Source organism: Canis lupus, chromosome 12 (genome assembly GCF_048164855.1).
Source record: "Canis lupus baileyi chromosome 12, mCanLup2.hap1, whole genome shotgun sequence".
Lineage (NCBI taxonomy): Eukaryota > Metazoa > Chordata > Mammalia > Carnivora > Canidae > Canis > Canis lupus.
In genome coordinates, this window is record NC_132849.1 from 40,926,748 (window position 1) to 41,048,643 (window position 121,896).

General features: G+C 46.1%; 1 protein-coding gene and 4 long non-coding RNA genes across 8 annotated transcripts in view; 1 reads left to right on the forward strand and 4 right to left on the reverse strand.

The window, feature by feature from the left end:
- The window catches only part of LOC140600715 (uncharacterized), a 5,335-nt gene extending 3,018 nt beyond the window's left edge, over window positions 1-2,317 (forward strand). The window contains exons 2-3 of the long non-coding RNA XR_012003879.1: window positions 1,489-1,684; window positions 1,894-2,317. This is a non-coding gene — a long non-coding RNA (uncharacterized lncRNA). The remainder of the gene's footprint in view (window positions 1-1,488; window positions 1,685-1,893) is intronic.
- A 59,808-nt stretch (window positions 2,318-62,125) lies between these two features.
- Window positions 62,126-68,505, reverse strand: LOC140600716 (uncharacterized). Its single transcript, XR_012003880.1, has 2 exons — window positions 68,308-68,505; window positions 62,126-62,908 (listed from the first exon to the last, which is right to left on the reverse strand). It is a non-coding gene; the product is annotated as an uncharacterized lncRNA (long non-coding RNA).
- Window positions 68,506-73,366: 4,861 nt separating this feature from the next.
- On the reverse strand, window positions 73,367-98,839 carry LBH (LBH regulator of WNT signaling pathway). The gene is made up of 3 exons (XM_072770632.1): window positions 98,631-98,839; window positions 95,680-95,782; window positions 73,367-75,911 (listed from the first exon to the last, which is right to left on the reverse strand). Exons 1-3 carry the CDS (start codon window positions 98,654-98,656, stop codon window positions 75,723-75,725), a joined length of 318 nt encoding a protein of 105 aa, XP_072626733.1. The 5' UTR covers window positions 98,657-98,839; the 3' UTR covers window positions 73,367-75,722.
- A 3,857-nt stretch (window positions 98,840-102,696) lies between these two features.
- On the reverse strand, window positions 102,697-104,392 carry LOC140600717 (uncharacterized). Its single transcript, XR_012003881.1, has 3 exons — window positions 104,209-104,392; window positions 103,934-104,088; window positions 102,697-103,502 (listed from the first exon to the last, which is right to left on the reverse strand). It is a non-coding gene; the product is annotated as an uncharacterized lncRNA (long non-coding RNA).
- A 6,527-nt stretch (window positions 104,393-110,919) lies between these two features.
- Window positions 110,920-117,088, reverse strand: LOC140601558 (uncharacterized). 4 transcript variants are annotated; one of them, XR_012004560.1, is made up of 5 exons: window positions 116,935-117,088; window positions 113,105-114,857; window positions 112,613-112,764; window positions 111,165-111,221; window positions 110,920-110,934 (listed from the first exon to the last, which is right to left on the reverse strand). It is a non-coding gene; the product is annotated as an uncharacterized lncRNA (long non-coding RNA). The 4 variants fall into 4 exon arrangements; XR_012004563.1 differs by lacking the exons at window positions 110,920-110,934; window positions 111,165-111,221; window positions 112,613-112,764 and having other exon boundaries at window positions 112,874-113,327; window positions 114,158-114,857; XR_012004562.1 differs by lacking the exons at window positions 110,920-110,934; window positions 111,165-111,221; window positions 112,613-112,764 and having other exon boundaries at window positions 112,874-113,327; window positions 113,988-114,857.
- Between the last annotated feature and the right edge of the window lie 4,808 nt (window positions 117,089-121,896).

Consider the following 121,896-nt stretch of genomic DNA (forward strand, 5'->3'; position numbering starts at 1 on the left):
CCCTGAAGCCTGGTTGGCCAAGGAAAGTTTGCACTGTGATGGCTTCTCCTCTGTCGTCCTTCCCCCTATTTCTACCAAACAGTGAAAGTCAATTATGCCAGCAATTTGGTGTCAGAGCTTACTTGGGGAACACAGGGAGAGGGGCGTGCCATGTGTGAGGTGAAGCCTCACAGCAGGTGGCGGCTACAGGGCACAGACCTATGAGGATGTTGATCAAGAATTCATCAGAAACAGGTGCACCTGGATGGCTCAGTGGTTGAGTACCTGCCTTTGGCTCAGGTCGTGATCCAGGGTCCTAGGACCAAGTCCCACATCAGGCTCCCTTTCGGGAGCCTGCTTCTCCCTCTGCCTATGTCTCTGCCTCTCTCTGTGTGTCTCTCATGAATAAAAAAAAATCTTAAAAAAAAAAAAAGAATTCATTGGAAACAAAACTGGATTAAGAGAAATATAACTGCAGAATTCCCAGGGATTGGGTAGAGAGGATGGAGGAGGGCCTGGAATTCTGACTGCCGGTGGGCCGGGAGAGGCAGGCAGGTGCTCTGGACGTTGGAGGGAAAGGTGAGCTGGAGGTCTCAGGGACAGCCAGGAGGCAGCTCTTGGGACCCATGTTTGACAAGCTCCTTCCCCCCCACAGAGCTAGCAAGGCGTGTAGCATACAATAGATTGTCAATAAAGCTCTCTGAACACATCTTGCCGGGTCCATCCAGAAGCAGAATACTAGTTAATATGCATGGGGAGCTCCCAGGCTACAAAGCCAAATCAAACTATGCATGGGGATCTTACAGGGATGTGGCCTTCGTTCAGTCCTTCCTGGCTCTGTGGAATTTGTCTTTTTCTCTTTCCCAAACGAATTCTCCCCAGTGATTCAATCTGTAAACTTTTTTTTTTTTCCCCTGGATGGTTGTTCATTACACTCTAGAATTCTCATCAAGCAAAAGCCATCTTTGATTTCTTCTATTCCTTTAAAGCAAATTCTATGACTTTCTGTGTCCTGGACTTGAGATTTCTCACTCATGCTCTCTTTCTCTCTCAACAGCTTTATTGAGATATGATTTACCTACCCCAAAATTCAGCCTTTTAAAGTGTACATTTCAGTGGTTTTCAGACTTTTTAGAATTGTGCAACAGTCACCACTATATAAATCCAAGATGTTTTCATTGGCCCCAGATGAAAAGCCTACACCCATCGGGAGTCATTCCCCATCTCCTGTACCCTGAGCCTCTAGAAACCACTTACCTACTTTCTGTCTCTATGGATTTGCTTATTTGGGACATTTGACCTAAATCATCCATGTTGTAGCATATACCGGCACTTTCTTTTTTTGTTGAATGAATAATATTCCATTGTGTGGATGGACCACTTTTGTTTATCTGTTCATCAGTTGATGGACATTGGGGTTATTCTCACTTATCCATTAGGAATAAGGCTGCTACAGACATTCACAGAAAAGTCTTCATGTAATCATACATTTTTATTTCTTGTGTGTAGGTGCCTGGAGTGGAATTGGTGGGACAAATGGTAACTCCACGTGTCACATTTCGAGAAACTGCCAGACTGTTTGTCCAAGTGGCTGTACCAGTTTACATTCCCATCTGCAGCATAGGACAGTTCTGATAGCTCTACATCTTCACCAACGCTTGTTACTGTCTGGCTTTTCTTTTTTAGCTCCACACCTCCTTTAAAGGTTGCTTTCCGGGGATCCCTGGGTGGCTCAGCGGTTTGGCGCCTGCCTTTGGCCCAGGGCGCGATCCTGGAGACCCGGGATCGAATCCCACGTCGGGCTCCCGGTGCATGGAGCCTGCTTCTCCCTCTGCCTGTGTCTCTGCCTCTCTCTCTCTCTCCTCTGTGACTATCATGAATAAATAAATAAAATCTTAAAAAAAAAAAATAAAGGTTGCTTTCCTCTTGTTTCCTCCTCCTCTCTGGCCTTTGACCAAAGGATTATCACACAAGCCAGTAGTGGAAAAATTTTCAACTGAAGTCCATGTCAACTGTGAATCCCATTTGTTCCAGCCATGCACAGACTCAAACCTACTTCAGAAAGGAGTTTCCCCCAGCCTCTGTGGGAAAGACAATAATATGGAGCATGCTTCTTCTCTGGGTTCCTAGAGAAGTAACATGCAGGAGGTGGGTATGTTCCTTGTTCCTTTAAGAAATTTCAAGAAGGACAATCACTGTTATATGGCACTAACTAGTCTCCTCAGAGATCATGCAGAAATAGCCAAGATGGCACAACATATTATGGTTCTATTATTTGCCTTCTTACAGAAACCCTGAGCAACCATGATGAGTCTGTCCATCTTCTGGATGAGGCTACTTGGTATGGTCACCCAGCTAATGAATGGTAGAACAGAACCTCCAACTCAGGCTACCTTGTGTTCCTTTCTTATCCGAAGGCTGTTGACGGGGTCTTGCCATCTTGTCACCAACTTGTTGGGAACTTCAAAGGGACCCTTTCTTGGAGCTCACATTTCCCACTGGTAGACCAGACACCTGCAGCCTCAGCCCTTCTCATGACTGACCTGGGCTTCCAAGGTCTGCCCAGGCAGTGTGGGGCTGGTTTGGCAAAAACTGGGCTTCTGGATTTTGCTTTAGCTATTTTCTTTTCCACTTCATTGTTTCCATAGGATGTCTGCTTTCCCAAAATAGCACCGGGGCATTCCAGGTAAACTCAACATCCGACCAAAATCCCCATTCAGCAGCAAGTCTGATTCTGGCTTGCCACTGTGTTCTTACTTCCTTTGATCACTGTGGCTCCGGAGGAGTAAGTCTGGGGCTCACTGTGGAAACTGGACAGAGAAGGAAGTGGGAGGAGGGAGGGGGGTCTGGCCAAGCTCTCTTGGAAGCTGACCAATTGACGCTCCAGACTTCTGCCCCAGTGCTAAGAGGGTGGCCATGCCCCTGGCCTGGGGAAATGTGATGAGGACTGGAGGAAAGAATTGGGCAGGGTCGTGTGGCCTACATTGTTTTAAGCAGAGAAAGGAAAAATCAACATGGACCCAGATTCTCCTCTGATTCCTGGAGGCAGCATGGTGTAATGGAGAAACCTTGGCTTTGCATTAAGACAGAGCTGAATCCTGGTGCTCAAGCTCACCGGCTATAAGGCATAAAGCAGCTATAAGTTGCATTAGCAACTCCTTTGCCACCCTGAGCCTCTAATTCCTCATCAGTAAAATGGAGATAATAGTGCCCACCATGAGCAATAAAGACTAATATATGCAAAGCCCCCAATAGGGCCAGGCCTTTGGTAGGTATTCAATTAATATAGATTAGTCCCTTACCTGCTTTCTGGAGTTCAGGGGGGAAAAGTTCCTTCTTCATGGTCTTTATTTATTTTAGATTTTATTTATTTATTTGAGAGAGTGAGAGAAAGAGAATGAGTTAGGGGGAGTGGGAGAGGGAGAAGCAGACTCCCCACTGGGCAGGGAGCAGAAAGCCTGACTTGGGGCTCTTGCTAGGACCTGGAGATTATGATCTGAGCAAAAGGTAGATACGTAACCAGGCACCCCTTCGTTGTCTTTTCTTTTTTAAACATTTTTCTTTCACTAGTGAGAATATTTAAGCTCTTTTTAAGCAAATTTTAAGTATACTATACCATATTACTAACTATAGTCACTATGCTGCATGTACATTGGATCCCCAGGACTTATAACTGAAAAACTTACCAGTGTCTCCCCGTTCTCCCCACTTGGCCCTCATCTTCATTTAGCCTTTTCATGTAATTATTACCCAAGTATTGAGAAGGTCCTAAGGTCCAGTTTAGAGAAGTGAAAAAAAGCACAAAATTTCATCAGACTGGCTTGCTCATCTATGCACCCCAGCATAATTTCCTAAAACTATCCACTCCTTGCCTCCCGCACATTTTAAAAATGAAATCTAAAAATTGTTTATCTAAGTTTAAATAGCTGCAGAGTGTGATTTCTGGCATATTGTAAATATTGATATTTAAAATTAACTGTTACATCACACTCTTAAATTTATCCAATGAAATACAACATCTAATGAATATAGCATCTATGATTTCATATCCACTATGATCCATTGAAAAATGGATAAAAACATCTCATTTATCTTTTAGAACCTTTACATCCTTTTATCTCCTTGAACATGTGTTACTATTCCTACTTCCTCTACAGATTTCTGCTCCAATATATTTTTAATGCTTCAAAGTATTTTCTTGATTACATTTAAATAAATGGAGAAAGGTATTTTTGCACTGAATACTTTTTCTCTTTGCTCTCATAGGATTCTTCCTCAAGAGTATGCGTACTTTGATGAACATAGGTGAATAGGTAGAAGTTATTAGATGAAGATTCTTATTCCTTCCAGCACCAGTATAGAAGTGCAGCAGACCCTGTGGGTATGGAATCCTCCAGGAAACTCTTACCAAGGTTGGGTCTTCCTTCTTTTCTAAAGTGGGGAGAGCCCTAGCATGTGAGTTCTCTTGTTCCCAAGCAACTCCATTTTCGGAAAGAGAGCCTGTGGAAGTTGAGGGTCTGTAAAGTGGTTTCCTGATTACTATTTTTGCCTGATTACCGTCTGGAATGTCCTGTGTATCCCAGTTAGTCAGCAGCTAAGTTTGAATTTGAAACTCAGCTTTGTCACTTATTAGGGTCAGGGAACATTAGGCTGGTTATCAGACCTGTGTTTCCCTAGAGGACTGTTAGATTAAAATGAGGTAAAAGAAATTGGGCTACAGGGCACCTGGGTGGCTCAGTGGTTGGGCATCTGCCTTATGGCTCAGGTTGTGATCCTGGGGTCCTGGGATCGAGTTCCCTCATCAGGCTTTCTGACAGGGAGCCTGCTTCTCCCTCTTCCTGACTATGTCTCTGCCTCTTTCTGTGTGTCTTTCATGAATAAATAAGTAAAATATTAAAAAAAAAAAAAAAGAAATTGGGCTACAAAGTAGGGACTCAATAAATAACATGGGTTCTCAGGAAATCTATCTATCTATATGTACGTAAATAAATACATAGAGATATAGATATTTATATATATAGATGAAATTAGAATGTGTTTATAATCAGGGTGTACATTTGCTGGTGTAGGGTTTCCCCCAAGTCTCTCATAAAATTAATGGTATGTCTTGCAATTGATGGCCACTCAGAATTAAAGATATGGGGCAGTTTATGTCCTTCCAGCTTGTTCTCAGCCTTACTTTTTTTGGGTTGCCAGGGCTTTACCTGATAGTGTTCCAAATGGCCTTATGAGTTCTGGGAGCCAATTCTTCTGCAACAGTGTGGAATTCCTCCTGGAGCCTTGCTTGGTTTGTCATGATAACTCAGAGCTCATCAGCTTGTAAGTTTTGTGGGTCCATCTTCTCTAGGGCCACCAGTCCTAACTGTAAGGACACAGAACTTCATCTGATGGTGTGTGTGTGTGTGTGTGTGTGTGTGTGTGTTTTCCCTCCACAGCTTTGTGAACATTTTCTGCGATTCTCCTTGATTGGTTTGACTGATCATTGTCCAGAGGACCTATTGGCCTCCCTAGATTTGGAGACATTACTCTGTATTCCTTACCATTTAACCTGGCTGGCTCAGTTGGTGGAACGTGTGACTCTTGATCTTGGGGTTGTAACTTCAAGCCCCACATTGGGTGTAGAGATTATTTAAAAAAAAATCTTTAAAAAAATTTAAAAATGAAAAAAACAAAGTTGACTAAAAAGAGATCTTAATATTGGCCTCTGTGATAGGTCACTGTAAATCACCTCCAAAGAACCCTTTGTCCCTGCCTTTGAGGGACAAAGATCCCTATTCCACATGATATATCCTCTCCAGTCACATGCTAGGTGCTCTGCAAATGTGAATGCAAATGTGAAATGAATGAATGAATGCCATGGAGATTCATTAAAACAAAAGCATTTTATGATGGAAGGTTTCAAACAAATACAGAAGTAGATAGCATCGTGCTTCCCAAACCCCACCCAACCCTAGAAAGAGCCCGGAAACTCTCATTTTGAAGATGCATCTCCTGTGCATTTGATGTGCTCACTGCCCTTGGAGAAATGCTATCTAAGTCAGTGGAAGTTTCTGTCCTCTCCATCTCTTGTTTAATTCACCTCTCACTGTGCCCCACCTTGTATTCTGATCCACTTGCCCTGGATTTATTTCAGGTCTTTGAATGTGTCTTGCTCTCTCTCTCTCTCTCTCTCTCTAGATTGTGCACCATTATTCTTCCTTTTTGCTGAAGTACAGTTGACAAAATATGTTAGATTAATTTCAAGTGTACAGCAGTGATTCGACAGCTCTATACCTTATGCCATGTTCACAAGCGTAGCTTCTATCGTCTGTCACCATGCAACACTATTACAATACCATTGACTATATTCCCAATGCTGTACCTCTCATCCCCGTGACATTCACTCCATAACTGGAAGCCTGCACCTCCCCCACCCCTTTTGCCCATCCCTCCATCCCTCCTTTCTGGCTATCACCAGTTTGTTCACTTTGTTTTTCTAATACCACATATAAATGAAACATACCATGCCCTCTTCACCTGGTTTTGAATAGGCTTTGCTTCTGTCTGTACCACACTTGGACTCCATTGTACACCCTCATCCCCTTGTCACTTAATTAACTCTTATTCATGGTTTGGGTCCTAGTTCGGCATCACTTCTTCCCTGTTGCCTTCCCTAACCTTCAATTCCAGATCAGATGTCCTGCCTACCTGCTCTCCCAGTGCCCCACCCTTGCCATCATACTGCTTTGTCATTGCATACGAACTACTGGTCTTGCTCTCTAACCAGAGTGCAGGCTCCCTGAGAATGGAGACCTCATCCATTTTGTCTACTGCTATAGTCCCAACATTCAGCATGTACCTGGCATGGATTCAGCAAGTAATAACTTAAACTGAAACTGAATTTAACTGAAAGTTTATTTCCACCACCCAAATGAGGGGAACAATTTTAACAGGAGAAAATACCCACATTTTATTTGTGTGCAGTATAAAACCCTCAAGCATTAGTATGTATGTGCAAAATACAAGCTGGTTATAAACACCTATTTGTGAGGTATTTTCTATAACATTTGTTTGTGACATATTCACTGTATTTTGGTCAGCTCTTGTTAACAGATATATCACAGTAATTATCAAAGAACTGAGACAAATGAGGAAATGACCACCACTTACTTATTCTGTCTTCTTACTGAGTCTTTATTCATATTTTTGTTCAGCTTGAGGAATGCCAGCCAAGTTTCGAGAGCACTCTTTTCTTTCTCTATAGTTTCATTTGCTCCCAAGGCAACACGCCATCTATTTCTCCACCGTCAATAGGGTAGCCACTGGCCACAAGTGGCTATTAAGCAATGGCCAAAGCAGATTAAGATATGCTGTATGTATAAAATACACACTAGATTTCAAGGACTCGATGTGAAAACAAGATTGTAAAATACACCATGAAAATTTTTAATATTTATTACATGTTAAAATTGGCAGTACTTTATATATATTAAGCTCCATTCATCAATAAACATATTATTAAAGTTAATTTCACCTGTTTCTTCTTACTTTTTCAGTGCAGTTGCCAGAAAATTTAGACTTGCATTACATTTCTGCTGGAAAGCACTAATCCATACAGCTACTCAAACTCTGTCACAGTTTTTTCATCTGTGAAATGGGGATAGCAATAATACCCTCCTCATAGGATTGTTACAAGGATAAAATAGGTTAACATCTATAAGATGCATAGAATCATACCTGGCATAAAACAAGTGCTTTGTAAATGTCCATGAAATAAATAAGTGATGTTTACCATATTTAGCACCTAAACCTCTTATATTAGCCCAGTCCCCTAAAAAGCAGAATTTGAGACAAAGCTCAGGGACTAATGTTTTATTGGAGGATGTACTCCCAGGGAAGCCGGACTGAGGGAAATGAGGAATGAAGCAGGGGAGGAAGGAAGTGCAAGGTGGTGTATTGTATTGTTGTGGAGCTAGCCACATCTCAGAAATGTTGTCAGAGGGGAAGGTAAACAATGTGTCCGCCAGTTCCTTCCCAGCTCCTATTTCACATGGGTCAAAGTTTGCCCCTTATGGTACAAAGTCCTCTGCTCTCTGGTTATGTCACTGGGCCCCTCTAGGCAGCAGTGGGGAAGTTGGAGAGCCCAGGGGTCTACGTGGGCTGGACCTAGACTCTGGAGTCACTATAATCCCTGACATGGCAGGTGTCATGGAAGTTAGTCTTGATGGAGCCCAACCCTTATCCCTGGAGGGTCATCCAGCCATGTCCGATAGGGCAACAACAGTGGCAGTAAATAAAGCTTTATGACGTTGGGGAGGTCATCCTGTGGTTAGGCTGAGCCAGCTGGGAGTCAGGGCAAGAACCAAAGCCCAGGATGGAGGAGAGCAAGTGGAACCAGGGAGAGAGGTGTGTTGTCTCGACCCAGGACTCTGAGATCCTGACATGCCTGCTATTGGTCTTCTCACCTGGGAAGGCTCACAAGCATCTCAAGTTGCACATTTGAGATTAAACTCTTGATCTTCATCCTTGGATCCATCCTTTGACCCTAGACCTCCGCTTGCCATCTTCTACAGCTCGGTAGATTCACCCACTTGCTCCGGCGTGAAACTTGATCACTACAGGTCTTCCAGCTCCCCAGCCCCACATACCTCCATCAGCAAATCCTGTTGATTTTACCTCCAAATCACATGTCAAAGTCATCCGTGTTTCTTCACCCCCAGCTGGGGCCCGGCCAAAAGGATCTCTCCCTCGACAATTGCAGTACATGGGAAATGGGTCTTCCTGATTCCTGTCTTCCTTCTCTCCAATCCCTTCTCCATACAGCAGCTCAAGTAATCTTGTAAAAGTGTAAATCGAATCGTGTCTCTTGGCTGCTTTAAAATCTTGCCTGGCTTTCCAGTGTGTTTCGAATCCAGCCTAACTCCTTATCTTGATCTATAAGCCCTCCATACCAGCCCCTGTTTTGTCATCTCCTCACCTGGAGACACTTTCCTCCTGGCTCCTTGGTAGCCAGCATCATTCTTTCCTGACACACCCAGTGCTTTCCTGTTTTAGGGCACAGATTGCAGAATACTGCCTGCCTCTATTTTGTAAATAAAGTTTTATTGGAACATCAGCAATGCAGAGATTTATGGACAGTGAAGCCTTATGTATTTACCTTCTGACCCTTTACAAAAACGTCTGCTGAGCCCTGTTTTAAGGCCTTTGACCTTGCCTCGGGCTCTTTCCCCAGCTTTTTGCCCAGCTGGTTTATTGACTTTTAACTCAAATAAAGCTTCCTTGACAATCTTGCTCTTAATAAAAGCTTCTCCATGAATCCCACTCCCACCACACACCCCTTTATTCTCCAATATCCCACTCTACTCTTGCCTTTCTAGTTCTTTCCCAAGTGGAGATCACATATTTATTATTTTACTAGTTTATGGTCCCTTTCCTGCCTTTTTTAATGCTAAGTTCCATGAGGGCGAGGGCCATGGCCATTTTCTTTGTTTTGCACCCCTAGCACCTCTAGGCACCTACTTTTGCTAATAAACTACTGGAATAGATGACTCCTTTGGAGTGGTTCCCACCCTCCTCATCACCACCCCAGTCTGCATTGATCCAGCAATTCTGCTGCTGCTGAGAACAGCTTGGGGGTGGACGATGCTTCCAGAGAACACTTGAGTGTTGGGTCTGAGCAATGGTGTTGGAATTCCTGACAATTCTCACCCATCTGGGGAGTTGTGATACCACCTTACGGTGTGATTTCTTTTTTAACAACTCTACAATTTCCATGCTGTTCTACACACATCAGAAAATAAAAAGTGAGCACAAGGCACTGTGGATTTACCTTTTCATTAAAACAGCCTGAGAGGTGGGGCACCTGGGTGGCTCAGTTGGTTGAACATCTGCCTTTGGCTCGGGTCGAGATCCTGGGGTCCTGGGATTGAGTCCCACATCGGGCTTCCTGCGTGGAGCCTGCATTTCCCTCTGCCTATGTCTCTGCCTCTCTGTGTCTTTCATGAATAAATAATAAAATCTTTTAAAAGAGCAAATGGCCTGAGAGGCTCTTTGTTGGGGACACCTACCCAGGAGGGCAGCTGGAGGAAGTCCTCAGCAGAGGCACTGGTGGTTGCCTTCTCCGCAGCCACCAGGGGGCTGTGCCACCTTCCAGCCTCCTGATTCTGTCCTAACTGCCGCAGACAGGTGGAACAGGCTGCTCTGAGCTGGGGATCCCGGAAAGCAGCAGCAGCTCAGGGTGATGGAGGAAGCAAGCCTGGTGTTCTTCATTGGGGACAGGCTGAGTATGGGCAGGAAAAGCCATGGACATGTCAACACACCAGACTGAGACCCAGAACCAAGCACAGCTGGCTTCAGATACGCACAGGCAGTCATGGGGTGGAGGGGGTAGGGCAGGAAGTGGCTCAGAGGGCCACTCCCTCTACTTTACACACCAGAACACTGAGATCTAGAGAAGGGAGCTAGCTAAAATTAGAACCAACTAGAACTCAGGTCTCCTTGTTCCCTCTGGGCTGAATCTTCTAGGCTATTTGGTGCTGCCAGGCTGTTTTACTGGGCAGTGTCTAGAATGGCTGGACACAGGATTTCTCAGGAAGGCTTTTGTGGAAAAGGCTTGAAAGAGCACTGGACTTAACCTCGGATGGACCTGGGCCCGAATCCTGGCCACCCAATAGCTGTGATGCCATGGTGAAGGCCCCAAACCTCTTTGAGCCTCAGTTCTACATCCATAAATTGGGACAAGAGTCCCTGCATTGCTGAGCAGTTTTGAGGATTCAATGGAATAACACCCAAAGTATACTTAACGAGTGGCAGACACATAGTAGACATGTGGGCGTTCAATAGATGCTACTTGAATTTTGAGCAGCCTCGCTTGGCAGAGGAGAGGGCAGACACAGGAGTTCAACTATCTATGGCTTAACACAGCCTCTATAATAATAAATTTGCAGAAGGAAGAATCCACAATGAAGGCCCTTTCCCATCTCCTCAATCCTGATCTCCCAGAAGGCTGATATGGCTAGTGATTCTGGGCCACGTTTACTAAACAAACAACAACAACAACAACAAAAATGCATTTAACTCCTGCTAGGGGAAAACTTCCTGCTCAGGAGCTGTGAAGGTGGTGGTCTCTCCTCTGCATGTCCTTTGAGGAGTCAGGGTGTGTTCTCATGACATTTTACTTCCTGGGATCCAGGCTTCAGTATTTTCTGATGTTGGTCTTGCCTTTGGAACTGTCTATAAGAAAGGCATTCCAGCCTCTCTAGGCCATTTTATGAGTATCCAGTAGAACAATGCTATTATGAATGTAATTCTCTACTTTTCTGGAAGGCTTGAAACAAATGTGTCTACACAAAATGTTACTATTGCCTAAATGGATGCCTGGCTACTTAGCCTGGGGAGTTAAGAGTATAGCAATGAATGTAGGGTCATGGGTTAGGTCCCTTTTATGCAGATTATGCTCTCCCTCCGCCCCCACACCTCACCCCCTTCCCTAAGCAGGTAACCATCTGGGAACAAGGTAAGAGGGGCTTGTATAAATCCATCAGTCCTTCTGGGAGAAAAGCTTCAATGCATGGGCCATTGATGGTTGGTCATTAGCTCCCTCTGTGGGATAAAGGACACCCATTTGTTCCAATGTGGGACATTTATTCAGAGGCCCCTGAGATCTCAGTGTCTTGCTTCTCTCAAATCGAGGTTGTCCATCTGTGCTCCAAGGAATTCTGGGTGTTCATCAGGTGTTTTGGTGGAAGAGGGGCCCAGCCACCCACCAACCTCCCTCCAGAGAAGTCTTGCTTTTAGCTATTTGCACATTGGGCATCTTTGTAAGATGGCATTTGAACTAAAACTCTTGCAGCTAAAAGCCAGTTTGAAAACCATTGCATTAGAGATTCAAAATTATGAGTGCCAGGCTCTGTTATCTGTGATCTATGCACGTCATCTTGTGACATATACTCCTTATAACCATTTCAGTAGGTGGTGGTAGCCCCACTTCACTGGGAGGGAAATCAAGGCTCAGAGAAAGCTGAGGAAGGAAGGAGTCCAGGCCCAGAACCTAGTCTGCTTGGCTGGAAGCCAATGCCTCCAGCCAGGTCCTGCCAAATAATAAAGTGTGCAAATAACACAGGACTTGCAGGTAGAGATCTGGGTTCAAGTTGGGCTTCTGCCTCTCCCTACCCAAGAGGTCACTGATTAGACACTTAATGTTTTCTGAGCCTCATTTTCCTCCTCCACAAAATGGGCATGATAATAAGCCCAGGGAGAAGATGCACATAGTACATCAGACCTGAGTGGTGCTATTTGTGTGGAATCTTGGGGAAATAGACCAGAGAGCCTCCCTCAGGACCTCTTGTACCCCCGTTGGAGGAGCGGGCACTATAGCCACCAGACTCCTTGATTCCCAAAGACTCCAGGTTTGGGGCTTCTGCGTTGTGAGGGCGGATGTCCCTCAGGGGCCAGCAGCCCATAGTTGCCCTTGGTCTGGGGCTGTGGGCCCAGGCTCAGGATCAAAGTCAAGTGCTCTGTTCTCCAGGGCAAGACACACATTCCTGCACCCTGCAGGCCTCTTTAATTAACAGAGAGCCTTAGAGCAATACCTTTTTTGGGTGCTTATCAGCGTATCCTGATAAAATAATTAATGGATTTCTCTTCTCCACTGAGCATCCTCCTGCCCCAAGAGGGCTGTGCTCGGAAGCAAGGTGCTAATTAGTTCCTGTGTGATTATCTGGTTGAAGCCAACTGCTCCAAGTCTCTGCAAATCATCCTCGGCCCTCCCCTCCCCTGGGTGAAGTTTCAGCTCTCTGTTTATTCCTTTTGCTGGGTGCCAGCTCTGCCCACAAAGTTCAGCCCTTTTGCACATGCCTCGCTCTCTCTCACCCAAGGGTCTGCAGGTGGCACCCTGGTGCCCAGGGCCCTGCCTTGAGCCTGTGAGCCATCACCAAGAAGCTCTCAGGGAGGTTCCTGGAAACACTTCAGAGCAAGTCTAGACTTTCTAAGCCTGCCTCAGTGAAAAGAGCAAAGGCAACCAAGTGTCATGCAAAGAGCCCTTAGCTGGGGCCAGAGAATGGATTCTAGACTGAGCTGTGTGGCCTGGGCTAAATTATGTTTTCTCTCCTTGTCTCCGTTTCCTCAGCTATAAAAAAGGAGTTGGAATGGCAAATGTGTGGTTTTGCCAAATGTGATGAACTGGTCATGGCTCTGGTCAAGATGCCAGAGACCATTCAGTGGGAATGCCAACTTCAGTGGGAACACTGAGTTGCAGAGGTTGATCTGGGATGTCGGTCATAGTTGATGCAGGTGTCATGTTTCCCAAAGTGGCACTGCTGGCGTTCAGGCGATGACAGTCTTCACTGTGTTTAACTGTGCCATGGCTTTCAGGGTGCTCAATGTCCTTAGTCAACATTTGCTAAATGGCAAACACTCCACGCATCTCCAAGCATCCACTGGGGGGTGGATGGCTGCACCATTGCTGGTTGACAACCACAGGCAGGGAAGTAGAAATAACAATCGGGATGCTTTTGGCTGCAAGTGACAAAGACTACACTTAAAGTAGCTTAGCTAAAACGGAAATCTATTTGTTTATGTGACAGAGAAACCATGGGAGGGGTTTGGACTACCTTTCTCCATCCAACAAAGATCTCCCCTTCAAGGAAATCTGTAGTAGGGTAAATTTTTCTATATGTTTGCCTCTCCTACCCCCTTTCTCTTTCAGGGAAAATAACAAAACAGATGGGCTGCAAGTCCCTTCCAACTCTGGAAGCTGGATGGGGGAGAGAGAGCTGCTTTTCTCACCTGTGACATCTAGAATACTAGCAAGGGCTTAAGCACAGCCAATTGCAGGTGCCTGCCTGGGACTTAGAATTTGATAGGCTACACAGAGGCTCAAGGGTCCATCAGGGATAATTTGTGGCAATGGTGATGGAGTTTAGAGTGGGGGGTTGCTAGATACCCAGGGGTGATGGGCTCCAGCAGGGCAGCAGCAGGTCCAGTGGTGGTGGTGGCTGCAGCAGCATCCCAGGCTCACTGTTCCAGTAATGACCTTAGCTGAGCCTTTGCCATCTTTGGTTCCTGCCTCTGCCCTGTCCTTCAGCCTTCCTGTTGATTCTGTGAGTGACCCAGTACCCTTCCAATAAATGATTTTCCCTACTAAGTTAACCAGAGTTGGTTCCCATTGCTTGCAACCAAACCTCTCACTAATACGCTGGGAGTGGGGAATCTAAGCAGGATGGAAAACCCCCCTAAGTGGGATGTTTCCAAGTCTCAAGGCACTTGGAAAAGGCAGTTTGGAATCAAAAGCCGACAGGATCCAGGGGGCCACCAAGGCAATTTTCCTTGATGGCGACCATGCCAGTGACTTGTTCAAGACTGGGAATTCCTTCCCACAGGGGCAGTGCTCACCACCCATGATGCCCCTTTCCTCACCAGGTAGGGGTAAACGGACAGATACCTCTACACTTGTCGCTGCCAGCTCCAGAAAACAAGTGCTTCTTTGAACTTAAAAAAGCAACCACACCAATGCCTGAGTCGTTCCCTCCTCCCTGATCAACAAAGCTACAGCAAAAGAAGGGCTAGCATTGTTGCCATGGAATCTGTGGGTAGGGAGAGTCCCCTTTTGCCTCTAGCAGGAAATGGCAGAAGGTAAAAACTTCGATAGGGCAAGAATCTAGCAGAAGCTGAGCAGGGGCACGAAGAGTCTCCTCTGTTGGAGCAGTAAAGGGGAGAAACCTGGCTGGTTGCTTTCCTAGGAGGCCTTCAGCCTCACAGTTGGACTTGGGAGGTAGTTCTTGGAGTTTCCTAGTTAATTGTTTGCCCCTCCTCCACCCCTATCCCGGCCCCCACCTCCCAAGTGCCTGGAGTTGGTCAAAGGCAGGTAGCAGAGACTGGGGGTTGAGATCATGACTCTGGACTCTGAAGACACACTTCCTGGGTCCAAATTCTAGCTCTGTCACAAGCTGGGTATATTTGGGCAAGTTATTAAATGACTGTGCCTCATTTTCCTCCCTTAGAATGGTAAAAATAGCAAAAGCTACCTCATTAGATTATTATGAAGATTAAATGAGTCAGGGGGCCTGGGTGGCTCAGTTGGTTGGCCATCTGACTCTTGGTTTTGGCTCAGGTCATGATCTCAGGGTGGTGAGATTGAGCCCCCATCGGGCTCCATGCTCAGTGCTGAATTTGCTTAAGACTCTCTCTCCCACTTCCTCTGCCCCTCCCCTCTGGTTCTCTCTCTCTCTCTCTCAAATAAATAAATCAATCCTTTAAAAAAAGATTAAATGAATTATAAATAAAATGTGTTCAGACAGGCATGGCACAGAGTAGGATCTCAATACATGTTTTAGTTCTCTGGGCGGTGCCTGGAACAAAGCTGGATCTTCTGACCTGTTGAATAAAGGATCCAGGTCTCCAAAGAGTTCCTGAATGGAACCAGGAAGTCAGGAAGAACAAGGTCATCATAGTCTGGGAGGGCCCCAGATAAATGTCTGCTCCTTAAAACCAGAAAGATAACCTGCTCTAAAGTCCATCACCCCAGGAGCCCTGCAGCAGGCCCGTGGTGTAGACACACATACTCACAGGCATGCACACACAGACGCACGGGACACCAGCCTCAGACAGCCCAGCCTTGGATACCCAGCACCTTCCTTACATCTCCAGCAACTCCTCACCACCTTGACCTACTTTCCCAGGCCTGGTATTCCTCTAGTCATTTTGCTTAGCCTACAACCCATTCCTAAACCCTCAGTACTGGTCCAACACCCAGGCCCTCCTGGAAGAGGGAAAGAGGACCTGGAAAACCCAGCATGCTTAAACTCCCCTTACCCATAAACCTTCTTGCTTTCTCTTCTCAACATTCCTAACACAGAATTCAGAAACTCCAGAGCTGTTGACTCCTCTGCAGGTCCAGGAGCGACAGCTGTGCCCTTGTCCCACCTCCTTTCCTTGGGCCAGGCCAGAAGAAGACTTTTAGTGACAATGCTGCTACTACTACTACTATTGCTACTACTGCTACTGGCGAAGACCTTTGGCGTACTTATAACATGCTTAGTACTGCTCTATATGTTTTTTGTACAGTAACTCTTTTTAATCTTACTAAAAGATCTTTACAATCTTACTAAAAGATAAGTGCTATAATCATCATTCCATTTTTCAGATGGGGAAACTGAATCACAAAGAAGCGGCAGCTTGCCAAGATCATGCAGTTAGAAGCAGCCAGTCTGTCCCCCAGTGCTGAACCATTAACTACTGCAAAATCCTTGGCTTCAAGCCCTGAAAGGTGTGTTGCACCTCCCAACCCCTACTCACATGAGCAGTTCAAAACAAAACTAGGACTGTATCATAAAAGTATGGGAGAAAGTACAGCAGAGTTCTGATTGTTTTCCCTAAAGTCTACTTTAATGATTTTTAAAAAATAGTCTTTCCAGGCATACACTATCCCCCCCAAGCTCGGCTGGTGCCCTAAGCATGTGTTGCTCTGCCCAGCAGATAATTCGACCATTGCTTTCTCCTCCCTCTGGCTGGAATGGCTTCTACCTGGAAAGTTCGAGATTGGTCAAGCCTGGGATTGGTTGTTGCCCATTGGGAGGCCCGGAAGGTGCTTCTTGGCTGGAATGGGATTGACTTTGGCCCCGGTCTGTAAATGGCAGGAGACAGTTGCCAATCCAGTAGAACCTGCCTATAAATGGTAGGAGGCTAGTTGCCCTGGAGGACAACAATGTGTGAATTCAGAAGAATGCTCCTTGGGAGTTGAAGGGGGCTGCCACCAGTGTGTGTGTGTATGTGTGTGTGTTTGTGTTGAAGAGGGTATCTTAGAGCCCCTTTCTGGTCTCCTTGACCCACCGGCTATTCCAGTCACTGAGGTGATTTCTGGCCCTCCTTTTGTTCTTGGCATGTAAGGCTGTACTGTGTTCTTCGTCTAGTTGTCACTGAAAGAATGTTTACCCCCCAAAATCCTCCTTTCATTTCAGTCAGTTCTGTATATCATACAAACATTTGCAGCCTCCAATGTACTGCCTTTCCCTCATGCAACGTGCAACAAGGACCTGCCCCTCCCCTGCCCAGTTCTGGGGCCTGTGCTAGGTTAAAAAGGTGAGTAAAAGTCACCGGTCCAGTGCCCACGAATGCTCAGAGTTTGGGGGGGACCTCCACAATTCATTTTCTCGCTGCACTCTCCTCCCTGTCCGCCACCACACTTCAGGGAAGGCACAGGGTTTTACCTTTCTACGAACCGCACCACCCCCACCCCGCCCCACCTCACAATGGTCCCATTGCCCAGCTAGAATAATCCTCCATAGGTGTTTGACAAGCAGGTCTGGAAGGCGGGGACCTGAAAGGTTATCTAACCCAGTGGTTCTCAAAAGGATTATATCACCTCCCTTCAGAAGTAGTTTGAAAAATTGTGGAACACTTTTGTTTGCTGGCAGGGGGAGAGGGCTTCAGGTCCTAGAGGTCCTGCAGTGCATGGGGCAGTCCTGTACAATGAATTCTTCTCTATCCCACCTGTCTTTCCAATGTTTCTGTGGACATTCAGGTACTGAAAACCCTGGTTATAGTTTTCTGAGCATGGAAACTCTAACTCCACATGACCTATAAACACAAAATCCTTTTGTGTGGTTTTTAGCATATATTGAATATTCCAGAAATACAACTTCTCTGAACATTGAGGGGAAATTGCACTTGATTTTAGCCAGCACTTTACTAAGAGTTGTTTACTGCTTTGGAAAATCACTTCACCGATGGTGGCTCTGTTCTTGATAGTAGAGTCGCTAAGAAGATAGGTATCAGTTTGCATGGGTAGCTATGGCTGTCATGGTGAATCCACGTGGTGACTCAAACATTTCTCATTGTCTTCCAGTGTAATGGGGGTTGGGCACTTCCATATTGAATAGGTAATTGAATGCATGTATGTATGTGTCTATCCTTTAACTTCTCCTTTTGTGTAACTATTAAGGCATTAAATTGAATTTAAATTAAATCTTGAAATTGTGTGGGTGGTTTACATTTTTTTGAATTTCATTTCAGGTAATATAAGGGAGTGTTACACTTCTTACAAAAGGGGATCATGGAGTCTGTTGAGGTTTAAGAAACCTAGAGCTAGTCCATCCCCTCAGCTTTGGTCTCAGCTGTCCCTGATGGATACAAACCTATTGAAATTTTAAAGCTTTCAAGATTAAGAGTTTTTACTATGCTCCACGGTAACCCATTTATTAAATTATTAATGTTGCAAGTCCCTGTGGAGTGAGGGAATCATCTGTTCAGTCTGCTGGAGAAATGATGATGCTGTGCTTGGGACCATGCTGAATTTCAGTCCTTTCAAGATTACTTTTCTTGCCTTGGGAAGGACCTAGGGCCAGTGGGAACTTAGCTACAATCAGCAGGAAGGGAGAAGGCTTGGGAGGGCTGGAGACAGAACACACATTGAAGATAGGAGTCTGGGTTGTAGCTTCTGGGTGGCCAATAATCAGGGAATGGCTCTGGGTCTTGTACACAAAATCTGGGCTGGGTCCATCCAGTGGTGGCAATCTATGACTCTGGTTCTTCAGTTCTACAGAATGGCTCAGAGTAGGTGTAGAAGTTAAAGAGATGTGCTTTAGGAGTGTCTCGGTGGCTCAGTTGGTTAAGTGTCTGCCTTCAACTCAGGTCATGATTCCGGGGTCCTGGGATAGAGCCTGGCGTTGGGCTCCCTGCTCAGTAGGAGAGTCTGTTTCTCCCTCTCTCTCTGTTCCTCCTCCATTTCATACTCTCTCTATCAAATAAATAAAAATATAATATTTTAAACAAAGATTTTATTTATTCATGACAGACACACACACAGAGAGGCAGAGACATAGGCAGAGGGAGAAGCAGGCTCCATGCAGGAAGTCCGATGTGGGACTGGATCCCGGGTCTCCAGGATCATGCCCTGAGCCAAAGGCAGATGCTTAAATGCTGAGCCACCCAGGCATCCCTAAAAATATAATCTTAAAGAGAGAGAGAGATGCTTTAACATCAGTCTGGACTCTGAATCCTGCTCTTCCACTTAATAGCTGGTGACCTTTTGCAAGTAACTTAACCTATCTGAGGCTCAGTGGTCTCATCTGTAATAGGAGGATCAAAAAAGCACTCACCTGATAGGGTATTGGTACACATTGAATAAGACAAGGGACGCAGGGATCCTGGCACCTATTAAATATGCATTGCTACCTGGCCCTGCCGACCTCCAAGGACTTGCGCCTCACCTGGCCAACATGCTTCTGTTGTCTTCTGATGTCTGCTATGACAGGGTGTGAGAGGTGCCCTGCTGACACATACTGCTGCCACATCACAAGTGGTTTGAACTCACCCTAACACCAAGCAGCCTAGTCTGATGTTGCTGATTTAAACAGCCCACCCTAGCTGATGGAGCCAAAGCTAAAACCTTCTTATGCTCCAGTCCATGGAAGCCCAACCAACACTAAGATAAATCATCACCGTTTTTTTTTTTTTAAGCAGTCTTTAAAAAAAAAAAAAAAAGATTTATTTACTTATTTTAGGGAGAGAGAGAGCATGACCGGGAGGAGCTGAGGGAGAGGATCTCAAGCAGACTCCACACTGAACATAGAGCTCAACCTGGGGCTTGATTTCACAATCCTGAGATCACTACCTGAGCTGAAACCAAGAGTCAGATGCTTACCAACTATGCCTCCCAGGTGCCCACAAATCATTAGCTTTAAAATGAAAAGGGGCTGGGTAGCCCCGGTAGCTCAGCGGTTTAGCGCCGCCTTCAGCCCAGGGTGTGATCCTGCAGACCCAGGATGGAGTCCCACCTCGGGCACCGGTCGTGGAGCCTGCTTCTCCCTCTGCCTGTGTCTCTGCCTCTCTCTCTCTCTCTCTCTCTGTGTGTCTCTCATGAATAAACAAAATCTTTAAAACATAATAAATAAAAAATAAAATGAAAAGGGGCTATGTTGAAAGCATTTCACTATCAAAATAATAGGATGATATGAACTCATCTATTCACATGACAAATGATTTTCTATGCCAACTGCATGCTTAGAGTTGTTCTAGATGCTGGAGATCCAGGAATGAGAGAAACAGACATTTGCCATGTGTGAATCAGAGCAATTGCTACCATTGTTAGTCGCTACCGCTTCTGTTTGGCAGTCGGAGGCATACAGAGTTTAACAATAATATCTGCATGGCACTCAGGAGTTTTCAAGACATTTTCACAACAAAACCTGTGAGGAGCCATTATCACTCCCATTATATAGATTAGGAAACTAAGCCTCCAAGAGGTTGTATGTGTGGCCCAAGGTCAACTGTTCCACTTGAAAGGAGCAGAGCAGAAATCGTTACCCAGGTCAGTAAAGCACTGTTTCTACTACATTGTACTGCCTCTCCACACTGTGTAGGGTGGTTTGGGTAGAACATAATCTCTTACTTATATGCTAATAAAAAATATGCTATTCCTGAGTCAGATTGGGGTTCCTGAGCAAGATAAATGTTGTTGGAATAGTTAGGATGCTGTGCCTTTATTTCCCTGACTAGGTTGGTTCAGTGGGTGCCAGAAGGTGAGGAGCCAGGACGAAGCCCAAGACTATGACACTCTCAGGAAGCAAGTAGATCTAGCAAATGTGCAGACCAACTTAGCTTTGCCCCACATGGAGGCTTCTGCTATATCACTAGACTCATTGATGCAATGGGCTTGATGCCTTCTCTGCCTGAAGGCAGGGGGCTGGGTGGGAAGGCCCTCTGTGGTCCCAACTCATTCTCTGAACCTCAATTATGAGTTTGTGACTCAGAGCTTCTTCACAGCGGAGAGGTGCTAATTGGTTCACATGCTGTTTTCCAAGATGTGAACTGAGAAGGGCTAGCTAGCTATTTTGGCACAGCCCATTCCAGAGTATTCCCTAGGGCTCTCCATGATCCTGGGGCAGGACATGGGGGAGGGGTGGTGAAGAACAGAGAAGTGCTGGAAAATTTGATCAAGGAGTACAAGTGATAAATCTGTTGGCTACCAAAATTATATAGGTTGAAGACTATATAGGAGATGACTTCAAGGAATGAAAGTTCCAGGGATTTTTCCCCACCAATTTGTGAGCAAGTGTATGTATCTATCTGTTTGTCCCTGATGGGATTACACACAAGTCCTGGTGGTTTAATCTCCAAAGGGTCATAGAGGATAAGTTCAAAAATATAGTTCCCTCTGACCAAGTCCTCAGAAGTCTCTAAGACCATACACATTACCATTTGTTCTTGCGCATTCTTCCCTTACTGGGGCCAACAAGGAGTTAAAAGTAAGTCAGTGCCTACAAGACCTAATAGACAAAAAATCGTGTGTGTGCATGTATAACTATGTGTGCCTGTGTGTGTGCATATGTGTATGTTGGGAAAAGTTTGCAAAATGAATAGGGTCTGGGGACATTTTATTTGGTAAATTGGGGCCTTCCCAAGAAGGAACATGCTTGGCCATGAGCTGGCCTGGCTTGCTTTCTGGGATAAGAGGGCTGAGGCATATATGGCTTTATTAATAGCCCAAGCATCCCAGAATCCTTTTTCCCTAAGCCAGTTCCATTTGTGGTTCCAATGGGGTTTTGTTTTTGGTTCTCATGAGTTATTTTCTGTCCTCTGCCCTCTGCCCTTCTGCAGTGGGTCAGCTGGGGGAGCTGAGCAAGGGGCCTGACTGGTGGCACAGGGTCCAGTCCTTCAAGAAGAAAGAAAGGCTATGGGGGTGGGGTGGGGCCTTTCATAGGGAGTCTCCACCAAGGGCTTTGTGGGGACTCCGGGGTTACTACTACAGAGAACTGCCACTGATTGGAGCAAACTGGGCATTTAGAAAAAAAAAAAAAAAACAAGTGGAGATGTGAGTGACGTGCTTCTGAGGACTGCCAAGGCCTAAGGTTCACCCTTAATGGAAGGGATAAATGTGTTCCCTGTGTGCACAAGGACTGAGTTCTCCAAAATTCGCATCCCAGCATTCCCCAAATAGGTGCTAAGGCCACAAATAACAGTTCAGCTCCTAGTTTCCACCTTACTTCTTTCTGGGAGCCAAGATTTGCAACATTGACAAGAGACTTCTGCTCAGCATTGCAACCGAACACCTTCCCAATTTAGGTCAATTTTGTTAAGAAAGAGAGAGCATCTTGTGGCATAATAACTGTCGTTATCTGATGACAGTGGTGCGATTCATCACACCCATTCCTTACCATACCCTCCAGGGATATTGGACAGATAATTATGTTTATTAACATACTTTGGTAAAAAGAGCAGCTGGCTGGTTGTAGGACCTCTAGGAGGGAGATGTCTCCAGGGACTTGGGGCTGGAGCATGGACATTTAGGAGAAAAGTCCACCCTTGATTTGCAATTTGGGAGTGAATGATTCACAACTTCAATCTTAGTTGAAAATTGAAGTTGTGGATGAGATCTTCGAGAAACAGAATATTGAAGGTGAAAATTCAAGTAAGGATTAAAGTCAGGGGTAGGTCACCTTGAGGTGAAGGTGTGAAGAAAGGAGGGACAAAAGCATGCTTAAACCAACTTTGTGTTTCTTAAATCATTCTTGTGCCTAGAATGTGTTTAAGGAAGGAAAGAGGGAGGAAAGGCATAGGCCATCAGAATGGCAAGGGAACTAATATTTATCCAGCACCTTCTCCATGTCATATACTTTGAATATATCACCGTGCTCAATTATTCACTTATTCTCATGTTTCAGATGAAGGTCCAGCAGTTCAGAGACAGGTAACCAAAGGCCCACAGGCAGTAAGTAGTAATCAGATGTGATCTCAGCCTTTTTGACCCTTTTTTACCTTTCACCATATTCCCTATAAGAAGAAAACCAAGTACAGTTGGTCAAGAGTACAAGGGTAGAGAGGATTAGTAGCTCAAAGGGGAAGCAAGAACAAACTTAAATTTGTTCAAGATTGGGGAGGCTGAGCAGCCCTTTAGACAAAGTGGATGGAACACCAATATTGGAAGAAATGAAAGATCTTGGGTGGGATATGGTGGGATGGGGAGTGGCATTTAAGAGAAATGGCCTCTACAGGTAATGTGGGCATACAAAGAGAATGTCCTAGAGGAGAGGGTGAGGGGCTCGGGGAAGTCTGCAGAAATTGGAGACAAATGAAAAATAAGAGTTCACTAGAAGAAAATACAGAGACAGACATTTAATCCAGGGGAAATCAAATGCACAGAATGTGGAGGCCTACAGTGCATGAACTGGTTATCAGGTAAGATTGTGTTTGGCAGGGAGTAGCAGAAAACCCTAACCTAGTGGCTTAAACAAGTAAGGGTTTTGTCTTTCTCATATAACTAAAAGACCAGAGGGAGACAGCCCAGGGCTGGTGTGGCTGTTTAATGAGGCCCTTGGGGACCCAACTTCTTCTGTCCTCCTGCTCTGACATCCTCAACTCAAAGCTCTGTCTTGTTCCTCACAAAAGGGTTGCCACACCTCCAAACATTGTGTCAGAGTTCTAGGAAGGAAGAAGGGGGAAATGATGGACAAAATCTACTCATTTATGTTGGTAGGAAGCCATTTTCCAGGACTCCTGTCCACCTTGGACCAGCTAGAACAGTGTAACCAATCTGGTACCTTACCTGCAAGACAGAGTGGGAATTTGAGTATTTCTCTTTCTACCCTCTATACTATAGGAAAGCAAAACAGAAGGGTATTGGAATGGATGTTGATCAGGTCAAACTGGGGCTCAGCCACAGCGCATTCAGCAAAATTCTGAGTGGTCCAGATTAGTCAGTAAGAAGTGACTGGAGAGGGGGCTGGTGGATGGAACTGAATTGTGTGTCCTTTCTTTCCAAGCTTAGCTTAAACTATTTGGAAGAGTCCAGACCCCAGTGGACTATCATTCCTTTAGTTGTGACCCAGGGTTTGGTCATTGACAAGCAGGTGAATATATCTTTCCAAGAGAGTCTACTCTTAATTCTCAGGAGAATCTTATGGATAAACATACTTTCTTGTTCCCATCAAATCCCTTCTTTTTCCCATCTGTCCATCCATCCATCCACCCAGTGTCAATGAAGCATTTACTATCTATGTGTCAGATTCTGTGCTAAGCTTGTCCCCTTCTCCACCCCTCTCTCAATCTCTCCTTTTTAATCTCTCATTCTCTCCCCGAGGCTGGGCCAAGACCTTTTGCAAACGTGGGAGCCTAAGGATGAAGAGTTATCTAAGACAGTTGCTATTTCAGTCCAGAACTTGAAGCTAAAAATGTTCAAATGGAAAAAAAAAAGTTTAAAAATATAGATGTGTATTTTTCTAAAACCCCATTAAGCTGTCAAAGGCCCTCAGTGTGTGTTTCCTTTCCCATCGTTGCTAATCAGCAAGGTATGTGTGTGCCCCAAACAGAAGAGTAGCCAGCCAGCCGCCTCCTCCTCCTCCTCCTCCACCTCCTTTTTTCTCCCCACCTCTTTCCACTGTTGCTGGCACTGGAGCTGTTCCCCAGCCTTGGGAACCCAGGAGCTGGGCCCCACTCCCTAGGGAGATTGCTGGGTGGAACAGCACCACAGCTCCTCCAGAGCAGCTGGAACACCAGCCCCAGCTTTCCCAATGGCACATTTGGACTGTCTGAGCTCAAATCCTGGCTGCACCACTTACTAGTTGTGTAAACTTAAGTGCTTTATTTTTTCTGGTCTCAGCTTCCTCATCTGTAAATTGGGCATAGGTAACATTTTGTACATCTTGGTGTCATTGTGAGATGAAATGAACATGGAAAGCATATAGAGCAGGGCCCGTGTCCACAGAACTCGATATACATTGTCCATTACAACTGCTACTGTTCCTAGTAGTGCTCTTGCCTCATTGTGCTCCATTCCTTTCCCCAAATTTAGTCTGTGATAGAATACAATAGCAAAAAACAGACCCTTAGATCCTCTTACCCATCACATAATTTGAAAATGAAAAAATGTAGTGGAAGTGGCTTTCTTGAAGTTGCCCAGGTAGGTGCAGAGCCAGAGCAAGGATGTGGTGCCCTCTCTACATTGCCATTGCTTGGGCCACCCCTTCCTCTCTCTTAAGCCCACCACATGCTTGCACAAAAGTATTTCATATTATCATTGTTTACAAATGTGTCCCATAAACTCCATGTCATTGTCATTGTCATGGCCTGTCTTGCCTTGCTCATGTCCAGAGAAGAGAAGCCACGCATGTAGCTTGCTTGCTTGGCTCAGTGTCTGTGATGCAGCCACGTAGACAGAAGCCTGAAGAGGAGTTGCTTGGAAGAGAGACTCCATGGTGCGGTGGCATAGGGCAGTCCCAGAGCAGTGGGACCATGCTCCCAACCCAGATTTAAGACAACACCTTAATGTCTCTTTTGGCTACACAGGTGATTGCTTCAAAGGAGGTATTTATAAGAGGAGGTTTGAGTAAGTCAGAAGACATAGACACTTTCCAGCTCTGCAATCAATGATTCTGACATTTATTTATGTTAATACTCAGCAGTGAATAATAGTTTCCAACCAGTGAATAAGAGGTAGGGAACCCAAGTTCTGGGGGTATTTGTGAACATTCTCATCTACTGATCTGAGCCATTTAGGAGTAGCCCTTCTAGAAGGAGGTGTGTGTGTGTGTGTGTGTGTGTGTGTGTGTGTGTATACATACATATACATGTAAATAGTTTATTTTTTTTCTGTATACTATTTATGTTTTGATATTTTAAAAGACCTTTCTGACTGCAGTGTGAATGCTCCACCCAGATTAGGGATCACAGAGGACTCAGTCAAGTGCTTGCCTTTGTGGTACAAACTAACCAGCCTATAGCTACACCTCCTCTATCGGCCTATCCACCACTCCAAAAGGTAATATCTCTCTGCTTTAATCACACAGGGTCAGGTATCAGGCCCTAGAGACCATCCCTACAGCCCCAAATCCATTGAAATTATTCAAACTTGTCCAATGCTAAGCTGTTGACTCCGCTCAGCCTCACTTTTCCCTCAGAAATCCCAATAAAAGCTTTTTTTTTTTTTTTTTCCATTATGGAAAGAAGTTTTATTGAGGTGGATGGGACAGTACAAAACCAAAACATTGTTTTAGCTTCATCTATACACAGGGCAACCTCTGATCCCTCCTTAAAGGGAAGTCAGCTTGATGAGAATGCAGAACTTGGACAAACGACTTATGTGGAAATATAAAATGTCCCAGTGAGAACCATCAAACCGCAGAGCTTTCAAGATTCTTGTGCTTTTTTTAAGGATCATTTTCTAACACCACAGTACGTTGTCATCTTTTGATCTTTGTGGACTAGAAAGTGATCATGCTTACCGAATGGCACAGAAAGGAACATGCATATTTTTCTTTAAAAGTTTTGAAGGTGTTTAGTCATTAAAAAGAATTTAAATTATGCCTAGAGCATCACTTTAACCTAAACCTTCTCCTTGCTCCAGCCTTTTGCTTCCTGACCACCCCGGTGCCTTCTCCACGTGACTCTGCATGGAGTGCCATGCCTTCAGTCTTTAGCACCTGTGAGTATAATAACTCTTGTTTTTTCTCGAGCCTTTGTCTCCTCTTGTGGCAGCACCTGACTGACCATTACATAAAAGAATATAGAACAGGGTGAAAAAGTTCCCCAAATATCAACAGCCCATGACATTCTTTCTAGTCCCTTCACTACATCAGTTGCTTAGAAATCAAGTTGGCTGGTTGTGAGGTGTCCAGTGTGCATAATGGGACTCAACACAAGTATATCAGGATCCCAGCTTTTGAGAAGCTTGCAATTTAGTTGGGAAGATAAGTTATGAACGGGTGAATAGTTCAGTGACAGAGATCCGAATGACAGTTCGAGATAGCTCAGCTCAGGGTGAGGAGCAATAACCTATAGCCCCAGGGTGCTAGGAAAGGCCACTGGGTGGGGGTCAGGAGATGAGGGCTTGGCTCCTAGCACAACCAACATCTTGTTACCTGAGTAAATTTTGACCTCTTGGGAAGTGAGTGGTTGACCTGGACTCCTAACTCCCTGTGTTTACCCCTCCAGGCCCCAGTCTCCTTATTCTAAATCTTTTTTTTTTTATGATAGTCACAGAGAGAGAGAGAGAGAGAGAGAGAGAGAGAGAGAGAGGCAGAGACACAGGCAAAGGGAGAAGCAGGCTCCATGCACCGGGAGCCCGACGTGGGATTCGATCCCGGGTCTCCAGGATCGCGCCCTGGGCCAAAGGCAGGCGCCAAACCGCTGCGCCACCCAGGGATCCCTCCTTATTCTATAAATATGGTGGGACTAGGTGCTCATTTTCTAGGTTGGCGTCACCTTCCTGTTTTGTGGGTCTTGGAGTACCTACTACCTCTGTTCAAGGCTGTGACCAGGCTTATAGTGGCAGACACAGCGTAGCCTGTCATCACATCTCACCCTCCCACTCCAGGGGAAGTGGTCCTCTCCTCACACTGGACAGCTGGTGGGCCAGGGAGAAGCAGGGTCAGGGGAGCTCAATGTGGGGGTTTTCTGCCCTGGGAACATGCAGCCTCAGGGCCTGATTCACTGTGTAAGACACGCAGAGAGCGAGAACTACAACAGTTTTATTTGGGGGAAGCACTCTCAGAAGAAAACTCTGAAATTGAAAACAGTTATCATCATCCCTCATCTGTTTTATATGAAACAAGGGTTCAGACAAATTCTAGCACTTTCCTATGGACCACTGGCCTGAAGGAGACCTCACCATGTGGCTAAGTGGCTGACTCTTCAGCACAGCTTTCCCTTCAGCACAGTACCCTTCTCAGATGTCTAGACCACACCTCTTCTTCATGTCCAATTGCTTGCAACCCCATCAAACTAACCTCCCTTGTTTCCTTCTTGCTCAAGTCTGCCTCCAAAAAAAAAAATGTGTCATGGAGAGAAATAACTTCTTTCATAGCAATAGAAACCCTATTTATCAGTTAGGAGGTTTTAGGCTACAAGTCCCAGAATATCATATTGATAGTGGCTTAAAGCATACAGACATCTACTATTGTATTTAATAAGACATCTGGAAGCAGGCAGGGGTTATGACCATTTAATGGTCCAATGATTTCAGCAGAGCCTAGGTTTTTTCTGTCCTTTCTCTCTACTGCTCTCATGGTTACAAGATGGCAGCCCTAGTTCCCAGTGACAGATTCTCACATGAGAAACCATAGTTGGAAGTGGACAGTGGCTAAAGGCCATTTCACATCACACGTCTCTCTAATCAAGGAGGAAAGTCTTTCCCAAACAGGATTCCTTCATTGACCAGAATTGGGTCAGATGCCAACTCCAGACCAGTCATTGGCAAAAGTAATTCTTTGTTGGCTAATAAGACAGTGCATTTTCAAAGGGGGTGTTATCACCCTCAAGGGGGTGAAAATTGGTTTTGGGGAGAAAAAATCTTTCTTTTTACATATAATGCACAGATACACATATGGTATATAAACATATTCAGTATATCTATGGTGTTAAAATTTCATGGGAGGCAATTGGGGGAAAAATGTCTAGAGAGATTCCTTAGGGTGATAAAAATAATAATTTTAAAAAAAGGTTGATCAACACAGGTGCCCATACAGGGATGTTTATGGCAGTTTTACTCAAATTGCCAAAACTTGGAAGCAACCATGATGTCCTTCAGTAGGTGAATGGATAGATAAACCATGGTCCATCCATACAATGGAATTTCATTCGCATTAAAAAGAAATGAGCTAGCAAGCCATGAATAGACATGGAGGAAACTTAAATGCATGTTATGAAGGGAAAAAAGCCAATTTGAAAATGCTGCACATTGTATGATTCCATCTATATGACATTCTGGAAAAGGTAAAACTATAAGATGGTAAAAAGATCAGTGGCTGCCAGCAGTTAGTGGGGAGGGAACAATGTATAATCAGAGCACAGAGGATTTTTAGATCAGTGAAATTATATATATTATATGATATATATAATAGGATATATTATAATGCTATGACATTTTAATGCTGGAAACTTGTCATTATACCTTCATCCAAACGAGTAGAATGTACAACACCAACAGCAAACCCTGATATAAACTCTGGACTCTGGGTGATGATGTGTCAGCTTAGGTTCATCCTTGGTAACATATATACCATCCTGGTGAGCGATAGAGAAAATGAGGGGGGGGAGTTACTGTACATGTGTGGGGGCGGGGGAATCTGGGAAATCTCTGTATCTTCCACTCAATGTTGCTTTGAACCTAAGACTGCTCTAAAAATATAGTCTTTAAAAAACAAAAAAAAAGAACCACTGACCCGGACCAATTACAATTCATTGCCAGGCCCTGGGGGTATTTCTTTTGGCCAGGAAGTCTGGGGAATGATGGCCAAATAGGCACCAACAATGTTTGCCACATCCTGCCTAGAAAGAATCGTGCTTTGTGGGGTGAATACTTTGTGGGTGCATGTAGGTGTGAAACTTCCAGGGCACGCCGCCTACAGTGTGCAATCATCACTCACCTGTTTGCAAAGTTGGGCAGGGCTGGCTAACTCCATGGTTGAGTTGGGTTTGTAAGTTGAGGGCCAGAGCTGAATTTCTGGGGACAATAATGAGAATAAGCCAAGGACTGTGGGGGAAGGAACAGAGACATTGAAAGGAGCTTTTTATGAAGTTTGGCTGCGTGGTGAGAAACTGTGTTAAACGATTTGAAATATGTATTTTTTTCTCTCTGTGTGTGGCTCCAACAACGTAAAGTCTGTGGCTCTAGATCGTTAGTATCCTACTCCAGTGAACCATGCCCAATGAAAAAATCGAAAGGACCAACCTTTTTGCACGGTTGGCTAACTGTAGGTAGTGGGAGGAATCCAGGGGCACAAAGGTGTCTTGCATTCCTCCATTCCTAGGATCCAACTCTAATCGTGCAGAGAAGTTAATAAGGTTGAGGTTATTCACGTCCATTTCAGTGGAAGGAAGATCTGTTTCAACTAAGGAAGGACACATTGATGCCTCTGTAATGATCGTGACGCTGAGAAACACCAAGGAGTGTAAAAGCTGTATAGTTGTGCTTCTTTACAAAACTGAATCAGCTTAGCTCTTGTAGGATGACATCTTCTAGTAAGGCCCCTTTTGAGGTGGGGACACCCCAATATCAGCTGCCTACCCAGAACCTAAGGGAATCAAGCAAGCCTGCATGGGCTGGACCAGAAAGGGGGACACCTCTGGCTCACCCTGCCTCCCTGGGTGAAAATCATGCTTCTGTTTCCCTTGAGCTCATTATAAAGATCCATTTCACAAGGACCTTGGTCTGTCAGGTCCTTTCTCCCAGAACCTTTCTTAGAGGACACTGGGTAGCATTTTGGATTTAGCCTCTGGAAAGACAAGCTACTGCCTCAGTAGGGGTACTCCCTGAAGTCAAATTCCCTGTGGAGCTCTTTGATAGGGGCCTCTACTCATCACCCATTTGCCCCATGAACTCCCACCTCCCTCTCTCCCCTGCTCCCTTCTGTAGCCACTTGCTTGGGCTGTTACTCTCTGCTTGATTCCTCTTTCTGCTCTCCTGTGGCCCATGGGGATCCTGAGGTTCCTGCTTAGGGCCCAACCAACCATTCCCTTACTTCAGTCAGCCCATCCTGCGCTGATGCACCTTGGTTTCTGCACCCCAAAAACCTCTCTTTAAAGCCCCCACCCTGGCCAGCCTGGAGCAGCATTGGTAGGACTTTATTTCTGACTCTTACACTCCCTACTTGGGTGACTGCAAGCAAGTCCCATTTCCTTCTCTTTTAAAATCAATTTCATGGTGATAGAAGTTACATACAAAAAGGGCCCCCATTTTAAGTGTTCAGCGCAAGGTGTTCTCAGAAATGTACATGCACCTGTGCAGATACCACCCCGTCAGTAGAGCACTTCTATCCCCCCAGGCCCTTCCCCCACCAACTCCCAGGAACCTGCTGATGTGCTTTCTCGCACAATACATTAATTTTACGTGTTCTAGAATTTCATATGAAAGGAGTTAAATGGCATGTTCCTTTCTGGGTCTGGCTTCTTTTTCTCAGCATTCCTCCCACTTCTCTAGAGATCGATCTGTGTTACTGCAAATATCCATACTTCGCACCTTTTCACTACTGAGTAGTATGTCATCGTATGCATGTGCCACAGGATTTTTATCTACTCACCCATTGAGGGACATTTGTTTCTTTTTCTACTGTAGGGCTATTATAAATAAAGCTGTGATGAATGCATGTGCATTTGTTTTTGTAGAGACATATGTTTTCATTTCTCATAGGTGAATACCTAGGAGTAGAATTCCCGACTCACTTGGTAAGAGCCTGTTAACTTTATATCTGAAGAGCCCAAATAACAAAAACCTGCCCCACCTTTCCAAAGTGACAGTATCATTTCACACTTCACCATTTATAGCATGAGCGGTCCACTCGCTGAACATCCTCATTGGCATTTGGTGTTGTCAATCTTTTAAATTGTAGGCGTTTTAGTGCGGTGTCACGGTAGCTGATTATGGTTATCCATTGCATTTCCATAATGACTAATAATGTTGAGTGTCCTTTCCTGTGCTTATCTGGCTGTTCATACATCAAGGGGGTTATTTTTAACTTCTCTGGGTCTAAGTTTCCTTGTCCGAAATGGGGATGAATCTTTCTAACCCTCCCCCAAAGGGTGACAGTGGTGGAATTGAGAAGGTTGGGTTTGTTTGTTTGTTTGTTTTGTTTTGTTTTTAACTTTGAAGACTAACATAATGGGAGAAGATTCTAGTTCTCCCAAGGGAGGAACTCCATATATTTTTGCAATAGGCTCTGGAAATACAAGGTTGGTTTTTCTCAGATATCACTTTGTCATCCTCTCCAGGTCAAGAAAAGTCACTGACTCTCTCTTTCTTATTTTAGGAGATCCAAGCTCCTCATTCCATGTCCAAAGCCCTTTTGCCATCATCGTTTCCATCCGATGTTGGCCGAGCCTCATCCGTAAGTTTGTCTTCTTCTCTGTAATAGGTTAGTTCTCCCTGGCCACCGCAAGTCTGTCCTCTGTCCCTCTCTGGGCTTTGCTCATACATTTCCCATTCTGCATGACCCTCCTTGTTCCTTTTCATGGTGTTTCCTGTGTGAAGGCTCTCTTTCCAGCTCACCTCTTGAAAGAATCCCATCCAGTCTTTTCTTTGGAGACCTCAGCACTTACGCAGATAGATTGTGACATAGGGGCTTTCTCCTGAGCCCCTACCCCCTGCCCAAGCTCCATGTCTCCATCTGGAAGTCTCCATCTGAATGTTCCACAGGCACCTCAAACTCCATATGACCCCAGAGTTCATCACCTGTTATCCCCTGTGGCCCCCTTTCCCTTTGACTTCCCCATTTCTGCTTACACATCACACTTTCCTAGTTGCCCAGGCTCAAAGCCCCCCAGGATGGCCTGCGGCCCCTCCCTTTCCCTAAGCTCTCACCAGTTACCGAGTCCTGCCAATTCTACTGGCTGCCTCACCCACGGCCCTTCCCCAGCAGTAGACTCCACTTATCATGATAGAGACAGAAAATCCAGCAGCTACTTTCCCAGCTTCCCTTGCAGGTAGGCATGACCATGTGACCTGGTTCTAAGGCCAATCAGGTAGCAGGGGACGTCTTCTGCAATGATTTTCCTCCCACTTCTCAGTTGTCCTCTGCCACTGGAGGCTCTTCTTGCTGTTCTCAATGCCCTCCCACCCCTATGGCTCCAGGTGCATTCTCTCCTGACCATATCGACCAGATCACCTCTCAGAAATAGAGTTTAAAAAAAAAAAAGAAAGAAAAGAAATAGAGTTTTCATCAGGTTATATCCCTTCTCTGAAATGTTCAACAACTCCCCATAAGATGTTAGAGAAAGCCTAAAAGCCTATAGCCTGGCATATGAGGCCCTGCAGGATTTACTTCTAACGAATCTCTCTTACTTTCTGCCTGGTGACTTGCTCTCATCTCATTATGCCTGGCCAAAAGGGGGCATATTCCTTCCCTGTGAATTAGCTAGGGTTCTCCAGAGTTTAGGAGGAGAGGTGGTCAGAAGAGCCAGACTGATCTTCATTGGCCTATCCTGTCACCCTGTTCAAGATGGCCTTAGGAGCAGGTGCGTGGCATGGCTGGCCACCGCCTTTGTGTGACTTGATTCGAGAAGGCCAAGGCCTCAAATGACCTGCACCTTCCGGGTGCTATGGAGTCTGGAATGCCATCATTTGCAGAACCATAAAGGCAGGGGTGCTAATTGTCTCTGCTGTCCTCTAAAGCAAGGACTTGTAGGACAGTATAGGCCAGAAACAGGCAAGGTGGCCCTGATCCTCAGATAAAGATCTTCCTAAATAAGATCAAGTGGATTCCAACAAAGAGCAGGTGAATTCCAGAGCTGACAGTGCTGAGGGGAGAGGAAAGGGAGGATGACAAGGGAAGTGGAGATACACAGTGTACGAATGCCTAAAATTCTCAAGGAGCTATGCCCCATTCTCCAGGCTCATGGAATTTAACTTCCCCCTTGGTTCTGCTTCCTGAAAATAGTCATCACAAAAATAGCTAATATTTATTGAGCACTTCGGATGCTTGATCTCATTTAATCCTCACACTACCCTATGAAGTGAGTACTGTTGGTACTCCTGCTTTTCAGTTTCGTGCTCTGGGTTTGTAGCTGGTGAGTGGTAGAGCTGAGGACAGAACTCCAAAGGTCCTGCAGGCTCTGCTGACATTCATTCATTCATTCATTCATTCACTAGCCATTTACAGAGTCAGGGACTGTACCAAGGATCTAAAGATAAATAATACGTACCTCTTGCCCCCCAGGAACTTATCAGCTAGGGAAGCACTTAAATACTCCTAACTGAATCACTATGAGTACTACAGTCGGAGCCCAAGCAACTTCTTCATCTTGCCCTCGATGGTAAAAACTCCTGAGAGTTTGCCCTTCCTTGTTCAATCCCTCTTTCCACATCTTTTGTTATCTTCCAGGATGCTGACGTCTGTTTGTGACTTCATCTGATACCCCCTGACATGCTTTTTCTTGTCCTTCTAGACTTGGTTGTCCTCCAGCTCTATTTAGCACTGGCTACACAACATCCTGGCAGGTCTGAGTGGGGAAAGGTAGGGGCCTGAGACCAGTCTAGGGAGCCAGGGGGCTCGTCACGTGCCTGGAAGCAAGTCCTTGGATAAGTCACCTAATGCCAGGGGGCCTCATTTTCTACCTTTTGTAGAAGAAAGGGTAGAGTTAGGTGCTATTTGAGGTCCCTCTAACTTTAGGTACTGTATGAGCTGAGCCCAACTTTCCAGCATGGAGTCAGAATAGAAGGGGAAGGGGTGACTGGTAGCATTGCCCTGAATTTTCTAGTAAGCTCACTGTTTCTTCCCCCTCTCCTCTCCTGGACCTCATTCATGGTAAACCTACTTTATTCCACTGACATGTCACTGCTTTCTATCAGGTATCCCCCTCACTAGGTGTTCTCAGGCCCCAGTTCCATCCTGGGTCATAATCCACCGACTCTTGACCCTGAATGACTTAGGTCTACTTCACTCACATCTGAGGTCCAAATGACAGAGTCAGCCCTGTGTCACTTGTGGAAGCAGAGGAAATCTAGGATTCCCAGTGCCTGGCCCAGGCTCAGATCCACTTGAGTGAACTGGCTACTTCCCGGTCATGAGGGCCAAGACTTCTTTCCTTGCCAATAGATGATCACAGGCCACACGAGAGAGGGTTGCTGGCTGCCACCAGACTTTGCTTTCTCGATGTTATAGGCCTAGAGTCTATTATTGACATATAGCACCCCAGGAATAGGTGCTGTGGGCACTTTCTCTGCAGAAAAACATTTCAGGCATGTTTGTTGTTCATGTTGTTCTTTCTTCCCTCCTTTTCCAAACCAGCCATGTGTAGGAACTTTGTGCCTGTGCTAACCTACCAGCTCGGCACTTTCTTCTGATGGAGCCAAGATGACATAATCATAGAATACCGAGACTTACAGAAGGGAAGTATCATATCTCAGATTATCTTGCAAACAGTGGGCCTGGCCCAGATCAGATCCCCCTCCCCTCAGACTCTCAAGTCAGCACATGTGCCTTTCATCCTTGATTCATAGTCACGGATTTGCCCTCTCCTACCCAGCTCCAAGTACAAAAAGACCTGCTATCCCTTTCATAGCAGGATGATTTTGAGCCGGGATCTTGGTGTGAAATGAATTGTTCTGCTCTGGAAGGTGGCATCTGAAATGCTTCTGAGCTTGAGCCCTGGGCTTTTCTTCCTTTGTTTTCCTACCATTTGCTGTTATAAACACCCCCTCTCTCAATAGAAAGGACATATAGCTGAAGGCACAGCTGTCTTGCATATATCGATGCTCCTTAATTGGTCTCAGTAGCCAACCTTCTTTCCAGGACATCTGCCTCACCGAATCACCCTTCTAAAGAAGGAGCCAGTGTTTACCTTTGTAGGATTCTAAGAATTGACTGAGCACCTGCTATGCCCAAAGCTCTATAGCAGGCCCCACACAATATAAAAATACTTTCCTTCAATAAATATTTATGATGCACTTACCATATGCAGAGAATGTGGCTGTCAACAAGAAGCAAGTCCTTGACCTCTTTGGGCTTACATTCTAACAGCCTGTGAAACTATAAGGATATAAAATATATAAACATGAAAAGAATGAGTACCCTATCCATAAGGAGTTATAATCAAGTAGAAAAGATAAAATGTGGTGATCAGTCAGCAATATGTATGTAAAAGCCATGGTCAATATCCAGCCAGCCAACTCCTTTGCTGTTGGGAAGAACACGGCCTCTGGTTCCATCATCTGTGCTGACAAGGATGTGTGGTGGAGACAGCTCTGGGTTTGGACTTAGCCCACCCTGAGGGGTTCCAGGCTCGGCTATTAGGAGCCTCAAGCAAGTGTCTTAACCTTTCTGAGTCTTGGGTTCTTCATCTGCAAAAGGGTTTGTTTTGCTTTCTTGCTGGCTGTTTTGAGACAGATGAGTTAACATACATGAAAAATTTTGCAAACTGTAAATAGCACCAAAAGATTGTTATTATTTTTGAGATAAAAGATCAGTATTTAAAAAAATAAAATGTTCCAAGTGTGATATTAGTTCCCCTAGGACTCTCAAGGACTAGGGTTTTCATATAGTGACGAGTGTACTCAAGTGTATCCATGTCAAAAATATTAGGGCGGTTTTCCAGCCACAGCATTCAACAAGACCAGGGGCAGTTCTCAGTGAAATTTGCCACCACTTACATGGGGGTGATTTCCAAACTGGCTGCTGGCACTTGAAATCTATAATCAGAATGTCATCATTTGGGGTTAAGCTAAATGAGGTTTTGTCATTGTTGAATGAAAATACTTTAGCTCAGTGAGAATGAATTTATAATCTTGAGCACAAGTTCTGATGAGGGGATTCATTCGACGAGTGTCTACTCTGTATTGGGAAGATACTCTATCTTGGAAAATGATGGTGGTCAAGACAGCATGTCCCCTGCACTCATGGAGCACTGCCCAGTGGAGACCTGAGATGCTGAACTAGCACTAGAGGGGTAAGTGCAGTGAAGGGGTGGTCAGGGGAACATGGATGCACCAGGCAGGCACCTCCCATCCTGACTCAGGGATGGGAGTGGGGGTTGTGAAACACTTTGAGGAAGAAGTACTGTTGAAGCTGTTAGCCAGATGATGAGTTGGAATAAGTTGTATAGGGTTGGGGTGGGCTGGAGAGGTTCCTGGCAGAGGGAACAGCATTTGTGAAGGTGCAGAGGGAAGAGAGAAAAAGAAATGTGGAGCCAGGAGGGTGCAACACCAGCAGGGGCCTGTCACCAATGATCTTATGCACTGTGGAAAGCAGTTTGGACTCTGTCCTTAGGCACATGACCAGTTTTGCCAGGGACGGTCATGGCTGATGCCTTTTGCCTTGGGGGAGGTAGTAGGGGGCAATGACTGGGAAAGTATGGAGACAGAAGACATTCAGCTCCTTTCCATGATTTGGGAGAGTGTGGGCACAGACTGACATGTCTCAAAACATTACTGGGAAGACTTCAATTTTTTTTTTTTTTAGATTTATTTATTTTATTTGAGAGAGAGAGAGTGAGGGGAGGGGCAAAGGGAGAGACTCAAGCTGACTCCCTGCTGAGTGCAGAGCCTGACATAGGGCTCTATCTTACTACCCTGAGATCATGACCTGAGCCAAAACCAAGAGTTGGACTCTCAACTGACTGAGCCACCCAGGCACCTCTAAAGTAACTATTTCTTAAATACCAAAAGAAATTATTGAATTCTTACTCAGTCTCACAGTTTTCTTTGTGACTCCAAGAAGCTCTATTGGTCACCCAAAGAAGTTTGAGGATGGAATCGCTTGCCTCTAAGGGGTCGGTGAGGAAGCACCCCAGTGCCAGGAGAGAATAGAGCAGCACTTCCTTCTGGAGAGAAGTGGAAAGCAAGCTGGGTCTTCTTTCAGCTCAGGTTGGGGGAGGACAGGTGTCTAAAACCACCTAACCTAGTTAGGCACCACCCCAACCCCCAGCCCCCAGTGGTTGTTGGGTGGTAGTTGGCTGTGTGGGGGACGCTCAGGCCTGTTCTCCTGTCTTCTCACCCTAGAAACTGGCCAGTGTTCAGATTCCCTGAACCAAAGGCCTCCTGGAAGGCCAGCTCCCTCCCGCACTGTTCCCAGCAGAGTAGGCCTGTTATCAGAGTTAATGAGAGTTACTCATGGTTTAAGTGCTGTTTCTGACCTAGAGTTGGCATTTCTGCTCTGGTTCTGCCTCTCCACGGTAATTATCTGATTAATTATCAAGAAGGGGTGAGGCAGTTATGACACAAAGCCTGGCTCCTGGGCTTCTCACCCAGAGAACCCCCCTGTGCCCTCGAGAATCAAAAGGTGCTGGCTTGAGTCAAACAGGATGTCCTCAGGCCCCAGCATTGGTCACTCAGCCAGTGTTCAAGGCCACTCCCTTCCTTGGTTCCAGAGGTTAAGCTGGAGCTGGGGCTGCCCTGAGGGTGAACACCAGACTCTCAACAAACTGCTTAGCTATCAGCCACTCTGTGCCCTTAGGAAATGCCCACTGCTGTGGCCCAGGGTTTGTCACTAAGGCTCCTTGAGCTTCTGTCCCTCATCAATAAACAGACATAACAAAAGCTTTTATTGTAGGGAATGCAAAAGATGCACTAGGCCCCCCTCTCTGGATGAACTTAGCTCCAGGGTATTAAGTCTCTTGCCTGGGACCACTAGTAGACAAGTGGCTTCTGGGTCTGAATCCAGGGCCCTGAGTCCAACCAGCCTTGCGTGTGGCAGCTCCCCAAAGAGGGAGCCTCTAGCTCGCTGGTGCCCTCAGGGCTGCTGACCCACTAAAGAGGTGTGAGTCTACACTCCTCATACCCCAACTTCTGAAGGTGGTGGACCAGGAGCTCCAGAAGTCAAAGAGCCCCCAGCAGGAGTCTGGGGGAACTCAAGAAGGCACCATGAAGGGGGTTCAGCCTTGGAGGCCCAAGGCCATTGAATCTGGACTGGGGCCAGAGCGCAGTGGGGTTCTGGCTAACACACAGCTTTGTTGTAATCATGTCCTTCTGGCATCCTCGGGATGCCTGGGAGAGCTGTTTTGTAGAAGCCCTTCCAAGCCAGACTCTTGATGCTTTAACTTGGAATCTTGAGGTGGAGTAACTGTGAAAGCAGCTAGTCAGAGTTCACTCTGTTGGTGATGGATTCCCAACTCTCCTGTGAGGTCCTCCTGGGGCAAGCCTCAGGCCACAGGCCTCTCTGAATCTCCCAGAGCACTTACAGCGGTGCCTCAGCTGAACAGCTCCTCAATTATCCTCATATTATCAATCACAGACTGTTTGCATTACCAGTCATTTCTTTCCAAATTCTGTCGATGTAATTTCTAAACATGTTAGCATTACTATAATAGTATGCAAGTGGTATTTGATTCCCAACATTTTTTATTTGACATTATTTTATCTATTGCACACTTCAATGCATAATCCACATACTTGTCATTGTTAATGGCTACACTGGATTCCAGGGTCTCGATGTCCCATACTTTGTTTAAGCATTCCCTGATGGCTGGGCAATTGGGTTGCCTCCAATGTTTGAACACTATAAATAGTGCTGTTAGGTCACCTGGCTTTTCTCCTCATCGCCTGGATGTGAGAAGGGGGTAGAACGTGGGTGGGAATCTCTTCTCTTGTGCATTCTTGGAAAGGCCTACTCTTCATACTCCTTCCCTGGACTGGGGGGAGGAGGGGTCACAGAGACCCACATCTGATACTCTGTCCCAGACATGCTGGGGTCTCAGGCTATTATAAGGGGACTTCTTACCTGGCCTGTGGTATCCCAGGAATAAGAAAGTACACTCAGCTCTGGGCTCTTGAATCAGCAGGTCTCCCACATTGAACTCTGCTTTGGACCTAGTCTTTCAGGTACAGTAACTGTTGCATCAGCTCATCAGAAGGCCCTGAAGGGAGACCTGGTAACACATTGCTTATGCTCCGGGAAGGTCAGTTCAAGATTACACTGGGAATCACAGAATGTCTGAGCTGAAAAGGGGATCTTCAGCTTGTCTAATCCAACCTTTCCATTTTATGGCTGAGGAAATTTAGGGCCAGAGAGAGGCAGTTACTTTCCCAAAATCACCTACCTTGGCAAACCTGGGTCAGGGGCCAGGAGGCTCCTCATAACCAGGCTGGGCCTTAGCATCCTCCAGCCTCCCCACTGACGCATGTCTATGGATTGGTATACTCACCATAGTTAGTATGTCAATTCTCTACAAATTGACCTACAGATTTAATACCTTCCCAATTGGGACACCTGGGTGGCTCAGTGGTTGAGTGCCTGCCTTCTGCCCAGGGTGTGATCCTGGAGTCCCAAGATCGAGTCCCTCATCAGGCTCCCTGCATGGAGCCTGCTTCTCCCTCTGCCTATATTTCAGCCTCTCTTTTGCTCTGTGTCTCTCATGAATAAATAAGTAAAATCTTAAAAAAAATAATACCTTCCCAATCAAAACCACAGAAGGAGTCTTTGGGGATATGGATAGGTGGACTCTAAAATTTATACAGGAGGGTAAGCCAAAGCAATTTTGAAGAAGAACAAAGTTGGAGACTCACAGTGCCTGGCATTTAGACATGCTATAAAGCAACAGGAATCAAGAAAGTGTGGTTTTGGTGAGAAGAACCTGGAAGGAGGCCCATAGAAAGATGGGCACTTGATTTCTGGAAAAGATGAAAGAGCAAGCAATTCAATGGAGAAAGAGAGTCCTTTCAACAAATGGTACCAGAACAAGTAAACAACTCACACAAAGACAATAAACCCTGACCTACACTTCATATCTCATACAAAGATCAACTAAAAGTAGGTCATAGACCTAAATGTAAAATCATATAACTATAAAACCCCTAGAAGAAAACATAGAGGGATGCCTGGGTGGCTCAGTGGTTGAGCATCTGTCATTGGCTCAGGTCATGGTCCTGGGGTCCTGGGATCAAGTCCCACATCAGGCTCCCTACAAGGAGCCTGCTTCTCCCTCTGCCTATGTCTCTGCCTCTCTCTGTGTCTCTCATGAATAAATAGATAAAATCTCTTTTAAAAAGGAAGAAAACTAGAAATTCTTTGTGATTGTAGGTTAGTCAGAGAGTTATTAGACACAGTAATATATGATCTATAGAGGAAAAATTAACTACATTTGATCAAAATTGAACACATTTACTCTTGTGAAAGATACTTTAAAGAGAATGAGGAAAAACCAAACTGATTGTGAGAAAATGTTTGCAAATCACTGATCAAACACCAGGCTTATATCCAGAATACACACACACACACCCTCTTGAAATCCAAGAAGACACAACCAAAGTTTTTGAATGGGCAAAGATTTGAAAAGGTGCTTCACCAAGTAGGACAGAGAGGTAACAAATAAATATGTGAAAAGATGTCCAGCATCATTAGTCATTAAGGTAATGCAAATTAAAACCAGAGTGAGATACCATGACATACCTATGAGAATGACTACAAATATTGACAATACCAAATTAAACAACTGGAACTCTTATTAGACATTGCTGATGGGAATGCAAAACAGTACAACCATTCTGGAAAGCAATGTGGCTATTTCTTATGAAGGTAAACATATATTTACCATATGATTGACAATCCTATTCCTAGGTATTTATCCTAGAGAAATGAAAATCTATGTTCATACAAAAACCTTACATGAATATATATAACAGTATTATTTACAGTTGCCAAAATCTAAAAACAATTCAAATGCCCTTCGTTGGGTGAATGGATAGACTGTGGTACATCCATGCAATGTAATATGATACTACTGGGTAATAAAGAGCAACAAACACCAATACACACACCTTGGCTGAATCTCACATGTATGATGTTAGATGAAAGAAGCCAGTCTCCAAGGTTACTGTAGGGAAGGAAAAATAATTTTCCCTCCACCCTCCTGAGTTCTTGGCTGAGACCACCCCCCATGATAAAAGACAGATTAGCAAGAAAAAAAATGAACAGAAGTTTACTGATGTATATTCATATATATATATGGGAGATACCCAGAAATAATGGGTAACTCTCTGAGGTGGTCCAAGCTACCACCTTAAATACCATCTTCAGCTAAAGACAAAGGAAAGAAGTTTGGGGCATGGGGGGTGGCTGACTATGGAAAGTTATCAGGAAAAACATTGTAAACATTGTAAGGTGTGTCATGCGCATCTAGGTCTGTGCCTCCTCCCCTGATACATGTTTCTAGAAATTTAGAGTCTCCCTTCTTTTCCTGGTAAAAAGGAGACATCTTTGCAAATGAAGACTTCCTTTATGAATGTAAATATCCCTTACAAAAAAGGTAACTTCTACTCTGTTTTTTTAGAACTTCTGTGTCCGCGTTTTCTTAAAATAGCTCAAAACAATTCTTGTGCCAAAGAGGCACATTTTGGAGTGGCATACACTTCATTATATATTGTGTAATTTCATTATACAATATTCTGGAAAAGGCAACACCACAGAGACAGAGAACAGATCAGAGGTTGCCAAGGGCTTGGGATGAAGGAAGGGTCTGAGTGCAAAGAGGTAACATGAGGGAATTCTTTATAGGGTGGGAATTGTTTTATCTTGTCAGTGGTGACTGGTATAAGAATGTGCATGTGTTAAAACTCAGGTAACTGTATGTAAATTAAAAATATAAAAAGCAAAAGTGACAAGGCACTTCTGTATCATTAACTCATCTGAGTCTCTTAACAACCCAGTAGTGGATACAATAGCACTTTCAAAGGAGGGATAGATTCTTTAGGAACTATTTTTGGGCCATTGCTATGAGCATTTTTCTAGGTACAGGCAAAGTCTTGGCCTCAGAGAGCCAGTTGGCGATTCTGAAGAGGACCTTGCCTATGAACCTGTAAACTTCCTTCTCAGTTCTGCCTTCCCTGGGGAAAAGTCGCCTCTCCTGGGGCAAGTGCTGGTCTCTGTGAGGGCAACTCCTGGGCCCTGGGATGCTGCACAGGCAGCAAGAAACCTGGCAAGAGCAGCATTTCCAGGTATCTGGTACTCAGATGGCCCAGGTTGCCTACTATAGGGGCAGCATCAGGCCCAACTTTTCCAACAGAGAAAAGAGACCCCCTTTGGCATAGCCCACATTCTCTGGTTCACACCACTTCTGCTGTGAGTTTCCCCTTCTTCTCATGATTAAAATCAACTCAAATATGCATAGAGGTAGATTGAGGGGCAGTAATGTAAAGAGCAAGAAAGAGTAGGTAAATGAACAAAAGTAGTGGTGGGTAAGCAACAATGAGTTATACCAGGTGGCACTCTAGTCACTGTTCACATGTAATTCCTCGAGCCCTCAACAATCTTATAAACAGGTACTTCTCCTCTATAAAGAGGTGATGTAAATGATCCCTAGGGAGATTAAGTGACTTACCTGAGTCCCATGGCTAGGAAAGCAACTGGACCAGGCTTCTAATTCCTCTTTGGGATTCCACAGCCTATGCCTTGGTAGAATAAATAGTGTAGACTAGTGATTCTCAAACTTGACTGAGCATCACGTGGGGGGCTTGACAAACCAGTTTGCTCCTTCCCACCCATGGAATTTCTGAGTCTGTAGCTCTGGGGTGGGTTCTGAGAATTTGCATTCCTAACAAGTTCCCAGATGTTGCTGGGATTGTTGGCCTGGAGATCACACTTTGGGAATCATTGATATAAACACTGAGTTTGTGTGCTCTTGAGCCACACACACTTTTGAGTGGTAGGAAATTCTGGTTTCACCACTTTCTAGCTCTGGACTTTGAACAGCTAACTGTATCTCAGTTCTTCACCTATAAAATAAGGAGAGTTGTACCTTAGGATCATTGTAGGAGGTTGGAAAGATTAATGAGTTAGTAAATGAGTGTTTAGAAGACTTCCTGATGAAATGTAAACATTCAAAAATGTCAGGTCTCAGTACGTGCTGGACTCTTAAGATATATCCTCTCATTTAGTTTCAAAAGATCTTTAGAAATTAATAGCATCATTTCCAACATTTTCATTTTACAAATGGGAGAACACAGGGTCAGAAAGATGAAGGACACCATGCATCTAATCACAACCCAAGCTAGGATCTGAACTCAGGTTTTCTGGCTCATAGTTAGGGCTCATAACAAATTAGGTCTCACTGCTTCCTGGAGCCTGGTCCCCTTTCTTTAAACTCTAAGCCCTGGGAGAAGATGATGGGATCTTTAAGGCTAAGTGCACACATAATTAGCTGAGAGTGGGAGGGGCTGAGTGAGAGAGAAAGGAAGAAGGAACAGGAGGCTCTAGGAGGATGTTTGTCTGGGAACCTGGCAAGGAATTACTCAGGATGCTCGGAGTGGGCATTTTGTGTCTTCAGAGGGCAGATACACAGGGTGATTCAGTGTCTTGCCCACACATTCCCTCTTTCCTCTTGGCTGCTGTAACTGATTGAAGTCATCAGTGAGTGATGTGACAGGTGCAAATGGATCACCCACTGATGGTTTACGCAGCACCGGAGGACACCCCTACTCCCAGCCTAATATGGACAGAAAATCCAGCTACTGGACTACAGCATCAGCACACACTGCAACCCTCCACAGGATGAATCAGAGCATCCCACTCACCCACTCTGAACACAATGTTCCACAAGAAGTAGGGATCAGCAGCAGCAAGCCCTTCTGTCGCGGGGAGGTCTTTGTATCCCCCAGTCCTAACTGCGGTTAGTTGCCATGCATTAAATGCTTAGGAAGATCAGTGGAAGCAGGGTATAGGGTCGGCGCAACCACTCATTTGCTGGAAAGGCAACTCTGACCCCTGCCTGGCACTCAATGTGTTTCTAAATGGATGACTCCCACTTCAAATTGGCAGCCTGATCGCTCCCTTGAATTCCAGACTCTTCTGTCCCATGGTTTAGGAGACATATCTACTTGGGAATCTCCCATTCTACTCAGATTCACCATGTCCAAACCTCCTCGCCACACCCTCTCCCCCCATAAGTTTGCTCTTTCTTGTGTCTTCACTGTCTTGATGATAGCACCCACTGAGCACCCAAGCCAGAGGCTCAGAGAGGACCCAAGGTGCACATTCTAATGTGAAATTCACTCTGAAAGCTGCTAGCAGTCATAAAGTGGGGGACCCTCTGTGAAGAACACCCAGGACATCCTTGGCATCTGCTTTGCCATGTTTGCCCCCAAGAATGTCCACTGCCCTCTGATTGGTTGTTCCCAGTTGCCTGACTTGCTTCTTTCTGAGGGAAACTCTGTGTGGTTTGTAGATCAAGCCTTATCTTAAATGCCAAGATAGAAGAGTCACCTGCCACAAGTTTTGGGATGAACTGAGATGCAGAATAGTTACCTTAGACTATATTCCAAGTCCTTCATCTTGACCACAATGCCCGCAATTCATTCTCATTTTTCTCCTTGTCAAATTCTTCTACTCACTGACTTAGCGTCTACAACAGGGTCTCCATTGCCAGCCCTGGATTCAGGGAGGGAACAAAAACTAGGGAGGCAAGGGGCACTGGCGACAGCTAGAATCCTAAACAACAGCTTTCAGTCTCATGTCCATTTGATCCTGTTGAAGTCCCCGGCTAGGGTGCTAAGGGAAAGGGAAGCTTTCTTCTTCTCCCATCCATCCTCCTCTCTTCCCTCCTACCATAGAGGCCCATTAGTGCTAGGGGAGGGGAGTGGGGGGGGAGGGAGAAAGAGAAAGCCCACAAGAAACTGAGGAGTTAGACCATCTTCACATTCTCACAGCTGAACACTTCTATCAACTTTGAGACTCTCAGATGCTGAAACAGTTAACTTTAGAAGGAACAACGGAGTTATTTGGAATGCTTCCACTTATTATGGGGGAAAGGAACACATTGTTCAAATTTCTTAGCCCTTTTTTTAAATTTAAGAGATGTAGGCTATTAAAATGTTTCCTCCAAAATAAAAAGCCTTTTGAAAGTTCTATGAAGGTAGCCACATTTCAATTATGTTTATTATAACTAAGTTTAGACGTATATTTGCTGAGTATAATGTAAAGCCAGGGATGAACATTCTAAACTCTTCCCCAGAAAAACACACTTTGATGATGCTTGAAAACTTTGCATGCATGGGGTGAGGGGTGGGTCTTGCGTACTGCACAGCCACTGAGTTAGGATCACTAGGCTCACAAACTTTAAGAACCAAGCTCACAGCCACTAAGAAGCTCAGTGACCTCAAGCACATCTCAGCTTAGGGTCTCAGGCTTCTCATTTGCGAAATGTGGAGCCTAGACAACAAAATCAAAAAGGTCTTTCCTAGCCTTCATATTCTGATTCCACACTAGCGCTAGTGCTAGTGTGTGTGTGTGTGTGTGTGTGTATGAAGTGACCAAATGTAATAAATAATAAAATTACTAGTTTGTGTCTGTTGTTTTATGACTCACCCCTTGCTGTAGAAGTCTCCACCAACACCCTGCCCTGCCTCTGTATGGGTTTAACCTTTCCATGATATCGTCCTCTCTGGGAAGGGGTGTCCCCCCCCAAAAAAAAAACCCAACTTCCCCCTAACAAACTCCTATGAATATTATAGAAACAATTTTTTGTTTTAGTGGAAAACTATGCATGTCTAGAATACACCCTTCCTGGTTATCAGATTCTACTATTCTACTGTCTTTGAGCAATTTTGCAATGCCCTCTAAATTATAACTGATAGATATGTAAATTCTGTCCTGATAGAAATTAAACTGACTTCTTCAACCCAGTTTTATCTCCATTTATCTCCAGTTCATCTTAACATCCTTTACTCAGTAAACATGTTTGTGCTTTTGACTTTTCCTTTTTTTTTTTTTTTTTAAGATTTTATTTGCTTATTCATGAGAGACACAGAGAGAGGCAGAGACACAGGCAGAGGGAGAAGCAGGCTCCATGCAGGGAGCCCGATGTGGGACCGAATCCCAGGACTCCAGGATCACGCCCAGAGCCAAAGGCAGACACTCAACAGCTGAGCCACCCAGGTGTCCCGCTTTGACTTTTCCTTTAAACATCTGCCTGGTTCCCTCATATCATGAGGAAAATAAATTCCTCATCATGTACACTTTTATATCTGTGTGCAAGGCATGATTTTACCTTCTTGTGAAAATTATCTTTTCGGTAACACATTGTCTCTTCCTAATCTTTTAGGAGACTGTTTCTATTTTTAGCCTATTATTTGAATTTGGTTTCACTTCAGGGCTCTTCTATCCTCACCAATTAACCCAACACCCCCTCCATACCCCATCCCATGTATTTCTCTTTCTAGAGTCTTCTATTCTTTTACCCTGGACTTGTGCAGAATCAGGCTTGAACATATCCAGGCACTGCTGGAAACCAAATGTTTTTGGGGTTTGTTATGTTGGAAATTTCAACTTCATTGCTTTAGAAACACAGCCTGGGCATGTTTTGGTATTTGGGATCATTTAAGAGCTGCCTATCTAGTGCCAGGAGACAGAGACCATAGTTAGCATTTTCTTAGCTTTGGAAGGCAGAGTTGGGGCCTGCATCTTTTCAGATAATTTGTATGACATTAACTATGCAAATAATTTAACCCTTCATTTCAGATTTTTTTTTTTCACCTTACAATAGAAGGGATATAATATTGAGGGTGATTTCTGTTACCTTAAGTTTCTGTTTTGTGTTTTTTGTTTTTGTTTTTTAAATGGCTTCAGTTAACATTTTGGTTTTTGTTGTTGTTGTTGTTTTTAATGGCTTTAATTAAGAACTAGACAAACTCTGAATGACTTTGTCAATATATTTAGCTGGCTTATTTGGGTGTGCATGTACGTGTGAAACACAGGAGATAGAGGAAATGAGAATGCCCCAACAACTTGCAAAGTGTATGAACTGTGATACTTATGTTTATAATTTCCGTTTTCTTTGGCTGTCAAGTTTAGGCCCCAAACAATGATTATCCTGGGGGAAACAAGAGCCTTTGCAGGCAGCCCAAGTTCATAGCTTTCCTGGGCCCCTCACAGGGTGGGAGGTACTTTATTACTTGGACAAGCTAATTAGAGACACTTCATTTACTCTTGGTCAAATTTATAGCCAGGGGAGGAAGGAGAGAGAGAGGAAGTGAATAGGTCTCACTTCTTAACTTTTTTTAAAACTTAACCCTTACTTTGCCCTGGTGTGGACAAGTACATTTTAATCCTCAAAGTCATGATTCCAACAGTACACTTGATTAAGGTTCTCAGATGTCCTGCCAGAAAACATGTTGCTGCATCAAAGAAAGAGGGGGAAATTATACATGTGGTACGTAGCTTATGGAGGAACGTTTTTGAAAATAGGCATAGAGGATGGATCACAGATTGGGACTAAACATAGACCTGTGGGCCTTGAGGACATTTCTCTGAATAGTCAGGGAGAACCAGGGAGGCCATTTCAACATTTTATGAATGAAATTCTTCATTAGCATTTTTTCATTAGAGAGAGGCAGACTAAATCCTAGACTAATATAATTGCAGCACAAGAGATATTAATGTAATTTAAATATCACATTATAAAAATTCAGTGCTATAAAAGCCTCTAATTTGCCAAGCTCTACTAGGTACCATATGGTACACTTACACAGAGAAATCTTTTCTTTAAAGAGGAGAAAGTCTGTGATGTTATAGGCAGAGAAGTCATGGATGCTTAGGATCTTGATTTGGATACTGATATCCTTTTGAGCCACCAGAGGAAAAAGCCCAGCAGATACCCAGAGCGGGTGCTAGGACGTTTGGGTCCTAACACTGCCTTCTTCTTGGAACTGGCTTTCTGGCTGTGATAGAGAAATTCAAGCAGGAATGATGGGAAATTCTTGGCCTTTGAAAACCCTACTAACGACTTCACATGGATCTCATCTCCTTTGAATCTACCAGAAGCTCAGATGAGAAACTTTGGATCATTTCAGACTTTCCTTCTCCCTCTTACTCTGCCCACATGAACTACCACTGACTCCAACCCTATTTCCAGCTGCTGCATTGACTGCTGCCTGAACAATAGTCTTCTCCATTCCCTTGTCTGAATAAGCAGTACGTTCTGTTTTGTGTCTCTCTGCCTTCCCAACCTATTTTCTTCATTCTGCCAGAGTGGTTTCCTTAATTGCAAATCCTATTGTGACCCTCTCTTGCCTACAAATCACTGCCTGCCCCAGTAATGGGAAAATTTGGCCCTTAACTAGAGGTTTATATTCTACCTAAGAAGCTTGAAAGCAAATCTCTAAAGATCAAATAGCTTCCAGGTAACTTAACTCAGTCTCAGAAAAAAAGCTCAAAAATATTTAAATTAAAAAGAATCCAGCATTCAACAATATAAAATTCACATTGTCTCTCATTCAATTAAAAATTATCAGGCATCAAAAAAAAATTATCAGGCATCAAAGAATAACTAGGAAAATAGGGGCATCTGGGTGGCTCAGCTGGTTAAGCATCTGCCTTCAGCTCAGGTCATGATCCCGGGGTCCTGGGATTGAGCCTGGTATCAGGCTTCCTGCTCAGCTAGGAGTCTGCCTCTCCCTCTCCCTCTGCCCCTCCTCCACCACTTGTCTGCTCTCTTTCTCTCTCTCTCTCTCTCAATCTCTCTCAGTTCTCTCACACACACACATAAATAAATAAAATCTTAAAAAAAGAGCCAGGAAAATAAAATCCATAATGGGGAAAAATCGATTGAAGAAACAGATACAGAAATGACACAGATGATAGAAATAATATATAGACAAGACATTTTTTAAAAAGTTATTATGGGATCCCTGGGTGGCGCAGCGGTTTAGCGCCTGCCTTTGGCCCAGGGCGCGATCCCGGAGACCCGGGATCGAATCCCACGTCAGGCTCCCGGTGCATGGAGCCTGCTTCTCTCTCTGCCTGTGTCTCTGCCTCTCTCTCTCTCTCAATGTGTGACTATCATAAATAAATAAATAAATAAAAATTAAAAAAAAATTAAAAAGCTATTATAAATATACTCTGCATGTTCAAGAGGATAGAGGAAAGCATGAATATGTTAGAAAAAACATGAAAGATATCTATCTATATCTATCTATATCTATATCTATATCTATATCTATATCTATATCTATATCTATATCTATTTTTTAAGACCCAAATCAAATGTCTAGGGATAAGAAAACTCAATGTCTAAGATGGAAAATATACTAGATAGGACTCACCATAGATCAGACACTGTAACTGAAGGATAAAACAGAGCATATAGGACAATGAACTGTTGGACAACTTTGAGTGCATAATAAAGGAATAATTGCAGCCCCAAAAGGAGAGTGGAGAGATAAAGAGAAGAAAGACCTGAAATTTTTTCCTAATTTGATAAAAGGAACCAAGAAGCTCAATGGACCCCAAGCACAGGAAACGTAAAGAAAATGACACCGGGATCGCTGGGTGGCGCAGCGGTTTGGCGCCTGCCTTTGGCCCAGGGCACGATCCTGGAGACCCGGGATCGAATCCCACATCAGGCTCCCGGTGCATGGAGCCTGCTTCTCCCTCTGCCTGTGTCTCTGCCTCTCTCTCTCTCTCTCTGTGACTATCATAAATAAATTAATTAATTAATTTTAAAAAAAAGGAAAAGAAAAAGAAAATGACACCCATCCATATAACCAAATTGCTTAAGACATGACCAAGAGAAAAATTTTGAAAGCAGCCAGAGACCAGCCATGAAGAACAAAGAGAAGAATGACAGCAGATCTATCGTTGGAGACGATGCCATCCTGAGGACAGTGGAGCAACTTCTTTTAAGAACTGAAAGCACTGGGAACCCAGAGTGCTATATATAGCAAAAATATATTGCAAAACTGAAGCGAAATAAACATTTTTTTTCAGACATCCAACAGCCAAAAGAACTGATCACTTTCCTATAAGAAAATTAAAGGAGGACCTCTGTGCAGAAGGAAAGTGAAATAAAATAGAAATCTAATTCCACACAAAGGAATGAAGAGATGGTACATGGTAAATTTGTGGGTAAACATTAAAAATTTTTTTTGAATTTAAGATATTTAATATTTTGACTTTAAGATATTTTAATATATTTAACAGATCTTTAAAAGACACTTGGTTGTTTAAAGTAAAATATGTATTGTAGGGTTTATATTATATGTACAAGTAATCTATTTGACAAGAACAATACAAAAATTTGGGGAGAGGTATGAAAATGGAAGTATACTGTAAACTTATGTTATATGTGGACTGGAATAATATTACTGAAAGGTAAACTGTGATAAATTAAAGATATATATTAAAAGCCTTAAGGAAACTATCAAAACCAAACCAAAAATGTATCAGTAATATGCCAATAGGAGAAATAAAATAGAATTATAAAAAATAATCTAATCTAAAAATGAAAACAGAGAAGGCAGGGAGAAAACCAGATGGGCAAATGGCAAATAAAAGGAAAGTTCGTTCACATTTAAAACTAATGGTGACAATAATGACATTAAATGCAAATTATACATACAGTTCCATTTCAAAGGCAGAAATTGTCAGACTAGATTTTTAAAAAGGCAAGTTCTAATCACATTTCATGTATCAGAAACAAAATTTATTTATTTATTTGATTTTATTTTTTAAAAGATTTTTATTTATTTATTCATAGACACACACACACACACACACACACACACATACACACACAGAGGCAGAGGGAGAAGCAGGCTCCATGCCGGGAGCCCAACGTGGGACTCGATCCGGGGTCTCCAGGATCACACCCCAGGCTGCAGGCAGCTCTAAACCACTGCACCATGGGGGCTGCCCCAGAAACCAAATTTAAATATAAAGACACACATAGGTTAAAAGAAAAAGGATAGAAGAAGACATGTCATAGTCACATGCATCAGAATAGCCTCTCCTGTAACCATGCAGGTAAGAAGCCTGGGAGTTGGGAAGAGGGTAAACAGAGAAAGACCTCAGCTCTGTTCCTCCCATGCCTTCCCTTGCTGGCAAGCTGAATCTCCTCCTCTATGAACTGCTGTCAGGTGGGCATCAGTAGTCCCCAGTGGTCACTGTCACCCCCAGTGGTCACTGTGGGCAGACAATGGGGAAAGTGGTGGAGAGAAGGCATTTGGGTGAGAGACTGGTTTTGTCTCTGTGTCCAGACAGGACTGGCTGCTAGAAAGTACCCACAGGAAGAGCTGTGGGTGGAGTGACTGGAAAAGGTGCCAGGGTTTGCTCCCAGGCCAGGGACAGACATGGGAGCTGAGTAAAAGGTAGGGCGGTCTCAAGTGACAAGGGTGTTGGTGTTATTTTTTACTTATCAAACTTTTTTATACTGTTGGGTGAAGGATGCTAGCAAGTTAGGAATGCTGGGGTATCCTCAGGTCCTGGGTGAGCTCAGCTCCAATGGAGTGCAATCTGCCTACTTCATTCAAACTGAGTTAGCCTTTTTTTCCCAATACAATTTCTCTCTTCATGCAAAGTCAAAATATACTCCCTGGAACTCCCTACCATGGCTTCTGGTGATTATCTTTGGGTCAGTAGAAACCACCATGACTGTGAAGGGAGCATCCATGGTGCTTGTTGATGAGCACTTGAGTAGAGTCAGATAGATGGGGAAGCTGGACAGCTAAATACCTGAGGGAGTAAGTCAAGGTCAGTGGTACAGGGTTGAACCAAGGAAGCTCTACCAGGCTCAGAGTAATAGGTGGTCCCATGGGAAAATCCTTCTATCAGAGAGGAATAATGGGCCCGAGATTGTTCTGTCTTGGGGGCAAAGAGCTCAGGTCTCAGAGCAGCACCTCCAAAGTGTTTAGCCATTTCAGGCAATGTTTTCCCAGAATTGAATGTCAGGGTCACAAATCAGACATTTGTCTATAATGCCCTGCACTTAACAAAGCCTGGCCATCTCCATATAGATGACTGATAATGGGGTTCCAAAGAAAGAATGGTCACCGACAAGCCACCAGTCAGGTAAGCACACCAAAGTTGCCTGAGGTCAGCCCAGCACTTCTAAGACCTGTGCCTCAGCCACCAAACAGACTGTCTGAGCCTGGAAATTTTTTCAATTTCCCCCTCCACCTGGCTGCAAGAGTTATCTTTCTGCAAACCACAGCCTTCTCTTATCACAGAACAAAATCCACAACCTCCAGCCTGACATTCTCCACAATTGTTATTTTTCCTTAGTAGAACCCATGTGCATTTGCATCTGTTTCCCCACTAGCTTGCCTTAGCCTGGGTACCCCACCAAGCAGAGCTTGAGGCATAAGCAGATATGCTACTGCTTTATTAGGGTGTGCAGTTCTTGGGAAACGAGACCAAATGAAAAAGGGGTGAGGCAGGAAACCAGGGGAGCCAAGATGCAATGCACTACTGAGCTGGCCCTCACTTATGTGAAATAAACCAATTGTTTGGTATCATGGGGCCATCTTCCAAGAGGCTGTGTGAAGCTCTGAGTCTCAGGACAGCCCATCCAGTGGGGGTGGGTGGGGGGATGTTTGCACTGTCTCCACTGGCCACAGATCTGCCCAACCTCATGCTTCAGGGTTGTGTTTATGAGGCCCATTAGCGGCACCTCATGCTTCAGAAGCAACATGGAAGCCCAAAGGTCAGAAGAGGCACACGGTGCTTAGATGAGGTGAGGGGCTGGCAGGTAATGTCGCCTGGAAGTTGGCTGGTTGTACAGAAGCAGCTGGGGCACAGGCAGTAGCCAAGAGGCCGAGAGGGTCAAGGTGGTGTCTCAAGGGCATGTTAGTCCTGTATGCACCACATGCAGAGGGTTCTCGGAGAACGTCTGAAGAGCAGTAGGTGCTTCAATATAACTACTATAACAATTTGTGTAAAATGCTTGCCCGACCTGGTACTTTGGAAATGCTCAGGAAAAATTAGCTCCTATTATTTCTAGCATCATCCATAATATCAACCATGTTCCAACTCTGTGACCTGGAAAAGGTGTTTCTTGCCCACTCCATTGGCAGTTTTCCTAACACGTGGCCGATGGGCCTTTCATAAAGGTTGTTCCCCAACATCACAGAGGGAATTCGGGCAGTGGAGCTGGACAAGAGAAGAGAAAGTGGGCCTGAGGGCGGGCAGGGCGGGGCTCTACTGGGAGGGGTCCCTCAGCTTCCTTTCTCCAGATGACTTCCCCTGGCCCTGCCCAGCCCTGCTTCTGCTTCTCTCCACTTGGTCAGCCGACATGAACCAACACAGCAGGCCCTCTACCCAGCTGCCCACAGCCAGGGGCCACGGATGCACTGGGGCACTTCCGCGGGTGCAGAGGCTCTTTCCTAGGCTGAGCACCTTGGGCAGGAGGGAGCAGCCACTGGAACAAACTAGGAACTCCCATTTTAAGGTGGTGAGAGCCTGGCCATGAAGCATCTCTTCCTCATTTCCCCATCCTGATGCAGACTCTCTCCTCTCTCCATCCTGGTTGTGGTCTCTCCTCATCACTCTTAGTCTGGAACTAAGGCCTGCTGCCTTTGAGCAAAGCCATGGCTCCAAGAGGCACCAAAAAGCAGAGCCAGGCTTTCCCATTACAGCTCACTCGTAATGCGGAGAGGGGAAGAGCTAGGACTGTATCTCCTCTCTCCATCCCAGCAGAGTCCCATGGCCCTCCTGCTTCTAGAAGCCCACCTGGTAGCCTGCTTCCAAGAATTACTCCGGACCTGGCCCAGAGAGGCATAAGAGGGAAATCCAGAAAGCTCTGCCAGATAGATGCAGCACACGAACTCGCCATGTGACCCAAGAGTTGAGCACATATGGCGGGGAGCAATTCATATGTATGTTCCTCACTTTAGAGATACAATTAAATGATGTGATCTCATTAGCTTATTTGTTCATTCATCCGGCAAATGAGTAATTAACACGAGAGCAAGGGACGTGATGGTGAAGTCCAGCTGCAGCAGGAAGAAGGTCCACAAGCAAGTTAATTAAATTATGACAAAGGAAAAAGGCTATTAGCTACAGAGAAGGGGAAACGAACTGCCTTAGGGAACCAGGAAGGAATTATCGAGAAGGATTTTTTTAAACCGGGTCAGGAAGAAAAAGTGAGGAGGCTGTGGACAGGATTGGTGCATTCCAGAGAGTCAGAAAACTGTACTAAACTAGGGGCATATGAAGGAACACGTATTTATTATCCTTTTGTGAATTTTTTACCTGAAACTTACTGGGTTCCAGGTCATTGGGTTCAGTGTCAAGAGTCTAAAAAACAATAAGTCAGAAAGGATCCTTCTCTCTTTCTAGTAGAAAAACAGAAACTAAACAAGCAAAATTCACACACAGAAATATATGAGGGAGAAGAGGAGCTATAGGAGGATAATTGGAGTGTGAAGGAGAAGAGGAGTTATAGGGGGATAATTGGAGTGAGAGGAGCCCCATCCATCTGGGAATCAGGAAAGGGTTCCTTGTGGAAGACACAGTTGAGCTGTCAGGCAAAACAATCCAGGAAAAGAGTACGGCAAGCATGACAGTTCTGGAGTAGAAAAAGCATCGTCTCCAGAATATCTGAGAGTAGTGCCGAAGAGGACACTGGACAGTAAAGCATCCTGGCCTATGGGATGCAGGCAGAGTGAGAGAACACAGGACCAGAAGGCTTTGTTCTTCATCCTAAAAGCAAGGGGGAGGCAGGGTGGCATAATGAGATTTTTCTGTCCCTGACCACCCCATGGAAAATGGAGTGGACCAGTAATGGATGTGGTTAAACCAGTTAAACCAGTGAGTCTCAATCATAACTGTAGATTAGAGTTACCTGGGACATTTTTAATAAGGATGGTGTGGGGCCTACTACCAAAGATTTGTATTTAACTAGTCTGGGATGAGTTTTTAGCATTAGTGAATTTTTATTTTTTTTAAAAGATTTTTCATTTATTTATTTTTGCAAGAGAGAGCATGAGTGAGAGCATGCACGAGTTGGGGGAGGGGCAGAGGGAGAGAGAGGAGCAGACTCTTCACTGAGGATGGAGCCCCATGCAGGACTCAATCCCAGGACCAGAGCAGAAGGCAGAAGTGCGGAAAGCAGATGCTTGACTGACTGAGCCATCCAGGCTTCTGGCATTAGTGGATCGTTAAAGTCCTGCAGGCATATCTAGGGTGAGAAGCCTGCAGTATGAGGATATCCCTTTGAAGAAGAGGAGGAAAAGGAAGCTCTCACTCCACTGCAGGTGACTGAAGATGGTGGCTTGGCCCAGCGGTGATGGAAAGCAAACGATGGGTGCTTTTAGGAGGCTGAATAGAGAGCAGTAACCAAGAAGTACAACCTACCAGATTATTGGTTTGGGCAATTCTCTGAGAACTAAAACAAGTTGGAGAAGAGCCAACTGTGGGGTCATAACAAATTGGAGTTTGGATGTGTTGGATGGAAGCTACCTGAGTGGACGGCAGGCAGTTGGATACATAGACCTGGAGCTCAGAGAAGTCTGGGCAGGGCTGCAAATTTGAGTGTTAGGGACGTAGAGGTAGTATTTGAGATGTGGTTGGGATTGCCTAGCAAAAGGAAAATGTGTATGATGGGAGGAGACAGAGGGACTGTGACCAAGGCTGAGGTAGTCCTCAGCTGGAGGTTGAGGAGTGGCAACAGAATCTATCAATAAGAGGCTGGAGAGAGTCTTGAAGTCCAGAGAAGTCCAATGTTCCTGAAGACCAAAGACAATGAGATCTGGAAAATGTTGATTGGATTTATCAACCTCAGGGTCATGAGTGACTTTGGAAAGAGACGTTTTGGTGGAGCAATTAGGGCAAAAACCAGACTGGAGAGAATGGGAAGGAAGGAAACTGAGAGGTCACCATAAGAGTTTAGTTGTATAAGGAAGAGGGAGAGGATGGTGGTTGCTGGAGGGGTTTGTGGGATCAAAGGGATATTTGCTAAGATGGGATAGAACGGAGTGACCTGAAATGTTATTGGGGAGGAGAAGGAGGGGTTGCAGATACAGGAGAAAGATGGGAGAATTGCAAATATAGGAGAGTGATTGGGGTCAGTGATAGGGAGTCACCCTGTATCGTAAGAAGATTGAGAAATGAATGGTTGGGTGCTGAAGTAAATAGCTTTGTCCCTTTAGGGTGGAAACAGCAGAGATATCCCATCCGATAACTCTTGAAGTCTCTACGAGGCTGTCTACTGGGAGCAAGGGGTGTGTTTATTGGGAAGGAGTCTTCAAGGGTAGGTGGTAAGAGGCCTAGAATGCTGAAGAGAGTTGGGATAATCAGCAGTATTTATTGGGGAGACATGAAGGTTGAGGTGGCCAGAGAAACAGAATGTGGGGTTGTAGGATAGTTCTGTGGAAAATGCTGGTCAAGAATTTATGGTAGTATTAAGTTCTAGAGTGCTTTTCTGAGACCTAGTGAGAGGGTATTCTATTCTTTATTACTGTTTAACAAGTTATCTCAAATTTTAGAACAACCAACCTTTACTACCTCGGTTTTGGGTTAGGAATTTGAGTACAGCTCAGCTGGGCGACTCTGCTTTGAAGCATCTCACACGGCTGCAGCCCGCGTGCAGCCTGGGGCTGGGGTCTCTTCTGAAAGCTCCACTAGGGAAAGATCCACTTTCAAGCTCTTTTGTGTAGTGACTGGGGGGATTCTCGTTTTTCACAGGCTCTTGAGCTGAGGACCTTAGCTTCTCCCTGGCACTGGGCCTGCAGCCTCCCTTTGTTCTTAACCTGTGGGTTTCTCTGGAGAGCAGCTCACTACATGGCAGCTGGCCTCCCTCAGGGCGAGAGAGAGGGAAGATGTGCAGGATAGAAGCCATTGTCTCTTGTGACTTAATCTCAGAACTGATACCCCATTGTTTCTGCCTTACTTTGATGGTAGAAGCCAATCATCCCAGCTGGCAACTCTCAAGAGGAGGGGATTACACACAAGTCAGGAACTGGGCTGACTGGGGCCATCTCAGAGGCCGCCTGCCACATTGCGCGGAGCATGCCAAACAGGGGATGAGGCTGGGGGAAGGGCTTTGGTCAAGTCACTTAGGGCTGTGGGTGCCAGACTAAGAAACTAGAGTTTCATCCCACAGACTATTTGGAGTCATGGGCAGTTCTGAGGCAGAAAGGGTTTAGACCAGTTTTTCAAAGGTCTTCTCTGAGGATGGGGGGATGATAGAAGAGGTTCAGGAAGAAGAGCCAGGAGCCAGTGGCAATCATCTGAGAGGATGGGGACTTCAACGGAAGGCGGAGAGTGGTTATGGGAAGTAAAAGATGGATTCCAGGGAGCAGCTGAGTGATATTATGTGGTTCTCAGCCAGCCCAACTGATTGTGGCCCAAAGGGTTGCCCCTGATGAGGAGTCAAGGAGTTCTTTAAACATTGGGAGGCAGGACAGTGGGGAATCTTCCCAGCATGAGATGCTAGCTGTTTACATCTTGGTGACATGAACGTGCACAGGGGTGAGGTAGCCTCCAAGTGGGTAGGTGGGGCTGTAGGTGAGCCAAGTCGTTCAGGGAGGGTGGGGACTTTCATAGAGCAAGGGAGTTTTAGGAAAAATGCAGATTTTTGAGAAGCCAGCGGAGGGTGGGCTGATTCAGAGTAGCCAACTCAAGAGAACAACGTACAGGGTAAGAGAAGGAGGAGACAGGAAGGAGAGCTGCTGGGTGGAACCCTGGCTGGGCTGACCGAGGTGGAGGCTCAGCCACCAAGCTGACTGACAAGGCACCGGGCCAGGAAAGCCACTAAGTCACAGCCCGCAGCTAAGGGAGCCTTGCCTCCTGAGGCAGGGTCATAACTACACGTGCTTCCATGGCATTTCCAACCAGCAGGACACTTGCACGTGGCCTCCACTGTCATTTCACAACAGTGTGGAGTGGCAGGCAGGGCAGGGAGGGTAGTCTCCGCACGAAGAGTGGAGAGAGAACGAGCCTTGGGGCCTTTGGATGATTTGTTCAAGGTGATGCAGCTAGGACGTGGCCGATCTGGAGGGCAAAGCTGGGCTGCCGAGTCCAGGCCCAGAGCCCTCTGCCTCACCGTGCTGCCTAAAGTCCTTGGGGAGCCCACACAGAAGGTCCCACCCCTGTAGGGATGCTGATGGCCAAAGGCAGGGTGAAAGAGTAGCATGAAGGGTTCCAGAGTTTGGGCTCTGGGGTTCACTTAGGAGAAATGAGGAAGAGATGGTAGTAATTACAGAGAAACAGGTGGATTCCAAGGGTAGAAACCGGAGGGGCGTGCTCTCCAGGATGTATGGGAATCAGAACCCCACAGCTGTTAGAACCCCGAAAGGCAGTCTCTATTCCTCTCTCTCAGTCCCTAGCCTCCCGTTTTCTACCCTTATGTCCCTCTGTCTGGTCTTTCACTCTGCCTGTGGGGACCCCTGTCTCAGAGCCTTACCCCTTTCCTCCCACCTACACATCTGCTTTACCATCTCTTCACCAACTGTTTTCTCTGCCTCTGTGTTTGTGTGTATAGGAGGGTGCCAGTGGGCCCACCCCGTGGCTCTTGAGGCCATGCCACAGCTCCCCCTGAGAACAGACCAGACCACTAACAGAACCTCCTGGAACAAAGGATCTGATATGGCCAGCCCCGTGACTTTTAGAAAAGGGGGTCTTTATGAGCTGGGGGTCCTTAGCAGGGACTCCAGTTTGATGCTGTACCAAGGAAACAACTCGTGGGGCCGCGACAGTGACTGTCCTCAACCAGGCATGCTCCAGCCTCAGGGCTTCACACTTGCAGTTTTTGCTCCCTGGACCACACTTCCCAGGTATCCATATGGCTTGGTCCTTCATGCGGCCGGGGTCTTTGCTGAAACGGAACTGGTCCCTGAGATCTCTCCGGACCACCTAATCTACAATGCATTCCCAGCCCCTTCCCACATTCCTTACCCCGGCTTTATTTCCCTCCATTATACATCACCACTGGGCTCATTAGAGGTTTGTCATTTACTTTTTGCGGTCTCTATCCTCCTCCTACAATGTGAGCGCCACTGAGGCAGGGAGTTTTTACTGTCTTGTCCACTTTTGTGTCCCCAGGGCTGAAGCATAGAATGGGTGCTCCATGAAGACTTGCCAAATGTACTCATTAATCAGCGAAATATATCCTGTCTTCCCAAATGCCCTCTGCCCACACCAGTGAACGTGAAATGATGGTCTCGTGAACGGGGGGTGATGGGCTCCCTTGAATGGATGAAAAACCAAGACTGTGAACCCAGAGTAGAACTTTACGAAGGAAAGCTTTCCTTGTCTAGTGCTTATGATTTGGCAGAATGAGCTAACGGTTTGGGATTGAGCACGAACAGCAGCTTTCTAGGTAAAACAACTACAGATGTGACAAACTCGATGAAATGGAGGGAGTATTGTAAATGCTGTTAGTGAAGGTGGTCATGGTGTAGGGTTCACCACGATCCCTCCTGGTGATGGCCAATGGGCACACATCTAGCCTTTAAATGACTAAGCCTGGCTTCCCTTGGCTTCGATCCTACCCTAAGTAACACAGGTGTGCTACCAAGTGAGGAAAACTTGGCCAGAGACATTGTTGTCCAGAGTGCCAGCTTGGTCAAGACCCAGGGGGAGGGCAAGGCTTCTGGTGAGGGAAGCCAGGTGCTTTGGGCACAAAATTTCGGGAGGCATACACTCTGGGATCAGTGACAGTGGAGGGTTGGTCCTTGCAGGATTCTAGAGATGAGAGTCTCCTTAAATCCTGTGCTCTGAATAGGAGAGTAGCTCTCAGGATGGGAACCGTGAGGGCTTTCAGGGCCCTAGGCACTTTTTTTGCCTTTGTTCTTAAAATATATATATTAAAATTATATTTTCAAACTGAGTTTACCAAAAGACCACTATGATCCACACTAGATTTTACTCACATTTTTCTTCTGATTTTAAAATAAAACATTTTAATGGCCCCTAAAACTGCCCTGGGCCCTAGGCACAGTGCTGAGTGGCAAAGCTGCTCATGATGAGGGGTTATGCGTGCCTGAGACCGAGTCCTGCTGAATTCTGCACCTCAGATGCCTCACTTGCCTCCCCCAGTCCCAGCCCCAGGCAACGGGAGTATTTACAGTCCTGAAGTTAAAACCTCTTTCGAGTGATTTTATTTCCTCCCCTTCTCTGAGCTTCAGTAGCCTCATGTCTCAAATAGGTAGAATCAAGTAAGAGTTGTTTATTGCAACATAAATAGGAAAAATCAATAAAATCACCATGTGGCCCACAATTCCACTCCCAGGTAATACCCCAAAGGAGTGCAAGCAGCAGCTCACACTGATACTTATTTGCTCACATTCACAGCACCGTCAGCGGAAACCAGGTCAACATCTGGAGGCAGATGGACACACAAAATGCGGCACCATGGAATATTATTCAGCCATAAAGTGGAGGGAAATGCTGACACGGGCCAGAGGGATGAATCTGGAAACATCCGGCTCAGTGAAATAAACCAGACACAAAAAGGACAAATATTGAAGGACTCCCCTTATACGAGGTACCTGGAATAGGCAAGTCTGTAGAGACGGAAGGTCATTCAGAGCTTTTGCGTGGGATGGTGAGAAAGTTCCGGAAATGTATGGCAGTGATGGTTGCACAATACTGTGAATGTATTAGTGCCATTGAGTGAGACACTTAAAAATGGTTAAAATGGCCCATTTTATGACTCTACCACAATAAGAGAATATATACATAAGCACTTTACATGGGGCAAAATGTCCTACAGAAGTAAGACATCGTTTTATTACCATTGCTGACAATTACTGCAATGGCTGCGGTAGATGAGCATTCCGAAGTTCACAGACAGGCAGGCAGGCAGGCATGAAAGTGCTTTGTAAACACAGCCCTCTCCAGCCCAGACCTGTTGCTCACCACCCACGGTAGCCGCAGATTGCATGGATGGTAGCCAAGATTCTCAAAGCCTTGAGTATCACGGAGCGTGCACTTTCACCCTGGAAACCTGCCATTCCCTGCCTTCTAATAGCATTTCCTTTGGGGGACCAGGGCTATGGGCTTGGCTGAGAGAACTTAGATGTTCTTAATGTTGGTGGCACGAGGAATGACCTGTGAGAGGTCGGGTTACCCACCAGGCCCTGACAGTGGGCACTTTGTGCTGAGCTCGGCCCAATCCGGTTGCCTGGTTTGGAAAGAAAGTTTTGGTATGAAAGGAGAGCTGTGGGGGCACAACGGCCTGGAATGGGGGCCCACGGGCCTCAGTGTGGGAGCTCCTTCTCCTTCCATGAGCAAACCCTATTTGCCAAGATGAATCTTACAAAACATACAACAGGGGTGGGATGAGGGAGTCCCAGGACAGAAGGACACTTGACAAACTTGCCACATGGTTTCCCTGGATAACAAGCATGTTTCTAGGGACCCATGTCTCTTAGGGGAGCCTGTGAATTCCCTGGAAATGGCAAGCAATATGCTGGTATTTGTAGGGGAAAAGTTTACAGGTCCCATTGGATTCTCAAAGCAGTGCATAACTAACCCCACCCCACCCCTACCCCCCGGCCAAATGCTCTTAAAACCATTGTTCCTGTGAATTTAGGGACCAGTATTTGACCTATACCCAGTTCCCAGTACGTGTACAGAATGCTTCGAATTGTGTATTGAGCTGCACACATTTGGCAGGAGAGATATGATGCTTCAGGAAGGGTCACTGCTCGATCCTCCTTCTTAAGTGAAGCAATTGGTTTTTAAGCAAGCAAGCTTTACATCTGTGCACTGATGCTCGCACCAAGTGACAGCACATCGACTTGTTGACTGTGATCCCTCCTCTTCCTCCCAGCTTCTGTGCGTGTAAATGGCACACCCAAGTCACCACTGAGCCCAGAGAACCAAGCTCATAAAAGAATGACGCCCCGCCCCCACCCCAAGCCCTACTGATCCCAGTCTATTTTAAGCCCCAAATAGAGTTGTAGGCGATCTGCAGGGACTTCAGGCCAGGCTGGCAAGCATCAGGCAGATGGCAGCTTGCAGGGCCCTATGCTTCCCCACACGGGAGCCAGTAAGGAAAAGGGTCATAACGAATGGGTAATTTCAAGGCTCTGAAGAGTGACTCAGACATTCCAATGGGGTTTTTATTTTTCCTTTTTGTTGATGTGTGAAATGCAACTGTAGTCATTTTTTCCAATGAGCTGATAAACGGTGATTATCCGTGGCAGCCTGCAAGCTAGAGTCATCGTGAACAACTCCACATGCCACCATTTTTCTCTCTCCCGCCCCCAACAGCTAAGATAACCAACCCAAGGCTAAGGTCAGAGGCTTCTCCGTCCCAGGAATTGTAGCAAAGATGCAGGGACAAATAGTCATAGGGGGTTGTCTGGGAAGGGTGGTCCCATGGAGAGGTTGGAAGCTTGTGAGCTCAGGCCTAACCACCACCCGTCCCATCCTCCACTCCTCTGCCACCTGGTATGAAGAAAGAGCAGGGAAATGGCTCATTGTGCATCAGAGAAATGGTCATCCAGAACGGGTAAGAAACATAACATTTGGTGAGCTCCGTCTATGGGCCCAGAGCCGAGCCAACTGTCCCCTTCCTTCCACGTATATCATTTCATGGAATCCTCACAACAGTAAGAGCTGCTTGAACCTGAATGCATATGGAATGCCAGGTGCTATGCATACCCAATCTTTACAGGTGTATTGGGCTGCACACATTTGGTAGGAGAGATACGATGCTTCAGGAAGGGTCACTGCTCAATCCTCCTGGTGGCCCTGTATGCCCAGCTGTAGCAATGGAGTAGAGCTTCCCATGGATTTCACATGTAGCGGCTCCTGGTTTCCACCTCACCAGCTGTAGAGACACAAGCTTCCAAAGCAAACTCACTTTACTGGTCAACCAGTTCCTGCCGGGAAATGACAATGGTCAAGAGGAGCTGGGAGGGGGAGGGGCCTGCTGGGTGTCACTGCTGCCTGATGGAAAAATCTGCCTTCCTCCAGGTAAGGGGACAGGAGGACAGACCCTCAGATTGGCATTGCACTATGGCATTGCCCTCACTTCTGGGGGGAAACTCTCTTAGGCGGCAGGATCCCAGAGCCTAAGCCTAGCTGGTGGTATTGGGGGAAGGACAGAAACACATAGCAAGACTGGGTGGTTCTTTTGTGGGCTGTTTAAAGCCATTCTCATTGGGCAGCCTGGGTGGCTCAGCGGTTTAGCGCTGCCTTCAGCCCAGGGCCTGATCCTGGAGACCCAGGATCGAGTCCCATGTCAGGCTCACTGCATAGAGCCTGCTTCTCTCTCTGCCTGTGTCTCTGCCTCTCTCTCTTCTCCCTCATGACTAAAAAAAAAAAAAGCCGTTCTCATTTTGGTGAGAAGCCCTACCATATTCCCCGGGTGTGATGGTGGGGCCAGGCTGGGGTGGGGTAGGGCAGTAACAGTGCTGAATGATGGAAGGGGTGTTTGGGAAGAAAGTTCTGGTGAAGGTCTGACTGTGCAGGGCAAGGAATCAGAGCTCTGCATGTGAGCAAGAGACGGGAGGTGAGATTTTTAACATGGACTTTTTTCTGGTTCAGTTTGTACTGGAGACTGAGTGAGGTTTGCACCCCAAGGTCAATTTCATTTAGATTCAAAGCTTAGAAGTCACAATTTTAAAAAGGGGTGGGGAGAGAGGGATAGATACTTCACCCAAAAGAGCCTTGGTGCCTTGGATTTAAAACTGCCACTAATACTATGGGACTTGAGGGGCGCCTGGGTGGCTCAGGACATGATCCTGGGGTCCTGGGATTGAGTTCCACATCAGGCTCCCTACAGGGAGCCTGCTTCTCCCTCTGCCTGTGTCTCTGCCTCTCTGTGTCTCTCATGAATAAGTAAAATCTTTAAAGAAAAATCTTATGGGACTGAGAGCTACTTTCTCATTAAAATGTGGGCTATCACTCCTCAGAGTTGGCTTTGTTTTGGGTGTGGGGAGGGAGTTCAGGAGTCACTTTAGCATTAAATCCCTGGAAGTTAATGCTCTTTTTCTTTCCGGCTGCTTTTAGGATTTCCTCTTTGTCTCAGTTGTTCTATATTTTAATTTGTTGTGTCTGGGTGTGTATCTCCTTCTTTTGAGAGGGAGGAATTCAGTGGCCTTCTCAAATCCATGGGAGGCCGTAATCATTTATGACAAATTCTCATCCACTTCTTTGAACATTGTACCCCTCTCATTTTTTTCCCTGTGTGCTTCCGAAGCCCCAACTAGATGCAGACTAGATATTCCATTTCTGATATGTCTCTACTCCATAGTTTCATATTTTTCACCTCTTTATCCTCAAAGTTGTTGAGGACTATGTTTGGCACATGAGGAATCATTGCACCCTTTCCCTGGTAAAGGTGGGTAAACATATTTACTTTGGCGGGGAGGAGGCGGCGCTTTTGTTTAAAAGACAAACTAGAAAATGAATCACTGAGAAATAGATTTCTATGAAGAAAAATTGGGATGCAGAATGGTCCTCTATATTTTGCTCCTCCAGGCCGTTTCCCTGGACTGGTAACATTGGCCTCACTCAGCAGCTTGTTAGAAATGCAGAATCTCAGGCCACCCCAGGCCTCCTGAATCAGAATCTGCATTTTAACAAGAGCCCCCTCAAAATTCATACACATGGTAAAAGTCTGAGAAGAGCTTCTTCCTCACAAACTTGGCTGAGAATATTAGAATTGCCTGAGGGTTTTCTAAAAATACTGGCACCTGGGTCTCATTCCCAGCCACGCTGATTTCATTAGTGGGGGTGTGGGGTGGGGTGTGAGCCCTGGGCATTGAGAGGTGTTTTGGTTTTGTTTTTTTGTTTTTTTGTTTTTTAAGCTCCCCTGGTGATTCTAATGTGCAGCAAGGACTGAGGTGTTCAGGTGTGAGGGGCATCTGGGCAGGGGGAGAAGCAGAAACAGAGGATGCACACTCACTCTTTCCCAGGGAACAACCGTCTAACCAGCAGGGGTTGGTCCTGGCTTTCCCCCTCTGAAGGCAGCCGTGTGGCTTAGAGGAAGGAAGTTGCCCTGGGATTCTGGGTTCTTACCCCAATTCTGCCTCTTTTCTAAAGTCTATGTTCCTAATGAAGGACTAAGTGAACCATCTCTCTCGAATTCCTGGTGTCCTTACTGGAAAATGAGGCTACTTATTCCCTCAGGTCATAAGACCTAGTGTTTCCCCTGCATGCTCAGTCCTACCCCCCCATCCCCTCACCCTGGCTTTGGGGTCCTGCTGAAGGGGGCCTCTCCCAGCACTGACACCATCAGCAGCTTCAGGACAGGTGTGCCCCTAAAGGGTACAGAGTGCGCGACTCCCTTGACATGAAGGTAGCAGGGGTCAGAATAGTGGACCCATTGGAGTGACAGTGAAGGGGCACTCAGAAGCCTTCTGGGGTGTGATAGCACTCAAGATCTAGACCTGGGCGGTGGTTTTATGGGTGTATAAACCTTCACTGAGCTATTCACCTGGGAATTGAGCTCTTTATGTAAATTATACCCCAATTAAACACAAAGAGCCAGTGGTGCTCGCAGCAGGCCCCAGGAGACTGAAAAGTTCAAGTCACTTGACCCTCAGGAGCTGGGGACCTCAGCGAGCTTGGGAGCTGAGGCAGAAATGGGGTCGAGGGGGAGAGAAGGAGAGCCAGAGACCCAGACAGACAGGCACAGATCGAGGTGGACAAACAGAGAAGGTGCTTGTGAGAAGCGGACCCAAGTTCCAGGCAGTTGAAGTAGTCCTAGGAGAAAAGGGTAGAGTTTGGCTTCCAAGTAGGGTGACCGGTTTGCCCAGGACTCCCAGTTTTGCCACCAAAAGTTCAGTATTCTGGGAAATATCCCGGGCCAAGGCAGTGGGGACAGCTCAGCAGCAGCCTGCTCCCAGGCCTGACACTGGGCTGGCTGGGGGAATGGAGCAGGCCTCGGAAGAAGCCACCTGCACCCAGAGCCCCCGAGGAGGAGCCCATGATAGGTTAAGTAGGTGGGTGCGCTCCTCTTAGGCCAGAAGTAGCTGAGAATCCCCTGAGAGCCTGAGAGAAGGTAGCGGCCACCTCCTTCGAGGTCCTCGCGTTTCGCCAACCGCCTTCGGGCTAAACAGCCTCCACCTTCGCAGCGCCCATCAGGTTAGCTTGCAATTTTTAGTTGCTTATTGGTACTTTTCTTGGCCCTGAGCCCTCGGGGGTATGGGTGAGGCTTCCTTGCCTTTGCACACTCTTCTAGCTCTGCTGGGGGGTGGGGGCTGCATCAGTGTCTCTGGGGGTTCCTGATCCTTTTGTGCCACAGATCCTTCAGCTTGAAGTTTTGTTTTATTTTTTAAAAGATTTTATTTATTTATTCATGGGAGATAGAGAGGCAGAGACACAGGCAGAGGGAGAAGCAGGCTCCATGCAGGGAGCCCGATGTGGGACTCGATCCTGGGACTCCAGGGTCACACCCCGGGCTGCAGGCAGCGCTAAACCGCTGAGCCACCTGGGCTGCCCCAGCTTGAAGTTTTAATGCTCATATCAGAAGGCGGCTTTCTGCATGTAAATAAGACGTGGAGAGTCCGAAAGAACATGCATCATGCAGAGAGTGCTATCAAAAGGTTTTCTTGGAAAGCATTCGTGATCCAGTCATGGACGCCCTCTTTCATTAACGCTTGACCTACCGAAATCCAGCAGCAGGTGGGATGTTGAGTAGCCACGAGGACAAGTGGTCGACTGCGAGGCCTGCAGCAACCATGGCTGAGTGGGCCCCCCTGGGATCCCTGCACAGGCCCTTGCACCCTCTAGCAGGGAATGCGAAGTTCCTCTTTGTAGTTAATGAAGACATAGGGCTAATTTTCACACCTAAGATATAGGGTGAATCCGAGTTCACCCACACCCCTGAATTCTACCTATATACTTCAGGTTAAAAAGTACTACGGAAGTGAAGGAAAGTCAGGAACAAACCGTAGAGCTGGTGCCTGTGAAGGCCTTAGTCCGTGAGGGACGTGGGTGCTTCTGGGATGGGCAGGGGAGCCTCCTAAGCCGTGAGGCCAAAGCAAGCAGGAGAGCCTGGCCTCTGTATTTCAGAGCTGGCTATGGGTTCTCAATAGGCTTTGTGATAGTAAAAATAACATTTGGCGTGACCCTGGCCTCCTCCCTCCATTCCCGTGTGTGGGAGGGCAGCCGGCTGGCAGTGTGGCCTGGGGGGGACCCGGGGAGCCTGTCTCTGCAGCCCGGAGCGTGGCCTTTGGGGATCAGCCCTGGGTCAGCCCACCCCCTGGCCCACGGAGAGGCTTTGAGGGCTGCTGGGAAAGCCTCTGCCCTTAGGATTCCCTGAACATCCCCCTGTGGAAGACAAGCTCCAGGTAAGCCCTTCTCTTGTAAAGTGAGAGTCCACCTGAGAGAGGTGGTACAGCCAGACAGACCTCAAGCAGGATTGATTAGCAGGAGTGATTTTTTTTTTTTTTTAATATCACCCCATGCAAGAGTGCAGGGGACAGAGACCCTTGGGGCAAGGAGCCCTGTTCCTGGCACCAGCCCAAGTGACCGCCAGCTGGAAAACTGCCTTCTAATTAGCAATCAGAAAATCAAGGCAGAGCAGGACGCCGAGCAGCACGACCCCAGCCGTAGCCGGTGACATCTCCGCCCTCTAGACAGCATGCCCCTGCCCTGCACAGCAAGGCTGCAGACCCCACGAGTTATTTTTATCTGATGGTGCTATTGTTGGTAGTTGAGCTGCTGCTGCTGCTGCTGTTGCTGCTGCTGCTGCGGTGGGTTCCAGCAGCCTTGAGCTCACAGGGACGGTTTCCTGTATGGCTTCCTCCTCCTCCCTCTTGTGAGGTTCTCTCCTTCCGCCAGTGCTCACAAGCAGGCAACTGGGGCTCCTGGAGCCTGCCCCTGGCCCTGGAGGCGGTCAAGGGCCTTGAGACCTTCCCGGGCTCATCCCTACTCCTCCACCCCACTCCGTGTGCAGGGAAGAGGGAAAGCTAGTTCTAGCAGCCTCTCTCACACCCCACAGCTCTAGGAGATAAAAGCACTGCTTTCTAGCAAGCCAGGTTCTCCAAGTCAGTGGCTCTCAAACTGCTTAGACTGTGACTGGTGGCAAGAAAAAGGTCTTTTCTTTTTTTTTTTTAAATGACCCAGTATACACATCCATATCTACATCAGAATGAAAGGTTTCAGAGAATAACAATCTTGCCATGTCTGCTGCACACTGATTTTTTTTTTTTCCTATTCTATTCTAGTTTTCCCTGTTTAAAGATTCTGGTTGCAATCCACAAGTAAATCCATTTCACAACCCAATCAGGATTCATGATTCAGTTTGAAATAATACTGTACCAGATACCTCTTTCTGGAGCTGGTTCTCTTTTCTGGGTGAAGGACACTGGGGTTTCAGGAGGTCCTCTGAACTCGGCACTGCCCTGGTTTGGAGTTCTGTTCATTTTGCAGAAAAGGAAGCTGAGACTCCACCAGCCTGAGTAGCTTGCCCATGAATCAGCCACAGGAGAACATTTACAGCATGGGAGATGGCAAATGCTGCAACTCAGGGCTTTCCCTCCACCCCTTTGGAAAGCCAGCTCTTACTTACCAGCACTGTTGATTCCCACAGTGGGAATAGTGGGCATTCTTTCTGCTTTTTCTGGTTCCATAGTCAGTATATTCCTAAGCCTTCTGACCTCAGCTTCCTTATTTGTAAATAATATTAAAAACACCCACTTCATGGGGAAAATTATATTCACTGAGTATATTCTGGTAAGTAAGAAGGACAATGACTGGAAGGAAACAAAAATGCAAATAATTATTTGCCTCTGTGATGGGATCTGAAATGAGATCCCAAACTCCACCATCTTGTGTAATATCCATCACTGCTAAATGGAGTTTTTACAGAAACAAAACAAAACAAAACAAAAAAAACAAACCCAGCTCTATAAAAACCCACACTTTGCAAAAACTGTTGAGAATTTGAAGAAATGAAGGCAACCTGTAGCCCACTTGTGAGCTGTGTAAATCGTAGCCAGTACCAGACAAAAGAGAATTCATGTTTTTCTAATTGGAAATGGCAAAGCAAGTATTCCAAATGGATTGCATTTCAAAGTGGAACCTTCCATGCAGACAGAAGAGAAGGGAGTATTTTGGTAAATAATTCTGCTTCATAGACTATATTGACAAATAACTCCTACATTAATCACTGATTTTCAAAATTGTAGAAATAAGGGCTTTACAGCTTCAAATTTATTCGGTCTGGTGCAGTGGTGCCTCCCGCCTCCCATCTGACAGATTCCTCTGCCTGGTGACACCCAGAGTAGACTCTGAGCCTAGGACTCTATGGGCTCCAGGGCCAGACAGCGGCCTTAGCCTGGCTAGGACCTTCTCCCGTTCATTGCCATCCTGCAGGAGTCTGTATCCTCATCATATTTACAATAACAGCTGTATTAGTTTATACTTAAACTTATTATCTTACCTCGTTAGAAGTCTAGAATAGGTGACTCTGGGCTAAAATCAAGATGTTGGCAGGGCTGTATCCCTTCTGAAGGCTTCAGGGAGAATGATTTCCAGGTCTTCCCCAGTTTCTAGGGCCCCTTGCATTTCTTGGTTAGTAGACCTTCCTCCATCTTCAAAGCCAGCAACATTTCACCTTCGAATTTCTCTCTGACTCTGGCACTCACTCTTCTGCTTACCGGTTTTGTGGTAAGAACCGTTGTGATTAGATTGGGCTCACCTGGATAACCCAGGGCCTCCCACTCCAGTCAGCTGATTAGCAGCCTTCATTCCACCTGCAACCTTACTTAAATGCCCCTTTTACCATGGGACCAGCACATTCATAGGTTCCTGAGATTAGGACGTGGACATCTTTATTCTGTCTACCGCAATGGTTAATGTTTTGAGCACCTACTATGTACCTGGTATGGTTCTAAGCATGTTACTCGGAGAGAGGTGTTTAAGTCTCACCACAACCCTGTAAAGTAGGAATCCATTTCATAGAGGAAGGTGAAGCACAGAGAGGAAATGTAAATTGCCCAAGGTCACACAGCTAGTAAGAGGCAGGGCTGAGCTACAGATTCAGGAGTCTAGTCTCCCAGCCCTTTCTCTTAAGCCATAACCACACTTTTTAGGAACTGAAGTACAGACATACAAGTAGAACTCTACTTAATTTAACCCTCACTTGATGGTCCAGCTGCCCCTATAGGATGTGGCAGTGCCTCAGGTAAATTGATACTGACTGCAATTTGCCACGGGGTTAGACAGCTTTGGGTGGGCTGACCCAGTGGATTTCCAGGGGGTAGGATGTCTGATAAGTCAACCTCCTTCCCCCAGTGGGCTTCTCACAATGGGCAATAGTGATTCTAAACTCTGCTCTGTGGTATCTGACCTCAGCTACTTCTCTTTCCCTCTACTCCAGCCATGTTTTTCTGATACATCCCTCAGAAAAATCAAGTCAATTTTTGCCACAGGGCCTTTGTACTTGCTGTCACTCCCACCTGGAATCTCTCCCTAGTCTACACAAAATTCAAGCATCACTTCAAACAGGCTTCTGACCAAGGATCATCTCTTTAATAATGAGCCAGGCATCAGGCCTACCTTGGTAGGAGGTGTCTCCCTTTTCTCTCCAATACTTTGGTGGAAAGAAGATATTAACATTCTCTTCTTTTCCCTGCTTTCTCTCCCTCATGGTGATGAGGGGCAGACTGCAGGAGTTATATCTGCAGGTAAGGAGGTGTCTTCACCTTGCAGTTTCCCTTGACTCTATGTGTACAAGTGATTCTGAGCTAAAAGCAGGGGACAGGAAATCAAGGGTTGGTTTCTTAACTGCCAGATCTTTAAGGAGAAGAGGGAATAAATCTTGACTTATGGAGCACCTCCTGAGTACTCAGTCTTCACATCCCTGTGCAAGAGATACTAGGAAGGGATGCCTGGGTAGCTCAGCAGTTGAGTATCTGCCTTTGGCTCAGGTAGTGGTCCCAGGTCCTAGGATCAAGTCCTGCATCGGGCTCCCTGCATGGCACCTGCTTCTCCCTCTGCCTATTTCTCTGCCTCTCTCTCTCTCTCTGTGTATCTCTCATGAATAAATAAATAAAGTCTTAAAAAAAAAAAGAGGTACTAGGAAAACAATGCTGCAGATGCTGGACATTAAGAAATTGGCATTAAGAAATTGGCCCCAAGTTACATATGGAGGGGCTGAGTAGGCCTTGAATGCAAGTCAGCCTGAATAACATAGTGAAGTTGCTCTTCCTTTAGGGAGAGAGGAGGTGAACTGGGATAAAGTGAGGACAGTATTGAAGCAATTGGCCAAGTATAGAAAAAAATTTTTTCTAAATGATTAATTATTCTATTTAGAAACTTACATGGAGACAATGGGAAACAGGAGTGAAGACTTTGTTTCTGTCCCCAAGGGGTATTTGTATATGGCTACACAACTGTTTTAGCACCATATGTATAAACGACTCCTTTCTTCACTGAGTTGCCTTGGCAATTTTGTCAAAAATCAATGGACTATATTTGTGTCTATTTTTTGACTCCTTCGTCTGTTTCATGGATCTATTTGCCTATCTTGATGCCAATACCATACTGTTCTGATTACTGTAGATTTGTAATAAGGTTTGAATTTGAGATTTGGGTCCTCTAACTTTGTTCTTTTTCTAAGTTGTTTTGGATATTCTAGATCCTTTGTATTTCCACAGCATTTTTAGCATCAGATTGTTAATTTCTGCCAAAAAAACTTGCTGGATTTTGACTGTTAAATTTATAGGTCGATTTGGAGACAACTGCCAACTTAACATTGAATCTTCAGATCCATGAACATGGTATACCTCTCTGTTTATGTAGGTCTAATTTAATTTTTCTCAGCAGGGTTTTGTAGTTTCAGTGAACAGGTTTTGCACATCTTTTGTCAGATTTATCCCTATACTTTGCATTCTTTAATGCTAATATAAGTGATATTTTAAATGTCAATTTCTAATTATTCATTCCTAGTATGTGGAACTATAGTTGAGTTTTGTATAACAATCTTAGATCCTGCAGCCATGCTGAACTCCACTTAAGTTTTAGTAGGTTTTTGTGTTAGGGTTTGTGTGTGTGTGTGTGTGTGTGTGTGTATTTAGTAAGATTTTTCCATGTAGATGACATTATATGTGAATAAAGACCAATTTATTAGGGGCTATCTTCAAGAAGGCTGCGTTCTAGTAAACTCCATCCTCAGGTTGTTGGAAGGAAATAGATAAACAATCCAAGATGAAGATGGTTGAGGGCTGCAAGTTGTTCTCAGGGCAGCAGGTCCATAAATATAATGGTTTTATTTAGGCTAATGTTAAAATGGATTCATATACCATCAATACTGGAAAATATCCTCAGTGTAGATCAGTTGATTATCTGTACTCACCATGGTTATGAGCACAGATGTGGACTGAGTGAAGGCAAAAAATATCCAGCCTTACGTTGGAAAATGTCAGAAAACCCCTTCCACAAAGCATCCTCCTCCACCTCCCTGAAGCCTCCTTCTTGATCTCTGGGCCTTCCACCTGGTCCCTTCCAATCTCATCTCCATAGGGTCAGATTGTGTAAAAATGTTAATGATACTGTTCTATACCCTGCATGTAGAATAAAGTCCAAACTCTTCACCCAGGCATTAGCAGCCCTCCTGTCACTATTTCCCTGCCCTTACTAGATAAAGGACAGCCTAAACTATTCCCAGCCTTCCATCTGCTGAAAGCACTCTCTCCACCTATCTCACTCCCTTCCTCAGATGTCTATCTTGGCCCTTCCAACAGATATTCTCAAGGCATCTCGTTTTCCTGTGTTGCACTCATCATACTTGCTATTTAATTTTCCACTAAAGTAGTGCAGTGAGGGCTGGGACCACTGCTATGGTGTTTATACCAAACTCTTAACAATGCCTGACAAATCATAGGCATTCAGTAAATGTTTTGAGTGACTTCCAGAGTTCTTTTTAGCTGTACACACGCCCATCCATTCACCCCCAGTCTCTGTGAATGACCTTACATGATATTGTGGGTGTTTCTCTTCCCTTAGAAAGGTGGTTTAAAACTGTGGCTGTGTGTTAAAAGCTCCCCATGATTCTAAAAAAAAATAGTGCTTGGTCCTCGTCCTAGCCCACTGAAATCCAAGTTTCTGGGGGTGGAACCCAAGAAGTTGTAATTTAAAAAAGCTTTCGTGGTGATTCTGATGTGCATCCAGGGTTGAGAGCCACTGGCACAGAAGGAAAGGCTGCTTTCACTCAGCTGGGTGATGAAAAACCATGGATGGGTTCACCTGGAAGGGCCAGCAGCCAAGATACATCAGGAATCTTGCTTGGAACTCCTGACTCAGCCTTCCATGAAAGTTGCATCTTGGTGCTCTGCTGTGCCAGTTCCACTGGAGGTGGAAGGAAGAAGGAAACCAGACCAGGGTGGAAAGCATTTTCAAACTTTATTTACAACTGTCACAGTGACAAAAAGTAGTTCGGAAAAAAAAAAAGCTAGTTTCTCCCTGAGCCTCAAAAAAGAACAGATAGAAGTTACAGGAGGTTCATCTTACAACAGGCATTTTTACTGAAATACTAGGGTTTGTTTTTTTTTAATACGATCAGTTAGAAATACACACAAGTTACTTTAAAAAAAAAAAAAAAAAGGAGGCCAGACAGGAGCTCAGCCACTTGTCCAAGAGTGGCTGGGTCCCTCCAACAGGCTCGCCGCTGCAGGTCCTGACTTGAGTGGTCAGCCCCCAGCCTGCTCAGACTCCAAAGGGTCGCACAAAGGTGTCTAGCGACCAGCAAAATAATAAGTCACCCCCATAAACACACATATACACAAAGTAGATTTGTTATGCAGTTTACAAGCACGTTCCCATCACACGGCAAGACCAAGACAGATGAAAGGGACACAGAAACACAGGATTTTAAAAGGCAAGACCCCATCCACCAAGGGAGGCAGGTGTGGGATGAGAAATGCTGCTGCGAGGGAATAAGGAAGGAGGGAGGATTCTCTGCAGCCAGAACAGAACCAGCGGGGGTACAAGAGAGATGCCCTGGCAGTGCAGGCTTCAGGCCTCTCCCATTCCCGGGGAGCTGGAAGAAGTTATTGCCATCAGTGTGTGGAACACAAGCAGACAACATAGGGGGAGGGAGTTGGGGGAGGGAGGTGAGCGTCAGCTTCCCAGAACCAAATCCTGCTGAGATGTCAACCGCGCACCTTCATCTTCCTGCCCCAGCTCCCCAGAACCACACTAACCTTGAGGTATTAAATACAGATCTATACACAAGACCCAAACTGGGGTCAACCGAGACCCCCTGGAGAACTCCAAGGGTGCCTCTGTTGGCCCAGTTTGGCCTCCAGGAGGATCTTGAGCTCATCTCTTGGCTGCACACACGTGCTGTGAGCTAGAGAAGGTTTGAAAAGTGTGTCCTGCAACCTGCTGCTCCAGATGGTTCTTAACTATAAGAAGCTCTAAGTCCAAGGCTAGCTTTCTCCTCAACTGTGCCCTTGCAGGGGACAGGTGAGAGGTGGGGAGGGATGAGGACAGAGGCTTAGTGCTCCCTCACCTCACCATGCCATTCACCCCTCAGAACACAAGGAGAAGCCAGGGATCTCACGACATCTTCAGTTTCAAACTTGATCTTCAGACTTCTGCAGGAGATCTCTGTTATCCCCCTCTGATAATTCCCAGAACTAGGACCTCCATTAAAGTTCACGTCCCCATCACAAGAAACAGAGCCTCCTCTTCTCTCCACTCAGCTCCCACCAGAAAAACTGGCCAGGGGCCCACGTGGAAGTAGGCACCTCCTGACTGCTCCACCCAGGGGCTGTGGAGAAGGAGGGCCGGCCTGGTAGCGCCAGAGCTCTGTGCCTCTGCTCAGAACAGAGCAAGCCTGGGGGAGCAGTGGGGAGGGATCTTCATGTCCAAGCGTCCACTGTGCAGTCCTCCCATGGGGGTAGGAAGTGCTCCCTCTACTCCCAAAGGGTGGGGGTGAGGGGTAAAAAGATAAATCAGGAGAGAGAAGCTCAAGAGCCCTGCCTCTTAAGAAACCTCCAGATTATGGAGGGTACATGAACCTGCCACAGCTGGAGTGGAGGGTGGAGGAGGAACAGGGTGGAGGAGGAGCAGGGAGTCCTTTCCCACGCCTGCCTCCAGCCAGCTTTGCAGGCAGCCAGTTTGTACTGCTCTCCTTTCCCGGCCTCCTGTTAACAGACCCACACAGCTGAATAAAAGCAAAGGTGGTGGGCAGAACCGGAGAGAGAGATGAACGCGCTGCTTGCTGTCTGATGCCCCAGCAGCCGCTGGCGGGCAACTTCCTGGCTGCACTCCTCTGCTCGATGCTTCCTTTCAAGCGCGTATTCTCTCTTCCGACTCCTGTCTCCTGTCTGTTCTCTTACCCCGAATGTTCCTTGCTCGCGCTGCACCCCCCCATTCCCCCCACCCCCCGGAGCCCACTGGAATCCCACCGCTGCCTCTAGCCTGCTCGGGTTCGGATACCAATTGCGAAGATGCACCACTTCCCCGCCCCCCACCCCTGCTCCAAGCAGCTTCCTTTCTCAGAAGGCCTTGCAAATTGTCGCAGAGGGCTCCACTGCCCAGCACATTTCAAAAAAAGAAAAGAAAAGAAAAGAAAACCAACTCGGTGATTTGCAGGTGCAAAACGGAAGCCATCATTTGACATGTTCGGAACTACTGTGGCTCACTCCCTTCTTCCATCACAATGGGAAAGAACACAGTTCAGGGACAGATGCCTTCTGGTGTGGCCCCCCCCAAGGGAGTCGACGGGGGGCTCTATTGCTCCTTGTTGTCTTTCTCTGTCTCTTCACAGTTGTCCTGCTCATCCTCCTGGACCAAGAACTCCTCCGGGGGCCACCGGAGCTCCCCACTCTCCACCTCGCCCTCCGTGGGCTCCACCACGATGGAGGGCAGACGGTCTTTGAGCTTGCAGCAACGGTCAAAGTCTGAAGGGTCAGGAAAGATCTGAAAGAGAAGCAGAGCAAGTCCCCGGTCACCTACAGTACAAGAGAAGAGAAATCCCATTCTCCATTGCACGTGGAGAACTGAGCCCCTGCCAAGTGCCAGCACCCGTGCCAGGCTCTCAGGACACCGGGAGGCTCTCAGGACACCGGGAGGGAGTCCTAAGTAAGCCCTAAGCCCACAGAGCAAATTCTAAGGAAACCGGTCCCTCCGCAGACTTTAATCCTGAAGCTGCAAGTTTTCAGGGCAGTGCCCCCAAAATTGTGGTGTCGCTCTGTTAGTACATTTCCTTGTCTTTTATTTTCACATAAAAGAACTTAACGTCACATCACGCATGGTAAGCCACACCTGCCTGCAGCCAGCACTTTACCCTGGCAGTCCAAAGCGCACCATACGTCCCCTACCACTGAATTCCTTCCAGGGCAACGGTCGGTGCCTAGTAGTCAGCTCCCAGGTGCTTCACATATATCGTTTTGTACCAGTACGGTCGTGCTGGAAAATAGGTGTTGCTAATACTACTTCAAAGAATCTCAGGTTTGAAGGAAGAGGTTGCCTAAACCATACAGCCTGGAAATGAGTGGTGGTGGAATGAGATTCAAACCCAGATCCGTCTGACCCCCATGCCCATGCCCCAATAACACCTTGCCCCTCAAATAGATGGGTCCTGATCTTGCTGCAACCGTAAAGTCAAGGCCAAATCAGGGTGGATTTGGGACATTTGCTGGCATGGCTCCAATCACAGGCAAGCCACAAACAGAATTCTAGACTCCTTTTTCACCTGTGAGCTGCTCTGTGCTCCTCGATGGTTCTATACCTGCAAGAGTCTTTTCAGCATCCCATCAGTGAGGCTCCTTTTTAAAATGCTTACTGTGTGTCCTGCCCGGACCTGGGAGAAACCCACACCAGGCTATAAAATTGAGGGCCTCAGGGGCCCTGCGGATTCCCTGTACACTGCCCTGTGACTACAGCTGACCTAATTCCTGGCCAGGCAGCTTAAGTACTTAATCGGATGGGTCCCTTGCCATCCGCAGCCCTCGCTGACACACCCAAGAGCCAGAGAAAGGAGCCTCTGTCTGGGACACTGAGGCTCACAGAGCACAGATGTTGAGAGCCACATGGCACCTAGAGGCCACCTCTTTCAATCTCTCCATTTGGTAGATGAGGACACCAAGGGCCAGAGGGGTTGAGGGGCTTGCTCAAGGTCACACAGCTTGTTAATGGCAAGAGAAAGGAAGGCAAAATTGGGAGTGGGTGGAGACATTTGGAGAGAGCCTGGGCGTTGCCTGAGCCAGGCACGGAGCAGGATAGGCCAGCAGCAGCCGGCAAGTATCCTCTATTCTCGGGAGGTGGAAGAAATGCTCTCCTACAAACTCAGGCCTTCCCTACTTCTGGGGCGCCCAATCTGACTGCACCGCAGCCCTTAAGAGTGCTCAGTCACAGGCCACATCACAGGCCACGTCACAGGCCACGTCAAAGCCATGTGGGGCTTTCGGGAATCATGGGCTTCAACAAAACCTCCCCAATCCCTGCAGACAAGTGATTATTAACCATTTATCCAATAAAGCCCTATTGCTGAGGATTAAGCCTTAAGCCAGCTGCACAACCAGGCATCATTAAAGACTTAACAGGCTCATAAAAAGTATCGTAATGGCAGCCAGGAGGAAAACAAGCCAGAGGAGGGGCTAGACTAGTTGGGGTGACAGGACGCAGTGGGAGAATGGACCCCCACTCCGGGTTTTCTCTTCCTGCTGTGGCCCACCCCGTGGAGTCCTTGGACCATGCTCTGCGCACAGGCCTGAGTTGCTGAGCAGGGAGAGGCTCAAGGAGTTTATGTGGGCTCCTCCTCACTTCTCACGTGGAGCTGGGGCCCCTCCACGGGGGTGAAACACAGGTGCTTTCCACGCATGGGCTTTGGGAGTGAGCAAGGAGAAGCCCAGCAAGTGGAAAGCACACTCCAGTTTGCAAACCTCTTTCAGACATGGCCTCATTCAGGCCTTCCCACACCCAAGGAGCAGTGAGATCCTGGGCTCTGAGGGACACCTGTAAGGGCCAGGGTTCTGACCTAGATCTGCTCTTTCCAGTGCCTATGCCTTTTGAAAAGTGAATGGATGCCCATTTTACAGTCTGAAAACTGACCAGGGAGGGCGGGCAAGACTTTGGGCTTCAACAGCCCATCCAGTTCAGGTGCCTGACACGACCTCTGGGCAGCTAGGTCTAGAAAATGAGCTTCCCAGTCTGGAGAGTTGTCCTAAATCATCAGGACTTGAGACAGAGCTATGAAATATCACAAGGAAATGGACATTTGGCTTGGTGCAGACCTGGGCCCCTGCCTCTACCCTCTGCCCTCATTCCCAGGGTGGGGCGTACCTGTGATGGCCCAGCAACTGGACCATAATTATGATCATCCGTACCAGGTAAGAGTGAAAGGGACAAGATATAGTGAGGCCAGCTGCAGTGAGGACAGAGGAGGACAGTCAGAGTGGACTTTTGTTTCAGGCTGGGAATAAGTCTTGAACTAAAATTAGGAGGGAAAACTGATTTTTTGATAATGGTAGTAATGGAAGAGAAGCCAGGCCAGATTTGCTGTTCAGAATCTCAACCTTCACAATAATCCTACTAAGTATGTAGTAGGATGAGCCCTATTCTATAGAAGGGGAGACTGAAGCACAGAAAAAGCAAGCGACTTACTCAAGGCCACACAGCTAGAAAGTGACAGAATGGGGACCTGAACTCAGACCTGTAGGACTTCAAATGAGGTGTTCATCTGATAACACATCGTGTAGAGCCACAGACCCCATATTCTCACCGTCCTTGACGTCATCTCCATAACCCCGATCAAGTCCTCTCGACTGCCCATGACTCAGTTTCTCCTTTTGAAAAGCAAAGTGACCTTTGTGTCTCACTGATGGGTACAAGTTCTTGGCAAACACAAAGAAGATAAAACGCTTTGAGGACATATGCTGAATTAAAATCGGAACGTCCTCTTTGGAGCTGTTTCGATAGGATGACAGTAAGTATTCAATCTCTAAGCAAGAGGTGGTAATACTCACATGGTAATTAAAATAACTCCAAACAATGCCTTTCATACCAGGAGCTGCACAATTAAGTCTTTTAAGTCCTTGGGGAGAAGTCTGCACATTGAACTTCTGATACTGCTCAGTTGCCAGAGAACTTTGCTCCCTGGATCACTCAAAGCAGGAGCCATTATAAAGAAAAAAAAAAAAAAAAAGCCTGCTCATAGCATTTTTTTTAAATCACCACAATAATCTCACCTTTCCATCAAAGATTTTATATTATTTTCAAATAATGCCAATTTATGCCTCTGAAAATTGTAGCTCTCTCCAAAGACAAACAAGATGCACCCAGCACCAATCAGCTTCTCATTTCCTCACATGCAGACAGACAGCCTTGCAAAGTGTTGCTGAGCATTCTGCGAGCACAATCTTATCTCCAACAGCTGCTTAAGAGGCTGACCCTAAGGAGGTTGAGATTTTTCCACTAAGTCATGCTTTTTAATCATCCAGGCAGCAGAAAAATGAGAGGTTGCAACTGCAGTGTGACAGGGTAGGGAGGGCAGTGGAAAGAAGGACTCGGGTCAGAGTTGCCAAGCACATGACAGGTAGGGCTGGGGCGGAGGCCAGCCCGGCATGCTGTTTGCCTGCAGGAGCTGGCAGGGAATAAAGAACTGCCCCTGCTCCAAAAAGAAACTGCTTTTGCTTAAACCTCTTGTTCCAATGTGCTCCTTCTCTCTGGACTGGGAAACAGAAATGAATGAATGAATGAATGAATGAATGAGTGAATGTTCTTTTCTCTTCCCTCTGCACCAAAGACTCGTCTCCAAGAGGTCCAGAAAGGAAGATGGGAGGCTCTGATAGTCATCTCTCACCCTGACCCCCACAGAGCCACCCAGGGCAGGGCAGATCTAGAAGCATCCATCCCCAGCTGTGATTCTCTCAGCCTTGCCCTGCCCTCCCTCTGCCAACACTGGACTTCTACTCCAGCTATCCAACTGCCACACTCGCTGCCAGGGCTGATGGCTTGGATGACACGAATAGACACCAAGTTCCTTCCTTTGCAAATGGAGTGAGGTCTTGAAGATCACACACAGCATCCCGGCTGGGTCCTGTGTGTCCCACTGTGTAGGAACAGCAGGCATGCAAACTTGGCACTAGTGAGTCTCACAGAAGACACTTCTTCAGAGGCATCCTTTGCCAGGTGGCTTCTAACCCCAACAGGCCCTGACATGTTGAGAACTCAAATGGGTTCACTTCAAAGGTCAAGGAGGACCTTCTATGAGGAAGAAACGGTCTATGAGATGAACTTTGGATGCCAATATACTGGAATTTCTCGCTGTCTGGATTAGAGCTGTCCATTAGAACTTTCTGTGAGAGTGGAAAAGTTCTCTATCTGCACAAGCAGTAGCCAGTGGCCACATATGGTTAATGAGCACTTGAAATGAGTCTAAATTGTTTTCTCTCACATGTATTCATATAAATTTATCTGACATATGTAAATATGATATAACTTTAAATAGTTGCATGTGGCTAGTGGCTGCTGCACTGGACAGCACAAACATAGATAAATATGAGGACCATGTAAGCAGGCTGTCCAGGAAAACGGTCAGGAGGTTTGGCTGATGGACCAACATGGACAGCCTCCCAGCAGAGAAGTCTTGGGTTGGGGGATTAGTCAGAAGGCTTTTTGCTTAAGTATAAGAGTTGCTGGTCAGTCAGCTTCCATTTCACCCTTGGAGAGGAACTGAAAGGTAATATCAGATCTCCAAAGGCCTGAAATTTGGGGGCCTAGCTATCAACTGTCTGCCTTTAAGCCAGGTGACCTAAACCTGGCTGCCTCTGCGGTGGGGAGAGAAGAGAGATGTCTGGCACCTGGGATGGAAAATGTGAGCAATTCTGGTTGGAGCAGCCCTCCCCTGAGTGCATGCATCCCTCAGCCATCATTCCTGACAAACAACTCGAGCTGGCCACAAAGAGGGTGGAGGGCTTAGCAAGGAGCTGGGAGATGCTAATAGGGAAAGCTGATACCACCCGGAGCAGGAGATGAAAGGTGGCTAACTGGACACACAAAGGGCTAATTACCAGCTCTGCAAGATGAGACCTCCAGAGCGTGGGCATCTCACTCCTCTTTGCTGGGCTGTAACAGGGGGATGAGGGGTGCTGGGGTGAGGTGGAGAGGGGACCTAGGGCAGAGGGCCTGAGATGAATAACCAGGCAGTCCCCAAGGCACTGAGAGGGATCTACTTCTCCGCTCTCTTGTTCCAGAGAAGGAATAATCAACCTCAAGCCTGCAATGGAAACTTGCCACTCCCACAGGTGGTAGACCAGGAGTCTGAAAGATTTGGCTTTTACTTTGTCCCTATGTCTTATCTCTGTGATTTTGGTCAAGTCATTTTAACTTCTCTGAGCTTCAGTTGCTTCCTGAGTAAAACTAGGAAAGGATTTATACTTTAGAATTGTTGGAAGGATTACATGCTGCTGCATGTCGAGTACCAGCACAGTACCCAACGGGCTTGAAACTGTGGTGGCCCATTTCCCTCCTCTCTTCATCTATAGATTGGGATTAACGTTAATTCCCATTTTATAGGGCTTTAGAGAGAATCAAACACAGGAATGTGTGAACATGTTCTGTAAACTTTGAATTCCTGAGCAGCCCTGGTGGCTCAGTGGTTTAGTGCCACCTTCATCCCGGGGTGTGATCCTAGAGACCTGGGATCGAGTCCCCACGTCGGGCTTCCTGCATGGAGCCTGCTTCTCCCTTTGCCTGTGTCTCTGCCTCTCTCTCCCTCTCTCTCTCTCTCTCTCTCTGTCTCTCATGAATAAATAAAATAAAATCTTAAAAAAAACACAACTTTGAATTCCTAATGATGGTTCTTATTAGGTAAATCTGGGGTGCCCAAGGAGCATTTAGAGTGAGGGACTGAAAAGTCAAAAGTCCCAATGGCTTGGGACAGGAACAAGTGAGTAGCGCTCCTGGGCTTGCACTCAACAATTCTAGACCAGGTTCTTTGGAGAAATGGGTTTGACTTCATCACTTCTCCCCCATGTTTCTGTTTTCCTAGGGCATGGGATAGGCCAGGAGGAACGAAAGCCACTGTCTTGTCCAGATCCTGGTCTTCAGTGGAAGCCCCTGCACTAGCAATCTTCCCATTATGCACCACCCCACCCCCACCCCTTAGCCCACTCCAGGGGCCTGCTACTGGGGCAATCAGACCCCTCCTGCCCCTCAGCTTCCCAAAGTCTGGGTTTCTTATTTTTCCTGCAGAACAACAATGGATTGGCCTTGTGTGTTTATTCCTTCCTAGGAGGGGCTGGTTTCTAACAATGGGCAGATCTCTACCAGCATCCTGCTCTGCCAAGGGCGGAACGAATGAGCTGCAGCTAATCTAAATGAAAAGTCATCCTGCTTTTTGTCCCCTAACAATATGTGAAGGCAAGGAATATATGTTCTTCAAAAATACTTGCCTCAAAAAAAAAAAAAGAAAAAAAAAAGAAAAAAAAACACAAGAAAACAACTTGCCTCCTGCTAATTTATCATCATCATCATCATCATCATCATCATCACCATCACAATCATCATCGCTATTATATTTTACTGACTTTTCAAAGTGAAATGTGGCTAGTAAGAATAGAAATAATTAGAGCAAAGGGGAAGAGAGACTCCTATCTGGATTCAGGGAGGAAGAAGAGAGGCATCTTCAGTCCAGTGCCAGTCACCTCATTCTCCATTCCTGACACTCTCACTCTACTCAAATCCCTCTGGCCTGGGGCTCTGGAATATCCACCTCACCCTCTCCTACCCTTCTCTGGTGTCTCTAATCCTATAGGAGACTTGAGGAGAGATTTAAGGCTTTGTAACAACTGTTGGATCTCCTTCCTCTGGATTAAAGATGCTTAAGCCTCCAGCCCTGAAACTTAAAAGAAAAGGAAATCCTCCAGATAAACACCATCCTTCATAAACATCTCTCAAACACACACCCATCCTGCAAGTCAAGAGTTCCAAATTCCAATTAATTAGCACTAATTGCTACTGATAACTCTGGGCCCAGTATGCTGATGGAGCTTTTGGAATGTTAAATAACATTTCTTAAAGTTCTCTGGGGCAATGAGAAAAAGAGTAGTTATCTGGCATAGATGATTTAAAATACCCCAATCCTATGGACTATATTATTGCCCTTTAGAAAGAAGACATGCTGCCCATCCCCTTTGGGACTCTGGGGATGACAGATCCCTTTCTCCATCCTCCTCCATTGGTACTAGCCAAACATCCCACAGCCACACCTCCCCTCTCTCAGAAAGCCCAGAATGGCACGGCTGCCATTTCCAATCATTCTCTCATTCTTTGTTCTGGAGCCACAAATCTTGAATGTTTGGCCTAGTCCCATAGCCTTCCCATCCTTGGCTGGAGTCCACCTTCCTAACCCCTACCACGTGGCTTCCAAACACATCCCTGCATGGAAACAACTCTTTCAAGTCTCTGAGGATTCCCTTACAGCCCTGCCCCCTTGCCTTTGCTCAACCTTCACTCACCACCACCTCTGCAGCACACTACCAGGTCATTCCGCCTATTTCAGGCTTCATGGTCTCTCCTGATTCTTATACCCCTGCCCTGATTCACGATTCACTTGACCCACTATCTTCATCTTCCCTATGCCCTCCCTAGACTAAGTGTCATCCTAGGCTTTTCTTCAGACTCAGCTTCCTGGCTTCACCTGTGGATCACAGGTGAAGGATTCCCCTATCTATAGCTGCACTTCCACCTTCCCACCTTCCATGAAATGTCTCCTTTTGGATGACATCCATCATCTCCAACTCATCTTGTCCCAAAGTGGGGTCATCAGCTAATAGACCCATCTTTCTTTAAGTTGAAAACATTTTTCCCCTCCCAAACAGGAAACCTTGCTTGACAGTAGGTGCCATAAAAGAGGCCTGGAGATTTTAGTAGGTCAGAACTGCAGTATTGATGCTACAACACTGAAATGAACAGGGCTGAATTCCTAGAAGCAGTCTACACCAATAGGGAGGTAATGGCCCTGCTGGCCTCTGAGAAGACTGCTTTCTGTTTGGTATAGAGCAGCGGTTCTCAAAGCTCAAATCCCAAGGCCCTCTCATGAAAGGAGTGTCTATGGAGTTGAAATACTTTCTTAATAATACTAAGATGTTATTTGCCTTTCTCCCTGTGTTGACACTTGCACTAATGGCATAAGAAGCACTGATGGCTGAAATTGCTGGCCCCTTAGCAGGGAATTAATGAATGCAGCAGCAGCAAACTGGACTTGAGGTCATTATATTCTTTACCATCTCACACAATGAAAAAAAAAAACTTCATATCCTTGATAAGGTAGTTAAAATTAAGTTTTATTAAGTATTAACTTTTAAGTACATTTTGCTTTAGTATTCCACGTGATAAAATGGAAAACTAGCAGACAGCACTCTGCTGCATCTCAAAGTACAATGGTCATCTTGAGAAAAGCACTCGTGGGAAGGAGTTGCCAGCTGAACTAACCACTTTTCTGGTAGAACACCATTTTTACTTGAAAACATGATTACCCAACAAACCAAGTTTGTTTTGACTTGGGTGTCTGGGAGACATGTCCTCAAACGTGAACCAAACAAGCCCACCGCTTTATGGAAAATGACTAATAATATTTGTTACCAATGATAAAAATCAAACTTATAAGCATAAATTGTATCACCCACCATGAACTTGTCCACCCTCTATTGAGGGCTTTCTGATGAGACTGGTAAAGACATTAATAAATGTGACTTTCTGATGTTTTATGATGCAATGCGTCCATATTTGGAAGATCTATTTTACTCAATGAACATGTATTTTCCAAATGATCAATGGACCGCATTATAAAACCAAATGTGGGTGAAAGACTCATTCAAAGTGCCAGACAGTCAGACTGCTGGATTTGAATGTAAGAGCACAAAAACTTCATTCATAAGGTTTCAGATTCTATGTTGCTAACCTTTAAGAAGCTACCACTTGTTGAGTTTTGGTGAAATAGCAAAGAAAAATATCTGAAGAAGGCTATTAAGATATTTCTTCCTTTTCTTAACTTTCCTAACAGATCTTTCATAGGCCAGATTTTCTTCATTTAAGTCAACCAACACATATTGCAACAAATTGAATGCAGAAGCAAATTTGAGAGTCTGGCCATTTTCTATTAAGCCAGATATTAAACAGATTTGCAAAAAAATGTGAAGCAATGCCTTTCTCTCACTAAACTTTGGTTTGGACTTGGTTTTGAAAAACATATTTATCTTTATTAAAAACTATTATTTATATTAACATGTAATGTTTTTACTGTTATTTTAAAGGAATTAACACATGAAAAATCTAAACACTCCGTTTTAATATCAAAAGATGTAACCTACATAAATAAATATCTCTGGGGGTCCTAAATAATTTTTGAGAATGTAAAAGGGGCTGAGATCAAAACATTTGAGAGCTGCTGGCCTACAGAAGAAAAAAAAAAAAAACACCCTCCAGAGGAATGACCACATTAAGTCAAGATAGAAGGAGGGCATGTTTTAAAACTGGAAAAGATTTGAGGAGACCATAAATTTGCCTTTAAACAGCTGAAAGGCTGACTTGAAGAAAAGAAAGCAGATTTTTTTTTAACTCCAGTGGGAGGATCTAGGATCAGGATGGAGGATTTCACCTCATTATACAACATTCTAACAAAAATGATAGAATCAATTCTCTTCCCTATAGATGGGGACATCACGGCCAAAAGAAGTGATGTGAGTTTCCATCGGTGACACAGGTAGGAGCAAAGCCAAGATCAGAAACCAGTTATCTAGATTTGTAGTCCACAATTCCATGTGCTGAGTGGTTCTGAAATCCACATCACTGGTTATGTCCAAAGAGCACCTAAGTGACCCAATGCCATGCTGCTGTTATGTGCACTCCCACGTCTGAGATGCTATAGTGCCACAGTTTGACTCCACATTTGTCTACTCCTTAAAAGAATTTTGAAAAACTCCATGTCCTTCCACGTGTTTTTAACTTGACATTGAAAACTTCTGATCTATTACAAACATTAACATTTTAAAATAAAACTTTTATACTACTCTTTTAAATATACCAAATGCCTTATAAATACCAAAGCAACTTGGTATCAACCATCATCCATTTTTAAAAAATATTTTATTTATTTATTCATGAGAAACACAGGGAGAGGCAGAGACATAGGTAGAGGGAGGAGCAGGCTCCCTGCGGGGTGCCCGATGTGGGACTCGATCCCAGGACCCTGGGATCACTACCTGAGCCAAAGGGAGATGCTCAACCACTGAGCCACCCAGGTGCTCCTCAACCATCACCCATTAAAAAACTCATCAACAAGTTCTAAAATCTTATTCTTTTCTCTGTTTGAAACTGTATCTCCAGCCTACTGTTCTATAGAATTTCAATTTAATATAACTTTTTAATCATTAGGTTTTTTTTCATACTTCTCTGCAATAAAGAGATGTGTTTATGTATGTAATTTGACAGTTCATATTTTTTTGTCAATGGCCCTAAGGCCCGTAGCAGCAACAACAACAACAACAAATCTAGATTGGCTCATTGCAGTTATTAGTATGTAACTGATCAATAAACATACCACAAATAATTGTTACACCCAAATATAATCTTTTTATTGGTTTCTTAGTGTGATAGACAGGTGGGATTTATGGAGCTTCCTAGACAATAACATTCTGAATGGCCCATTTGTTGAATGCCCCTGTGGTTTCTATACCCTGGGGAAAGTCACCTTAAAAGAGTGGGGGGGGGGGGGCAAGAAGCAGGTCATTCTCTTATAAAGGGGGAGGAGGGCAAGCTTGACAGGAAAGGTAGGCAAAGAAATTGGTGAGGACTGGCTTCAGGAAATGCGATTTAAAAAAAGCAATACAGAGAAGCTGAAGATGTGGAACTAGGTTTCTGAAAATGTTCTCTGCTGTCATATCCCTTGGAAAGTTTCTGTGAACCCCAGGGGCAGCTGTCTTCTGCTTTTAACACTTTGTTAAAACATCAAGTAGTATATACATGGAGCATTATTAAGAAGTAATTTGGCATGAAAATCTCTAATATTAGGCTGCCAAGGGAAACAGCCAGGAAGGATCCTAATGCTTCAACTGCCACATGTGAGGGGGCAAATGACCAAGAAATATGAAAATCGTGATTTAGTGTTAGCTGATCTTTAAGAATGCTTTCATCTAAGGGGATACAAGAGTTGAAGAAAAGAAATTCCTTCACGTAACAATAGTGATGCCAGCCTCAGGAAGTTGGACACTACTGTAACTAATCCTCCATGTCCAAATACACAGTATACACACACACAGTATGGTTCAATTATATTTTTTCTTTACTCATTTTTTTAAAGACATATAAAAATGAAACTTTATAGCACTACACAGATGGAAAACTAGCATTATTTGTCATAGATAGTAACCATAAAAAGACACTAACATTTCTAAAGTTTGTGTAACATCTCAACTGACTTTGTAAAAACACCAGGAGTCTGTGGACCCTACTGAACATTGGTGTGGGCTGTTTACTTGTTGCAAAGAACCTGAGGCTTGCACAGCTGTTGGGTAAAAGACCCCTGCGCTCTGAGCCCAAAACTTCTATTATGTTCAGATCTACTTCTAAGAGCTCAGTCCATTCTGGATTCCAGAGAAGCAACATTTCTAAACTATGACTATTCCATGAGCCAGACCGGGAACCCCAGGAGACCAAGATGGCTTAGGAGACTACATGTACATCAGTCCAAACTTTGTGGGTCTTCAGTGAAGGTGAATTCACTGGTTTCTCTCAAGGTTACATGGTGCTCCAATGTCATTAATAGGATAAAGGAGACAAGTAGGGCAATGATCCACCCATACGCATTTGTAATCCAGTATGTCATTATACCCATGATGGGATGAAAATATGATCACCAGCTATTTTGCAATGCTGGCGTAATGCTGCCTAAACATCATTAATTGTTATCATCTCTGCTCAAAATAAGCGATTAACAAACTAGAAGATGTACAACAACTCCCAAACACTCTGAAATAACCAAACACCTTTCTGACTCTATCCACAGAGTTCTCCCATTATCTCATCTCTATAGAGTTTACACCCCTGAAATTCTATGTGCTAGAGCTTTCCATGCCAGGAGCTTATATTTTGACTAACTCTTCTATTTGTTTTTTTTTATATAAAGATTTTATTTATTCATGAGAGACAGAGAGAGAGAGAGAGAGAGAGCGAGGCAGAGACACAGGCAGAGGGAGAAGCAGGCTTCATGCAGGGAGCCCGACGTGGGACTCAATCCCGGGACTCCAGGATCATGCCCTGAGCTGAAGGCAGGCGCTAAACCTCTGAGCCACCCAGGGATCCCTCTATTTGTTTTCTATCTTTAAGGTAATATATAATCAAGAGGCTTAATGATGTTGAATCTCTATGATTTAGTAACTGTGCTTCCAAGAATTTATTCCAAGGAAAGAAATCAGGTCTGTGCAGAGATTTATGTAAAATGATGTTCAGAGCAGTGTTCTTTGTAGGAGCAAAATATGCCACTACCTAAATATTCAGCAGAAAGAAGTGGCATGTAACAAAGTGAAATGCTTTTTTTTTACAAAGAAAAGCAAATGGACATAGTCACAAAATTATAGTAAGTGAAAAAACGATTCACTAGAGCATACATATTTATCTCAATTTTATTTTTTTAAACAAATGCATACAAAAATACTGGAAGCAAACATATCAAGATGTTTCACTGATAGAAATATGGGTGGGTCTTTTAATTTTAAATTTTTCTAAATTTCTAAAAGGAATAACTATTACCTTTATAATTATAACACACACACACACACACACACACACACACCCTCAGACACTTAACAACTTTTACTTAGAAACTCTGTCCTAAGACTACTCTGAGGAAACGGTGTCAACTATGGACAAAGACTGATATATAATGTCATATATAAATTATTATAAGAGGAAAATATATACATATTATATGTATATAATCTAAAAGTTTTCAACAACTGGAGAATGGTAAAAAGAATCATGTCATAACTTTAGGATCTAATACTGTGCACTTATTATAAACGCTGGCTTTGAAGCATTTTTAAGATAAGTTGTAATGATGTGATGGTGATGACTTACACTCTGTTAAGTGAAAAAAGCAGGACACAACTGTGATTTTGGCTATTAAGTGCACTGGAAAAGAAGAGAAAAGATGCTAAAATGTGAACAGCTATGATTTAGGCATTGTGAGATTATGGTGATTTAGAAAACAAAAAGGTTAAAGAAAATTAAAATTCCATCACGGGCAGAGGTTACTTTTAAAATTTGAGAAATTAGCATGAGAGCAATAAAATACATACTTTATCAGTAAAAACATGAAATTACTGGAAAGGAGAAAAGGAAGAGAAAATTTTCCTATCATCTCAACACTCCAATCTAAAACAACCACTATTAATATTAATATTCCACTGGCTGTCCTTTGGTCATAAGTGAGTGTGTGTGAGTATATATGTGTGTGTGTGCATGCATGTGTGGGTGTTGCGAGTGAGCGTGTGTGTGTGTGTGTGTGTGTATGAGTCTTAGCAGGTATCTCAGGCTCTGTCCAGAGATCAATGGCTGAGCTCAGCACTGCCCACACACTTTGGGCTAATGGTGACCTACTAAATTAGAGCTTGTACACAAGGCTTTGTCTGGAAAAAACATTTGGGAATTTGGGAAAGCCAAGGATGCCTCTCAAATCCAGGATGGACAAGTGTTCCACAAAGTGAAGGCAGGAGGTGAGTTCAAAGTATGCTATTAATTCTATCTGGGAGCCAGCCTGAGATTCAAGTTAGGATAAGGTCAGACCTAGAAACCAACCACCTCTGAACTGAGATCTGTGAATGCCCTCCGTGCTCAGGCCAATTCTACTTTGGATGAGAAATCGAGAACCTTCCTTCCCATTGGCTCCAGTAAAATTTGTGGCTGAGAGGCAAGTAGTCAATGCTGCTTCAGCTAAATGCTCAGGTGCCTCTTCTCTAAAGTTCACCTGAAAAAGGAGTTTCTGACAGTACAAGGCAACTAATTCTAGCAGTCAGAGGGCCAAAGGGGCTCCCAAACTTCCTTTAAAATCAAAATGCTAGCTGAATAATAATCTGGAGAAACTTCTGGCAAATTATAATTTCTTTCTAACACAGATCTGTGCAATAGGGGGCCCTCCCCCAGCCAAGGAATGAAGCAGCAGACACTGGATCTGATTTGTTGATCAAGAATCCTCCTTGGGTGGGCTCAGGGACGAGGGAAGGCCAGGTGGTGAGGTGAGAGGTAGCAGGAAGGGTCCAGCATCTCTGAACTGGAACGGAGTGAAGCCCTGACAACTCTGAGCCCCATGTGAATGAGGGCCTGTTTTCACATCCTCCGAGGATTATTTCAGGATTCGGACCTGAAAGATTATTTCAGGACATTCACTAGACACCCAGGAATAGCTCTTGGCTCCGGTCACAAGATTTGCCACCCAAACTCATCCCTTCCCCTCACGGTACAATCCTTCTTTCTATTCAACTTGGAAGACTGGGCTGTCAAGAAGATGCTGATGCTATAAAAATCTATGCCATGGGATGGCCAAGGTAGAGGGATAGTTCTCAGCGCAGTAAAGGGAGAGAAGAAGGGTCAGGTCGATCTGCCCGCACTCATTACGCAGCACCACGCAGGACACAGTGGCTGGCACCTCAGGAACAAAGAACCATCTAAGACACAGCCCCTGTCTCCGGGGAGTGAGGAACACACCACCACTTGAGAGGCGTCGGGCCTAACACAGGCCCTTTGAGAGAAAGCTGGGTTGCTTGGTTCTAGTGTGCAACATGTTGGCCAGGAAAGTGAAGAAAGCTTGTTCACTCCCTGGCCATGCTACAGACTCACTGTTGTGACCACAGTGTGGGTGTGTGTTTGGGGGGTGAGGGAGGGGGTCCCCCAGTGGAACGATTCCAGCCTTCTGCAGGCCCTCACCCCGGGGGCATTCCAAAACAGTGAACACGATGTTTGTGTCAAGGCTTCGGGCCTAAGAAGGAAGGTGCTGGATCCCTCATGCAAAGTAGAGTTGATCTGAACAAGGTGGGTACTGACTTAACAAGAGGTGTGTAGACACAAGCGCACTCAGAAACGGCGCGCTCCTGGTGCTTGTGCAGCCGGTGGCCCTAACTGCCTGTCTTGCCTCATATCATTATGCTTTGTAGCAAGGAGGGAGCGAAGTGGAGGGGGCAGGGAGCGGAGAAAGAAAACTTGCTGTGATTCCAGTAACATGTCGTGTCCGTGGCTGGACGTCTCCTGCCAAATGCTCTGCAATTTTAGCTTTATTTCTCTCCAGGGACAACAGAGGCTTTTTAAGTCTGGTGCTGTGAAAGATGATTTCCTAGTGACCATGGGACTCCGTGAGGCCACTCAGTGGGGCCTCCAAAACTCTTGAGAACACGTGGGGGTACCACAACTGGGGGTAACCATGAGGAGGAGGAGGCAGGTGGTGGATGAGCTACACTTGGAATGGCCTCCCCAGCAGGGCTGGTGGGGGACGGAGGCAGGGACCAGGAGCTTGAACCTCTCTGAGGGCTGACCCCCTGAACCTCTCTGAGGGCTGACCCTGAGGGGGAAGCTCAGCCCATCACTTATTTCATTCAACACGTGCCTTTGCACAGGTGGGAACACGCAGGGGGGGCCAGGCTCAGCAGGTCTTCATAAAGAAAGGTTCCGCACAGAAAGGGTTTCAGAACTGCTGCCTGAACTTGGAGGTTAACCCGAGCCCGCTCCCTGAGACGGGACTTGCTGCTCTCAGTAATGGGAAGCAGCGGGAGTGGGATTGGGGGAGCCCACTGCTGTTGGGCCTTTGCAGGGAGGAGAGACTGAGTGATCCTGTCCAGGGAGGGGCAAGCTCTCAGCCAGCATAGTGCTTTACTCCCGTCCTTAATACTGAGCTGAAACTCAGGCTCTCGGTCTGCAAGAAACAAAGACTGTGGGAAGAGTCCTCCTCCCACCCCCTGCTCTCCCTCCTCCCTCTGGTGCAAAACCCAGGCTCTCCCCACCTCCTTGGTCCAGATGCTTGAGAAGGGGCAATTTTAAATGAAAGTCAAGGAGCCAGACCTCTGTCTTGGACTCAGTGAGGGCAGTAAGAGTGTGGAAGCCTCAGCACACCGTGTGAGGGGGCAGGTCAGGCAACAAGGCCAGGATGCCCAGAGCCTGGAGGTGGGAGCAGTGCCAGCGTCTACAGACAATGCTCAAGACCCTTCCCCACGCAGGACCCAGGCCGCTTCAGGTACAGCAGGAAAGGAGACCCAGTTAGAGAGGCATTCCAAAATGCCACATACTTAGAGCCCCTGGAGCTGATGGAGGGGCCCACGAGGCAGCCCCTGACCTGCTCCTTTGATTTGGTGCAAGTATGAAGGTGTAGGCGGTGGACATTCCTGTGCTGTGGGCGGGTCTGAGAACAGGAGGGCCACAGATGGACGCAGGGTGGGGAGGAAGCGGCAGCCATCAGGGACCTTAAATGTCCTCAAGGGGACCCTCCCACTCAGCCCCAGTGGACCAGCTGCTCCCCGCAACCTGCCCAGAAGGTACTCAGACTTTCGAGGAACCGTGTCCTCACCCACCCAGCAAGGTGCCATAATACATGCCGAGTGGGTGTGCAGACATGAAGTTCACGTACTGATTGAGCGGACTCTCTACATAAATGTTAAGGTGAAACAAGGCACTGGCTCTGTTGATTTTTATACATGCCCACAAAAGTGACACTAACTTCATAAGCCCCCAAACAGGGCTCACCTCAATTTTTCAGGGGATAAAAAGATATTTATCTGAAACCTTGGTGGGCATGAGCTGAGGAGGCCCTTTAAAAAACCCAAAGTAGAAGTGAAAATGGCCAGCTTTGGGATCAGGAGCCTCAACTTCACTAAAACCAGCACCATTTACTTGGCACCTACTCTGGGAAGGTCTGGAGTGGCTGATGGGCACCTAGAGGGAAATAAGGCATCCCCTGCCCTCAGGGACCTGAGGCCCGGGGCAGCATCACTTCAGAGCACAAATGCCACAGGTGTTGAACGAAGGAAGAGGTCACATCTGGGGTAGAGAAATTAGGAAAGCTTCATTCTTGGGGAGGTCTGGAAGGTGGGGGGAATGATTGCCGAAGTCCAGCGTGCCTACCTATTTTACGACCTTCTTTCAAGGTCAGATCACAAGCCTGAGACTCTATTTCATCTGCCAAGTAGGGATTGATGTCTCCTTCCCACTTTCAGTTCCTTGGAAAAGCAGGTCCTGGTAAAAGCCATGTACTATTATTATCCTCAGGAAGGATGCCAAGAACAGAGCTCTGAGATATCCCGCCCCAGATCTGAGCCCAGCCTGAGCATGCACAGCCGATGGGCTTCGGCCAGTGTGGTCCCGGCCCGTCCCCAGAGCTCTGGTGGGAATGTGTTTAATTGCATGACATTGGCTCTGAGTGGGCCCAGAGGATATTGGTCATATGAAAATTGTCAGATCAGCTGGCTGCAGAGCCCCGCACCTGGCATAAACAGGGGCAAGCCAGAGGGGGCATCTGGGTGCACAACAAAATTAAATTAGACATGGAGATGCTCTCTCCCAGTCCTAATATTCTTTCAGGCCCAGCCCCTGTCTGACTGGCCAAGCCTTCTCGTGGCCATCCGTATCTGGAGTGCCCATGGCTTTGCACTGCTGCCCCAGACTACCTACCTTCCAGGTATTATGCACATACCACTTTCCCATAGGAGCCCCGGGCCCCCTCTAGAGTGCCCACCATAGCACAATGCATACAGCAAGTGCCCTGTAAACATGTTGCTTGGTTAAAGATTACAACCTCTTCTCTTTCTCTTCATTGTGCCACCAGAGGAACTTTCTGAAATCTGGTGACAAGAGTGCTTTGAAGTTCCAGGTAAGAGATTTTGGAACTAGACAGTAGCCCCCACCCAGATAGCAGGAACAGATTTCCTGAGGACTCATGGGAATGGATCCTATAGGCCAGCACCACTGGGAAGATTTAGGGCCCTTTTCTCAGACAGCATCATGACATCTCGGGAGCCCAGAAGCAATCTGATATCCCCCCTGCCACTGCAACGCCCATTCCACCTCCCTCCCTCAGCGCTGCAGCCGGTTCTGCCCCGGTCAGCGGTGTTGGCCCCCCCAGGCTTCAGCAGAGGGGCCTGAAGGTGGAGACCAGGACCCAGGAGGGCCCGGCCCCCTGATCCTGGGACACGTTCCAAGAAGGAATATAAAATGCACACACAAGACGTACTGACGACTGTTTGGAAAGGTTCTGTGATGGAACTCTCAAACCCAAAACTGAAAGAAAATCTCACCTATAACCACAAAGAGATTCGGTCTGATTCAGCGGCTTGGAAACTGGAATCCAAAAACAGCCCAGCCGGTGGGCCAGGAAAATTCTACCCTCCCACTGGCAGTGGGGCTTTTGATGGTCTCTTTCAGACCCACGCTGGGGGTGGAGGGTACAAAACCAACCAGGAAAGGGTATTCCCCCTCACTTTCCTCATCTCCTTGGGCTACATGAATACTCCTTTCCAGCCAGCAAAAGGGGCTTGGCCAGAGCCTGACACAAAACAAAGGGGCCTTCCTGAGCCTCTCAGTGTGTCTCAGGTGACTCTGCTGTCACCTACCGAGTTACCTTACCTGAAATCAGCTTTCATCTCAGCTCTTTGATCAATCCTCACCCCACCTCCCCATCACATGCCTGGAGTTCTCGATTGGTTTCTTCCTTAACAAAATCAATGCCCTGGAATGGTTCTATAGAATGACCAGCCAGAGCAAGTCGAGATTTTCAGCAAGAACCAGCTCGAGGTACAGACACATGACAGACATATCAGAAGAGCTAGGCTTCGGAGTTTGGTTCTACTACAGTCTGAGCCTGTTTCTGTATCTGTTAAACAGAGCCAAGAGCTACGGTCAAAAACAATGGTCAAGAGCAAATGAGTAACGTCTGTAAGGTGCACGGCTCACGGCAGACATTCAGTTAACATCTACTGGATGGGCTCATCACACCCCATTCATCTTCCCCAGGCCAAGCACCATATGTACACAATCTCCCTAGCTCCAAGGTCTTCCCTCAAAACTAGAGTCCTTCCTCTCCCCCATGTAATAACCTCGGAACGCTCCTTGGAAATACGAAAACAGTTGGCTGCCCCAGAGACATCTAGAAGCTGTGTAGCCAGCCGGGGGCAGTGGGCATGGCAGGCGAGGAAGAGCACTGTGTTAAGAATCTGAAGGTGACAGGCCACTTTTTGAGGTCCTTGTGTATTTTGGATCCATCACTCAGGATCCAAATCTCGAATCTAAATGCCAGAAATCACATTCCTGAGATAGCCTGCCCCTGGGGACGCGAAGGGAAGCGTTGGTCTGAACTGACTGTACAAATCATGTCTCCCCCTTGCTGCTGTGAACATGAGAATCCCCTGTAGCCAGGATGACTAATTAATGACATCGGCTCACACTTGCTGAACCCTTACCGTGTCCCGGGCACCATGAATGCCTTCTACACGCCAACTCATCAAGTTGAATCTTTACTACAGTTCTCTGAGGTAAGGACTGTTATTGTCCCATTTTACAGAGAAAGAAACTGAGGCTTACAGGCATGAGGGGATTTTTCCCAAGGTCACAGAGCTGTTCCAAGTAGCACTGGGATACAAAACCACATCTGCCTCCAACCCCAGCAAAAGTCACCAGTCTCCGAAGCACCAGAGGAACCCAGGACTGAACTCACCTGATAAGAGAGGCCATCCTTTCGGGGGTTGAGGCCAATCTCCTCCATGGATGGGGTGTTCATCATCACTTCAGTCATCTCGGCAGATCTCAGATAGTCGGGGCTGCCAAGAAACCCAGACCAAAAGTCAACAAACACACGCGCTTTCACATTCCTATCCTTGGTGCTTTCTGCTGTTAGATCAGGGGACTGTCTGGAGGCAGGATGAGAGGTGTTCAAAACAGAAATCACAGAAAAACAAGCTCACACCCTAAGGAAGTCCCTTATAAGCCCAGGGCATCAGGGCGCTCAGCCTCACCAACAGAGCCCTGAAACTGCCTGAAAGCCTCTCTGGCAAACCTCTCTTCCCTCCTTTCCTGTTAAAAGTCCCCACTGGCAAGGCGCAACTCGATTTTCTTTTAAGTGACAGGACTAGAAAAAAACCAAAACAATAGGTAGCTGAGTCCATCTGTCTATTTTATTTTATTTATTTTATTTATTTTTTTTTAAATTTTTATTTATTTATGATAGTCACAGAGAGAGGGGCAGAGACATAGGCAGAGGGAGAAGCAGGCTCCATGCAGGGAGCCCGACGCGGGACTCGATCCCGGGTCTCCAGGATCATGCCCTGGGCCAAAGGCAGGCGCCAAACCGCTGCGCCACCCAGGGATCCCCATCTGTCTATTTTAAAACCAATTCAACCCATCTCTAGGGGAACTGCATATTATTATTACATAATGATAACCGGTCAACCATAGGGAAACCAAGTCCAATAACTCTCTCTTCCTAAATTTCTCTCTCTCTCTCTCTGGTGTTCCTTTTTGCAAAATGTCCCACTTAAAGCCCCAAGGGGTCAGCTTTCTGCAAGCTTCACATCTGCCATCCAACCCCCTTCTCTAGTCCGGCCACAGCAGCTGCAAGCTCATAGCTTGAAAAACATCCCCTGGATTAAAAGCCTTAAGGATGCCCGGACTCTGACTGCAAAGGAAATTTCCAGAGGGGCCAAGCTGGCCCACCAATGGCTGACATGTGAAAGTGCTTTGTACTGTGTAAGCAGGATACAAATGTTCCATTATCCTCACACAAACCCCGGGCACATACAGGGTCCCGAATGCATAATGCCAAATAGCACATACCGATGTCAGTGTACTCTCTACACAACATCCGATATTTTCACCACCATGTCTTTACACATAGTAACAACGACAACAGCAGCAGCAACAACAACAACAATAACAACAACAACAACAAAGTGGGCAAGGCTTTAGACTGATTGCATCTAAGGAAACGGGTTTCCTTAAGGTTCTTCTTCACTTAGGATTACTACAGAGTAGAAATAGTATTTACTGGGTTTGGAAACAGAAGCATTAGGTCTGGTCCATGCTCTGCCACTGAAGAGCTGTGTGATCTTGAACAAGCAGTAGAACCTCTCTGAGCCACAGGTGCCCTGTTTCTTACCATGATGCTAATAATGCCTATTATTACAGTTATGCTAAATGGCTAATCTCTGGCAGGGGTGGGGGGGGAGGTCGGGTATTGCAAACTATGAAGTGCTAATCAACTATAAAACAGTTCCCAATTATTTTATCTTCCTTAATTTCTCAGGGGATTATAACCCCAAGGGGCCCTCACACCCCCCTGGCCAGTTCTGAGCGGCCAGGGGCACAAAGCCTCCACCAGCCGTCAGTCTCACCCACATGGCACCTGGCTGTTCACACACCACGGGGGTGGGAGGGAAGGGGCGCGTGTAAGGAGGGGGTACGCAGGCCTCACGGGTAGGGGAATTTTTACTTTGTTCTGAGAGTTCATTTCTCTAAACAGAGCCACAGTGGGGGAGGAGAGACAGAAGATGCCGGGCTTCCGGGCAATGGTTAGGGTCAGGAAGGGTGGGGGGGGACTCCAAGGCGGATTCACCGCGGGTCGTGGAAAGGCTGCAGCCGACCCCCAGAGAAACGGGCCAGAAGAGCGCCCCCGGGGCTCCGGCCAGGCGCTTCGCCCGGGGTAGGGCGCTTGCTCCTCGCTCCTCGCTCCTCGCTCCGGGCTGCGGGCTGCGGGCTGCGGGCTGCGGCGCGGGCCCCAGAAGTTGCAGCGAGAAGCACGAACTTTCCGGTTCCTGGGCTGAGCCCGACCGCTCGGCGCTGGAACCCGTGGGTCCGGCCGCCGACCCGCACCCGCACCCTCACCCGCACCCGAGGGCTCCCCGGCCGCTCCCCCTCTTCCCGGGCGCAGGGAGGAAGCGGCGGCCGCCGCGGCCGGGGGGCCTCGCTCCGCAGCCAGCGCCGCGCCCGCCGCGCATCCCTCCCGGCCCGCATCCTGGGTCCGTGCGAGCCTTCTCTGCGCGCCGGGTCCGGGGTCCCGGAATCTTCCAGCACCGCCGGCGAGGGCGGCTCCCCGGCCCCCGGCCCCCAGCCCGGGCCCCTACAGAGGCGCATCGGGTTTTACGCGTTCTGGAGAGGAATGAGCTCGAGAAGGTGCAGCGTGCTGGTGCTGCTGCCTGCGGCTGTGATCGGGTTCCGCGTGGGGAGAGCGTCTCTCCCCACCCCTCGAAGCTCTGCAAAAGCGCCGCTGCACCAGCTCAGCCCCGCGGCCGCCGGCCTCGACGCCGAGACTTGCATGCAGACAAAAAGGAGGGGAGGGAGGGGAGCGGCGGGGGGCAGCAGGAGCCCCCTGCGCCGGCCTGGGCGCGTGCCTCCCGCAGCCCTCCGCATCGGGGGTTTCCTGGGCGGGATTCGGGCGTGATCCCCGATTCTGTCCCCCACCCCCACCTCGTCACCGGCACCAACACACCCTCCCGGCCGTCACTTGAGCGAGGCTTGAGTTCACTCCCTTTGTCTGGATGCTCTCGGCGCCACCTCCCCCGCCCCCACCTTGCAACCTTGACGTTGCCTCCTGCCCGGGCCGGGCGGCGGGTGGGTGCGGGCCCCCGAGCCATGGCCGCGAGACGGATGCCCGCGAGGGCGCGCGGTACTCACCAGTGAAGGGGGAAATATACAGACATGAAGTCCTAGGGGAGGCTGACCCACGCCCGTGTGATCTAAGACGGTCACAGCGTCCCGAGGGAGGGCGCGGGGCGCGGGCGCGGGGCGCGGGTCCGCCTTCCGGGGACTGCCCGGCTGCCAGCCGCGTCGGCGGAGCGCTCCGAGCTCCCGCTTCTCCACCGAGCTCGCGGCCCCACAAAGAGCCCGGGAAGCCGTACTTATAGGGGCGGGGGCGGGGCCCGGCCCCGGAGGCCCCGCCCCCTCGCCCACTCCGGGAATAACGTCACCAAAATCATGAATGGCTTCGGCGCTCGCGGCTCCTGCGGGCGGCGGCTCGGGGGCGCGCTCGGCCCGGCTCCCCGGACTCACGCGCGCACCGGCTGTTCGGCGGCGCCCGGGTCCGCGGCCCTCCGGCCGAGCGGGGGCTGGGGGGCTGGGGGGCTCGCTCCGGACCAGACGGCGCGCGGGGGGAGGGCGCCATCCCCCGACGCGGCCCGGGATGCCCGGCGCCGGCTCGCTGCTTTGCACCCCTGGCGCCCCCAGCCCGGGACGCGCGACCCCCTTCAGCGTCCATCCCCCACACTAGGCCTCGCCCGCGGACACCTCGGTCGCTGCGCCCCAGGCGCGTCCTCCCGTCTCCCGCGAGCTGCTTGGAAAGGGGAGCAGCGCCAGGAAGGAGGCGGTGGGATGGAGGGAGGGAGGCGCGCAGCTTGGCGGCCGGCGCCGGTGGATGGGGGTCCGCGGCCCGCAGATCCGTGGAGGGTTTTATTTGTGTGAGAAAGGATGTGGTGTCTTCGTAGGGTTTTTCCACTGGACACCTACACACACACACACACACACACACACACACACACACACACACGCGGCGGCAAGGGGCAGGGGGTGCGGGTGGGCACCGCACAAGCACACCGCACTGGCCTTGGCTCCGCGTCTGCTGCGAGGCGGAGAGACAAAGAGCTTCAGCCAAACCCCTCCCACAATGCCCAGGAATTACAGCGGTGGGGGGGGGGGGAGCTGTCCAGGTGGTCAGGCTCCATCCCCCAGAGCCAGGATGGGAGTCTGCCCCTCTGTGGCTGGAGCGCGTTGCTTCACACCTCTGCTTCAGAAACTCCTGTAAAATGGCTTTATAACCCTGATCTATAGGTGTACTGGGGGGTCCAGGGAGTGTGCGTGTGTGCAGGAGAGAAAGGGGGAGCCTTCAAAAACTTGGCAAAATTAAAGGTGCTTTGAAGTCAGTCAGCTCTTTGAAAGGTAGTGAATGTATTAAATCCATCTATATATATATATATACATACACTTACAAGTGGAAATACATACACTTATCTCGGGTGAAGGGTGATAGGATTAACGGTGGGGGTTTATTAACAGTGGCAGGCCCTCATAATTTTCATCAGCCCTCCCAAGCTCACCCAAATAAAAATAACGAGAAAACTAAATAAAAACAACTTTGCTATGTTTAGTCATTCACATATACAACCGGGGTAATAAACAGTGCACTTCCTCTGAAAACATAGCTTTGAGACAAACCCTCACACCCTGGGATCCCTGGGTGGCGCAGCGGTTTGGCGCCTGCCTTTGGCCCAGGGCGCGATCCTGGAGACCCGGGATCGAATCCCACATCAGGCTCCCGGTGCATGGAGCCTGCTTCTCCCTCTGCCTATGTCTCTGTGCCCCTCTCTCTCTCTCTCTGTGACTATCATAAATAAATAAAAATTTAATAAAAAAAAAAAAAAAACCCTCACACCCTGCCTCTCCCCGCTCCCCCAGTTCCCAGGTGTTCCTTCCAACCAGAGAAATTCAGGAGCTTCTCCCCACCCCCATCCCACTCCATAAAATAAATCAGAAATTGATTCATGCTGCCAAGTACCACCTCCATGCTGCTCCTCTGGAGGTAGCGCCCTGATGGAGATCAATGCTTCTGCGGACAGGTGATAAGGGGAGATGCTCCAGTACGGGATTGCTGCTAGCAGAGGGAGCTGTTTGTGCCTTTTGCACAGGGGGGGAGAGGGGGTGTGACATCTCGTCATCTACATAGTCAAAGGAGAAGCCACTGCTTGGAGAGCTAGTTTCCAGACTGTGACTTTCCAGGGACTGGAAAGGTAGGCCCTGGGAGAATAGGACTCATGTCCTCTGCCATTTGTCCCCAGAAGCAATCCCTGGCAAGGCCTGGGATGAAAGGCTGACTCACCACGTTTACACATCAACACGTTATGTATTTTTTATTATCGCTTGTGAAACTTTCTAAACTCAGAAAGCTACCCCCCCCACCCCCTGCAACACACACACCCTTAAAATGTCAAAATGGCCTCATTTTGAAGAAGGTAGGATGTAAGATCTCCAACAACAGATGTCTGGCCTCCTGAAAAATCCCCTACATTGGAGAGAAACGAGAAACTGATGCCTGCTCTTGAGGAAACTTTGCATTAATGCCCATTTTAGCTAAAATTCACCTCCCCAAAACTACACTGTTTCCTCTCTGAAACCATGGCGACGCATTCATTCATATGAAAATATGGGAGGCACAGGGGCTAAACTTTGGTGTAACTATAACAACTATGCCGTTTCTCAATCATAATACTTTATGTAGTGCCTTGAAGGTCTTCAAAGCATTTTCATGATCTCGGTTTTCAAAAGAATGTAGTAAGATTACCATAGCACAATATACAGTCCCTAGCTTACAGGGTACACACCGAGTCTGAAATAAATTAGGGCACTTGCCAAAGATCACAGAGCTACTCTGCTACATTGCTCTGATCATATCTGTAAAGACACAGGGTCCTTGAACATGCAGCCTGGCCATTGCTTCCCAACATCCTATGAGCTAGGTTTCTATCCCTACCTCCTTCGAATAAAGAAACAGAAATACCAGTGAATGAAGTTAACTTACAGCCCCAGAACCCTAGAGCTGAAAGGGAGACCTTCCAAATCACCGAGTCTGGTCTCCTCATTTTACAGGTGAGAAGACACCGAAGAGATTAAATGGCATGTCCAAGGTCACCAGGCTATTAAGTGGTGTAGATGGAACCTGAACGCAGGCCTTCAGACCACTGGGCAAATGTTCTTTCCACCACAATCCTATGCTTCTGCCAAGTCAGCAGCAGAAGTCAAACACATGATCTGGACCCTCTGAACCCAGTTGGCCCACTGCTGACATTTACTGAGCACCTACAATGTGCAGCTCAGTGAACTAAACAGCCCTCTGCACTCCCTCCTTCTGCCACCTTTGTCTTCAGAAACTCAAGAGTTGAACTGCAATTTCTGCTTTAATAAAAATCCACCCGTAATCAGAACTGGCTTGCTTTCCAGCATCGCATAAATCCAGTTTCCCAGCTCCTTTTCTCTCACGCCTAAAATAAGAATTATAAAAAGAATACAGGTACTGAGTTGCCTGTGGCACCAGTGTTCCGAGTGCGTAGGCCCTGTAGCAAATTATTCATTGAGTACAAAAGTCTCCATCTAAATTCACTTAGCGATACATTCCCATGCTTTATCTACCTCCTGCCTTGCAAAAAGACAATATTGCATTTAATTTGCTTAGTAGTGGTGAAGCTGGTATTTTGTTTAGCTCTAAGGGACTTCATGAAGTAGCTGTTGGCTAATGTGCACTTTTGTCTGCTAGCATGTTTATGCCTCACGATGACTTTATGACATAGGCACTATTGTCCCATTTGTCAGACTAAGAAAGAGAGGCCTTGAGAGGTTAAGTAACTGGGCCATGGCCCAAAGTTCTCGAATTGACTGAACCAGAATTTGACCCTGGGCCTTGTTGCTTCTAAAGCCTATGTTTTCCCTACAATATTACACTTAACCTGGTCCTTGTGGATTTATTTGTTTAAACAGATAAACTACTGACCGAATAGAAAATGTTAGTTCCAGGGGCACCTGGGTGGCTCAGTCGGTTAAGTGCCCAACTCTTGATTTGGCTCAGGTCATGATCTTGGGGCTGGGAGATTGAGCCCCCCACCCCCACCCCCAAACATCAGGCTCCGTGCTTAGTAGGGAGCCTGCTTCTCTCCCTCTCCCTCTCCCTCTGCCCCTCTCCCTGCTCTCCCTCTCTCTCTCTCTCTCTCTCAAATAAATAAATCAATCTCTTTTAAAAAATGTTAGTCCCAATAGCAAAGACCAGGACTACTGGAGTCCATCCAGTGGGGTAGGACTGGCAGTATAAATACATTTCCCACCCTGGGAATCTGGGAGTTTCTTAAAGATATCAGTCAAAGGCTTGGGGTTTTTAAAAAAACTGAGTAGAAGAAGGGGAGTTTCTAGCCAATTTTTTTCAGTGAAACTCGTTTGAGTACATAAGAAATCTGAAAGGCAAGAATGTGTGTGGGTTGATGTGAGGATGAAATGAGATAGTGTTATGAAAACAGTTGGTAAGCTGGAAAGCACTGAGCAGACGCAGGGCTTGTTTTTAAGGTGTTTGGGGGAAAAGATGGGGTTCAGCAGAGTCGATTGCATCTGCTTTGGTTTTTCACTCATTTCAACCACGGACCGCCCCATTTTCCCCTGGAGTCCTTTGACTGAAGTTTCCAGCGCGCTGCAGGGTGGGGGCAGACATGAGAGGAAAGTAGTGAAGCTCTGCCCAGTGGGCACTGCTGTGGTGCCAGTGTCCCCACATCACCCCCTCATACCCCGCGAGTTCCACCAGTCTTTGATGCCTCACAGCAAGTGTCCAGCTGGGTTCTGGACACACGATGAATGCCCGAGGCCTGAGTGTGGGCATGCTTATGCTTTCCCACGTCAGCCGTCAGGAAGCTAGTCTTCATACAAAACCACCCGAACCCACCGGACAAAATCCTCTAGCCTTCGACTGACTTTGCTGTAAGTTCTCAGGCACGTTGCATGGCTTCTCCGTGTCCCAGACTCCTAAAGCGATAAAGCAGGCAACAGGCATCTTTTCAGCTCTTGGAAGGCTAATAAGGCTAAGAGAAATTGCTTCTATAAATGCTTAAGGGAAGTGCTTTGCATCCTATCATTCGGGCTCTGAGACCCGACGTAAACGCCTGTGGGTACTCTTGCCATGTGCCATCTTAGGAGGAACCTCCTTCCTTCCCACCCAGAACCCACTCACCCCCTAAAAGAAGCCAGATATCTGGCAGCCCACAAACTCTTGCCTTCCCAAATATCAAAGAGATTCAGCTCTGGCCTTTTCTTTATTTCTATCAAGGGGCCTTTGAACCAAAGGGATTTTTGCAGAAAGAAAACACTATGGAATCTTTAGGGTCCAGGCTCTTGAAAGAAAACACCAAAACTGGAACCAGTTCAAGGCCCTCATGTCCAATTAAGGAAATACTCACATTCCTATCCTAGCTCCGGCTCCAGCATGCTTTCTCTCTTTCCACATCTACACAGGAATGCACTTTAACAGCCAGAAGAGAGGTTCCTATCACCAGGACCCATATCATATAGCACGGGGCTCCTCGGGGTGGGCTCCAGCAGGCTGATATCTTCCCTGAATTAGACAAAGAACACGCACCACGGAACAATCCAAATTCCCTTCATACCTCTGTCTCCCCCTCCCCCCAACCCCGTGTTTCACCCACAGCTCCAGACCAGAGAAACCCTGTCATACCTGTGGGTTATGAAAAAAAGAGGAAAACACAATAATTTCTTGTGAAGAAAGGCACTTTCAGTTTTCTTTTCAAGTATACAGGATGTCGCCCTGCTTCCTCCAGGGGCAGCTGCGTCCCTCCTGGCTTCATACCCACCCCTCCTCCTTGGAGGAGTGAGCAGTGAATTATGCACCAGGGAGCAGCTCCTTCAGACCGCCTCTGCCAAGTGTAACCCGAGCTCACACCAGCTTGCTGGAGTCCCAGGTGTGCTTCACACCCACACAGTGCCCAGCCTTGGGATCCGATAGCTAGGTCCATATTACACTTTCTTGCCCTTTCAACAACAATTTGACCAGGTCTTAGGCATCTTCTATGGGCCAGATGGGGGTGGCTCCAAGGAATTGCTTTAGGGGAACTGTATCCTTCACACCCCCCAAAGCCATTCCAAATAAACACGCTCCTGGGGGTAACAGTGTGTCTACCAGGCCAACACAGCTTTAGGATAAATTCCCTAAGTTGCTTTCATGATCCCTCACACAATCTGCGTAAAAAAGGCACACACACCATGCATACAAGTTTTGCGGAGTTTGCATATAAGACCCCTTGTCTCTGCCTTTCCTACAGATTTGCTGCACTGAGTTCCTGTATAAAGAAATCAGGGGCTGCCTCTGGTGCTTGGCAAGGGGTCCATCATTGAGGAGACTGGGAGAACTCCAGACACCAGCCCCTTCCAAGACAGTGTGATAACCACTGCAGTAGAGACATGTGACCATGAGGGTAGGGGGGTGGTGCATGGGATCACTCTTGTTCAGAATATACTCTCTGTGAGGGTAAGGACTGAGTATGTTTTGCTTACTGCTGGACTTCATCGCCTGGAAGAGTGCCTTGCACATAGTAGACACTCAAGAAACCTTTGTTGAATGAATGAATGAATGAATGAATGAGCAAATGAATGGCATCAGGGAAAGCTAAAGAGAAAGGGTGCCACTGAGCTGGCCTCAAAGTTTGAGTAGAAGCCAGAGAATGGTAATCCTACAAGAACAGCGAGAGCAAAGGCTTAGGGGTGAGAAAATGCAAGGAGCATGCTGGGAACTAGGGGTGAGCAGAGGAATCCCGATCTTGGTCGTGGGCACCGGCACCTCCCGCAACTCCAAGTTTGCATGCTGGGTGGGATACCTATTTGTTAGAAAAGGCCCCTGTACTCTGCAGAATGGACTGTGCACAGAATTCCTCGCAGGAGAAAAAAAAATCCCGTCACCTCCATCAGCCAAACCCATGCAGTTTCCCTCACTGCTCCATCGTTGGAGTGAATATCAGCATTTCTTTTCCAGTGAGGCAGCGCCCAAGCAGAAGTGTTAAGTAGGTCAAATTGAGTTTATGTGAACTGTGTCTTCTGAGACTTGCCCTTTCCACTCCCTCTCATTTCACACCTCTCTCTGACCTGTGCACCCATCTCAAGAAACCCGTGCTCCCTTCATAACAGCCTTGCAAAGCTGCGAAACCACGCTTTTCTTTTCTGTGGGAGAGTCCATCCTTCAGCACCCTAATCCCAGGCAGCTGCTAGGCAAGCACACTTGATCTGCCAAATAGGTTCACACACACGGTGAGAGAGGCACACTCACTCATGATACATCCACGGCTTCTGCCGAACAATGGCATTTCAGGCAGGGTAAGTGGGTGAGAGGAAAGAGCTCTGTGATCACAGAGGCCGATGAGGTTGATTACAGGAGTCTGGGGGGGAAACCATGCCATGGCAAGACAGAGCAGCAAGTGAACCCCTCAGAAGGGCTGGGGTGGGTGCAACCCATGGACTTCCCTTCTGGAGGGATCAGATTGGAATGCTTGCCCCCAGCTGTAATCTGGCAACAGCCCTCCTGTGGATTAAATCTGCTGGTCAATGGGAGGCTGGGGGAGGTTCTTAGCAGACCCTTTTTGCTAAGGGGCAGAACTTCAGACCAAAGGCGACTCCTCTAGGTGGGCCCCAGGCACCCAGGGCCCCTGCCCAAGCCCAGGCCAGGCTGAGCAGCCCAGGTGTGGACCAGGGGAGAAAACCTGCACCAGCCTGAGTGAAGCCGATGACATGCTTAATGAGGCTTTCCGGGTAGCAGAGGCTCCCACACGAGGCTTCAAGGCCTAGTGAGCAAATGGAGTGGTACAATGTGGCTTCAGGTGGGAGCATCGCAGCTACTGGGGACAGGGGGACGGCTGGGCACTTCTGAAGCCTACACTACTGCAGAACCTTGCCTTGCACTCCCTGCCTACCCCAAGAGTAGGCCCCTGTCTCTCTCCTACCTGTTCATCCAGGCCTCCTCTTAGGAACCAAAAACCAGAAAGATGGAAGGAGATTCTCCTGAGGCTACTTTCTAGCTTTACGCTTTACCGTCCTGGTGTTACTATTGAAAAAAGCTAGCATCACCTGCACTGGAGTCTTTGTGGAAGGGGAAGAGGGTGTGGGTGTTCCTTGCTCCTAGCCACCTGCTCTTTTGAATTTCAGAGTGGTTGGAGAGTGAACCAATGAGAGCTTTGACTCACTTTGTTTCCAGTTCTACCCCAGGGAGTGTCCCCTTCTTTTTAAATTGAGAATTTAGTAAGCATTGTGGAAGATTATGTCCTGCAGATGAAGGCAATAAGGATAACCCTGGGGAATATTCTTTAAAAAGAAGGACACACACACAAAAAAAGGACACATAAAGACTAATGAATTATACTCCAGATTATGATATTGTCTGATTCCTTTTTAAAAATATTTTTTAAAGATTTTTAATTTATTTATTCATGAAAGACAGGGGTGGGGGGCAGAGAAACAGGCAGAGGGAGAAGCAGGCTCCACGCAGGGAGCCCGATGTGGGACTCGATCTCAGGTGTCCAGGATCAGGCCCTAGGCTGGAAGCGGCGCTAAACTGCTGAGCCACCCAGGCTGCCCTTGTCTGACATTCTTTTTTTTTTTTAATCTTTTTTTTTTATTTATTTTTTATTTTTATTTATTTATGATAGTCACAGAGAGAGAGAGAGAGAGAGAGAGAGGCAGAGACACAGGCAGAGGGAGAAGCAGGCTCCATGCATCGGGAGCCCGACGTGGGATTCGATCCCGGGTCTCCAGGATCGCGCCCTGGGCCAAAGGCAGGCGCCAAACCGCTGCGCCACCCAGGGATCCCTTGTCTGATATTCTTAACTAGAAAATGAACAGGTCTCTTCAATTGGCCTCACACTACTCATCTGTATAATGGGCCTCATGATCCCTGTCCTCAGCTCACTGCACAGTAAGGATGCAAGAGTGGCAAGCACTCCACTTCCTTGGCAGAAAAGTGCAGTATCAAATTATCCTCCATTGGATCTGCTTGAAAATGAATAGTCAAAGGAAGGGAAAGTGAAACTCACATTAATTACTTCATTTTGTTGCTTGTTAACAGGAAAACATAGCAAGGGCAGCAACCCTCTCTTGGTTTCTGAGAAAGAAAGGCCAAGCCAGTTCTCTTAGAAGAGAAGGATGCTGAATCTAACAGGTGCTATCCCATCTCTCCCTCTTTCCAGCACATTCTTGGAGTATCTGCACTGGCTTTTGCACTTACCGACACCCTAGCTAGAAGCATACAGGTGTGTGAGCCACTGCTTTCCCGTGGCAGTCCAGGTTGGTTATACCAGCTACCAGCTTCGCCGGCAGGTATACTGTCTCCCACATGCACGGCCTGCCCGTCTAAACGAGGGGATGTAGCTATTTGTGTCACAGAGTATTTCTCAATACCCTGGTATCAAGTGCTAGCAAGTCACCCAGCTCTTTGGTTGTTCTTGAGATTCTACATGTCCACACAAGCACATGCACTTACGTGCCAGTGACATCTCAGCAGCTGAACAAGTGCTCTGTCTTCTAGGTCTAAGGGAAGGAAATAACACTGACCCGAATCCAAATAGCAACAAAAACTTCTCCAATTCACATTGTTTTATCACCTTTGTGTTTTTCTTATAAACAGCAACGAACACCTCCCAGTGACTTCGGGGGAAACAGGTGTGAGGGACCCGTGTGATTCCAACATTTCCAGCATTCTCTTCCTCCTACAGAGCAATGACGGGGAGCAGAGTCGAGCATCACAGTGATAGGAGCTTGCTCGAGGAGAGTCAACTGACAGAAAGGAGGGGTGAACTGGGGAGGGAGGTCTGCAGGGGGCTGCTGTGATGGTCCAAGGAGGGGGTGGCACTCAGGGGAGGTGCAGGTGATGGCGGGAGGCAGTGCCGAGGTGGAGACTTCAGAAATCAGGACTTGTTTAGATGCAGGAGCAGGAGAGAAAGGGAACTGGACAAGGCTTGGATTTCTTGAGCTTGAGGAACTGCAAACCACCTGCAGGAAAACCTAATTGCAGAAGGGGCTGGTCTGGGAAGCAGGCGGTCCTGCTTTTTAGGTGGGTGGGGCTCCCACGAGATGACTGTCCTGAGCTGTAGCTATGGCTGCATGTGCTGTCCTGGTGTCCACACGCCAGTCGTTTCTCTCGCTCTCAGGTCCGTGGTGGCCACGGCTTCTGTTCTGAAGGTTGGTGCCTGGCCTTTCTGGGTGCCGTGGGTGCTTCGATGCTGTTGCAGATGGTTCTTCAGAGGCAGATGGAGAAACAGGGTTTGGGACCAACACCAAGGAAAGGCAGGGGATGAAGTAGGAGTAGGCCCAGAAGGAAGGCTAATGGAGATGCAGGCTCCCCAAGTCTCGGCCAATTCTACAGGGAACTTTGGAGCAAATATTACCTGTCAGAGTGGCCTGTGTTGGGACAAGATTCCAGGGTCTGCCTTCCTTTGCCTTGCTCAGGTCACAGCGTGGGTTGTCCCGGAGAAGGATGTGGTCTCGGGAGAGGTGGCTCTCTTTGGCTGGAGCTGACAGCTGGAGGCCATCTGTTGACCCCACTCACCACAGCTGGGCAGCAGGTCTTCCTCTGACAGGGGATCTGGGTGGCACATTTCTAGTTTTGCCACAGACCCCAAAGCTTGCAACTCCACTTTGTGGCCTCTCTTCACTTTACCGTGCACTGCAGAGGGCTATAGCTTGGCGAATCCTCAGGGAGGGGACAGACTGAATGCTAGCCCATGCCCTCCATTTTGCAGGCAACAGAACAAAGGCCCCAAGAGAGGAGTTGCCTTTCCTCAGCTCCAACAGTCAGGGAAGGGTGAACTCGGGACCAGCACTTGACCAGGCCCTCTGGCTCCTTGGCCTGTGCTTGTCCCATGAAAGGAGCCTGCTCCGTGCCCAACAGCTCATGGCAGGAAGACCACTGTGGACAGGCTGCATGTTGTGCCCTCCCCAACTTGCCCATCAGTGTCTGCAGGTTTGCTGGGGGCACGAGGGGCTCACTCCCCAGAGCACTGAGTGAAGGTGACCCCAGACCCAGGGAAAAGACTGCACTGAGATTTCCAGAGAAGCAGGGCCTAGAGGTCCTTAGAAATCAGCCTAAAGCAATTCCTAACCTCTGCTTTCTATCCTGGGATTAAGCTAGCTAAGCAGGGGTCATTCTGGAGTCTTCTTCCATAACTGCTCTTTGTGAACAAGGCACCATCATGGCCATCAGCTTGCAGTGGGGTGTTACAGGAGATGTCCCCAGGAAACAGCCCGTGGAGTTTCCCATAGAGTAGTGTTGCCGATGCTCTTCATGACGTTCCGCTGTGTCTTCTGATTCGCCCCCATGGGAAGCCTCAGCACCAGGAATGGAATGGATGCACATCTCTGAAGCTACTGCTTCTTATTTGTACACGGTGGGTGCAGTGAATGCTGGGTGTGCTTTCCTCTACACCGTCACGCTTTGGGTTAGGGAGTCAGAACTTGATTCGAAGATACCTTAGCCCAAGTATATGAGACCTTATGGTATATGAGAAAGTATTAACCCCAATTAGGCTTTATCCTCTTTTCCCTTCATTTCCCTTTCCTCCATATTCTCTCATTTTTAAGAACTTTGTTCTATTTTATGTGGTGTCTGTAAGTCCTCTCAAATGCTTCCTAGAAGGATGTTATATGTAAACAACAATATTAATATGACTTCTTTGGAGGCCTCCATTGTGTCTAGGGACTTGCTGCTCTGAGTGTTTTCTTCTGTGTAACAACTTCCCAGGGTGGAGTTGTGATGGATCTCCAGGAGGGCCTGAGAGATCCATGGGGCCCTTTTTTCTTCTGGTCCCTTTTTTTTCTTCCCTTCCCCAGGATGCAGTGCAGATCAGGTAAGGCTCAAATGCTAATAGTGTCCTGGGGGAGCCCAACTACTTGAGTGGCCATGCAAAATCAGGTCTTCCGAGAGTCTGCAGGGGAGTCTCTCATTGCTCCTGCTTGGCCCTGTGTGTTGGTGCCTGGCCAGGACCAGCCAGTAGAGCTGCCTTGTTCCTTAAGATCCGGACATGATGCAAGTTCATTGCTGGAGGCAGACTGGGTTTTGCAAGGGCACATCACAGTTCTTCGAGGTATTTAAATATCTCCAGGTCGGTCAGTCCAGGTTATAATTGCCTTCACTTTGGTGTTTCCACAGGCTGGGGCATTTTTTTCTTCTTGCAACCCTGAATGGCCCTGAAAGACATTCTTTCCAAACTGATGCATCAAAGCATCTGCTCCAGGTATTAAGACTTTCAAAGGGCATGTCCTTTGGGTGAACACATCAGCACCAGAGGGATTTAACACAAGGCTTGTCCACCTTTCTGAAGAGCTGTCTCTACTGAGGCTAGGACTTACTGGACTGGATATTGATTGCAGGATTCCGAAATTCCTGTGCTTGGCCCTGTGCTTGGCCCTGTACAAAAGGAATTGCTCATTCCCGGGCATCAAGAGGGCAAAGTGCCACAAGCAGAATCACCCCGCCCGACTACAGACTGTTTATTATCCTTTGTCTTTGGGTTATTTCAGACCACTGGGAAGGTGGGGGGGAGGGTAGTGGAAATGACAAGTATATGGTATGAATTAACCTCTCTTAAGCCTCTATTTCCTTGCCTGTCAAGGAGGGGTGGCAATAAAAGTACCCACCTTGCAGAGCTGGTGTGAAGGGTAAGAGCCAGATGATAAAAACACCTGTGACAGAACCTGTCAAGGCAGAGTCAAGACAGAACTCCTTAAATGGTTACTATTTCGACCACGTAAAAGGCACACAGTCATGTGGACGTTGAGACTTTGTTAACTCAGTGTGGTCTGTGGACCAGCAGCACCAACAGCAAGGCCCCGGCAGCTGGTTAGAAATGCAATCTCTCAGCCCTGCCCCAACCTGCCCAGTCAGAAGTTGCATTTTCACAAGCTCCCCAGGTGACTTTGTGCACATTACAGTTTGAGAATCATCGAATTAAGGGACCTTGATTTTACCTCTGAATCTGGTGGATTTGATGGCATTTCTCCTGGCAACCGACAGAGTAATGAGTCTGTCAATCAAATCTGGGCAATATTTACCTAACACGGCTGCCCCTGGGCCAGTCTGGCTCTGCTGGTGGTGGCGCTGGCCAGCCTGCCGCTTGCCCTGCTCACCTGCCTCCTGCGGTCACCTGTGCGGTGGCCAAGGCTCCGGGGAGATGAGGGCTCCTTGTTTACTGGGCAAGCACAGATAAGGTTTCTCACAGCCCCACCTGAGTGCTAGTGCCAAGGTAAACTTGCTCTCCAGAATTGCTCCCTGACTGGAAAATGTGTCAGTCTATTTACTTCTCACTCCCACTGGAAAAAAGGTTGGGGGGGGGCAGGGAGTGGTTGGCCATGATATCATTCTTTCCACGGAACTTCTCAAAGGCATTGCATTTCACGGTGACTTCCAGGCACCGTGTGCGTTTTGCTGCACAGTGCGGAACAGAACTGGCCAGGAAGTTTCTCTTCCTTCTCCAAAGCTCTCTGCCCCGTTGCCCCCCACACCTCTCTCTGGGGTTTTGACTTACCCTTGAGTTTTGCAGGCAGCCCTGGAAAGGAACCTAGAAGCCAAGAGGTGGGTGAGAGAGTTTTCCTGGCCTTTCTTGCAGAGGTGACCTGCACCTGGGGACACAGTTGCTGGCTGGAGTGGATGGAGGGCAGGTGCTTGCTTAAAGGGGCAGGAAAAGAACTCCCTGGGAGCAAAGGCTGCTGCTCTCAGACACATCAGAGAATTGGGAATGAAGAGCGAAACAATTTTTCTATAAGCCACACAAACGGTCAGCAACGGTTGGCGGCCACTGCATTCATCACAATTCTTTTTTTTCATCACAATTCTTATTTACACTTCTCTAGATAAGAGCTGAGATTTTCTAATTGGGTCTCTGGTTCCCACAAGCCACTGAGAGATGCTGTAGGCTAGCACACAGCGCTGGAGGCCATCTGGACTCAGGCAAGGGGAAGGGAACCCATCATTCATTCCCCTTATCAAGGTCTCCTGAAGATCAACATTGCTTCCATCCCAGGTCAGAGGTACTTATTAAGAAAATACAAGTGGGGCAACTGAGTGGCTCAGTTGGTTAAGTGTCTACCTTTGGTTCAGGTCATGATCCAGGGTGCTGGGATGGAGCCCCACATCAGGCTCCCTGCTCTGTGGGGAGTTGGCTTCTCCCTCTGCCTCTGCCACCTCCTCCTGCTCATGCTCCATTTCTCAGTCTCTCTCTCTCAAATAAATAAGTAAAATCTTAAAAAAGAAAAAGGAACTAAGAATTAATAAAATAAGAGCAGGGCCTTGCACAGACCAGTAAAGATAATGTGCTATGGACTGAGAAATATGATTCATCCAGTCCAGATTAAGAACTTGAAAAATTTTATTTGTAATTGTTTCAGATTTCACAAATATGACATAATTTTACAGATTTTATTTGTAATTTTTCAATATGTAGATAAAGTCAGAGACTAACAATACAGGAAACCCCCGTAGACCAACTTCCTGGCTGTATCAGTCAGGAAAAGACTTGGTTGTGCTGTGCTAACAAACATCCCAAATCTCAGTGGCTGAGAGCAACAAAGGTTCGTCTTACCAATCCACCCATCCTCCATGGGCTGCTTGGAGACATGGTGTCTGCTCGGGGACCGAGGAAGTGAGAAGATTTGACTCTGTGCTGCCATGTTGGACAAAATTTTTGTGCACTGGTTCATGAGGCCAGAAATAGAAGTCACTTCCACTCCAGTTCATTGGCCAAAGTCAGTCTCAAGGCCACCCCTAACTTCAGAGTGGATGGGAAATGCAGTCCTACCATGGGCCTGGAAGGCAGAGAGCCAGATATACTCGGTTGGTGGGCAGCGCTAATGATGGCCACATCAGCTTTAGCAAATATTAGCATATTGCCTTATTTGCTTCAGGTCTGTCTACTTCAAAGAAAGTAAATATTAGAGATACAATGGAGTTCCCCTCTGTACTCCTCTCCAGCCCGTCTCCTCCCTCATTTCCCAGAGCTAAACATTGTTTTGAATTCAGTGTTAGTCATCCTCATGTGTGTTTTTATATTTTTTACTATTTTTATTGCATTTTTAAATGTTTCCATAAACATTAAAAAGTAGTACTTATTATGCCCTGAAAGCTATGAAGCTACATATGTGTGTGTATGTATATATATATATATATATATATATATATATATATATATATATATCCTTATTTTCTGCAATATTCATTTCTCCCTTGGCATTACAATTGTGAGATTTTTATCTATGTTGACACATGCTGTCCTGCACTCCACTAAATAACTATAATAAGATTTAGTTATCCATTTTCTTGTTGATGGACATTTAGGTTGTTTCCAAGCAATAGCAAACATCTTAATACACGTCTAGATGCCTAGGAGTAGAACTTCTGGACATGACCACCTAACAACTTTACTAGTTATTGCCATATTGCTCTCCAAAGTACTTGTACCAACTTACAATCCCACTAGCAGGGAGTGAGTTTCCATGATTTAACAGCTCTGCCAACACTTGGCACTGGCTGACATAAAGTTTTGGTGATCTTGTAGGTGTGAATAATATTTTATTGTTTTGATTTGTATTTCTTTGATTAATAGGGGAAGCAAGCATCTTTTTGTATTTCTATTGACCTTCTGGGATTCCTCTTCTACAAATTGGTAGTTTATATTCTTTGCTGATTTCTTCCCAAGTGCTATTTATCTCTTTCTAATTCTTTTGAGAGATTTCCTTACATGTTACACTCATTGCAAGTGCCTTCTCTCAGGCTATGGCTTGTTTTTCACTTTGTTATAATGGCCTTTTGTTCTGAAGAAATTAATTTCAATAAAGTCAAAGTTATTGATTTTTTATGTTCTCTCTTTTGTTCATTTGCTTTCTTGAAGAGAAATTGTTCTTAAGGTCATGAAGAATTTTTCTGTATTTTCACCTTATGCTTAAAAGGTCTGCTTTTTGTCTTTAGTTCTTTAAGCTACATAGGGTTGATCAAAGTAAGAAATCTAATTTCGTATTTTCCATATGGATAAAAGCTGTTCCTAGGACTCATTTATTAAATAGACCACCCTTCCCACATGGATTTGTAACGTCATCTCTGCCTGGTATTGTTTCCAAACATGGGTGGGCCAGTGGCTAGGCTTTCTGTTCGGTTCCAAGGTTTATCCTTTTGCCCAAAGTCTGTTGTCTTCATTACAAAATATTTTGATAATAAATCTTGATATCTGGTAAGGCAAGTTCTTCCACGTTCTACTTTTTCAAAATTGCTTCTCAGTTATTCTTGGCTCTTTGCTCTTCCAAATCCATTTTGAGAAATCAATTTCTTCCAAATCAGATTGTCTAGTTCCAAACAAAACAAAACAAAACAAAACACCCTGTTAGACTTCAAATAAAATTCTATTGATGAATTTGACAACTTTATGATTTTGAGCGTTCCTATTCATATTCTTTTGTATGGCATGTGCTTATAATTTTGTAGCCCTCAATAGACTCTCATTTCCTTCTCTGCTCCCCTCTCCTTCCTTTCTGACCTTGACTCAAACTTTGCTTACATCCTGTTTCTTATTATAGCTTCAGTATCTTTACTTCCAGTACTCACCTATTTCAAAGGTCTCCTAATTCTTCTCTTTTCAGTGTGTAACAGGTAAAATCCAGACACACATTATAATGATAAGGAGGTAAAAGAAGGGGTTCTCATAGTCTCTGGGGAGGAGATATGATGGCATAATTACATATGAAGGAGTGTACAATAATCTTTTCTGAGCTTCAGGAGGTAGCATGGGTAGTAGTTAAAAGGCCAGACTGCTAAGTTTGAATCCTAACTCTATCATTTACTGACTCTAGTCTTGGGCAAATTACTTAGTATCTCTATGCCTCAGTTCTCCCTTCTATAATGTAGGGGTAAAAATATGAATTATCTCATAATATTATTATGAGAAATAAACAAGTTAATGTATTTAAAGTTGGGACAGTGCCTATACTGTGTGTTATCTATTATTGTCCTTACTAAGGATTTCCAAAGCACATTGGGAATACGGCCAGTTTGAATGTTCCAACTAGACAATGTCAGAGTAACTCATTAAGCTTAACAGGGAACAAAGAAGTTGCTGGTTAACATTGTCTCTTTTTAGTAAATAGAAGGGCACCATCCACATAATTGAAGGTTTAATCATTAGTGATCCTCAGTGGTGCTAGTTTACTGTTAACTATGTCATAAATTTCACAGTATCAATGAGTGTAGAGTTGGATGGTGCCCAAGATAATCCAATTCAATTTCCCACCTCATACTTGAAGGCTTTAAAATAAAGCTATACCAGAGTCAGACTTATGAAAGATCAGAAAAGCAAGAATATTGAAAGGACATCAAAACTATTTTAAAAATAAAAAAAGAGGAGATGATAGAAAATCACATGAATTGATAAAGGTTTCAAAGGTTGCTTGAAGTGGCCATTAAGAGAAGCCAAAAGTGAAAGGGTGTTTTCTAGGAGCTGATAGCCTAGGTCTAGGAGAAAGAGTCTTATCCAGAAAAATGTCTGGATACAAATACTCCAATTGAGTATACTCCAATACCCTTGGAGTATTTGTCAAGATTCAAATTACTGCCTATGTGGACTATTTGAGGGTTTGGAAGATGTCCTTCCCCCTCCCTGCCACCAGGCTGCCATGGCCCCTGACATTTCTTACCACTGGTACCATCTTTGGGTTAAGACTCTGGGTGCCCTTTCTCTCTCTCTCTCTCTCTCTCAAAAAAAAAAAAAAAAAAAAAAGGCCAGTAGGTGAAAAGGTGCAACATCCCTAGATATCCCCATCTAAGGATACGGATATCCCTATCAACATCCCTAGATAGGGCAATTAAAATCAAAACCACAATGAGTTATCAGCTCATACCTGTTCGAATGTCCATGATCAACAAGACAACCAGCATTGGTGAGGATAAGGAGAAAGATATCTATATCTATATCTATATCTATATCTATATCTATATCTATCTATCTATCTATCTCTATATCTATCTATATATATGTATATATATATATATATATAGAGAGAGAGAGAGGAGTATATATATTGAGGAGTAAACCTATATCAGCTAAGAGATCCTTAGATTGAATTCCTCAGCATAGGCCTAGCAGAGAGCAAGTTCATAAGGTACAGATGTAGTGAAGGAAGTTCTGCTGGGTAGAGGGGAAGGGAAATGCTTACGAGTGTGGGGCCCTCTTTTAGCAGAGGAGACCAGAATGGGAACTCAATGAAACCAAAGGAGAGGAGGGTGGGGAGATGGAGTAGGGAAATACAGTATAAAGTATTTGGCTGAGCATGTGGGAGGGGAGAGTGAAGCATGGGCAGAATCACCAGCCTGGACATGCTGCTCTGGATAGAAGCTGGCTATGGCTCTCAGAAGTTTCTTCCCAATTACCTGGAGAGCCGCAGTCCTGTGGGGTGTCTTGACCACAGACTTCCCTCTGAGGAGGCGGGATTTAAATCAAGGAATCCACATCACCATGGGGGAATCTCCCTTCAGAACTCAGATGCAAGAGCTAGAGATTCTTAGGTGCATTGTGATGTGTCCCTGATGATAGTCGCACCTTGTTATGTGCAGTTCTTCACACTTACAGAGCCCCTAAACATCTCTTTTGCTGCTCTTTATACCCTTACCAGTTGAACAAGGCAATGTCATTATCCACAAGTTATTGAAGAGAAAACTGAGGGTCAAAGAGCAGGACAACTTGTCAGAGGTCACACAGCTGGACAGGAAAAAGTCAGGCCAGCTTCACTTCTGAATCCCCACTACTGTCAGAATAGAGCTAGAGGCCAAAACTGGTTGAGGATATGGCAGGCATTATCTCAAGAGCATTGCTGGGCTAGGCTGGCTGCCCCAGGTGCTTATTCCCACAGGGAGTGATCTGCCAAAGAGTGGGCTGCCACCCTGATAGAGGTTGTGCTTCTGGGTGTGGGCACACAGTATTGTCATGAATCTTGGTTGCCATCCTGGCCCTAGAGCACCACATGCCCTGGCTCTGTGGCCTTTCTCAGTCCCCCATTCTTTTAGTTCATTCATTCACTCATTCACACAGTGGGCACTGATGCAGTAGGAATACAGACAGAAAATCTTCAAATCATTGCCTTTCAGAGTGTGGTGGAGGGAGGTAGTACCTAAATAGACAAGGGCAACAAAATGTTGAATCTCTTTTCAGAGAGGGTGGGCAGTGAAGTGATTAGGATCACAGATTTTGGAGCCAGAATGGGAAAATAAATTATGGAGATAGGATATATTTGAAGGTATAATGACTGAGAATTTCTTAGAAATAAAGAAAATATAAAACTTCAGATTGAAAGTACATAGTGTTAAACAAGATACATAAAAAGAAACACACCTAGATACATTGTAATGAAATTTAAGAACATTCATGACAGAAAATTCTCATCTATAAAGAAAAAGTAGATCAACTAAAAAGGAAAAAGAATCAGAGCACCTGGATGGTTCACTTAGTTAAACATCTGATACTTGGTTTTGGCTCAGGTTGTGATCTTGGGGTAGTGAGATGAAGCCCCAAGTCAAGCTCTGTGCTTGGGACTCTCTCTACCTCTCCTTCTGCCCCTGCCCTGCCAAAGTGAATAAATAAATCTGGAAAGAGAGAAAGAAGAAAGAAGAAAGGAAAGAAAGAAAGAAAGAAAGAAAGAAAGAAAGAAAGAAAGAAAGAAAGAAAGAAAGAAAGAAAGAAAGAAAGAAAGAAAGAAAGAAGGAAGGAAGGAAGGAAGGAAGGAAGGAAGGAAGGAAGGAAGGAAGGAAGAAAGGAAGGAAGAAAGAACCAGAATGACATGAAACTTCAATAACAGAACTGGATACAAGACAATGAAGTAAAATTTTAAAGTGTTGATGGAAAAAGAATTCAAATCTAGAATTTTATATCCAGATAAAATACCATTGGCTCAGTGGTTGAGCATCTGCCTTCAGCCCAGGGCCTGATCCCGGAGTCCTGGGATCGGGTCCCACATTGGGCTCCCTGCATGGAGCCTGCTTCTCCCTCTGTCTCTCTCTGTGTCTCTCATGAATAAATAAATAAAATCTTTAAAAAATAAAAATAAAATGTAAGTAAAATAAAAATAGTATCAGGTATATAAGGCTTTCAGATAGCTTATCCCCAAAGCCCTTTTTTAAACATATTTGGAGCTAATCTTTTAGTGCAGGAAGGAAGCTAGAAAAAAGCTCCAGAATAAACAAGAAGAAAGAAGAAAAGAAGAAGAAGAAGAAGAAGAAGAAGAAGAAGAAGAAGAAGAAGAAGAAGAAGAAAGAGGAGAAGAGGAGTACAGAAAGAGAAGAAAAGGAAGGAAGGAAAGAAGGAAGGAAGGAGAGAAGGGAAAGAAATAAAGAGAGAGAGGGAGGGAGGGAGGAAGGAAGGAAGGAAGAAAGGGAGATAGAAGGAGGGAGGGAAAATGTATAGGTAAGGTAAAAAATCAGAGAAACAGAATATAGCAACAAGACATTAAACTAATTGGTATTTTGAAAAGATTATAAAATATACAAATACAAGACAAAATTGATGAGGGGAAAAAAGAGAAGATGTAAACATGGAATAAACACTGAAAGAAACCACAAACACAACAGGAAGTCTTAGGAGCCAATGAAATTGATGTGATTTTGGCAAAATGTGATTTCCAAAATTAGAACAAGAATAAAGAGCACACTGAGTTATAAGTACTCAACTAAGAATTATGACACAATCAAAGACCTCCCCTCTTCCTGAAAAGCCCTAGGCTCAGATGGTTTTACAGGAAAGTTCCACCAACTTCTAAGGAAGAGATCATCACATGAGATATATCAATTGTTCTAGAAACTAGAGATCAGTTTCTCCTTTGTCGTAAGACTGGTGTAACCTTTATTACAAAGTCAGATAAGGATTGTAAAAAAAAAAAACCCCAAACTATCAGGCTAGTTCATGTTTGAATATAGATATAAAAATTATAAATAAAATATTAGTTAACTGTATCCCACAATGTATTTAAAGAGTTATGACAGATTAAGGTTTATTCTAGAATATGGGAAACTTTAATGTAAAAGGAAAAATTATTAAGGTAATTTTTACCATTAATGAACTAAAGAAGAAAAATGTTGTGCATTTTATGTATTTAAAGCATTTGATAAACACCTTTGAATTTTAAAAAATCTCACAGAACTAGAGTAAATGTATATTTTCTCAACTTGATGAAGCCTATTTATTGAATATTTGTAACAAATATAATATATGGAGAAAGTTTAACTGCATTCCCTACTAGTACAGGTGCTTGCTATCACTGCTGTGGATCAACACAGGTACTGGAGGCTTAGCCAAAGCAATATAATTAGAACAAAGGAGAGCTACAGAAAGGAAAGAGAACTGAAAACAAATAATCAACAAATTATTAGTGCTAGTAAGAAAGCTCAGCAAGTTTGCTGAATAAAGATAATACTCCTAAGATGAATATCTTTCCTCTACATCAGCAATGGAAAGTATGTTAAAATAGGAAATATATTAAAAGTGTACATTTTTTTCAGAATAGTAAAAACAAAATTTGTTTTTACAAACTATGAAGTCTTTGAGAATCATTCTTACAAAGAAGCATCATACCTTTTAACAGAAATGATTTAAACCTACAGAATGGAAGTAAATGTTTGCAAATCATATATATGATGACTTTATTTTTATTTTTTTAAAAGATTTTATGTATTTATTCATGAGAGACACAGAGGGAGAGGCAGAGACATACATAGAGAGAGAAGCAGTCTGCATGCAGGGAGCTTGATGTGGGACTCGATTCTGGCACTACAGGATCACGCCCTGGACCCAAGGCAGACGCTCAACTGCTGAGCCACCCAGGCATCCCTGATAAGGAGTTTAATGTCCAAAATATATAAAGAACTCATACAACTCGGTAGCAAAAAAAAATTTTTTTTAATTTTTTAAAGAGACATTTTCCTAAAGAAGATATACAAATGGCCTGTAGGGGGGTGCCTGAGTGGCTCAGTTGGTTGAGCGTCTGACTCTTGATTTCTCAGGTCATGATCTCAGAGATCATGAAATCGAGCCCCACATAGGGCTCCATGCTGGGCATGGAGACTGCTTGGGATTCTTCTTCTCCCTCTGCCCCTCCACTCATGTGCACGCTCTCTAAATAAATAAATAAATAAATACATAAATAAATAAATAAATAAACAAACAAACAAATAAATAAATAAAATAAAAGCCAATAGGTGAAAAGGTGCAACATCCCTAGATATCCCCATCTAGGGATAGGGATATCCCTATCAACATCCCTAGGTAGGGCAATTAAAATCAAAACCACAATGAGTTATCAGCTCACACCTGTTCGAATGTCCATGATCAACAAGACAACAACCATTGGTGAGGATGAGGAGAAACAGGAATGTTCATGCGCTGTTGGTGGGAATGTAAAATGGTGCACCACTATGGAAAACAGTATGGAAGTTCCTTAAAAGATTAAAAATAGAACTACCATATGATCCAGCAATCCCACTTCTGGGTATATTGTCAAAGGAAATGAAAACAAGTTCTCAAAAAGAAATCTACCCTCCCACATTCATTGCAGCATTCATCACAGTAGCCAAAATTGGAAACAACTTAAGTGTCCATCAACAGATGAATGGATAAAGAAGATGTGAAAAAAAAAAAAGAAGAAGATGTGGTATATACACACATACACACTGGAATATTACCCAGCCATGAGAAAGAAGGACATCCTGCCATTTGTGACAACATGGATAGAACTTGAGCACATTATACTAAGGCAAACAAGTCAGAGAGAAGGACAAACACTGTATGATACCACTTATATGTGAAACCTAAAAAAGGTAACTCATGGAAATAGACAAATGGGTGTTTACCAGGGGCTGGAGGGTGGGGGAAACGGAGAAATGTTGGTCCAAGAGTATAAACTTCCAGTTGCAAGATGAGTAAGTCCTGGGGAATCTGCAGCATGGTGATTATAGTTAATAATACTGTATTATATACTTGAAAATTGCTAAGAGGATAAAATTTAAATGTTTTTTACCACAAAAAAAGAGATAGTAATTATGTGATATGAGGGAGTTGTTAGCTAACACTATGGTGGTATCATTTTGCAATATAGAAGTATATCAAATCATCACCCCTGTACACCTTAAACTTACATAATGCTATTATGTCAATTATATCTCAATAAATCTGGGGGGAAAAACTTGAGTGTGCATAGAAATCACCTGGAGGTCTTATTAAAATGCAGATCGAATACACTAGAACTAGATGTGCCTGATATTCTGTTCCCAAGTGATGGCAATGTTGCTGGTCTGGGGACCACATTGTGAGTAGAAATAAGTAGATCTGCACTGTCTAGTAGCGACCAC

What these genes read in the sequence shown, in the direction of transcription:
- LBH (XM_072770632.1), bottom strand. Translation starts at nt 98,656, where the DNA reads ATGTCTGTATATTTCCCCCTTCACTG. An exon ending in GTATATTTCCCCCTTCACTG is followed by an intron (nt 95,783 to 98,630) that starts GTGAGTACCGCG and finishes GTTTCTTGGCAG; the next exon opens with CCCCGACTATCTGAGATCTG. An exon ending in AGGATGGCCTCTCTTATCAG is followed by an intron (nt 75,912 to 95,679) that starts GTGAGTTCAGTC and finishes CTTCTCTTTCAG; the next exon opens with ATCTTTCCTGACCCTTCAGA.